Source organism: Aulostomus chinensis, chromosome 5 (genome assembly GCF_037954235.1).
Source record: "Aulostomus chinensis isolate RoL2024-O1b breed Wild chromosome 5, RoL_Achi_v1.0, whole genome shotgun sequence".
In the NCBI taxonomy this organism is placed as follows: Eukaryota; Metazoa; Chordata; class Actinopteri; order Syngnathiformes; family Aulostomidae; genus Aulostomus; species Aulostomus chinensis.
In genome coordinates, this window is record NC_141324.1 from 16,046,804 (window position 1) to 16,186,698 (window position 139,895).

Consider the following 139,895-nt stretch of genomic DNA (forward strand, 5'->3'; position numbering starts at 1 on the left):
TCAAACTGAAATATTAAAAAAAAACATTCAAAATACAAACGCATCAGTGCCCTTTTTCAAATTGAGATCTGGAGCCAGGTGACCTTGATGCAGGAGCACCTCATGACCACATTCTGGACTTTTTATCACTTAACAAGATTACCATGCACCTACATCTTATAAACACTACATTGCAGTCCAAACACAGTGGTGGTCTCTCTGATCCGTGATCAAATCCCAGCCCCCCCGCTTTTCCATCACTCAGCACTGGTTTAGATTGATAACATTGAAGGCCATCGATGCTACGTTACAAGCATGTGTGCAGGGTTGAATAAAGCAGACGAGCTGTAGGCTACATTTACATGAGTCGTTTATGCTTTTTAGTTTGGAGAGCCCTGTAACACTTGTACTGCAGTTTTTAACTAATTATTCTAATTCGTGTTGTGACCGAAAGCATGAAGGGCCAGTATCCTTTCAGCGTGTTTATGACCTCTCTCCTAAACTGTGGATAATTAGCTCAAATGTTTCTTGCTTCTTCTTTTTTCCAGCTCCAGATTATGCTGTTTCTGATGATACTGGTCACATTCACACTGATAAACCCTGGTAATTACATGTCATAATTATCATAATCTTGATTCAGCATGCAGGGAGAATCTCTGAATCATTTGCAGGGCTGTTTGAAGGTACCATGTGGGGCCCCAGGCTAAAGGGACCAGGTTGGTCTCTAAGCTGACCAATTGTTTGTGCTTTCTGTTAGCGTTTCATGAGGGGTAGCAAGCTAGTGGCAAGGGGGATGCTGTAGAAGTCTCCTGTCATAGAATTTGGGTGGTGGTGGTGGTGGGGTTGTTCGTTGCTGCTCATGGCCCGAGGCAAATGTCTAGTTTTCTTACCCTGTTGCAATCTCCTCGATCATCTGAGTAAATGCAAATACCAAAAACACCCCGAAATATGAATTCATATTCGATGCAGTCACTAAAAACGATTTTATATACAAAGAAATAAATAATGGGCCTCATTCATGGTATCAATATTCTATCGCACAAATGTGTTCTTGTGCACTTTTAACCCTAAATTCAGACTTACAGACAGGAGACAAAGCCTGATGGCTATTTGTGAGTCCTGGCTCCTGACATCAATCGTTTAGCTCTTGTAACTGCAAAGACTTTAATGTTTATAGAAGAAGACTGTGGACCACAGAAACTCTATCCATTATTGAATTTGCATTTAAGTTTGCCCGTTGGCTCTCATCTCCTCTGATTTTTCTGCCTTTATGAAAAAAAACAACACAAACTTTGGTTGACTGTAGCAGCTCACAAATCTAAAGTTTTATGGATAAATGTACCAGCTATTTCTTGCGTAAGAACATAGATGAAAGTCTCCCTGAGATGCATAAATGTGTCACAACAGGGTGGGTAGCAGACGGCAGAGCATACAAGCTCATTAGACACTGCAGTCAGCACTTTATCTCCAGCATTTGTTTAGGACTCACCCAAAATCTGTGTGTTCCCAGGTGAGAGAGAGCAAGATAAGGGTAGTATTAGGACACGGGGAGCTCTGTAACGGTGATGGATGCCATGGGGCCTCTCTATCCTCCTGACAATTACACCATTACTGCTGCTCACAGTCAGAAACAATGGCCTGCTTGGCCTACCTCAGCACACAGTCATCAATCTTTTCGAAGGCCACTCAAAATCACTACTTGATATTTCTGTGCAGAGCCCTGAATTCCACTGGAAAATGCAGGACTGTGCAGCAGCTTACCAGTGATTATGGTCCGATGGCCAAACACAATCACAGAGCAGAACTCACTGTATGGAACGTACGTTGTTCAAATGAGCTTTTCTTTCTACTTCCAGTGTGAGCCAATATTGAAGTCCAGTTGTGCCGTGTAGTTTTCTTGACACGTTGACTGAATGTCCACTCTCTTATCTAGAAGATATAAACTGGTGGCTGATAAGAGAAGCAAGATTTTGACAAAGTAGCAGTTTGTTTCTGAAGAGATGAGGAAAGCAGTTTCGGCGTGAGATTAATTCTCATACATGACAAAAATAATTTTAAAAAAGTGCATGCGAAATACGTTAAAGGAACACACCAACTTGTCATGAAATATACTTGCAGTCCATCCTCCACGGAGCCAGACACAAAGAAACATAGAAAACCTTCCCTCCTGGTTGAGAGCTGAGACCTACAGAGACCATGTGGCTGCTAGTTAGCTTAGCACAACGAATGGTAGTGGTTAGGCAGGTTAGTATAACTGCAACTGCTGCTTCTAAACTTAAGTGACTTTGAAAGAGAGGATGAGGATTACTTCTGTACAAACCAAGATTCTGAAACTGAACCAGAACACAAAGAGAAGGACCGAGAGGTTTTGGAAGCTGAACCACTACAGGAAGGAGGTATGCTAACACTTCCCACCTACTACCATTTATTGTGCTATGCTAATTAGAACTTTGTGGATCTCAGCTCCTTAATGCAGTTAAGTCACTGGAAGGTGTTAAAGTGTTTTTCTAACAAAACAATGTGCTTAAAATCAACAGAAATTACGTCAGTTTGGAGATTGTTCACTATATAATCTTCTCTTTTATTTCATCCTCTCTCTTTCTCCATCATTCTTTTGTCCCTGGAGCCATGGATGTTTCTGGTCCTCAAGGAAGTGTTTAGCAGAGCAAATGTATGGAGGGTCACTCGGACGTGGATATACATATACATAAATAAGTATGGATTATTGTCACCTGCTCGGTAAAATGTTAAAAACAGAACTGGAAACAGACAAGACGCTGATGTCAGACGTGTAGAAATCAACCAATGTCAGCAGAGAGACGTAGCTCGCGTCAGTGATGACAACAGGACAGAGGTAAAGCGCAAAGCCTTTTTGCGCATTTGCAAAAATGTGAAACCAAAACTAAGCAGATCAAATGTACAAACTGTAAAATCAATTGGACTTTTTTTTGTTTTTGTTGTTGTTCAGTAAAACCAATGTCATGGGTTTTGCGTAATCCTGCTGATAGCCAAACAAAACGTACCGGAAGCATGACGACACTCGACAATCACTTTACGTCTGTAGCGGAGGTACGACCATGAGCCACGGTCTGGATTTCAGGAGTGAAAAGGTCCTCAGTGTTTGTAGAAAAATAATCTTTGATCATCAGTTTATTTTGTGAGTGGTTATGTGTTTTTAGTCTTACCATATTAATTTTTGCCACATTAAGCAATTTTATTAAATAATTATGAACAGCAGGAGTCAAAAGACGTTGAGTATGATTCAGTATGAACCAGAGCTTGAAGCAGAAGCTGTGTGTTGGTAGTTTTTATGAAGCGACGGGACGGTTGAAACAGTGAAGGATAAAAATCTCATAACCATTTCCTTCATGCAGTAAGTGTGTCGCGTGTGCACGGAGGAGTGAATTACAGTCAGTCACATGATCTGTAGGCCGAGTGTCCTTGGATGACGAATGCATTGATCAGTCTCTTTTTGTTGAAATGAGGAGTAAAGCAATGGCCTGAGGGAGCAAACGTAAGAGGACCAACAGATTATTTTTCTAACTAAATGATATAGTAAAGGCTGTTTTTTTTTCTCAGTCTCTATGTTGGTTTTATTTCTTGATCATTTCAACATGATGCACTTCCCACCCACACACACACACACACACACACACACACACACACACACACACACACACACACCCAGCCCACTGTCCAGAGACTGTGATGTTACCCAGGCTGCTTGCGGCTGTTAGATTATTTACTGTATCTTTTCTCTCTCTCTCTCTCTCTCTCTCTCTCTCTCTCTCTCTCTCTCCCTCTCACTCACTCACTGACTCATTCATGGACTCAGAGCTTGGGCCAAATGCTAATCCTGGCATTCAGATTTTTCGCTGTGTTCTCTAGATGCTTCCCATTTGCAAAGAGACATGGCTGAAGGAGCTTCAGCAGGAGATAAATGTTATGGGCAGTTAGGCTGGGTGCGTGCGTGCGTGTGTGTGTGTGTGTGTGTGTGTGTGTGTGTGTGTGTGTGTGTGTGTGTGTGTGTGTGTGCGCATGCGCGCGCACGTGTGTCCTCCTTCCATAAACACACATGAAGTTTCCTGTGCACATTGTATTACCGTAAATGCAATTTTCACTCACCATGAAGATCCAGGTGAGATTTTTTTATCTCTAAGAATGAAGTCAGTGAAGATGTGTGCAGAGCAGAGAAGAAGTGGAAGAAGATGGATGGGAAGGGATGAGGAGCAGTAACCAACTAAATAAGCAAATTGCCCTCTGGAGGCAAACAGCCATGGGGGCCGTGCAGGAGATGCTGATATGATTAATTGAAGTAGGACAGCCAGGGACACAGTAGAGGACCAGCACTGCGGAGCAAACAAGGTAGAGGACAATCCTTGGCCGTATACAAGATGGAACTTTATATTCAGATGACATATAGTGTTGTTAACTTTGTGTAGGATCTGGCTGCAGTACATTGCTTCCTCATTGAATTACAATGAAATGGATGGAAAGGGAGAGAGTTTGTGTCAATAGAGCAGGAGAGAGCGAGGACATTATGTCACGGCAAGGTAAAACGACGTAAACGCACTGCGGATGGCCTCGCCCACATTATTGCCAGCCTGGGCTCTGAGCAAGTAACATGGAGGGTGCAAAGCTCTGTGTTTCAACACCTCACCTTGCATGTAATTTTAATCTTTCTATCTCATTGTGCCATGCATAATCACTGAGGATGCAGACAGCAGTGTGTATGTGTGTGTGTGTGTAAAGGAAATAGAGGGAACGGGTGGGTGCTGCTCCCAGGCTGCCAGAGGAGTGTGTCCTTGGACTGCCCTCATCTCTGACGCACACACCCACCCACCCTTACACACACACACACACCACTGGTTCCATTTACTCGCCGTAATAGGCAAACACAAAACTAGGACTCGCATGTCCAAGCATGCTGTTTTAGGTACAGGAATAAATACCGCTCAAACACACATGCGCACGCGTAAACAAACAAACAAACAAATACACACACACCAGTGGAAAAGCTCTTAGACTGAGCTCAGACAGCTCATCAGGGATGCAGCAGAGCCCCTGTCTGCAGAGACAGATCTCATCTGATTTGGGATAGAATGAGGGTGGGGGGCTTGCTGGCTGATTTAGAAGGTAGAGGTGTTTGTGTACACATGTGCAAGTGCATATGTGTGTGTTTGGTTGTGTGTGTGTGTGTGTGTGTGTGTGTGCAGCTGTAACTCCAGGAGGTTCACTAAACATTCACACACAGCCACCAAAGACACACTAATAAATAAATGTCCACACACAGGTAAATATGCCAATGCGCTCATCTTTTTATTGCACAACAATGTATCGTTTTTTGTTTTTTTGTTTTTTTACGAACGCTTAAACAACATTGCCACTGACTGACAGACCAGCTTATTGAGAGACCAGAGGCTCTGTGTTCTCGGCCAGCAGAGGTGGTGGACAAGACAGTCTTTTTGGATGCAAGTTCAAATCAGCCCCGTGCCTTCACCGCCAGCTGTGTGCATCTCAGTCTGAAAGGACTGGACGTTGACAAGTATCCCCAGCATCTTCAGTATCACCCTCACCTGTTGAGATCTATTTGGAGGTGCTGCGGCTCAGGCTGGGAGCTGATTTGTCCCTGGATTGTAGACATCAACTTAGACAGAGCTGGAGTTCTGAGATACTTTCCGTTAGAAGCAGAAGCTGAGCACAGCCTGAGATGGTTGCAGACCGGCCTCCAGAGAGAGAGAAAGAACACAAGCTGTGTCACATATCTGTGCTGTCGTCTACATGGTGCTGGTAACTGGATGCCCACACCGAGCTGCTCATGCAGGCTGTGGAATGCTACTAAGTCTAGGGATGTGCTAGAGTCATTTCTAGGAGCATTTTACTGTTTTGTTCTTTGTTGTTCAGAACAAATGGAGTCGTGACCGTGTAACACTTTGAAGCTTGTGCTGGCATCTCTCTCGGTAGGTTTCAAACCCCTAAATGTCATCGTATTCTCAAGTGGGACCAACATTATAGAAGGAAAGGCACAGGAACACACACACGCACACACAAACTCAAGCACACGATACACAGAGTCCTGAAGCAGAGAGAAGGCTTAGGTAAGCTAAGCAGGCTACAGTAGCTACGACACAAAGGTTTAACTGACTAAATAAAATCATTGTACAGTAGTTGGTACACGACAAGGTCTAGTGTTGAAGGTCCCAGTAGGAATCATACACAGAACTCTGCTTAGATGAGAAAAATACAAGCATGCACTCTGCTAATGTCTGTCAAGCTAACAACCAGGAGTCGAGCTTGCGACTGCTCATGAACCAAATTCAGCCTCGGTTTATTTTTTTTAATGATCAGTGTGCAACCAGCATCAGAGTTTGAACAACTGTGCAACTTATGGTTTGAGAAAGATTTTCCAGCATGTCCACAGCAGTGTGCAGGCATCTCCACTGTTATTTTCTTTTAATATTTTCATTGTCTTTTTTGGCTCTGAGGTGATCTAAGCTAACGTCTAGTCTGCTGCTATATCCACCAGAAGCCTGTCAGAGCTCACCCTCTCACTGTAGAAAATATTTCTTGTACAGCAGGTTGTGGTAAAAACACAACAATGTGCCCCACATCTTTGTGTATAGGTATGTACAGAACATGAATATACAGAGTACAGCGCGTATGGTGTTGGAAGGCTCAAACCAACAAAAAATGTGCAATTTGTGATTTCCCAAATCAGGGAAAATTAGAAATACTGACATTGTCATTTTAATTCAGCAATACTAGTCTTCAGCTAATGTTTTGTTTGTTTGTTTGTTGTTGTTTTTTTACATATATTGCAAGTTGAAAATAAAAACACATATTTGCATATTTACAGGCACATACATACCACAAAAATAGACTATGTGGAAACTAGATATACTAGGCACAAGGTATATACACTCTGTGTGCATGGGGCACATTGTAAAAACAATAACCAAACCAGGTATCATGATAAATCAAAGACACTTTTACAAAGAAAAATTATACCCTGATTTGCTAACATATCAACACCAAGGCATTCAGTACCCTTTATATCTGGTACAGCAATAATGAAACGACTTGGATTCTCTCAATAATTGTCAGTCAGTGTCAAACATGTACGAGGGACTCCAGTCCCGCTGCAGAGAAAGGACCAGAAGGACTGAACAATCGCACTTTGAACCCACAGCAACATGTCAACCCACCGCACACACTCCTGATAGACCAGACCAGAAGTCCGCTTCATGGTACGGAGTTCAAACAGAGGTCAAAGTGTCTGCCTTTCTCTGAGTGGGAGTGAATTACACACTACAGTATCTTACTGGATGGATGCAATGAAATAAAGACCGTGCTTGATATTGCCTGAAACATTAGCTCTTTAACTCTCTGTCCATCTTGCTCTCACTGACTGTGGATTCGTTCAAGTAATATCAGCACAGTCCTGATAGCAGCTTAATAGGGCAAACTCTGGTATTAGCACAAAGGAATAGGAAAGAGGACCAATTGATTGCACTGAAACAGTATTGAAGCACACAACAGCTATTGACTCAAATGGACGCGGTTCATTCACAATCGTATTGGCCTTTTGGCAGGTACCTTTCCCGTAGAAAATAAAAGCAATAGAAAGTTCTTGTGTTGCTGATGAGTAAGGTCGCAGCATCGTGACCTCGGGTATGACAAAGGTTTTAGTGCATGTTGCTGAACAAACATAAAAACGCTCTATAGTAACAATGAGCCAGGGTTTAACAAGCCATGTGATGAAGCCCTTGGATAAAAAAAAACAATCGCCTACACCTTGTTTCAAGATTTAAACAGCGCTCAGGAAATGTGATCAAAAGAAAATGGCAGTGTTACGTGAGATCAACAATTTACGACTCCGCTAGATCCTCCTTGTTCGTCTCAGCCAATCAAAATTCAAGAGGAATCTCTCAGCATGGTTAAATCAACAAGTTTGGTTATGAGAGGATGGAAGTGGACATGAATCGATGGAAAGTCTCGCGGCAGCGATCAATGAATCTCTCCGGAAAGGTAGCAAACCTGAGTGAAATGTCCATCGCATCAGTTTTTCAGTTAGGCTCCGGATCGATGCTCAAGAGCTGGAAAAAGTTGGATGCGTAGTTTGTTTAATGCATTGAATCAGCTGCCTGTTGTATATCCCAATTGGAATCACTTCTCAGCCCCCCCCCCCCCCCCTTCAACCATTTAGCCCCCATAGTGGGAGATGTCCTGCAACCATGTTACCAGAATTGAGCATTGATTTTCATTTTGATTACAAGGCTGTAGTGCAACTCAAGGTGCTTAACTGGATGTCCTCAGTGCTTGCTTTGGGCCCGAGGAACAACTCGCTCACGCCCAATTTTTAAAAGATCTATCCTCTCGTGTTAGATCTGATGATGGGGTAAGGGTGGGGGATGGGGGGGGGGGGTACGGGATAAACACAGCAACCCAGAGAAGCATCATCAAACCTAAATAGATTGCACAGTCACTCAGCAACACACAGCAATGCCCACAACCCCCTTGCATCATAAATCCGTTAAATCCCTTTATTTACATGGCAGTTTATTTCTGATTAGCTGTCTTCCTTCTCGTATGGCATACATTCAGCAAGAGAAGGCTTTTAGGTTCATCAGGATCAGAACAATTAGATTAAATATAACCAAATCTTGAACGAAATCCGAATATTTGAATACTAGGATCTAAATGTTGAGACATTCATAGTAGTTTTGGGTGACATGGGGATTTTAGACTTCCATTTGGAGTACAATTATTTTACATGTGAGGCGTTCCTGCCCCGTATTACAATTTAACACCTTGAATTTGGCTTTAAAGTGACGTTCTAAAGTCAGAGTGGATTTCTCCTGCGCCTCTCAACCAGTTTGTCCTGTTTTTTTGTTGTTGTTTTTTTCTTTGTTTGTTTTTTTTTTGTTTATAAAAATGACACTGCACATCCTCTCATTCCCTCAAACATTTTTGGTTAAGGTAACAACATGGTCACTGGATTACAATACCTCAAGTGAAGCCACAATAGCTGCTGGATTTCACATTAAAAACAAAAGAAAAAAAGATTCATTTTCCTGTACAGCATATGTATAGATATTTATATTCATATATATATTTATATATATAGGCGGGGTAGAGTATTGCAGAATTATATTGCATGTGTTAATCAATAAACCTAGACAAAAAACAAGCAAGTATATGAGTTGTTCACAAATGTCTCATTTCGATAAAGCTCCGATTATTTCGCCACCTTTGCCTGCAGGGTTACAATCAGTACGCCGACCGAACAGCTGACCACTTCCCAGATGTTTCATAAAAACGGGTCAGTGCCCGAGTCAGCATGTCAAACTAATCGCGCTTGACATAGCCGAGTGAGAGAGTGTGTGAGTCCATTCTCTAAAATAGAACCAAAACGTACCAACAAACCCACGCACACAAACGTACACCCACATATACATACACACAAACCAAATATATGGCTTCTAATGTTGAATCAAGGCAGTTAAATAAATGGCATTTTCTTCTATGTTTCTTTTTTAGTTGATACAGACACAACCAGACTTTGTGTTCAAGCTCAACTTTGGTTTGGGTAGATACAATGAATATAATATCCTTCCGTACTTTTTTCATCAAATATTTACATATCGATGTAAGATCGACCAGCGGTCTACAACACTAGTTTCACTACTATTTTAAACAATATGAAGAGCAATGTGTTATTTTGCTACGACAGCTTATACGGAAAAATTACACTCAAAACACTTTTTGAACGCTTAAAATATCATTGTCATTTGACCTCAAGTCCCTGATTTTCATTTTTAAGTCCAGCTCCTGCTAGATTGCATTGCATGGATTCTACACAGTATGCAAATGTTACATTAATCATACTTTTCTTAATATCTTTACAGTAAAGACAGCGATATACAGTAGGTGTTTGGAAGCAGAGTGTAAGGGGTGATACTAAGAATAAAGGTGCTGGCACAGTAGACAAGACCAGTTCAACCTTAAGTTATAGTAGTTTAATTGTATAGACTCCTCCTAGGCAAAGTCTCAGGGCTCTGAGATGCTCTTCTCCTCCTGCCGACAGCAGCACACAGTGCATCCAGGCCGAATGACTGCTGGCGCCGGCGGTAGCCGATTGGTCATTAACAGGCTGACAGATCAGCTGGACTGACCTAAAACAAACAGATTCTCCTACAAAAAAGGCCTCTTTCCTGAACTCTACCAGGGTCACAAGTTGGAAGACAGCCGGGATCTGGCAGAGTCTAGCTCTGGAAGGCTGACAATTGAATCTTTCTTGGGAACTCCAGAGTCTGGAGGCCCTGATCCAGCAGCTGCTGCTACTGCCCCCATTCCAGTAGGTCCACTGGGAGGAGGTGTGGAGGCGAAGGCCACCCTTTGTTGAGCTCCTGCCGATCTCCCCACCCCTGAGGGCCCGGGCAGGTTAGGGTGAGGGGGCTGAGGGGGGCCAATGGAGGTGTTAGAGGTGCGGGTGGAGGGTGGAGGACTGGGGGCTGCAGAGGCAGCTTGTGGTGTTCCCTCCTGGGGAAGTGAAGGCTGGGAGGCAGACAGTGCTCGGGTATCCTGGCTCAAGCTCCCTGTGTGAAGGGAGTGGGTGCTCTTGTGTGAGGCAGGCCTCTGCTGGGTCTGTGTGGGGCTGGGTGCATGGTGCTGCACTAGGGACAACTGGGACCCAGAGGGTCCTGCACTCGCCATGTACTGGAAAGTCCGTCCTGAAGCTGCGAGGGGGCTTTGGACAGGCGGACTGGAGATTGCTGATCCAAATGCTCCTCCGAGCGTCTGAGGGGGTTGAGACTGAAGAGGAGACATGGAGACTGGACTGGACAAGTTCTGCATCACCTGGAACCTTCTCACCATCCGGGGAGACTGCAGAGTCCCCGGACCCACCAAAGGACTTGCCATTTGAGGGCAGAAGCTCATGGCCACAGCCTGCTGGAGGGTGGCAATAGCAGATCCTGTCTGCGACTGGCCAGGTGGAGCAAAGATACCACCGATGGACGGGGTCATAGACATGGCCCGTGGCCGCTGCAGGTCCACAAGCTTCACCATCTCACGATCATACTTGACGATCTCCTGAATCATCTCGTTCTCGCGGTTGTTGAAGACACCAGAGTTGAGATCATGCTGAACCTTGTGCATCAGGATGGAATTCTTTTTACCTGGAGAAGGAAAAAAGTAACATGGATTATTTCAGACAAAGAGAAAAAGAACAAAGCATACAAACATGGATACAGGACAATTTAGAGAACAATAAGAGAAAGATTTAGTGTCCTTCACACAGGTACATCCTTCGACAGCAAATCCTGAGGAAAATGGATGTGTCATCCTGTACCCTCATCTACTGTTACAGTGTCCCGTCTCATTGAGTGAACAGTTCCTTGTCACAATACTGCTTTTGTCTTCTGTCATTCCTGGGTGCTTCACGTATTTAAACGTGATGTGACTGATTTATGGTTTGGATTTCTTCCCAAATATGTCTTTTATTATTGGTTGAGGCTGTTTTTTTTACCTATGCGATCAAGACGATCAATAGCAACAGTCTCAAAGGCTCGTCTCATCATGGGATATTCCTCCAGCACCTCATTGAAGTGGTCAACAGACAGAGAGTAGAGTCGACAGTAAGTCTCTGCTCTGACGCTGGCTGTCCGCCGACCTCTCGTCAATAAACAGATCTCTGAAACAAGGAGAGAGATATTGCGACATCTCACAAGATGTTTTAACGCGTAAAAACGTGTTATCACAAAGCCACTGACTTCAACTCACCTCCAAAGTACGAGCCATCAGACAGCTTCATTGCAAGGGTACCCTTAGTGATGACGCTGCAGACTCCATGTTGGATGAAGTACATTTTTTTCCCAATCGTGCCCTCCCTTATGATGTAATCATGTGGTTGGAATACCTCAAAACGCAGCTTGGTCAACATAGCGGTTACAAAGTTTGGTTCTGCGTTGGCAAAAAGGGGCATGGAAGCCACCAGCTTGCGGCAGTTGAAGTTGACAATTTCCTATAATGGAAATGGATATATATCGTATAAATGATCAAAGTTCATCTGATAAGACAAACGATAGTCATAAAGTACAGAGTATTTTAACAGAGTATTCAGTGTATTTCTCACATGTGGTAAGGTAAAGAATGTCTCAAGTTCACAACAGAATTCACTAACACTTTGATGTGGATAATAAGGTGTGAGTTTATGCAGACGTGCGTGTGTGTGTGTATGTGTGTGTGTGTGTGTGTGTGTGTCCCACCTCTCTCAGCGGCTCACTGAGTTCCCCCAGAATGCTCTCCTCATCAAACATCTTGCCCTGATATCTGTGCTCGTAATAGTCATGGATTTTCTGACGGAAGTCTGCAGGCAGTTTGTGGAAGGACATATACTGCTCCACTTGTTTGTACTGAGAGGGACAGAGATGATGTTCCGTTAATGTTGGGCACATAATAATCTCTATTAATTAGTATCATGATGAATAGAGACAATACACCTAAGCATACAGGAACACACAGTCAATATGGAGGAAGGAAATTTCTCCCGAAAAGTGAAATTTGCCTTTCAATGACACTCTGATTTGAGCTAAAAATAAAAAAACTAGAACACTGCCAGCCAGTGCATTCAGTTGGACTTGTTCACCTTCATAAGTCATATACAGTATATATATATATATATATATATATATATATATATATATATATATATATATATATACACTGTAAAGACCACTATAAAAAGACCACAACCTGGCCACGAAAGTATGACATTTATTATTTCCTGTGTGCTGCAGCGCATTTTCCAAAAACTATTAAACACATACAAGCATAACACTGAACACTGAAACTAACTAACACTGAAAATAGCAAATGCACAGCTCATCTAGTTTGGGTAATATTTACTGAAAACGTCAGCACCCGGTTAATATTATTCAACCTTTTTAAGAATGAAAATGCATCTGTGACTCATTGCTTTGAATCTATTTGTATCTTCAGCCAGAACAAGTGGGGTGGTTGCCACAGACATAAGGAGGTCACAAAGTATTGATAAACAGACTGTGGATTTTTATGGCATTTCTTGACAATAAATATCAATGCAGATATAAAAGAGGTTTCCTATCAATGCATCAATAATAAGGCAAATTTATTAGACAGGCAAAAAAAGGGAGAAATAGAAACATCAACAAAAGACAAAGTCGCCCACAAATCATTTCACAGAAAATGTAACAATTGAACAGAAAGACTATGTACAAATTCCCATGTGTCAGCAAACATGATACGATCAGCTACATGAAAGTGTGTGTGCACACGTCCTTCAGCCGTCAGCTAAAATGAGACACTCCGACCCTTTGATCAGTGCCCCCTAGAAGTTTATCAATGTCAGATCAATAAAAAAAGTGAAGGCCCAACACAGCAACAACACAAACAATCAGCTCCTATTGTTGAGATATGCTAATCACGATCCGTGCAGAGTGAACACTGAGGAACCAGGAGAACGTGCCGGGCTGCAGACTGACGGCTGATAGATGAGCCAGTAAACAAAAACCGACCGTAAACTGTTGAGAGAAAAAGATTTCTCCTTGTACTTTGCAGCCTGTGTGCATTTCAGCCCAGCTCAAATAGAGAGACCGCAGCTCAACCCTGCACCCATAAAGCTGTCCCAAACACACTTTTGAAAGGACTGACAGCTCAGCGGGCTGGCGTATATACTGTGTACTCACAGCTTTCAGGGACTGAGGAAGTCATCCTCCATACTCCCGTGATCCCATCAGTCCTAAAACTCTACAGTCGGCTGGAATCGCAGCACAAAAGCTGTCCGCTGGCATCAAGTGCTGTCCCCTGACAGAGGCTGACAATGACTTCAGCAGGTTTGCTTCACAGCAGCGTGACTGGAGGGTGCCAGGTTCACTTCCTCTACACACAATATTTTGTTCTGTCAGAGGCCTCAAGCAAAACAATGAGGCCGACTGCACACACACTGTACCCTCAAGAGCCAGGCAAATATATTTGTATAGCATATTTCATACCTGTGGCAAGGCAAAGTGCTTTACAGAGCACAGGGGGGGGAAAACATACAAGACATAATAAAAGCAGGTAAGCAGAATAAAAAAAATCGAAAGAACACAGAATGAAAACAATAAAACAAACCAGCGAAGACAACGCATGAAACACCAAACAGCAGGTTGAATTTGAATGTAGTTCTACATGAATAATATGTCCCTATCTCGGAAAATGAATACATTACTCAACCCTACACGGGGAGGATGCTGGTCTCACGGCAGCACTTAACTACTCAGTGACCAAACACTGCAACAATACCACACAGCATTTGCTGGTACAGCGCTGACAAACCATCTCATAAAGCTCAGGCAGGAAGCTGAAATTAACAACCTTGGTATGATCCGTATAGAAACAAGTCCTACTAATCGGTTCAAAACTAATAAAACTACTGCTGCTTTAAAGGTCTACTTGTGACATTTTAAGAATACCTCTCTATGTTACCAACTGGTGCGAGAGAGAGAAAAGTCTGCACGTGAACATTGGGTGCTTTTTTAAGTCTGTGTATGTGGGAAAAAAAATCTCTCTCTTTCTCTCTCTCTCTCTCTCTTTATATATATATATATATATATATATATGCATAAAGATCAAGATTGTTGCTAATCACTGACATGTCCCGTGATAATTGTTTATTGAGGATCCCCATTAATCTCCACAAATGTCTGACAATGGTCCATAATACAGCAGCAATTTTCGTTGAGAATAAAAAAAGCATTTCATCTCTCACTGGCCCAGCTGGACAAAATTGCCTCAATCTGCTGGAAAAAAGTAAAAACTATCATTTTGAAGCCAGAACTCCACACTGAAAACCTAGTAAATTAAAGTGCAGCATCTTGTGCCGTAATGGCAGTAGACCTAAAAGTAAATAAAAGTTTCAGTGGTACATTTTGTCACCCCAAAGTACTCAGATGGTGAATTGTTTTAATGTACTTAAAATGGCCTCTCAAGGTTTAAAGTCCTGAATATTAATGTTTTGTAAAGACGCCTTGACAGATACACCATCCTCCCCTCTAACATAAACATATACAACCAAAACCTGCTGGTTTTAATTATTTAGTGTCTGCTTAAGGAAAAGTTGCTTTTGTGTGTGTGGGTGTGTGTGTGGGCAGCTGCACAGCGCCGATGGAGTTACATAACACCAAAGCCTCACCTGCATGAGTGGCTCTGCTTCCTGACATCTGCAGATAGAACATGGCCTGAAGAACTGACCCTGTGTCACAACTCTTTAGCCGACGCGTCAACACTAACACTGCAGCTGGTGTGGCTTTCATAGAATAGAAGTGCTGATTGTGAACAAATTGCAGGTGTGGGTCGGTGTGGCGGCGAAGGAGAACCTTACAGGCTGCCACGCACCCACCGAGATGCAGCGGTGGTTAGACATCCTCACTCAGCCAAGTCTGGATGAGTGAGGCAGCAAAAGCTTTTCTGATGGTGCAAAAACATAACGGCAGTGATGGGTTCAACCCAAATAACCTGGACAGGAAAACAACAGAAACAATAATAATAAAGTGTGCTTGTGTGATGAGAGCGATAGGAATTAATCAACAACAGCAATGCACACATTGAATGAAAATACACAAGAAATAATGGGGGAGAGTGAACAAGTAAATAAGCAAAACACTAACGGAACTAAAAATAAATAAGTAATCAAATGTAGAATTTGCAGGAAAATGCATCGTGCCGACAGTTCCTATCACCCTGAATCACCAACCTTTGACTGTTTATACATAAGTCAGCTGCCTGACGAACTAAAAATCTGAAGCCTTTCCTCTGTTTGAGATGAATCTTTAGATAATCAATAATATCACTTTTAAATTATATCAACACATTGTTTACAAGCTTTGAAAGTGGAGCCGTATCGACAGCCACAACAACTGACAAAACTCGGTTGCCTTCTCTCGTGCCCCCTAGTTGTGAAACATCCATTTTCTTCAGCTTATCCTGTTAAGGGTCGCGGGGGGGGGGGGGGGGGGCTATCCCAGCAGTCTTCAGGCGAGAGGTGGGGTTACCAGTCCATTGCAGGACCAACACATAGAGACAGACAACCATTCACACTGACAGTCACACCTACGGTCAATTTAGAGTATCAATCAGCCTCGTCCTCTCTTGATGTCTTTGGACTGTGGGAGGAAGCTGGAGTACCAGAGAGAACCCACACAGGAACAGGGAGAACATGGAGACTCCACACAGAAAGATCCTGTGATGGAGCCGGGACTTGAACCTGGAACCTTCTTGCTGTGAGGCGACAGTGCTGACCACTGCACCACCGTGTCGCCTTAGTTGTGAAACACTGCAGCCTAATTCAGTTTCTCAGTTTGTGGACTTGAGACAAATTTTGTAATTGGATGAATCACTCGAGAGCATTAAAAAGTTGACGTCACCCACAAAAGGCTGCAATCCAGTCATGGAAACGTGATCCATGATGTTCAGGGTAGGAACTGACGATGCAAGCTGGTGTAGCATAGATCGATCTCCTCAGTGGGGAGGAGGACCATTTCAGTGGGTCAGTAGTGGCCAGGAAGGTCTCCAGGAAAATAAAGTAGATCCAAATACCCCAAAGTGACTAAAGTGAGCTTGTATTTCATGAATTTGAACCTGAATTTATGTCCATGTGATTGTTGTTTAATGATCTCTGTCTTTGTATTGTTGACGGCGCCGCGGGTAGTTGGGATGCGTCGATGGTTGCTGGGGTTGATGAGCCCCCAACCGTCGTGACATCGTGATTTAAACGTCTTCCGTATTTGAGGGCTCGTGTCTCCTCAGAGTTGTCGTAAAGCCAGAGTTTTGTTCCACCAGTGACTGAGGCTGCAGCTGCTGTTGGTTGCATTAATGTTACGTCTCCATGTCCCACTTGCTACTTTTCTCATTAAACCCGCTCAGTTGCTTGAACCCAAGGTGTTCTCTTCCATCAGTGGCAGCTGTGCTTCTCCTCAGCAGGGCGTTTTTCGATCGGGAGACATGTGCTACAGTGGTAAAGAATCGTTTAGATTTAAATCTTGCGCTATGGGTTAGATGAACAATGAGGATAGTTGTGTTGATTGACGGCTTTTCTTCAAGTCTTTCGGTCGGGATCCTGAAAGAGCCTCCAGGTATCAAATGTCTGCTTTAATGTGTCGTAGAGACCAAGTGATCCATGATGAAACAAATGTTCCACATATGTAATTCCTGCTTCTTCTTTTTCTTCCCATGAAGTAAATGCAAACAGATTGTTTTGCCAGGTTTTGGTGTTATCTATATTCATTTAGATGAAAGATCTGAATGACTTGACTTTCAGAACCATGTCAAGTACCCAACTGATCACGGCCAACCTCAACCTCCAGTGTCACCAAGGAGAAGGAGCGAGAATTCAGTAGGTGCGTCACAGCACCCAGAGGCGACAGCCAAATGAGAGAGAAAATGACATCCATTTTCTGTCACTTTGATGACGTACGTGGCAGCGAAACTCTCCGCTGACATTTTTCCATGTAAGCGGCTGTTTGCAGTTATTGATTTGTCACATATTGAGTTTTATCTTTGTTCTTGATTACATTTAGACTCATTATCTGGTAACCAATGCAACATTTTCTTTTCCGTTCCTCTTTCCCGCTCGTACTCATTCATCTTACAACCTCTCTCTCCTTTGGAAATTCTAAATCCGGTTCATCCCAAACGGCCATGTGGATGTATAATTCATTCACTTCATTCCCTGCTAAATCGCCTCATTATATTATGAAGCACATTCACCAAAGAGAGGAAAATCAGATAGCGGTAAGTCTTGTCTGTCTTCCATTCAGAGATGTGTACAGAGGGAGGAACAACATAATGTGGGGTCTCACACAGTACAAAGTCTCATTAAATGAAATGAGGCTTCTAAGGAAACACTGAAAATCCTATAATTCAGTCAAAGGGAGGGAGCAGCTGATAGGGGTTTGTACATCAGACACACTGTCTACCGTAGTAGTGAATATCACTTGGCACAGCTCAAGACACTGTTTTTTGTTTTGTATCTTTGTGGTGGGCTTTGGTGCAGGACTCTCTTTGGCCACTATCTCTGCAGATTTGAGTTGACAGAGTTGGCCGGGTTCTGGATAAGAGTAGCGATCAGTGACGAGCTGTCTGGCGAGGAGACGACAGATCGCTGTTGTTGATGGTGACAGCGGCATGCAGACAAAGATGAGGACAGAAGCTAGACAGCAATCCTGCATCCTGTCTGATGCTACATCCCGCTAAAGAGCTAACGCTGCTGTCTGATCTCTGTCACACTGATGGTGATTAGTTGTTTCGGTGTAAAACCTTCCAGTAAGGGCTGATTACCCTGCTGTACATCTGTGTAGAGTAACACGAGGAACAGTTATAGGAGTCTAAGTACACCAGGTGTCAAAGTATGATCCAAAAAGTAAAAGGACAGCATTTCAATCTGATATTCCATTTTTTGAATTGACTGACAAACGTTCATAGCACTGAACAATAATGGAAATCCTGAAGCGCTGCAGAGCGGATGCATGTTTTTTTTAGGCTAACAGAAGTTAGCATCATCATGGGCTCCTCAACCAAAAACGAACATGATTTTCACTTTGGATTTTGGATTGTTGCCGAAAATAAGCTGTGGAAAGCAAAAGTTTATGAGAAATCACGAATAAACACCACTTTCATGATTTTTGAAGCTTCGATTCAGTTGTTAGCAATAGAGCTAGCGTCATGCTACAACCAAACTACACCCACGTCACCACATCTAGCTTTATACTATATTAAAATACCATGTGAACCACAGACCTCATTTCAGGCATTTAATCCAAAGCCCTTTAAAAAAATCCACTGATTTTAAAACAGTGAGCCAGATTTTCAAGAATGCTCATATTTACATAAATTATTTCCTTAAATTAATAATATATTGACCAACAAGAACAAAAAAAGGCCTCATTAAATGCTTCTTCATCAATAACTAATCCTCCTCAATGTAAATGTGTGTCAAATTTATACTATCAATAAGAATGTGATAGACTTATTTCCCAGCAGACGTTCTGACATCAGCGTGAGTTGGCACAATCCCAGAAGCCTGAAGCTGACTCATCTTGGGAGTCATTTACTCAAATCTAACATTAATTTACAAGTCAAATGTTTTAATCATCCAAGATTCATCTCTGAATTTCTTATCTGCATGTGTTTCTAGTGGTGCATTCGAGGTGAATTTGACTGCTCCTGTCTATGTAGGTCTGTCTGCCCTGTTACTAAGTATAAATAACTCATAGGTCTCTGCACCAAGGCTACCACACCAAACCCCCCTAAATTAAACCTGCATGGATTCTGAGTGTCCACACAATGCTAGTTTGACCCACACTGGAGCTTTAGCAGTCAGCAGACTTGTTTTTCTAACCTTCCCCCAACCATGAAAGCATCAACTTCACATTCTTATTTGGTGGCGTGGCAAATTCACCCAGCAACATCAGCATCAGCCTCACTTGCGTGGCTTTTTTTTTTTTTTTTTTTTTTTTAATAAGCACGTCTTCAGCGCAAATACTAATCCTCACGGAGCAGCCGCAAGAAAAACTTTGCAGCTAAGAAAAGAAAATCTGACATCTGGTCAGAAAAAAAAGGCTTCTGAGGGAAATGCAATTTTCCACCCTCAGCAAAAATACAGTATATACTCTGGGATAGGGTGTGGACATAAAAGGGGCTTAATGTGAGTGAATACACGCAGAAGTTATTAAAAAATTAGTGATGAGGAAGCAGACACATGAACACAGGTATGGTTTCACTTCTCAGTTCTTCCTGAAACTGATGATTAAACAAAACTTTTTAAATCTAGCGTCAGACTGTTTGACCTTCACTGTGCACCACCATCTATGCGCTGAGCATCACAACTGAAGGTCGCTTTCATGTTTGGCTCCAGAAAGTACAAAACTTTAAGGTGTGTGTCCTGTAAGTGAGATTTGTGTTTGGAGTGTTCACCAGCAGTTGTCTTGAGCTCACATATTTTTTTCAGAAAGGAGGAAAAGCCAGGCGGCACGGTGGTGCAGTGGTTAGCGTTATCTCCTCACAGCAAGAAGGTTCCGGGTTCGACTTTCGGCTCCAGCACGGGATCTTTCTGTGTGGAGTTTGCATGTTCTCCCTGTTCCTGTGTGGGTTCTCTCTGGTACTCCAGCTTCCTCCCACAGTCCAAAGACATCAAGAGGGGACGAGGCTGATTGATATTCTAAATTGACCATGGGTGTGGCTGTGAGTGTGAATGGTTGTCTGTCTCTATGTGTTGGTCCTGAGATGGACTGGTGACCTGTCCAGGGTGAACCCCGCCTCTCGCCCATAGCTGCTGGGATAGGCTCCAGCCCCCCCCCCCCCCCGTGACCCTTAACAAGAATAAGCAGAAGAAAATGGATGGATGGCGGAGGAAAAACCAGCTAAGTATGTTTAGCTTGAAGCTAATGGCGCCCCAACTAGCGACCAACCACTTACAAGAGCAAAACCGTCCAAAAACATCCCAAACCCTCAAGGTCATCGTTTAGTATCATCTACATCCTCTCCTCAAGCTAAATATATGTGTGACTGGTTCTTGTATATTGTGGAGTAACAGAGAAGTTAAAAGAACTTCTTTGTGAGCTCAAAACACCTATTGGTGGGATGCAAAATACACTTTTCAGGAAAAGGTATTGCTGTAAGAATTCTAACCATGCAATCATGTTTTTATGATCAAATCTAACGCAAATTATGTAAAGAAAACCATTCTTCCCAGATTAGAGTCCAAGATGACATTGGTAGTAGCGCTAAAATTGCTGAGTTGTCTTCAAAACCTTTAATTGGGCAAATTTCTACAGAAGAAATGGGTTGGGTAAACCTATGAGAAGGTCCAGACAAACACACCGTGAACAATATGAAGCAGACAAGACAGCATTCAAATATCTTGCCGTGCACAAGTATTTGTTACGACAACAAGGCCCTCCCGTCTCCCACAGGTTTCCCCTCCCCCTCGCTCTGCTCCCTGTAGCAGCCAGTTAGCAGTAGCACTGCATCTCTCAAGGACACCACCAACGGAGAGGATAGAGAGACAGGAGGAGGAAGACGACTCGGTTCAGGAAACAGAGGAGAGAAAGGAAACAACGCGGAGGGCATAAATCAGAGATGTTGAGAGCAGATGAGATAATGAAAAGAGGGAGAATTAAGAATGAATAAGAGATGCTCCAGGTGGAGTGAGGCATCGGGCCAGGAGAGGGAGAGGCCGCCACCGTTCCTTACGTCACCTTCAGGATGACATTGGCAGGACACACAGGTCTGCTGCCTCATCAATTCTACTGCTGCCCAAGAGGACATCATATCACACACACACACACACACACACACACACACACACACACACACACACACGTACACTTTAACGCTATGCCTTGTTCACTCCCTCTCTTCTACATCAGCCTCCCCCCTCCTCTCCACATACGCCCTGCCCCTGGCAACGTGGCTCTACCTGGCCGAACACACCCATGGCCTGTGATTGGCTGCTGAAAGCCAGCAACACTCCCCCCTGCTTCCCATCTAGCAAGACTCTGCTTGGAAACAGAGAGGCTGCGCTGTTACCACTACAGGCCACTGCTGCAGCACTCCTCAGCTCAGCTCTGATCCCCGTCTCTGCTTCACAAGATGTCTGAGAGTCAAAGAAAATACCATCTAATGATGCGGCGGTCAAACAGCGCCTGATCATTTGTGATGAGGTCACCTACAGGCATGCTGCTCTGTGCCATTGCACCATAATGCATCTTGTTTTGTACACGTCATTTTTTATCATTCATTTCCTGCACTTGACGTAAATGAATACATGGTGCTGCTATAAACTCATAAACAACAACAGCAACGTTGTGAAATTAATTTACCTGAAAAAGCCTTTAAAATCCTCTGATAGCACAACCACTCTTTCATTCCCAGTCTGCAGCCTGACAGCTCTCGTGTCAGATTAATCAGGTCAGTTAAGTGTATTGTCTTAGTTTGTTTTTTTTCCATACACAAACCAGAAATATAACGATGACACGTCTTAAAGCACCATCACTTTTCACCGGCTACTTTAAATTCGGAAGGCAAGGCCACTCTCGCATCTACTAACATGTGACCTATGGACGACTCATGAGCAGAACAATGGCTCAGAGGTAGCACTGCTGCCTCACCGCGCGACGTTCCTGTCCGTCTCAGGTTTTCTTGTGTGTGTGTCCCACCGTGTCTATGTGGGTTTCCCCCACCATCAAAGACATGTGTGTTAGGTTAATACTCCTGTTCCTGCTCCTGACCAGGACACTGGAAGAAAGATCTCTGATTGCTGCACGCGACCGCTTGCTGCTCTGTAGAAGATGAGTTAGACAAAGAGGACAAGTCTGGTTTTATCGATGTACAAGGAGAATTTAACCATGACTTCTTCTCTAAACACGTTGGAGGTTGAGGACAAGACTTTGCTGCCAAAAGTGGATGGAAATTGTTTTAAAAACCCTGCATTGCAGATCCGATCCAAAGTCTTTAGTTTGGTCCTTCAGCTTGGGACACTGACACGCAGGAGTCATGTCCCTGTGAAACTGTCCTACCAGAAGCAGACACATGGTAGGATGGCTCAGCTGCAGGCACCCTAGGACACTCCCTCAACGCTGCGTTTGCATAAATCCAACAAACTTTGTGATACACAGTGAATTGGTTGTTTCTCTGGTTCGTTTCATTATGGAGGACAATTGGAGGTGAGCGTCGTTTAGTAAGGTGTGTCCTTGACAAACTGTAACGTGTGTGTGTGTGTGTGTGTGTGTGTGTGTGTGTGTGTGTGTTAGCATCTGTTCTCTACACCATTCATGCAGCTACCTGGTGAAATCCCCCAAATTCATCAGGCCAAGATCTCCAAGCTCTTCCACATTCAAAACACACACATCTCCTCTTAACTTTGTCTCTTCTCCCGTTTCTTTCCTGTCACAACAGATCAACTGTATTATGCACCAACATCCTATAATGACCCCTCATGCCAGCAGAGGTCACAAGCAAAAGTTCTCTTTTTTTGTCTTTCTTTTTTTTTATTGTTTAATTAGCAGGAGCTAAATCAGCTGCAGCGACTGATTGACAAAGAGAAAGCGAGTGTGAAAAAGATGCGTGTATTAACTGTGCCACCCACTGGTGTGTCAGTCAGTGACACACCAGTGGGTCAGTGAGTACAAAACTGCTGCTGTCGCTCTTCAAGCACACAACAGTCTCAAATTATTCAAAGATATCAAATATCTCATTAATAGACGCACGTGTCATTGAGGGATCTTAAAGCCCCCCGAGGCCAACTGTGATTTGGGCTGCGGAAGACAAGTTTGATTTAGAATCTGATTATCTGAAGGCATGAATATCTCCCATCTTACACGTCCAGTGATGAGATGGAAGAAGCTGACACAGGAAACAGATGGTACAAGATGATTTTAACAACCCTGTAGCTACTGAAGAGGAAACAAAAAAGGGACAAGTGGATGTTTTGGGGTGAAGAGAACATGAGGAAGTAGTTTTAATGAAGCCCCCTCACCTTCTCCTGATACTGCCGTCTAGAGGAGTCCAGGGATTGGATAAGAGCGGTTGCGTGGCCAATAAACACAGCGTAGCACGTCGCTCCCACAATCATACTCAGCATGGTGAGCCAGATATCTGATAAACTCTCCGGGGCCTGACGACCGTAACCGATGCACAGCATGTGACTCATCGCCTTGAAGACGGCGAAGGAATACAGCTCAGACCAGGTATCATTCTGAGGAGACAAAAAAAAAGGAAAAGAAGAGGATAAACAAGTACTTAAAGACATGAATGTTTCAGAAGTAGGCGTGTTTTGGAGCAGATTAGAGGTAGAGAGAGGCTTTGGGGACAGCAGGGTCGTGGACTAGCACTTTATACAAATGAGAGCTCGAGGGACAGAGTTGCATTACAAGGAAAGAAGGAGGAAGTGAATACAACATCAGGGGAATCCTTTGAGGCCTAATCAGTACAGTAGAGACGGTTCGGAAATTATTTCCTCAGAGAGAAATGATAATGAGAGGTCATTAAATATGCCCTTTCAGAGTGTGTGGATAGGAATCTACTACAGGCTCTCCATGCCGGGACAAGCCTCCGAATGTCGCGACAAAAACATCAGAGATCATCCGATACAGTGACATTCGCCCTCAGTCGCCATCCTGAATGTAAATACTGGGCATGGCGTCGTAAAGGAAGGGGATGACCCAGCAATCACGGCGAGCCCGATAGATCTGATACTTTTGTCTGCCGACCTTCCTTTGTGTCCTCCCTTTTTCTTTCATTCGCGCAGACACTGGTGACCTCAGTCTGAACACACACACACACACACACACACACACACACACATGCTGCTGCTGCCGACACCAATTACTTCAAGCAGAGACTAGATTCAGGTTTTTGTTGTTGTTGTTGTATTTAAATATGCCAAGTAATGTCATGAAACAGAATAATTATGTTAAAAGCAAGGAAGAAAAAAAAGACAGCGAGAAGAACAAGAATATATTGCATCATGGTCACCTGTGAGACACACACACACACACACACACACACACACTTACGCACACACAGTCTTAAAAACTCCTAACTGCATATTTAGTTATGTTATAGAAAATGTAATTCAAAAATTGCCATAATAACCACAATGATGTGATGTGAGGCTGATCAGACAATTAGCCAATTAGTCGACCTGTACTGATCAATTTATTGATGGATTTGATCAGCATTAATTACTTATCAAGACCTTAACAGATGGTCCGGTTTTCAGCTACAGAAACGTGAAGATCTCCATTCTTTGACTCTTTATATGAGTATAAATCATATCAATCCATCACTTCAGGCCGCGAGGAACGGTAACATTATAGATTCATAAATAATGAAAATCAGTGACATATATATAAAGCAGACATAAAGAATAACAGGTATGAAAAAAAGCTTTTTTATTCTATTTAAAAGGCACAAAATAGACGGAGGGACTTTACTGTCATCGCTGAATTAAATGAAAAGTCCAAAAATAAATATAGCTCCACCAAGTGGGCTGAGGCTAAATAGTGTATGGGAAAAAAAGAAAGAGAAACAGTGGAGTGCAACAGATTGAATAATAGATGACCGATGAGCACTTTGATTCTGAAATAGCACAGGCAGAGAGAGGGAGGGAGCAGCGCCGCATCCTCACAAGTCTCAGCAGCCCTCCCCAGAGGTTCCAGTTTGGGAACTATCCGTTGCTTTGTTGGTAATCGCCGTCTCCATTAGCTGCAGATAGTCTGCTTGAAGTCGGCTGATATTCAAGAGAGGTTTTATATGTATATTCCACTACCTTAAAATGCCTTTTGTGTGTGTGTGTGTGTGTGTGTTGCTGTGACCTTGCAGTGCAGGAGGATGCACGTAAGCATGAACAACTTGCCCAGCAGAACGACCACACGCGGGGTCTTCCACAAGCGGCACGTTTACTCGGAGCAGCTGAAACATTAAAGCAGGATGTGTGTTCATGTCAGGAAAACTGAGGTTGAGGTCACTGACAGGCTGATGAAGGTTTCGTGTTTGTAATAATTAGATTGAGGGGTCGAAATAAAGATTTCTGCAATTAGAAAAGAGAGTTAAGAGGTGTGTGTTCATTTCTGTGAGGGTGCAGACGGGTCGTTATGTTGCGACGCATGGGACCTTAGTTATCATATCCAGAGAAGCAGCACAGAGGTGTAACATGTAGCTTTCATTTTTCATTCATTTTAGGTGTAAAGAGTTCATTATTTATAAGAAAATAAAATACTGGGCTGGTTTTCATTGCTGCGTTTTTTTCCCCTCACCTTAAAGTCCATGTTTACCATCTTAATTTGCCATTACATTAACATGTTGTCACCATTTTTCGTCACTCATTTCAGAGTATCTGCTCCAACCTGGCTGCTCGTCAAGACGTTTACTTGAAACTGCACAGCTTCTCCAACCGTCACGATGGGGCGTTCTTTTAAACATGCTGTAGGGCAGCGTAATGTGGCTGGTCTTTAGGAAACATTAACTGTCGTTCTGGGAATGTTTCATTTCAAGAATGTCCTGAATGTTCCCCCAAAGTCCACAGAATGACATCCTGTTTTTTTGAAGAACTTCACATCGTGACAGTCCAGTGGTCTCTGCACTACACTCTCAGAATGTTAACAGAACCTTTTGTGACATTTGTCCTGGAGGAAACACAATCCTACAGGGAACCACTTATGGAGAATTTCTTGACGTGCCCGAAATCTTCTAGTTTATGTTGATGAAACAATGGAACATTCCATTGAATTCATACAGTGAATGTGTTAGATCAGTGTGCATCGAGCCCTGATTGAGGCTCAGTGAAACGTACTCATGTGGCCACCAGGGAGCCACAAACATCCCACATGTCTTCTTTGTAATGTTGCTATGTGAGTTGAACTTCCTCCTAAAGTCATACTGGGAACTTTGACCCGCAGCAACTTAAAGGCAACAAAACAAATAACCAAAAGAGGATTTTTTATTTTTTTGGAATAATGGAGAAGGTTGGACAACCTGTAGGATAACTTCAGAATGCCCCCTTCTATGATCTACAAATGGTGTTAATTCAGGTGAAATGCTGCTCCTGAATAAAACACATCGATAGGTCGTCTGTGTGCTCCAGCAGCGTCTTTTACTTGCCAGAGATAAACTCAAGGTGTAAGACTGTGTCCCTTCTTCTATGATCGACTGATATCAACCTGCTGATGCAGCTGGTTAGATGATTGTCAACGTCATTAACAGTAACCTGGCTGACCCAGATGGCATGTTGCATATATTCAAGAGGATTTAATTCAGCGCATGGCAAATGTGTGAAAAGGAGAGGCCTCTTCAAAAACAACTGCGAAAGTTGATTGGATGAACGCTCTGCCAGGCAAAATCAATGGAGCCCATCAGATCAACAGAACATGACACAGTAGACCTTCGCTTCCACCACCTCAAACTAAACTGACAAGCAGCTACTCACGACTCTTGCCCATTTTGTAAAATAAATGTGTGCATAAATGGCACTTTCCAGCATACCAAAAAGTTATTTTGACTCATATAAGGCAGAAAACTAGAAAAGTGCTTACGGTCGATGAAAAGAACTCAGGTTAACACAAGGAGTCCACTTCAGATTTACAGCTACTGCTTTCGTTTGCTTGGGAGAAGATAATGATTTTGCTAGTTTAGGAAGATGGCAAAAAAGAGAGAGGAAAAATTGCGGAAGCAACAACTTCCGTTGAAGAGAGCTGGTAAATGTTACCCTGCTGGGCAGCTGGAGTTGGCAGGTTTGAGAAAGGGGACAGCGAGCCAGCTCCTTCAGAGATGCCAAGGTGTAATAGAAACAGCTTCCTGCACCAGCAACACCCTCTCATACTCCAGCTCACACCCAAACTCATAAATTGTCGAGGCTGACCACTAGGATGCTGGCAGGCCAAAGTCTAACGGAGGTAAGATGACATTGTTAAACTGAACATTGCTTATTGTGTCTGGACTGTGCTGTAAGGTTACTGTCACTGCATCTCAAAGGCTTTCAAGATTGCAGGAACTTCTCATTCTCCTCACAACTCCAACCTCAAAATCCTCGAAGAACGCTGAGAATGTTTCCTGTGGGCTGTTTCCCAGATGGACACGTGGGATACGTCTTCTTAGATGTATTCAACATTCCATCTGGCCCGCCCGGTTTGACCAAGAGACAAGCTGAACAAACATTCCTGGAGAAACGACTAAAAGTGAACCCAATGATCTCCGGTGAAGACGAACTTTTGCCCTTCTATCTGTTCTCATCTCCCTGTACCAGCTAGCGAGGGACAGAGTCTCTGTAAGGGACTAATAGGTGCATGGATGGAAGAAATTGCAGAGATGGCAAGAAGCAGATAATGGAAAATTGAGTTATATCACACGAGATGACCAATCACTATGTGTGTCCGACGGCTGGTAATCTGGACAAGTATCTATAGATAACCGACTCACGTAACACAAGGCTGGTTTAGCCACATGCGTAGCAGCTTAATTTACAGTGAATTATCTGAGTTTTACTCTAGTCACCTCTCTCTGTGTCTTTCTTCTCATCTGCCTCAGTGTGTGGGGTCTGTACTCCGCTGGGTGGACAGTGAAATATGTCTATTTATTCAGGCTGACGGACGCAAGACATCACATGCCCCAGGGCGGGTTATTTTAAAGCAACAAGCAAACCTTTGGGAATTATGACCGTTCGCCATCCTCCCCAGTGCCAGACAAGAAGGGAGGTACCCTTCTCTCCTCTACGTGTACAATAGAGACCTACAAAGACCAACTGGCTCCTAGTTAGCTTAGCACAATGAGTAGACGGAGTAGCATACCTATGCAAAAAGTTATCAGACACCTTTCTCCACTTCTGAATAAACATACCAATCCATTCTAGCCTCTGTGCAGGCAAAGCAAAGGTCTGCTACCCTGCCCACTCACTAGCGTTCTTCGTGCTAAGCTAACTAACATCAGCTGGTTTGTGTGTGTGTCTCAGCACCCAAAAGCACACACAGAGGAAAGACGGTTATCTATCTTGAGTTAACTGAGTTAAATCCTATGTAGGGCAACATGTCGGGGAATATGTTTAGTTTTTGTTGCTAAGATGAAAATGAAACTCCCTCAATATTGCAAGCTGAACCATGTTAATAATGCTAATCTCAGCTTATTACCTGCTGGTTCTTGCTCCAGACATGAGAGCGGCGCTGATCTTCTTATTTACCTCTCACTGAAGTGAATAAGTCAAAAGATGCATGTTCTCTCTGGCATGATTTCACCAGTTTGTCTCTTCATGGCTAATGTTCACATTTCAAACTCATATGATTTCATTAAAATTGATAGTCTCCAAGCACAAACTGAGGAAACCCTGGTGGCATATTTCCGGTTATTTTCTAAGACTTTATAAAGTTAACTTCAACACAAAACCCAACATAGTGATCAATTATAATCTTATGGCTACTTTTTCAAAAAGTACAACTGTGCTGTTACAGCACAATCTTCGAGATGAAATGGTCACCACAATGGAGGGCGTCTAGGAATTTGAAAGGAAGTGCACTTATAAGAGCAATCTCACCGCTGCTTGAGTAATGTTTAAGTGCAACAACAGTGAATCTTACTTGAGTAGGACATTGCAGAATTTGCTTGTACTCAGCACAATGAGATCCTTCAGAACAAAAACATCTGAGTTCCTCTGGGACTCAGATAATCACGTCCGTTCCTCTCCTCGCCCAGGAAACAAACACCACCTGATTTCCAGTCCATTTGCAGAGGTAAGACAGCAGCTTTCACTTGTCTTGTTTATATGCCGTTGCATATTGTTGATTTAACTCTGTACTTAGTGATCACTGGCTGATCTTACCTCCCACTGCAGGTAGGTAAAGCTGCGACAGGGACAAAAGATGTCTTTGTGATTTGCTTGCAGTAAAGGGACAGTCACACAGTTGTAATTACTGAGAAGACACTACGCACTCTGTGTTTGTCAGTTAGCTCTGCTGTCATTATTACCCCGTCACCTCCGTCAGCCGGCTTCTAAACCACACTGCATAATGCTAAATGTAATCAAAAGGAAATTAAATGATGGAAGTTGTGGTGTACGGCACAAACAACCTACGTTCCCTGAGGTATTACAAGTTTCTCTAAATCCAGTTAGTGATAGGTGGATGTCATCCGGTGTTACAAAGTGTTCCCAACGCCCTCCATGGGTCCTGCCTGTGGGCCCCACATCACCAAAGCCCCTGTAGGGTGCGATGTTTGATTGATAGCCGGGATGTAACACAATGGCTAATGTTACAAGTTGTCAGCCACTCAATAGGGGGGAGGTCTCAGGTGGCTGTAGCACACCACAGTGGCCCTTTGGTTTGAGAGTGACGGCTCTCTGGGGACTGACTGTCCCTGGTTATACAGTGGTAGAGATAGCAGTGGGGGAGTCAGTGGTTTGTCAGCCATAAACTTCATCATCCTGGACTTCAGTTGTTCCCGAGCGTGTCATGTACCTTTACAAAGGTTGCACTTACTCAGGTTACACACCGTCAGCAGACTATTTTAATGCATAGCCACAGGAAGTGAAGCTGTGGTGTTGCAGTGAGGGGTTGGTCATGATGATGATAATAATAGGTTATTGTTTCTCTCGGCTCTATGTTTATGAGTTGCGTTCTTGGGTAGTGCTTCTGAGTATTTAGCAGCAGCAATGGTGTGGAACAATGAGGACCAAGTCGGCATCTGCTATGTGAAAACTTCAAGTTATTTCAACATTTTTGTTGTTGTAGCTGATTGCACCTCTCTGGGAATATTTAATGAATTTTGCAAACTAAAATATAAGCACATGTTTATGTCTATCTCTGTATATTAGCTTTTTCCAAGAGGTGATGTCCCCATCTGCTAATATTGATTACATATCTTATAATAAGTAACATCTATCAGACGCTAAAGATTTCTTCGTTGAGGATTCTGAGATCCATAGCCAATGTTGTGATATCAGATTCTGTCAGTATCACTCAGCTCTACCAAATAAAACTGGACAGGGTTCAGCAGATTCAGTACTTTTTTTAAATACTTAATATTTGATTTATCTGCAATATCACATTACCTTGTTTTAATATACTAATTGCTTTCATACAGCAATAAAAACAAGAGTAACTGCTGGCATCCAACAAATATTTCTAATCTGAATTTTACAAGCTATCATGGCAGACCCTGACAACATCCGAGAGTGAGACCCAATCTGTTTAAAACCTCATTTGGTCCTGTGCCTCGTGGCTGGGTCTGTGTGGTCCCTCCTCACTCAGAAGAAGGCGAAACTGGCAGACAGACCTATAAACAACCAGCTTTTATCTCTCTGAGAGAGATGCAGCAACAAAGAGCCCAGGTGCCCAGGCCATATTCACCCCCATCTCTCTGTTTTCCCCCTTCCCTTTTATCTTTCCTGTCATCAGCCACCATGCTGAAGAGGAGACATTGGGGGGGTGGAGAGATGCGCTAAAATCTCTCCTTGATACAGCGTCTTCACTGGTTGTTTTCTGGCTGAACGTTACAGAACAAGACAATGGTGAGTAATTTCTTTGATTTTTTTTTTTTTTTTGGAAACAAGATGACTTTTCATATGACAACAACAATAATAGTAATAGTAAGAATAGCAGAAATCACTATCATAGAGTAGAGCCCTGTTTTGATTAAGATCATAACTATCACACAACCACAGCAGTTCACACAACTCTCTATCTAGCAAGTGGAATGTCTGCAAGTTGTTCAGAGATCCAGTCTGAATTTTTAGTTATTTATTAAGGAGTCGGTCCTTGGTTCGATCTTATTTACCAAATAACATTTCAGATCTAAATCTGACTAAATCTCTATGCCGATGACACAACTGTCTACCGATATTCACACTGTTCTCTGGAGAACAGAGAAATTTCTAATTGTAATTATGAGCTACTTCACTTAGGTCTTGCTATAAGAAAATATCAATATCTCTTTATTGGTACAAATTTAAACCTGTGCATCAAACAGATAATATTGCTTGTAAGCTGCAGTTCTATAAGAAAGAAAATCAGCTAATGACTTGCAGAAGGAGCAACATTAAGCATCCATCTGCACAGGTCTCAGATTAATTACAATTTTTACATATATATATATATATATATACCTTAAACCTCAATACTCCATAATGAAGAACCGCTTGACAAGAGTTGCATATAATTGATTTCTTATTTTGTTTGTTTCTGGTCCTGCACTAGTTTGTACCTGCTTTGTACCTGTCTGAATGCTATATGAGTTGCTTTGTTTTGCACCTCAGTGTAAACTAAACTCTCAGGTATATATAAATAAATGAAGCATACTCAAGTATGAAGGTCATGGTTCACACCTCTTTTCATCTGTGTGAGTTTTCTCCAAGTGCTCAAAGACATGTATGATTGGAGATTCATATTCCTGACTAAGGCACTGGTGGAAAAAACTGGAGTTGGTCCCCGGGCGCTCCACTGCTCTGTGGAGGGTGGGTGAAAGGCAGAGGATATATATTTCATTATGATCTACAAAATGACAGACTTATACTCCTCAGCCTGGAGCACCAAAGATTTATCCGCTCTGTCTCTCTTTGTCAACAAAGGTGGCTTGGCAAGTACATGAAGACATATATTTTATTATCGTCACACTATTTTAGGAAAGACAAGAAGGTATTGAATATGGTCAAAAAACATCGACTGGCATTCATCCAATATTTTCTGATGTACGTTGGACACTTCAATCAATACTCGTCCTTCCTGGTGACATCGGAATAAAAGATATAAATCCAGTTGTGGGTGAAATATGTGGTTTGCACAGACAAGACTTGACAAATACCTCCATTTTGTTGAGGGACACCCAGCAGTCGGAGGGGAAGTCCTGCAGCATGGGAACCAGGAACTGTAGGCAGCCGTCCCAGTGACACAGCAGCAGCATCATTCCAATCAGGTTAAAGATCCGCATCACCGCACTGGCCAGGTCATAGGTCATATGGAAGATCTAGAGCAAGACAAAAAGATCCACACAAGGAAATAAAGGTGGAAATAGTAAGATGTATTTTATCTCACTGAATATGGCTTCCACGAAAAACAAAAAGATTGAATTCATGTGTCAGACACAGAATTGGCAACCTACTCAGCTCTCCTTTGGATTATACCAAGTTTGATAAATGAGTAGGGGAGTCATGATCCCATTGCTCCCAAATCAAACACAGCAGGTGCAGGCAAATTTATCACACAGGGATACCTGACATCAATTATAGCTCTGACACACACACACACACACACACACACACACACACACACACACACACACACACACATACAGGGAGTCCAGTCACACACACAAAACACTCACGCAAGCCTGCAGGCACACAGATATGTTAACAACACGGAGACACATGCCAACGTTCGCACGCATTGAGACACGCGGGGTGATGGACAGGGCCCATCATGATCCTTAACAACCGATGCTGATGTCGCCTCACACATCAATCATTGTCAGTCACTTTGGCCAATCATCTATCACCTGACTGACAAACAACTCATCGGTGCTGCTCAATAGTGTTATACCTGCTTCAATTCAATATCGGCGAGAAGGTCGGTGGAAGCTACCGGACTGATACAACGGGGGTAATAGAAATGGGTCACTGCAGCTGAGGGAGAAGTGAAGCCTACGAATGGAACTGGACATGAAACACCGGTGCTGATCTTTCTGGATGACACTTTAACCTTTACGCTGCTTGTTTTTATCCATCGCGGTATCTGGTTTTTAGAGGGTTTGCATGAGAGGAAGTGTACACGCTTGTGCCGTGTCAGGCGATGGAGGGGTTCAGCACCGCCGACGGCTCCAGGAAAGTAACGGTGCGGTTTTTGGTCCGTGCAAAGAGAAGACATCGTTTGTTTCACTCTGCACCACATCTCCGCTCTCATTCTCCATGCATGCCGAGTATCACTTCCCATCATGCACCACTGTGTCTGTGTGTGTATGTGTGTGCATATCACATCATATCTTCAGAAATCCAATTATCCAAAGGTCAAGTGAGCAGTTGAGCCCCACCGCACTGCTCACCACTGCAAAATGCCAATGCCAGGCTGCCAATACTGGCATAAACGCAAAGTCGAGTGATCTCATGACATGGCTGGACCTATACTGTCTCCCGGCCCGCTCTGCTGAGTCTGACGAGAGGTTGAAGCAGGGCCCCTGACAAAATGAATCCATCAGAGAGTAAATAAAGTTGAGTGGCCAAGAAGGGCAGGAGTTTAGTCTACAGGAAGCGGGGAGTCCACCCAGCAACTTAACCTCTCATTTTCCTTTAAATGAACAATTAACGACATGTTTAATCGTAGTTTACAGCCCCCCAGTGTTGCGTGTTATTATCACCCTCTACCCCACCTACTCTTCCTCTGGTAGTCTAATTGATTAACTGTGTTTTCCCTGGTAATAGGCTGCTTATTAGACTGCCTGATGCTGCCTGTGGGACTGCCAGGTCAGACAGCGAGACAGAGGGGTGTTGTGGGGGTGTGTGGTTGTGGGGGTGTGTGAGAATAACAGTAATTAGAATGCAAAGTTTATTAAAGCTCAAACATGATGCTGACATTTTACAGTTCTCACCAGGTGGCAGGTGAGAACATTGATATGGAGCCTCCCGGCGGCCGAGAGCAGAGCTGCTCCCAGACAGAGAGACAGATTGTTGGTTTGGTCGCAGGCCAACTTCAACATATTGGAGGCAAACCGGTGACCTTTTACCACCAAGGTTTCCTCCTCTGTGGCAAGGAGTTGCTTGATGAGTGAGGGAAAATATTTAATTTTCTCTTACCTCTTCCCATTGGTGAATGTAACGTATTAATCTGGAGAGCCTCAACAGCCTCAGAAGACTTAAGATCTTGGTAAACCGGACGATCCTCAGAGCCCGAGCCGTCTTGTACACCTCCGAGTCGATGCCTTTCTCCACTATGAGGAATATGTAATCCACTGGGATGGAGGAGATAAAGTCCACAATGAACCATGTCTTTAAGTATTTTTTCTTAATGGTTTTAGGGTCCAAAATAATGTCAGAGTTGTCCTCAATGATGATACCGGTGCGAAAGTTGAGCACCAGGTCCATGAGGAAGAAAGTATCTGAGACCACGTTGAAGATGATCCAGGGCGTAGTGGTCTCGTCCTTGAAGAAGGTGATGCCCACAGGGATGATGATCAGGTTGCCCACCATAAACAGCAGCATTGTGAAATCCCAGTAGAACCTAGGTGTGTGTGTGTGTGTGTGTGTGCGTGCGTGTGCGTGCGTGTGTGTGGATAAGAGGAAGGACAGAAAAAGTGGGAGGGGGGGAAAGAGACAAAAATAGAGTAAGAAAAGGGAGTTGTTGTGGAAAGCCGATATACACAAGAGACAAATACGTAAATGAAGCGCAGGAGCTACGCTTGGACATGCAGAGAGCAATGAGGCACAACTTTAATACAGTTTAATAATTGTGTCTAGATCATTTGTGCATTCACAGCAACAACAAAAAAATGCCGCAAAAGAAATCAGTTTATCATATTTCTTTTGGTGTTATTTAACCTTTAAATGGCTAATTGTCTCGTCTTAAAAATCGATTTCCAGATATGTTTTGAAGACTCATACAGGGTCTATAAAGAATCTTTTAAAGAGCTAAAAGGCAAAAAACAAACAAACAAAACAGTTTGTTGTCCAGTTTAAAACTCCCAACAGCAAACACTGGCGGTCATGTGTCAGACCTGCACGGACACCAGTCCAGCTTGTATGTCAGCGGTGACGTGTCAGGAAAGGAAACAGAATCAAAGTGTTGAGGTCTGAGCCCGTCAGAGGAATCTCTGCAGGACAGGTGCAGCGCTGAGTCATTACACTGCGACTTATGCAACCAGCTCGGGATCCTGCGCTCCACGATATTAAACGATCATCATGTTGGTACCAACTTTCTTGCTTGTGAATTAGCATAAGTGTCAGACACGCTCTGTGGGAGTTTGCACGGTAAAGAAAGAGCTCTACAGCAGTCAGGTGACAAGTCTGCCGTTCCACGTCTCAACTTGAGCCTTTTAGTGGGTTTTTACTGACTCGGCGTTATGTGAGACAAACCAGCCAGACATGAATGGCAGCGAGACCGGAGCTGTCCCCTCCTCCTGGTGCTGAAACACACAAACAGCGACTCGTTCTCAGAGACGTGTCGAATAAAACATGGAAATCCATCGAGCCTGAAACAGGAGGCTTGAAGATTTCCTTTAATATTCGTTTAGTCAAATCACTGGCGGTCCCGCTGGATTATCAGTGTCTCAACCGCAATAAACATCCGTCATTGAGATGCAGGATCCGGGGAGCCGTACGGGCGGATATGTCTCCAGTGAGCATGCTTGAGGTTTTCGCACACTTGGCTCAAGGTGACATTCCATTACTGAGTGCATCGCGCACACAGATACATACACACACACACGTACACACACGCGCGTAGCCTACATGCTGTTTGTCGCAGAATATAACCTGCAGGAACGAATAATAGCGCGATCTTTCACATGATTCTGGTGCGGATGAGGCCAGCCGGTGGAGGAAGGATGTCCTCTTTGTTCAGTAGGAGCGCACTGCAAGGAAGGTGTACTAGCAGGCCGGGGTCTGCCGAGCACCCCAGACATGCTACTGTACTAACAGGCTGGAAAGGGGGTTTGTTTACAACATTAAAGCGCCAGTTTGGGCTCAAGTCAATTTGCCTGACAACAGGTTGTTTGGGGGAATTAATGGCAGTTGGATGCAAAGCAAATCTCTACAGATTCAATCACAGGTGATGAAATGAGACATCAGCAGCCGGTAGCCGGGAAGTGTGAGCATGCATGTGTTCCGTGGTTACTCACTATAAGTAGCCTAAGTTGTAGATGACAATGAGGACCCACACAGGCGCCTCATGACTTTCAGCGTGCAGCCAATGGCAGCCCCTGCTCTTACCTGAAATCGCTGTAAGGGTGAATAATCCAGTTTCCAGCTGATTTGACCCTCTCCTGCTCTCTCTCCACAGCTTTTTGACTACCATACATGCGTAAGGAGAATTTGTTAACTCCAGGCTGCAGCATACTACTAAACTGCCGCTGCATGAAGCTGGCTTGGCTGCCCCGAGCTTCCACATCCTCGGCGGGTACAATTGGCGGTCCATCCTCCGGCTTCTGGAAAGTGACAGAGTTCCTTGGCTGCGGGGTCTGAGTGGGGCCATGCAGTGAGGAAGAGGCTTTCCGGCTCGGCGCGTTAGAGAAGGACACCTTGGAGTCCTTTTTCTCGGGGACACCGCCGGACACGGGGGTGGCACCCTCTCCTCCGTGCCCCCCGGTTAGAGACCCGCCTGGTGTGATGGAGCCGTCCATGCTGGCGGTGGTCGAGTTACAAGCTCCTCGCTTGGCACTCCCTCCGTCCTCGGCCCTCCCCGACCCTCCTGTCTGCTTCTCCTGCTTGGAGATGATTGAGCGCAGGCTCCCGGTACCCGAGTCCCTCCTGCATTCTCCGTTTTTGTTGCATTTCATGCTGGAATTTGGAGCGACGCTGTTGCAACCATCACCCGCTGTCGCGTTCAAAACGTCAATCGCGACTGATTCTGACGCCTCCGCCCCGGATACTCTTTTGGTCTCAGCGCGCTGGGCACCATCGCCCGGACAAGGTCTCTGGGTCTGGGTAGCTCTGGAGGCAGCAGTGGGCCGTGGGGCGGCAGGAGCGTCCTCTGTGTGCGTAAGGCAGGGCTCCTTGTTGGAGTGTCTCCTGGAAGCCGAGGATGCGGCTCCCCCTCCTGGCGTAAAGTTTTTCATCCTGATACTGCCGCCGCCGCCTCCTCCTCCACCTCCGCCACTGCCGCTCCCCCCGGCTCGGCGCAAACGCGGATGCTGAAACTTGGACTCCTCTTCTCCGTCTTCCGTCTCGTCCATCACGACGTTGCTGGACTCACCGGCCCGCTGACCGCTCGGTCCTCCGGGAGAGTCCAGACAGATCTGCCCGCTTTTGCGTCTTGCGCATTTGGACGCGGCAGCTTCGGATGCGCTGATGTGACCGCGTCCACTGCCGCCCGCCGCTTTCTTCTTTGTCACAGAGGCTGCAGACGCCGGCGAAACCTCATTCCTGTCCATGACATTGAGCATATCAAATTTTGCCTCCAATTATCTTTGGAGAAAACCAAACAGAGGCACAGGGGAGATGGAGAGAAGAGGAGAGAGAGGAAGCAGAGGGAGGGGTGGACGTGACTTCTTTGCAAACTACGGCGCTTATATACTTTCACTTGTCATTGTGACCGAGACGCTTTCAAGCATCGAACTAATGGAGCTCTGCAACCATCGAATATCATTCAACCAATTAGCTTTTGCTGCTCCTGAATCAGTTCAAGCAGCTGAGGCCTCTCAGCCGTGACCCAGGCCTGATGCCTGGACTGACTCCAGCACTGATGATCTCATGTCAGCACGCGCCTATATTCTATTATGATATAAGTATATTTTTCAGCCTATTCTTATTACATTTATTCAGCATATTTCAATGAAAACTGTTTTAGAAGGTGTTTTCAATGACAAACTCCCTGAATGAATGTGACCTATAGTTTGATTTTAGCGCCCTCTACTGGTCACGCAGAGGGAGCGCAGCTGATGGGAGGGAAAGAAATTCGGAATTTCATGTATTAAAAGTGTCAGACTCCCTCAGCATGAGTAGACACACATGCCAGCTCCACTACTTGTATGCTCTCTCACAAACACACACACACACACACACACACACACACACACACACACACACACACACACACACACACACACACACTTACATACATTTTTGCAGCAAAGCACTTTTTGATTGTCACCCCTCATAAACGTTCACCCTGGGCTTGGAGAACATTTTAATGAAATAATTCACAAAGCTTTTAAACTATTTTGGTACTCAGCACTGGTCTAGTGCATTATCTAACATCAGTCCTGCACTGAGAAGTCATCTATCAGTGCTTTAGTGGAACATTACTGGGTCCCTGGACACATTCAGGGGTCCTAGTGAAGTGTTAAGAACCAGCTTCTCTTTGCAGTTCGAACCCTGTGCATTTATTCTATTGTTCTGTTCTGTTCTGTCTAATTCTGTTTCATTATGTGTGTCTCTTGAGGCTGGAGCCCAAGATACATATCATGATACATGGGTTGGGATGTGGTCACATGGTCTCTGTCAACCGTAATGAAGCCAGTTTTTTAAAAAAAAATTACTCATACACACATTTAAGAGCCTACCGTTTACTCTTCTTATGTACGCCTTTGCACTCTTTCAATTAGGCTCCAAAAAGCAGTCAGGTATCAAACCGTGTCGTGAAAAGGTTTTATCTTGCTGCTTTTCAAATGTCTGCTTTTAATATTTCCAAAAAAAATGCTTTTTTAAGGTTTGTTTTTAAGGTTTCTAAAGGTAAAGGTTTTTTTTTTGCTTAATTCTCAGCTCTTTAATGTCGTATTAGAGGACTTGACCCCCCCATTCCTGAGAATACCCTGGCATTCAAATCAAAAAGTCCTGCAGTTTCCAAACTTAACTGACTCTTTATATAAATATACAACTTTCCATTCATTCTAGCAGTTCGCAGCTTCGCATACACACTTTTCAGTGGAATGATGTTCTCTCTTTTATCTGTTCTGATTACTGAGTGTCATCAATACTGTGATTTATTGCTTCTATCTACGTGAAGGGCTGCTCTTCTCGTCTTGCTGACTCACTGAAACCAGAGTAAAACTCACCAACCGGCCTCACCACTTTTACTTAGAGCTAAAAATGCTCATCAGCTGGTAAATATTACATAACATAATCTTCCCCTTCTTGTTTCTTTCCTTCCTTTTTTCTTGTGCTGCAAATGAGTGTATCTCCGTTAAGACATATTAACCTTCCAACTCACTCACTCACTGAGCAAGGAGCCGTCGACGTGTGTCGCTAGGTTTTGTTTGTTATTCTCTAATAAGCATATTGCTAGTTTCCTTCACAGTTCCATCATATTAGAGTGTCTAGATACGTTTGGAAGGTTCCACAAGTGCCGAGGATGCACCAGTGCTGCTGCCCTGGCATCTTAATTGAATGATCTGTATCCAAATTTGTAGCATCAGCTGAAGCCACAGAGTATCAGCAGCAGCAGCAGCAGCAGCAGCAGCAGCAGCATCCTCATCCTCCATGTACGTTCATGCTACGGGCTATAATGACCGTCACCAGCAAAAACATAGTTAGCCTATTTTCCTTGATCTAGTTCAGTTGGAGTCTAATTCTGCTCACGTGTGCAGCTGGTAGTCCAAATATTGACACATGTGCATCAAACCACAACGCCCCACTCAGCCACATCACAACAATGTTTCCTGTGATAGATGAATTTGACAACCACCCCCCCTCCCCCCCCAAAAAAGTGCACATGCATTGATTAGAGTGTTAATGTTGGTAAGTTCTTACCTTTATTATATCACTGCCAAGAAGCCATGTCGTCCTCTTCCTGTCTCCCTCCCTCTGCTTCCAACCACGCAGCTGCAGCCTGACTTGAGTTCCAGGGCAGAGTGACGCAGTGATGTGACACTCTTCAACTGTCCAACAAATGACCAGAGAGACGCCAAGGAGCAGTGACTCGCTGAGACGAAGGGTTAACTCCCGAGAGCCGACTCAGGGCGAGAGCAGTACGGATTGTCAACAAATCCTCCTGATGAGAACCAATAGAAACACTCCCCATCACACCGAAAGCTCTAAAATCGAATCGAATCATGAGCCAAACACCAATAGTTGTTTGAAATGATGGGAAATAAACACAGACTAGGAGGAAAATCCATGCTAAAAAAAAAAAAAAAAAAGAGTACCGACGAATGCAATGAGTCATTGTACTTCAGTAGAAGAGTTCATCCATGGAACAGTCGCAATGACAAAATGAAGTTCAAGCACATCTTCTAAGATGATATGACAGACATGAACTGCAACCGTACGACTAGAAACAGGAAGTCCAAGGTGCCTTCGATGATGTTTGCGATGAACGAATTATATTTTATGTTCGATTTTGTGATCACGTTAACATAGTTGTTAAAAAAGGAGCAGCACTCGTTTTTCACCTCATCCTACATTGTGTAAAACAAGAGCAGTTCTGTGCATCGCCCCTCGTTTGGCTTGTATATTCTATAGTCTTGTTATTCTAACATGTCTAAATAAACAAAGACATCAAACTAGTCCATCCATGTCTCCTACAGGAGATTAAGTAATAAACATCATTTCTCAACCAACCACGTTAGGTCATTCAAATCTATGTTCACGAGCCATTAAACCAACACTTCCTTTATTACAGAGAAAATAAAAATAAAACCTTCGGCAGAACTTGTGATTTAATCCTCACATTTCCAGTTCCATTTAAAACCAGTAACCTGCACGTTACTGGTGTTGAAACGACAGCAGAAACCTCCCAGGGAATTTTCTGAAGCACTTTATTGTGATTGTACAAAAAATATAAGTAAATAAAATAACAAACACTCATCTTGTGAAACACTTTTGGCCAGTTTCATAGAGGTAAGATAATTCCATGCCTTTTTTTAATTATCTATTTATTCTTTTTTTTTTTTTCTTTTACATGTCTTAATTTGTGTCTTAGGCAAAGGCTCAATAAATAAGTAGTTTAGTGAATTCTTTCTACTTGAGTACAAAAAAAAGTCCGCTGTTGATCTGCGAGGACCTTGTCAAAGACACACCACATACATCGGATCACGCTCTAATAAGAAGTACCTTAAAAATAATAATTTAAAAAGACTCACTCGATGCAAAAAAAATGTGGAAAAAAAAGTTGTTTTTTTTTTAGTTTCAGTAGTTTGACCAAATTCACATTCTCAAGCTCAGACAGAATTGTGTGCAAAATTAAAAACAGATGTGCAAATAAATAAAAATCAGATGCATACACTCAGTTTCTTTTCTGCAAAGGTTTTAGTTTGATCCATTCGCTGTACAGTGGCTGACAGTTACTGTCTGGAAAAATGAATCATCTATCTACACATCGATGGACTCAGCAGGAAGTCCGCACCACCACAGGCAATGTTTTAAAAAGAGCATTTTTTGTCTTTTAAATATAAAAAACAGAGTCCCAGAGACACGTCTCTCTCTGTCTCTCTCTCTCCCACTCTCTCTTGCTGTGATCCAGTTCTGGTTGTGATCCCGCTATTCACAGTCCCATCTGGATCCTCCAAGTCCTACATCCTCAATTCCTCGGCGGCAGCAGCAGCAGGAGGAGCTGGACCCACCTTCCTGTCAGTATTTTTTTATGGGGGGGTGGTGGGGGGGGGGGGGGGGTGACTAACAGTCCGCAAGAAATTCACAGTTCGCCTCAGCTCACGTGGTCCCCTAGAATTGAGACAAGCAGCTGTAGAGAGGAGAAGCTGGGTCTCGGCTGGCCATGACGTTTTCAGATATGAGGTGGTGGTGACAGGGGAGGGGAGGAGGAGGGGAGGGGAGGGGAGGCGGATCTATGAGTTGCCTGCAGCATTCTCATTGCTAGGGGAATCGGGGGAGGAAGAGGATGACGAGGAAGGAGAGAAGTTCATTCCTGATAACCCCGGTGGGTCTGTGGCCGTGTTCTGTCCGCTGAGACTCTTCCTGCACACAGGACACGTGTCGTGCTGACGGGGAGAGAAGGAGAAGACAAAGAGAGTTGTGTGCAAACTAAAAAACAAACAAACATCCAGATGTAAAGCACAATCAAGGGTTAATAGCAGTAGTTGTCACCCTGGGCCCAAACTTCCTGCTCCTTCGTGAACACTACCAGTGTTGATACCAGCAAATAAAAGAAAGGATACAGTTTGTCGGGGTACGAAGTGTTTTGACAAATCACACTGAGTTACAACAAATGAACCTGGAATATTTCCTCCTCATACAATCATATATAGTACATACCAAGTCATTCACAAATGCTGTAACTGTCTTGAGATCAAGGCGTACGTACCTGTTCCAGCCACGGGACTATACAGTCATTGTGAAATAAATGATTGCATGGCAGTTGTCTAACACTCTCTCCAACACTGTAGTCTTCTTTGCACACGGGACACTCTAAACCAGCACCTGCAAAAACAAAACAACACACTGACCGCTCGTGCGTGTCAGAGACTCAGACCTCCGACTGGGACCGAGTCGCTGCTCGTCATTTGTGGTCTAAGCGGGGAAAAGCTTCAATTCAAGGACTTCCCTGCCAGTAGAAAACACAGACACACTCCTGTGCCGGTGTGTTTTTGAAATGTGTTTTGCAAAGACATGCATCAGGATGCCTGTAGGACGTTAGCATGAAGAACAGAAGATGGGATGAAAAGAGGGCGAGCCGCACTTACCCACGTGTTCCTCTGTGATGGAGATGGTGGGTAAACCCTTGATCCTCTCTCTGTCTGCAGGAGGAGGACCCGTGTTTTCAAACTGGTTCAATAACTACGAGAGAGAGAGAGAGAGAGAGAGAGAGAGAGAGAGAGAGAGAGAGTGAGAGATCAATGAGAATGACATCATCTGTAGGCGATGACACATAGAAGACATATTAATTAGCTAGCCTCATATTCAGACAATGAGAGGTGCTGGTCTGGTGCTGGAGAGAATATCGTCCATGAGTACTGCAGCCCAAAAAAATGTATTCTGTTTGAATTAGATAGTAATTACACTACATGATTATATTTTATGGTTTTGTTCTTAAGATGCAGCAGCCACCACCTTTCTGATAGGAACATTTGCAGAAAATAGCAAAATCAAAAGTATAAACCTGTGTGATGATGGCATCCAGTCCATTAGCACCCCAGGCATAATCCATTGGATTAGAATGTAGCATTCCCCTACAGTAATAGGAGATAATAGATGAATTACAACTGTGAGGATTTGACAACTGAGGGACACAAGAAAATAAAAACAGCCACTTCTCCTTACCATGGCCCCATTCCAATATTTGGCATGGCTGTGGGTGCTATGATTCCGTTAACAAGCTGCTGGATAATTCTGTATCAGAGGAAGTTAAAAAACAAAACAAAAAAAACAACAACTTTAATTGAATTGAAAAGGAACTCTTACCAGGTAGTTCCAATGGAAAATATGACATAGAAGTAGTCAAGCAATTAGATGGAAGTATAAACTGGCATGTGAGGCACGAATTACTCCGATGATGAACGCAGAATTGTTTCCCTCATGACCTCCATGGACACACATTCAGCTGCTGAAAATATCTCACCCCTCTAATGTGGGCACTCCTTCATGGCGCGTACCCTGTCGTCGAGGAACATGCCGCCCCCGTGGTTGCCGTGCACCGTATCGTTGCCGCGATGCCATCTCCCGTTCTCTCCGGTTCTCTGTCTCTCGGTTGTCCTCTGCAGGTAGCCGTGTCCGCAGGTCAAAATTTTCATCAAAAATCCCGAGGGTGAACGGGCCGTAGCCAGAGGGGAAGGTGAATAAGTGTTGATGATCCATGTTCTAGAGGAGAGGACACAGCTAACGTCAAGTCCTGATTCAGCGTGCAAAAGCTTTTCATGGACGAGCGAAGAGAACACTACCTCAAAGGCGGGGCGGTTCGGCTCACTGCTGCTGGCTGTGCCCGACCCATTTTCACTACTGTATAAAGACAGCAGTAAACAATGTATAAGACTACACATAAAAACCTCCATTTAACACCTTCAAATGTATCAAGTTGAGAGATCCACAACACTTTCTCATACCTTGTTTCCTCAGGCAGTTCCTCAATGAATCCAGATTCACAGCGTGGACAAGTGTAATCCTATGATTTAAATGGAGACGTGTCATAATATTATGCATCAGGCATTACTAAAATAAACACAGGGGACTTTTGATTCAGAAGAACTACATGAATTGTGCTCACTCATCGAGAAAAACCTTCTTTCTCTACATTAATGAGAAAATTATTTCATTAATTCAGAAAGCAAGGCATATATATATATGTATGTGTATGTATATATATATATATATATATGTATAAATATACACAAATATATAAACACACATGCGCATACATAGTTGTATGTCATACATTGACTTCAGACCAGTTTTTCTGAGTTTGAGATAATTTACTATTTTTCTGAAATATAAGTTTGGAATAATTTTGAAATAAATTAGATAATTATCTCATTAAAACAAGACAAGAAAAAATACCTATTTTATTCAAAGAAGCAGGGATTTTTGTTTTTCAGGGGAGTATGTTACACTTCTATAAAATCCACTGCACTCTAATAGTACATGAGAGAAGAGTCGAAGTTCAATAACAGCAACACCAAACTACAGCTAGAAATTTTAATTCTCTCAAACAATGGTCTTTTTTTCAGAATAAGTTATGAAGATTCATTACAGGGCTGTTGTGTTACAGTGCATCGAAAAAAAACAACAACACTAAAACAAACGGGAAAAAAAAGGTTATGACAACATCAATGAGGTCATTACAGCGTCTACTCAGAGGTACGTAAAGGTTAACTACATGTCAGGTACCACGCAATATAATATGATTAAGACACAAATAACACACACAAGCAAGCAGCAACCAATAAAGTAACTGTTACTGTAACGTTCAAGAAGCTTCCCATGAATGGCACAACAACAGACTGTTGTTAGTGAGAGGAGCAATGTTGGATGACGGACACCGGCTCTGGATAGCAAATCCTGCAGGTTTGAACTTAATTCTATTTGTAGTACAACAGCCACACACAGCACGCCAACGTCGGGCGTCCTGCGAGAAAAATGCTAGATTATATATATATATATATATATATATATATATATATATATATATATATATATATATATATATATATGTACACACATATCAGATCAATTGACCGGAAATCATCGTCAACATAACACATGTTAAGAATCCAGTTATCAGATCAAAAATTCCCTCCTGAAGATTGATACCAGGTGTTCCATACTGTGACTCGGTAGTTAAGATGCGGCTTTTTCTACCGTTCTACGTAATTCATCACCATATAGCAAACGTTATTCGGTTAACAAGAAAGATCGAAGCAGGAGTGTGACACCCAACTTAAAACTACAGTCTGTACTGTTTCTAAGAACCGTTGCTGCCTATGGGCCTAGTTCACAAGTCAAATGTTAGCCGAAGATTGCTATACAATGTTAGCTTAACAGCAAAGTGTCGACGTGACGAGCGCTACACCAAACACTCACAAATCCACACATTAATCCGTAAAAGCCCAAGCAGTCCATTTTCAAGTCTGCTATTGAACCTCCGTCGCTCTTACCGGTAAACGCGGACTAATCTCTGCTGAGCACCGGTGACAAAAAAACCGGCAGGGCCGAGGGGGAGCTTCAGCCATTTCCAAGCTGGATACCAGTTCGTTTGGTACAACGGACGGGTAGCAACGAGGGACAACAATACCTGAATTTTGCAACGGGAGAGAAAAGGTGGAACGGAAAACGTACGAGCTCCAACAAAAGACACTGACAAGAGTTCCGGTTGATAATTTACTTCAAAACAAAAGTACCACTCGGACGTCCTTTAATCAGGATGTATGTGACATTTCTGCTTGTGTAAATCAGACATCTGTGACGCTATTTCTTAGTATGTTTGGCCCAGAAAAAAAACAGATACATTTAACTCGGTATCTCGGAAGCCCTGTTAGATAGGGTCGGATCCCGAGGTCTGTGGGTTTCTGTTCTGTGACATCACTGGGGTGACTTATGATGTCACAGACCAGAAAACTCTCTCCTCGTCCCGGGCAGAATCCCGACGTCCATCCCGTCATCCGAGTTCTCAGACCTCGAAATCCACCATTACAATCACAACGTCTCATCTGACTCACGGTGCTCCTCCTGGCCCCTGGCCTTAACCGTACAAGGTGTGAACCTGAGTAGGTAACGTTATTATCACACGAATAGACACGAAGAGAGATTATCGAAGAGTTCAATAGCAGACTCGATGCTTTGATTCTGGAGAACCTACCGGAACTGGTTTTCTATTTTTCTAACTAGCTTAACTTCCAAATCAGGAAACTACTGAGGAAAAGGGGGAGGCATTATTACTGTCCGTGAACGTCGTTTTCAAGAAATCCTTTCCTCTTGCTACGACTATGGAGTCTGGCGATGCAGGTATCTTTAATTTTACAGTTTGTTTGATGGGAATCTGAAGTATTTCACATGTGAGGCTGTAGGCGTGAACATTAGCCAGGTTAGCTGTCAGCTAGCGTAATGTAGCTTGTTTGCTAGCGTGAGTCCAGTGTAAGTTGGGTTAGCAACGAGGTTATAGCGTATCTTTTAACTAACATTATAAATTAAAGACCGGTTTTATAAGACTCGTTTAACATACAACAAATCTCCCGTGTTCTTCTGATACGAGCTGTATGCAAATTTATTGACACATATTTGTATTTCTAGTCTGTTGAAGTAAAATCCAATTAATTTTCACACAAGTAGATGATTTAATTGCAGAGGAAAAAACGTTAGGGAAATGTGCGTAGTTTATAAGGAATATCAGAAAAATATCTCAGGTTACCGTTGCTGTTTGAATAGCTCGTTTACCAGCTGTTGTTGTCCCTTTCTAGGGCGAGGGGGATGGAAGTCCAAAAATGTCCAGCCACAGAAAAACAAGATGAACATGAATATTCTCCGACAAGAGAGGCTTATAGCTCAGAAGAAGAAGGAAATTGAAGCCAGAATGGCAGAGCAAGCCAAGAAGAACCTGCAAACCAATAAACAACCTCTGACTCCATGGTAAGTTAGGTTACCTCACAGGATGACACAAGCATTGAAATATAAATGTAAAAAAAATGAGTCTAAACTCAGCCTCGTCCCTCTTGATTCCACTAGTTCCCCCACTCTCCAAGGAGCCTCCTCTAACAAGTTTGCAAATGATGGGAGTTTCTTGCAGCAGTTCATGAAGATGCAGAAGGAGAAAACCAGTAGCGTTCCCGGTTTGTATTTAACTGTTCCAACTTTACATGTTTTCATATCAAATGTAATATTTTACTTAGTGAAGTGTAGGTCAGGAACAAGGCTGTACAAAACTTGCCCGTTATGGTGGAAAACACATTTTTGTAGACTAGGAAGCCGAGTCAAACTCAGAGTTTATTGTATGTATTTTAAAGAGGGGGACATAATAGTAGTACACTCAGCATCAAAACTAAACACAACCCTGCACATGTTGAGGAAAATCATACTTTCCTGAGATGAACTCCTGTATTTCAGGTATATTTATGTCTCTATTTATACTCTTCATGTGTCCAAGAGTGTCAAGTCCACCCCAGGTCTGACTCAGGGTCAGTAAGTAATAACTCAGCCTCCCCAAAAAAGTTGCTGATAACAAGGTTAACAAAGGTCACTGGTGCACTCCAAGTACAGTCAACTTCTCAGTTCCCCATAAGAAGACAAGTGCTGTCTCTGCTGGGAGAGAAACAGATGTCTATGCTGGAGGATTGTGAATTACTGTTTAGGTTTCTTAGAACGCTGATTAATAGTAGGGGCCCGGGACTATTATGTAGTTTAATCTGTATAGCCTGAGTGACATTTGCATTTGGCTAAATGCAGGAACGATGATTTTTTGATGTGTTTTTTGAATGTGTATTTTCTATAGGATCCACCACTGGAACCTCAAGTTCATCGACGTTGTCACCAGGAGGGAACTCTGTCCAAAAAAAGAGCATCGTTATCAGCAAGCGGCCTGGCGCAGGAGTCACCAGCATGCTTAGTCAGTTTAAGAGCTACTCCCAAACTAAGAAGAGTCCGGTTCTCAGCCAGAGACCGAGCGTGTTTTGTTCTCCAGATGACGATGAAGACGAGGAAGAAGAGAGTGATTTCTCCCGATTCCTAGGGATGAAAGGTAAATCGAGGCCTGTGTTTGTCAGTGTATCTCTGGACAACAAGATGGCATGGACATTAAAGTGCATCCTCTACACATTCCAATGGCACAATTGCTTTGTGACTGGCATGTAGACACTGGTATCTGTCGAGTAAATGTACTCATAGACTGCTTAAAGTCTCTCCCCCAGAGGATTCAGACACCAGACTCATTATCGACAAGATGGCCTCCTTTGTGGCGGAGGGGGGACACGAGCTGGAGAGGAAGGCCAAGGAGGACTACAAGGACAATCCTGTTTTCTCGTAAGTCTCAAGGACATTTTTGCTCTTCCGGGATTTATGTAACTCATAAAATGTCTTCCCCTCATTTGTTTTCAACTGTCCTTGCCTTTCAGATTTTTATATGATAGGAGCAATGTGGATTATCTCTATTACAAAAAAAGAGTTGCAGAATTAAGAAGAGATATTCTAAAAGCTGAGAACACCTCAAATAATGGTAAGACAACCTTTTTTCCGGTAATCGGTTATTGTCTCTTCATCTGTTCTCTCAGAAATGCTAATTGTAATTACACATGGCTTACATCAGGCCATGCGTCACTGTCAGTGTCAATTCTATTGACCTGTTGTAATAGTAATGTTCAAGCTCACAGGAATACAGATGAATTAATGAATGCTCTGGGAGAATCCAATGAAATAAAATAAACTGGTGTTTGCACTGCTGTTGTATTCTAAGTGGTAGAACATATTTGCACGCCACACCTCTTTACAATTTTGTCTGTACATGGTCGGCACAGGTGGTGACTTCCTAGTCTCTAGTGCTGAATGTATGTTTTTGCTGTGGTCCTACTGAGCACTGAAGTTTAGCCACCAACTCGACAAATAAACCTATTTACGCATATCGCTCGCCACATTGTTGCACGTACATATGATGACGTATCAGCTGTTAGAAGATGCAAAGTGTGGGTCAATGTGATGGAGCCTCTCTGGGCTTCATGTGTTCATTGTTACTCTTCCCCATTCACCACCACTGTCTGCCTTGCTCCTCCTTCCCCTTCTTATCCCCTATTAGCTCTAGACTGGTGATGTATGAAGCCAGTTGAGTATGGTACAGTAGTAGGGTGTGAATTGAGCCCCAGTACTGATAGACTGCTTAAAGTCTCCCCCCCAGTGGACCCGGAGACCCAGCAGGTGGCTGAGAAGTTGGCTAAGTTTGTGGCTGAGGGTGGCCCTGAGATGGAGACCATCGCTGCTGAACGAAACCGGGACAACCCCGCCCTCAGGTCAGTGTTTGGGCCGTCTTGTATAGGTTTTGCTGTTGCTCAACATTACTTGTGAGTGAGTTCCATATTAATTATTTTCTATATTTTAATATTTAAAAAAGATAAATTTTTATGGAACTTGCAGATTTTTTTTCAGTTCAATTTATGGTTTAGCCTAGAAAATGTAGCTTGACGCAGGGAAAACAACATTGTGCTCTATTTTTTAGTTTCAGCTAACCGTTTCCCCCCATTTCAATGGTGCACTGACATGTGAATAGGAGAATAGTTCAGTGTACATCCCTCTTTCAATTTCCAAGCTTCTTGTCCTGCTTCATTTAATGTGAGCTCCACTTGCAAGGAACTCAGGCTAGGTGCTTTCAGGTACGAGATGCTTGCTTGGAATTTTCAGTACTTAACAGTAGAGGTCGACCGATATGGGTTTTTCTAAAGCCGATGCCGATACCGATATTTAGTAGTCAGAGTCAGCCGATGGCCGATATGAGCTGCCGATTGTTTTGGGCCGATTGTTTTGGGCCGATATGCTATCGTATTGTCCTTAATTGGCATGCTAAAATATCATACTAATAAGAGGACGCACAACACTTGTGTGTGTGTGTGTGAGTGAGAGAGCGAGAGAGAGAGAGAGACCCTCGCTGCCTCGCTGTTACACAGTGACATTACTCGGAAATACGACACAAAATAAAAACTAAAGTAAAGCGTTTTCATGCTTTCTTTCTAATTAAACAAATTAACGCGTTAAAGTCAAGTTTTAGTCGAGAAAATAAGGGAAATTTTCCGATGCCGACCGGGGGGGGGGGGGGGACGCGCGGCGCACGGCCCGCTACTTCTTATAATGCGCGTTGTTTGGGGGGGCTTTATTCATTATAATGAGGGGGCGGGCGGCGACCCAGGCAATGTTTCTGTTGATTACACGGAACGCGGACTAGATACTCTGCCCTGGCTACTGCTGGTGGTAATTCTCGCGAGGCTAGTGACGGAATTCAGTTTGGAGAGGCACTAGGATGTTTTTATTTTTAATAATACGGGAGATTTACGGGAAAATACTAATACGGGAGGAGGGCGGGAAAGAGGGGTGAAATACGGTAGTTTCCCGGCCAAAACGGGAGACTTGACAGCTATGAGCTAGCAACGTTTCATTTTGAGCAGAAAATGCTATTTGTTTTTACTTTCGCTAAATGAAGCAACAGATTACAACTTATAATGAGAGCAAATATATGACTTTAGGACATTGGAATATAAGAATTGAAGCCTTACCTGTTGGCCCTCTGGTTCTGAATGAACAGCGCTGCGCCGGGTCATAAATAGCTGCCCGCAGATGTGCCTGACTGAAAATCGGCGCGACCAAATTAAATAATCGGCCGATGCCGATTTACTAAAAAATAGCAAAAATCGGCCGATTTAATCGGCCGGCCGATCGATTGGTCGACCATTACTTAACAGTGCCGGATGTCTATGCAGGAGACCAGGAAGAGCAAAAGTGAAACATGAAACCGTCACCTACTACTAGTCACTGAGTTGCACCCAACACGCACAGATTGCCAGTCACAGTCAAGAGATCAGTCCTCAGTATGAAGAATGTCACAGTACAACCAAGACTTTCTCTCTCTTGTGTTTGTTTCCCCCTGTCCCAGTCTTCTTTAAAAAAAAAAAAAGTGTTTCACTTGAAATCTTGTTACAACTGCACGCTACTCTGCTAAATCTCAACGTTACAGTTATGAAGGCTGCTGTTGCTCAGCAGAACGAAATGCTGCTCAAATGTTGAAGCATTAAGTTGGTGCCCCTCTGTCAAACAGTCATTTTATAGCCACACTTGAGTTAACTGTTGAAAATAAGCTCATTTCAATCAAAACACAAAGGGTCGACGAAAGATGACGAGACGGGCGCCGAAACATGATGCAACAGAAATGAAATAGCAAGTAAAACCTCAGCAAAGTGGCCGTCACAACGATGCTGATCTCACCTCCACAGGGAATGCTGCCACAAACGCATGCGAGGAGCTGCACAGCTCACACACACACACCTTAAAGCCCACAGTGTTAATGATTGTGGGTGAACGAAGATGAGCTGCACCACAGATACAGTCTTACACAATCTCATTCCCCACAGTGCTATTGTTGTACCGGTAGCGTGTCTTTATTGATAGTGTACATTGAGTTGTTCATATTAGCATACATGTGTTTTTTAAATTCTCCACTTTGAGCACTGCTTTGTCTTCTGCCTCACACAAAAATTTTCCTGTCATCCCATCAGTTTTTTATACGACATTCAAAGTCCAGCTTACTACTACTACAAAGAGAAACTACAAGAGTACAGTGCTGCAGCCTCCGAGACCTCCTCGTCTCCAGCGGGCGAGTCCAGGACAGACCTTCAGCAAGTCTCTCCACAGCCGACCCCAGCAGCATCTCAACCCCACACTCAGCAACACCTCGCCGACACCCTGCCCGCCAAACGGAAGAGGAAGAGCAGATGGGGGGCTGAAGATGACAAAGTTGAGTTGCCCATTCCTCCAATTGTCATCCCATCAGAGATCATTGCTCCAGATCCTGACACGCCGGCTCTATCTGGTACGGAGACGTCCCTTTCCCTGTTGGGAATTAAATTACTGTTTAAGTGTTGTTTTTATAATTCCAGCACCAGTGTTATGTGATCCAAAGCCATTGATTTGTGTGTGTGTGTGTGTGTGTGTGTGTGTGTGTGTGTGTTTTAGCTCAAGATTTGCAAGGTCTTGGTTATAAGAAGGGGAAGCCGCTTGGTCTGGTAGGCGTGACAGAACTATCTGAGGACCAGAAGAAACAGATCAAAGAACAGCAAGAGGTACCAAAGAGTCCGAGCTACTAATCCAAGTGACCTAATACGTGGGGTTGTTAACGGTGTCCTTAACATTTTATAGATGCAGGAGATGTACAACATGATCATGAAGCACAAGCGAGTCATGGCAGAGATGCAAGTGATGTGGGAGAAGGCCATAAGAGATCACCAACACGAATACGACAGCGATGAAGACGTGGATCAGGAGGCCGGCACGTGGGAGCATCGTCTACGAAAGATGGAAATGGAGAAGACGCGCGGTAAGAATCACTGAGGAATATCGTTTTTATTTGCTAAGCAGCCATTGTGAATGTTGTGTCCTAATAATGCCTTGATGTAAAAAGTTGTTTTGTTTGTTTTTTTTGTCACCAAATGCACCAGAGTGGGCAGAATCTCTGACAGAGATGGGAAAAGGGAAACACTTCATCGGAGACTTCCTCCCTCCTGAGGAGCTGGAGAGGTTCATGGAGACTTTCAAGGCTCTGAAGGTCAGCTGGCCTCTGAATTTATTTGTTTTCTGGTTTAGAAAGTGTTTTTTTTTTCTCTCTCTCTTTTTCATTTTTTTTCAAATTAGCATGGTGGCCTTTGTCGGCGTTCACAGGTCAATGAGGATTAATACAGAAAACCTTTTTTTTTAATTTTGAGGCAATTTATAGGTTTAAAAAAACAAACAAAGCTCAGAGGAAATGCAATTGATCAATTGCAGAGGGCCGGTTGGATTGATTGTATAAGATTGTAATGGAAGAGAGAAGCGGTAATGTAGCACAGGCTTTAATCAGGGGTCTAACAGGAGAATTTTACTTTGTGATGACTCATTAAGCATTTCTATAAAGCATTTTGTCGGACCACTCCGGGGTCAGTCGTCTGCAAACAGGATTGTAATCATCTATTATGACGCTATGTATTTAGGTCAGAGGCAATGTGGCAAGAGAGTCAGCAGCAGGGCAACCCAGACGTCCCTTTCCCCGCAAAGTCTTAGCTCCCACTGAGGGATCAACAGCAGATTTATTTGAAGCGCTGGTTAGTCCTGTTTATGAAAACCCCACTTTTTCTCTTGTGAAGGACCACTATGTAGGATTTAGTGGCCTCTAGTGGTGAGGTTGCAAATTGCACCTACCTCTCCCCTCACCTCCGCTGGTCCAAGCAATGCAGGGGAAATTACAGTGGCCTTCAGGTGTCAGACTTCAATTTTCAGGGCAACTCATTGTGATCATGTTTCTGTAATTGTGTGCCATTGACAGAATGGAAATATAATAGCAACCAAATCTGTGTATAACAGGTAATCTCCCTTATTGTTGTCTGTTGATGGCGCTGGGCTTTCTGTTCCACAAGGGAAAAAAGCAAACGGGGCATTAATGTCCTCCTTCACTATTGTCGACTTACAGGAAGGCCGGGATCCAGATTATTCCGAGTACAAAGAGTTTAAATTGACTGTGGAGAATCTCGGTTTCCGGATGCTGATGAAGATGGGCTGGAAGGAAGGTGAAGGCCTCGGCAGTGAAGGACAGGGCATCAAAGCTCCCGTCAACAAGTGAGCATTCCCCTTTTATTATACGTACATTTAAACCACAACACTGAGACGTGTGATACAGCTTTTCGTTGCGCAGACCCCCATCAACCTCATGCATTGAATACAACACATCTCGTATCATGTTCTTCAGGTCGTGGTTGAATCGGTACATTTCAAGGAACAGGGCTTTTGGCATAGAAATGATTACAGAGGGGTTATTTAAAATTTGGTTTTAGCAATCCTGACCCTAAGCCGTCATCACTGCCTCCAGGGAATCGGCTAGCATTGTTGGTGATCACGTTCTTTCAAGGAATACGACAACTCGTTTGGGCCCTGCATTCATTTGTCATCATTCCCAGAGCCAGACAAGAAGATGGATACTCTTCTCCTTCCTGTGATGTATGCTAACACTTCCCACCCACTACCATTCATTGTGCTAAGCTAATGAGCAGCCAGCTCGTCTGGGTCTCACCTCCCTAACGCAGCACAGAGGCGAGAAGAGTATCTTTCCTCTTGTCTGGCCCAGGCTTATAAGCCCCTCCGCCCCCCCCCCCCCGCCCCCGCCCCAAGTTCAGTTTTTCATGACAACAGTACCACCGCTTGTGTTTGTTTTCTAAACAGAAACTGATTGAGTCTGTCTGTGAACTTTTTTAGGGGACTCACAGCTGTAAATGGAGCCGGTCTTGGAGTCGACCGTCCAGCTGAGCTCATTAAAAATGATGATGAATATGACGCTTTCAGAAAGAGGATGATGCTTGCTTACCGCTTCAGACCCAACCCACTGGTACCTCTTCATTCTACTGTGGTTTTCTCTTCCAGAACACTTTCAATGTGTATCAGTTGGCATTAACGTGACAATTAAAGACTCTTTGCCTGTTTACTGAATGCTAATCCACTTTGATGAACTGTCATGTCAAGTATCACTTTTACTGATGATCTCTCTCTTTTTTTTTTCTTGTCCCCACAGAACAATCCACGGAGGCCATATTACTGACATAGTAGATTGTCGTTCTTGACCTTTTTTTTTTTTTAAAGAACTGGCTGCTGCAGCTCAGCTCACATGTGAAAACTGAAAATGTTGCATAATAGAATTCTTGAAAATATGTGCGCAGGATATGGAGTTTGAAGAACAGTAGATAAGACTGGTAGATTCACCCTAAACACCTGAGACTTAAACCAGGTTGGAATATCTCAACTGTTTTTCTCAATCTTCAAAATTCAAATTAATACGGCACCAACCGAAAATAATTAAAAATCTACATCCCCTCATGTCCTGAATGACTTGTCTTCAATGTGAGTTTTTTTTTTAAAAACACATTTATGTATAGCACATGACCTGTCATTGTTTTCTACAATTAATAACCAGTTTTGCTTCCTTTCATGTTGTGCTTCATTGTTCACAATAAAGGCCTCTACTGGAATCTGTAGAGTTGTCACGGATGTGTCATAGATGATATAGAATATCACACAGGCAATGACAAGCATGTTAAGTGCAGGTATTCATCCAAACATGTTGATATTTTATTGGTATTAAATGTTTTGTGTAGCTCGGGACATTACTATTTGGATTGGCTAGGCTTGTGCAGCCAGTAGTGTGCTGGTTGACAGATCAGTGAAATCAGACCTCAACTTCGCCATTCCCCAGGGGGCTTATGCTGGATAATTATAACTCTGAAATCCCAGCTAAGCAAGAGTCGCTCTGGTATTGGCCACAGCATCGATAAGAGGCAACTTAAGCCATCGTACAAGGTTAAGTGAGGCGCTGCTAAGTGGCATAGTGAAGTTTATAGCTGGAGGTATGAACAGTTCTCAGATAATTTGATGGTCCTTTGAATTCTTCCTAAGGTGATGTTATCAGCTTGTTTGTGGTTTTAACAAAATAAAAGCTTCAAATCCCCTTGTTCAGAGGATGAAACTAGACAATGTTGAGTTTTGCTTCTTTTTTTTTCTTGGAAGTATTATGGCATCAATAATTGCAGATTATTTTAGTGAGACATAGTTTGATGTCTAATTCTATATCTCAGCACACCAGTAAGTTGAGGGAAGGATCAGTTGAAATCAGCTCGAGTAAATGTGTTTTTGCTTCATATCTCGTCTATTATCGACAAATTTCAAAACGACAGCGTTCCTGAGAGAATCTGATACAATCAAGTGAAACAAAGTAATTTGTGTGTGTTGTGACTTGCGTGATCTTTTATTTTGTGGGGGAAACTTTGATTTGACGCATAAACGTATGGGCTGTCAGTGTGAGTTGGGGGGAGGTAAACAAGATGGCGACAACCTGAGTGGCAAGAGTAGCACGAAGAGTCGGAAAATTTTTACTGATATACAACTAGACTCAATTGACGAATTTGGTTGCACCGAGGACGGACTCGCATAAAGTAAAGAAAAAAAAAAGATTCACGGGGATTAAGGTGAGACCCGAGTTAGCCTGCTAACTAGCTAGCTTGCTGTTTACCGTGGAATCTCAGCGGCTTGCTAGCCAGCGCAACCCCGGTTAGCTTGCGTTAGCTGCATGTATCTGGATGGTTTCTCTGGTGCCGGTTGGTAATAGAGACATTGGAGCCAACACGGGTTCTATTCTATTTCTACCGCTAGTTGAAAATGATGTTGTACAGCCAAGAAATAATGTCAATCATTTAATTTTTCTCACCGGCAAAAGATGGAAGTTGACAAACACAAAGTTGGCTAGCTACAGCTGCATGTCACCGCTAGCCACAGTTGTGTGACGACGTTTCATTTATCCCTCGCCGTTTTTCGTGTTCAGTTCCAATTTACATTTAATCGACACCCACAATGTTTCTTCGTTGACGTGAATTAAGTATTGCATTTGCTGAAGATGTGCACATCGAGGAGCCTCCATGTGACTTATAAAGTATGCATGGCAGGCTAGTTCATTCAAGTAGACATGCTATGTTAGCGCACTAGCTAGTACTTGCTACCACCCGAGCAAATTTAGTGTCAACGATAGCTCGCATTCACGTTTAATTTATGATAAATGCGTCATGTGCACAAATTTAAGTCACACGGTCGTCGTGTCTGATGTGAACCTTGGAAGAAACCGTACAAGCTTAGCCGGTCAGGTGTTGCTGCGTCCGGACAGACTGTTTACCAAAGAGGGCCAACTTCGCTTAGAACCAAGAGAAAGTCATGTCAGTATTTTCATTAATTTTTAAATGACACTTGTTTTCAGGAACCAGGCAGTAGGAACCGCGGTGGCATGGAGGACACCTGAGGACGGGTGGACTAATTGGATGGCTCAGTTGACCTCCAGGAGCCTGGAAGATACAGCTGCATGCATTTGTCTGTAGATCTGTTCTTGGATCCAGTCCAGTTGAGCACACTTATGTGTCCGGGGGCAGACTATGCCATGCAGCATGGATCTTTGACAGAAATGCTGTGCTGCATGGCCATGACCCAGGACTGGTTGCCTTTGCCAAAGGCTGAATGCTATTAAATTCATAAAGAAGTGACCTCCAGTTAGGGACAGAAGAGCAAATCTTAAGAGAATATATTTTTGTTTGTTTTGTTGTTTTCCCTGTTCAACAGCACTTGTCACAAACACATAACAATATGCACAGTATAAAGCACTAGCTCAGCACTGGACCCAACATTTTTTCACCTCTGTCTGCAGCTCTTTATTAAGCAGAGCCTCAATGTTTACAAATTGGGATTGATCCCCACCTCCCTCAACTCTCAGGCCTGATTACTCCCTTTCCCATGTTCAGTATTTTGTAATTCGTCTGTATTCCATCTTGTGGAATTATCATACTCACTTTAGGGCCAAGAGGTTACCAGTGGATTACTCTGCAGCAGCGGTTATAGTAGTTTGCAAATATTTTTGCACAGGAGGCTTAAACAGTGGCTGCTGAACTGTCAGTCATGAGTACCGGGGAGATGCATCATCTTGACTATCTGAATGAAAATGAACTGATGGAGATGGATACTTTCATTCACCGCATTGACTCTACAGAGGTGATATACCAGCCACGGAGGAAGCGGGCAAAGTTGATAGGAAAGTACTTGATGGGGGATCTTCTTGGGGAGGGATCATATGGCAAAGTGAAAGAGATGCTGGACTCAGAAACCCTTTGCCGTAGGGCTGTCAAGATACTGAAGAAAAAGAAGCTGAGGAGGATTCCAAATGGAGAAGCCAATGTGAAAAAGTGAGTATTTTTTTCCCCTATTTTTTCAGAATCATCTTTTTTAAAGAGCCCCTGAGAGGTCAAGGTGTAAATTCTTTATAGTGTCGTACAGCCTCTGGTTGAGGCGAGTGTGAGTACGTTCACCTTAGAACTGTGACTGGATCAGAAACGCATCTGTTTCACTGCAGCTAATGTTTAGGTTGCTAGCGGAGGGCAAACCGGGACTCGTGTTCAGATTGGTTTCTGTTGTTGCTGTGATCCTGACAAGCTATAACTGATCATGACATGGTTACTGTGGCCGCAGCTGCCTTGAACCACGGCTCAACCTACAGCAAGAGCAGCTGCCGTGATCACAGGAAGTTTACTCGTGGAGCTCAGCCTGGAGAAAGATAGTGAGCAGTAACTGCTTGATGTAAAGTGACAGTGTCTTCTTTCTGTAGCACCAGTGTTTTTAACTCCTTTCAAGCATTGGACAAAAAAAAATCCTAATGAAGGAGGAGGAATAATGTATTGAGGTAACAGCACAGTTGTTGTGAGATAATGCAAAAGTACTCCAGAAGAAAAAAAATCCTACAATGACCGACCTTGGCAGGCCAGGTTTTACGTCAAACCACCTGGGTGAGCAGGTCAGTCGCTTCTCAACTGATTCATGTTTGCTGAGAGTCTTTCTAGTAAGTGAGGAGTCACTTGATCTGAGATACAGCCTCATTAGTTGAGAAGGTTTTTAATTTGGATCACCGTACTGAAAATAAAACAAATCAAGTCTCACCATGGCAGCCAGGCCTCTTCAGCACAACAATAATAATGTTTTTTTCCCCCTTGTCCCGCTCTCTTATTAACCTTCGATCCTTTGTACAACATTTTAATCAGAACCAGCAATGTGCTTTTTTCTGTTCTCATTTCATACGTGGTTAATTTTGTAAAATGCAGACAGGATACCGACATAAAAATGATGGCTTCATGTTTCACCTCTAATCATAATCGCATGTCGGATTGGTTTAGAGAGGTTTATATTACATGTGTAAAACTAACAGTGGTGTGACACTGGGCGTTCCACACCTAAATACTTTCCTTTATCACTGGATCAATGTAAGAACTTAGGCTAGAACAAAACAGGATTTTCAGTGATTGTTTCGAGAACTTTATCTAAAACACACTGATAACCTAAAGATGCCAAGTCAGGAAACATCTGAAGAACTGCAAGATCAGATTCAGATATGAAGTGTCCGATGCAAAGGAGAGGAAGGACCTTGGATTCCTGCTGTGTGTTTACATGCATTCCAGTAAGGGGCCATTGTAAACTTTGTGCAGTAGCCCTGTGTGTAAATATCAAATGTAGAAGAGAGCTGGTTGCTTTTGTGGAGATGAAGGAGTATGGGAAACATGGTTTACTCAGCTATGTTTGTGTCAAGACTGGTGCTTAATAGCAGTGTACTATTTTTATATTTATGTAGTCGCGGCAACCACAACATGTTCCATTCAACTTGGTAGGAATAACGTTTTTAGAAAGTGCAATATGACTTTACCTCATCGTTTAGCACGTTCCTGTGTATTGCTCATTGTCTTACACTTCACCTCAAAAGTATTACTTGGCAAATGCAAACAAAAGACTTGTCTTATCTTCATGGTGTATCAAGTTGTTGTTACCTCAATGTTTTTATCCCGTCAACAGTTACTTGTCATGTCTTTGGTGTCTCATTCCTGGACTTGCTAACTCTCGGTCTCCCTCGTCTCTGTCTTACTGCTCAATGATCCGGCTGTCATGTTTGGGCAGAGATTTTTTCGCTATCCTCCGTTTCCTAAAGAGTAACAGAGATTTTAATCACACAGTAGTTGATTAAATATTACTGCAGCCTTTGATGGTGGCCTGTGCTAATTATAGTGCAAGCGTTAGAGAACTGTCAGTTGAGTTCACGCAGTGAGAGAGTCTTCAAGATGGCGTGTTTTAATACAGCAGAGACAGAACATTGGAAAGCTTGTGTTGACGGCTCGGTAATGCATTTGTCTGGATCATAATTTTTCAGTGAAGTAAGCGTAATAACAGTTGTCAAATTAAATCAGCTTATAAACTTTAAGGCATCGTGGGACAGATCCTCCCTGAGCATTGCCAAGGCTTAATCGAACCACTTTCGAGAACACAGCAGTACTACAGAGTCTGTCTTGGCATAAGAGGCCTTATGTTTTCCATCTCCGGGAAGCTGGTTCCTCGAGCCTGTCAGCCCGTCTGCGTGCGGATGCCATAGTAGCCCCTCGTCTCCCCATTCAGCTGCTATTTAGCATTCCTGTCTGCCAAACACTTCCTGCTTGTTCAGGGTTGCTATGGGGACGATGGGCTTACTCATAGTGGCATTGAGTGAGCAGTGCCAATCTTGTTACTATGGCAACAACTCAGGCATGCCCTGCCCTCACTGGAATGACACCAGTGGACATGGACACGCATATCTTAAACTAGATAGACCAGATGAGTGCAGACACAGATTGTGATTCGTTTGTGTTGATGTTGTGGGTACCATTTAATCCTGTAGTACTTCATCAGTGTTATCATCGTTTCTGCTCTGCAGTCTACAGGCCTTGAACACAACGTCCAGCAATAAACATCTGAGCCCGGAGACTGCAGATGAACTGCAGCAGTTACAGTCTCTGTTCCCCAGTCAGGCAGCAGCTCCAACTCTTACTATGAACAAGTTGTGACACAGATCCAGTGAAGATTGCTACTTAAAATTTACAGTTTGTCAATCTAGAGCTCTTGACTACTTATTAAGCTTTACCATAATTCGAATCAAGGCTGTGTCTTTTACAGCTACACGGGACTATGCTGCACTTTCACCAACGCAGTGATGCAGCAATATGCTGCTGGTGTAAATGCAAGTGAGAGACTGACTGACCCTGAACGTTCATACGTCTGAACTAAGATTATGCGTAAAGCAGAAGACCGACACAATCTGTAAACTGAGGGAATTAAGTAAATAATCCAGATGCTCAAGTACTGCAGGACATGAGATGTTTCTTTTGGCACAATCCCATAACCGTTATTACCTTGACGTGTTATTGGGTGGTACATGTATTACCAGGATGGAATCAGACATAACAAAGTCAGCCTCTGGCTTTAATGCACTGTCCAGTAATTCATTTGAAGGTTTGTATAACCCTGTGCAGGTAGTAACAGTGGGTTTGAGGTGTTACACTTTCACGTTGTCCGTACATGAAGACCTCAGAGTGTCCGTCCCATTCTTGTTTTAGTGATATCTCAGAAAAGCCTGAAGAAATTTCTTCAGACATAGATATTGCCATAAATGTCCACTGCAGCTCAAGGCTGAACTAAATAGATGTGCCTTTCATGATCTCTACGAAATGTGCATGCCATGTAGGCATTTATATAAAATAGAGGTCTAAACTAACATGTTTGATGGTTGTCTGGCTTTAACAGAGAATTGAAAGAGGCAGAAAGTGCACGATGTACTTTGGTTCATGTAAACGTCATTTGAAACATGGCTATCTTTTGCAAGAACCTGAATACTCCAAAAGTGACGCAAAGTGGTAATATTACCTCGTACAAGTGACAAGTGATGACTTTTAAATCAAACTGATAGCCACCATTAACTGTCAGGAGTGCCCTAATTGTTCTGTCCTGGTTTGATGTTCGGAGGTCTGTGCAGTACTTTGTGCTCTTCCAAATTCAAGAATGTCACCACTCACAGCTCTCTGACAAATGTTGAGCCTCCTTGGGGTTTTGCCACAGTGGTGATTTAAACCTCTTCTCCTCGGGCAGCGAAGGCAACTCTCATAACATCTCTCACTATAATGAGACGGGTCTAAATGGCTGCCCCTGCCCTGAGCTACCAATCAGATGCTGGTGAGGGCGTCAGGAAAAGATGAGCTCCTATTCTCAAAACATCAACAAACAGCACCAGATTTTTGACTCCTCACCTCAGGCCGTTATTCAGATCCTCATCTTGGTTTTACCTTTTAGTCCCTTTTTCGATGTTACAAAAAAAAAAAAGGTTTTTGGCTCATTAACTGACTAATAAATACTTCCATTCCACCAAGATGGTGGAATGTGTTCACTTAGTCTGTTCAGTGTATCAGCAAGATTGCACTTAAACTAGCAGGCTGAGCTCGACAAAAGTTGGTTAAAGGGTGTTACATGAGTCAAAGAAGAACTCCTCTAATTAGTTTTTTGTTTTTTTGTTCCATTGTCATTTGCACTCCACAAGGCTGTCTCAGTGGCAGCACAAACTAGCACCCCAATATCTACAAACCTGTGTGGGCAGATGGAGCATGGTCCAAGGAAAAAAAACAGCACATGTTTTTTGGGGGCGCATCTGTTTAACATTGCAAGGCAGTGTTTTGTACTTTGACTCAGGCAGAGCAGTGCACCTCACAGAGTGTCCTTCTAGCTAGAAGAATAGTTCTCAGTGTTTTGATATTGAGAAAGGTAAGAAAAATCGAACGGCAACATCCTGTGTATGCTGCACACAACCACAGGTCACCCAGTTAATTTTGTGTCAAACCATACAGCTTGTCTGTAATTTTAGCTGAATGTACTGCAAATAGACTTTTCTGCAATTCCAAACAAGTGCAGAATACATGATTATGCAAATCTGTCCCAAAGGTGTTGAGAGGTTATGAAAATGGAGCGGTAGAAATTTGTGTGAACTTTTCCTTTGGCAGCATAAGTGACAGTGTCAGAGTTGAATTTTTTTTTCTTTCTTTTTTTTTTTCTAATTTGTCTGTTCATGTCTGTGTTTCTAGGGAGATTCAGCTGCTAAGAAGACTCCAACACAAGAATGTGATTCAGTTGGTGGACGTTCTCTACAATGAAGAGAAGCAGAAAATATATCCTTGTAACTCTTAAGATTTGTGTTTTGCTTCATTGAATTTGGCGGGACACAGAAACCCACCAGTTTCTTGCTTGTAATCCATATTTATGTGTTTGAGTGTGTGTATGTATGTTAATTCAGGACGTTTTATCATTTCAGGTGTTCCTCTGTGGTTTATTTCTCAGCATTTTGTTAAATTTCCCCTTTAGTTATGACTCGCTGTATATCCCATTGGTTTGGTGAAGCCCCTTGACTCCTTACTTACGTATATGGTGATGGAATATTGTGTTTGTGGGATGCAAGAAATGCTGGACAGCGTCCCTGAGAAAAGGTTTCCAGTATTTCAAGCTCACGGGTGAGTCTCCCTTCTTCTCTCCCTCACTCTTCACACTCCTCTGCTATATTTAGTCTGATCCTATCTCCGGCTATGGCTCCCAGCCTAAGTTTAGATCCAAGACTGCTGGGCCTCTGCTTTTGAAATAGCTGTCCATAGATTGTTTGAATGTTTGGCTGCTGCTGAAACCACTGAAGTATTAATTGTTCTATCTGAGCAGGATGATTGTTTTCTAATGGCTGGCACAGGTTGGCTCACACAGACTCTTTGTCAATCAACTCTTCATTGTGTATTTTTGCAGGTACTTTTGCCAACTCATAGATGGCCTTGAATATTTGCACAGCCAGGGAATAGTTCACAAAGATATTAAACCAGGGAATCTGCTGCTGACCACAGACGGGGCACTAAAAATCTCCGACCTGGGAGTAGCAGAGGTGAGCTGAGCCTGAAGCATTGTGATGTTCAATTTGAATGAAGAAGAGTTAAAAAAAAACAAACAAAGAAAACAAACCTTCACCAGTTTTTCGAAGCGAAGTAAAATCTGGTCAACTGGACGTAAGTTGACCAGACCAAACTTACGTCCAGTTGACCAGATTTTACTTCGCTTCGATCTACGATGACCTGGATGAATGAGAACCTACACATACATCTTCACCAGTTGTTTCACAGAGAAAATAATAGTAGTTAGTCTTGAATTGTAGAACTTCCCAGCAAAGGCTGAACAATCAATATAAATGACAGACAGACTTTACCTCTCACAATTTAGGTTTTTGTTCACGAAAAAAAACAAAATGCAGAAAGTCAGATGAAATATATTTATGAACTTTGAACAAACTTGGAAAGATAGACATGCATAAAATGGCAAATAAAGATCTACCAGGGACTATTGAGATAAAATATAATACAAATTAATGATTTGGCCAAATGAAACATTCGATAATAAAGTATAAAAAAACAGCAATACAGGGTCATCCATACAGTACTTCTGTCCGTTAAAGACTAGCTTATCTGACCCATTTGGCCCACAGTTTAATAAATGTGTTTTTCTGGAGGCGAAGGGAGAAGGTAGTCCCTTCCATCATATAAATGCCATTTATTATGTCTGTCCACTCCTGTATTGTGGGTGGGTCAGGGAGCAACCAATGCTTTGTAAGTGCTTTTATTTTTTTTAACAAGCTGTTACCAAATACCAAAAAAATATTCATCAGCTTGCCTGACCTGTAAATTTAAATTTCCTAAAAATAATGTGGAAAACTGCATCGTTAGATTTGTGTTAAATAAGCCCCCTAACACTTTGTGAAGCTCTGTCCAGAGAGGTTTAACCACTGAACACTCCCAAGAGATATGGTGTCCACGTTGTCTCCAGCATGTAGCTTCCCCTCCAGCAAAACGTGCCTTTTGTTTTGGTGTGATGACGAAACGGACCGTACAGTTCCATCCGATCTCCCGCCATACATGAGAGCTGGTGCATTTCCGCTGGGGTTGGCACATGTCGAGCCATTCCTCTTCAGATATTATTAAATTACCCTCTCTCTCCCATTTTTCTTTAACAAAACCTGTACTATGGGACCTTTTAAACAATAGGCCCTTATACATTTTGGAATCAACACCCTTGTTAAAATTTTGCGACTTTTTTTTTTGTGAAGGTAAAACCCTGAAATGACCTTCCCAGCGCAATCGCAGCATCTGTCAAACTAATTGATATAGTTTTTTTTCTTGCTGTATCATTCGGTCCTATTTCCTTCTTAGAATGTAGGATTTGTTTATCGAGCCCTTCTGAATAAAGATAGAAACTAGCAGATACACTGTTTTCAAAGTTGCAGTTGAAACTGTATGTGCAGTAATGTATGTAATTTCATATAAATTCGTATAATCTTTTTGCTTTATCAGCAGTTGCAGTGTTTCGTCTGTATTTCTATTAGAGCGCAGCAGTACCCAGGACGTTACAGCTTTGCATTCAGTGGAGATTGTGTCTTCCTACAATAGGAAATTGCAGCAGATTATGCAGTAATGTCCTAATTCCCATTTGCCGGGCATCAAAGATAAGTGGAGAGAGCGCAGCTCGTACTTGGACTTATTCAGTGTTATTCACGTTGCATTCTTCAGGCCCTGCACCCATTTGCAGAGGATGACACATGTCGCACCAGTCAGGGCTCTCCGGCCTTTCAGCCTCCAGAGATCGCCAACGGACTGGACACCTTTTCAGGGTTTAAAGTGGACATTTGGTCCGCTGGAGTAACACTGTGAGTAGCCTGATCCCCTGTTCATGTTACTCAATGTTCCTTACAGAATGAGGGCGCTAAGTTCCTTGACAATTTGTGTGTCATTTCCTTGTGGTACATGATGGCTTGTCAAAAGAAAATGCTCATCATTTCCTTCTGTCTCAGGGAGCTTGAAGTGCCCTGAAGTGAATACTGTGTAGCCAAGCTGAAAGAGACTTAACAGCATTGGCCAGTGATGATGTATGTAGACATGTTGGCCTGACAAACAAGCAGAGCTATGATTAGAAAGTGTCAGGCTATTGTGCTAACAGTCAGGGATGAATGACCCCAGCAAGCTGCAGCACTGTCTTTTAGTGACACACAAAGTATTTGTTGCCTCCTGCTTTCTTTCTTTCAGATACAACATTACAACAAGTCTTTATCCGTTTGAGGGGGACAACATCTATAAGTTATTTGAGAACATCGGAAAAGGAGATTACACTATTCCTGACGAGTGTGGACCCCTCCTATCAGACCTGCTGCGAGGTTAGTCCCACTAGAGAACAGTGACATGTCATCATTACAGTGTGGAGCTTTGCGTGTGGGTTGATTCACAGCACGCAGGAGCATTCGTCCTTTGATGAGTGAGGCTCTGCCACAAGATGATTATTAAGCATCATCATGCAGTGTTGGACATTTATTAGGGAGTGAAAATGTCTCCCCCTGTGATGTCATGTTGCGTCGCATTTAGCGATGTCACAAACACTGGTTCTTTGGTCCCGAGCCAATGACTGACGGTGGCGCTCTTTTTTTCCATATTGCCTATGCATAAATGCTCCAGACACAGCAGCTGCAGAAACAGGTCTGCCTGTGGATCTGTAGAGATAAAAACATGCGTCCAGATTTGATGGCAAATGTACGACACCATTAGTGACCGCTCAAGTGTGTTTGAGTGTGAGTGTGAGATGGGGATCATTAATGTAGTTTGATCACAACGAAGCTTCAGTCTGAGATGAAACCACAGCATGTCAAGAGTGACCTCACCACCCAGCAGAGTCAGCTGTATGTTCAGTGAAGATGAATTGTTAAATGAATGCTGAAGCTCGAGTGTTTTTTTTTTTCTTCTTTCAAACTGCTTGAACTGAAGCCCAGACGCTTGCGTTGCCTTCAGCGTCTCCTGCTCCCTGCACACTCCTCACATGATACGCACTGAGCTATTTTCAAAGGAGCGATGGTGCTCTTACAACCCTAATGATGGGGACTTCCACACATGACAACTGGCCATCAAACCTACGTGTGCACCTCATTTTTGTGTCAAGATGTCCCCTCTTAGACAGACGGTGTGTGAAGCGAGAATTTATTGTAAAATGTTTCATTTTCATTGTCATATTATTGACTGTTATCATGGTATCAAAACAGGTTTTGGGAAGTTTGTAAATTCCTTGATATCAGACCAGACAATCAGCTCTCTGGCCAAGCATAGTTGCATCATAGAGGAGGACCAAAGTCATGGGGGCTGCTGGTCAGTCTTGCAGTGAGCTGATCAGTTCGGTTCCACTGTGATCTTGTATGTCCAGTAGGTGGAGCCATGACATTTCTAGTGGATGTGACTCCTCTGCATGGGAAGTTTCCACCAAACAGTAGAAATCCCTCTCGCTATTGACGTAGTTTCCAGCGCTCTGGAGCCTACAAAAGAATACTAAACACCACACAGTCAGTCATCGCTGCTCCTGAGTGGAGTGCTGCAATGCCTCTGCCCCTGGTGGGGAAAAATAAAGAAACCAAAATGAGTGAAACATGTCATCAGGTGTACGTCACACAACACCGACTGCCTCTACAATCCGAAAAGATTAAGATGAAGAATAATTTTGTATCGGTTAAACTCTTAATGTGAGGCTGAATGTTTGAATAAGCATTGAGGTCTGCTCTCCAGCCCGACACTCTCTCCTTTTATGGAAATTGTCTCGCTATTCATGGATGCCTTCACTCCAGGGAATTCAGTTCTACATTTGAATTAACTCGAGGTGTCCATATGGAAATTTTCTTTTTTTTGTAACAATGGCTATTGTTGAGCCCAAATTAAATGTTTAACCCTGAATAGAGGGGGAGAAACAGCCTCGTTCTGATGCTGTTGTAACTCATCGGGCTTCCATCCCCCATCTTGTGTGAGTGTGTGACGTCTGTGTGATGACGCAGCACCTGAGAGATAGTCAGTCCATAATTATATGGTCTAAAATAAGCCCAGCAGCCGCAGCACTACTATCAGCGCTCTGCACGCTGCCCTTCTCTGCCTACTGGGAGACAATTACATTATTAGGTTCGGATCAGCACTCCATCACTGCTGCCTCATCATGCTGACATTCTGCCCACATTCAGCCTGCATTATGGTAATGGAGGGACAAAACCTCCATTTCATCACTACAGATGTTGTTTTACTCATATTAATGTTCCTGCACTAACTTCCCTGACACACCTCCACGTGAATCGCCTTAACCTCGGCTGTGTAGAATGATGTAGCTGCCGAGGTCGACACTGAAATGCTCACACACTGAGACTCATTGATTCTGGATCTGAGAAAAGAAGGTAGATTTTAATGCAGCAATTTTTCAAACTTGTCTGTAGGGGATGCACATCTTGACCGGCCACATTTCAATTCACAGACTTTTTACAGCAGTAATTAATGTTCCCTGAACAAGTTTATCGTCTGTCTGCAGTAAGTTTTCCGCTCACTGCTGTGGCATCCTGCCAGGCTATGTTAATCAACAGAAAGAGGTGAGTGGAGGACATTTACAGGGTTATTGTGATTTAAAGCGACCTTTCTCATGTGTTTCAGGAATGCTTGAGTACGACCCTGCAAAGAGGTTTTCCATACAAAACATAAGGCAACACAAGTGAGTGATTTAGATGTTTCAGATTTTGATACAAGCTTGAATGAAATCAAGAGATGGCGGGCTAGTTTAGTGCGGGTTGTACACTGATTTAATGTTGAAGATGTTGGAGGCTCTTCAACTACGTGGAGTCTTAAAGACGTGTTGTTAAAGCCCATTTGTCAGTTGTGTCACTCTTCTTGGCCTGTTCCTGCCAGCTGGGTGCGTAAGAAACACCCTCCATCTGAGCTCCCCGTGCCCATCCCTGCTAGCGCAGAGAGCAGGGACCCTTGGCGGAGTATGACGGTCGTGCCCTACCTGGAGGATCTCCATGGCTACACCGAGGAGGACGATGACGAGCTTTATGATGGAGAGGATGAGATCATATACACTCAGGACTTCACAGTGCCAGGTTTGTGAGAGCTCTGAAACCGTTCCGAAGGTGGTTTTAAAATAGTCATAAATCAACTCAGGCAAGTGTTTAGAGATTATTGAGGCTGATGGCCAATAAATAACGCCCTATCAGGTTGTTGTCAACATATGAAAAAATAAAGTAGTTTAAAGGCCCCATGAAACAGATGTCAGGAGTGATTTGTTTCCTCAGATTGACCTGCCCCCAGTAGAAACAGGAAGCAAGATGCTGAGTGACATTTCCATTAGCCAGTAGTGGTGACTGTGCGCACCCACCATAGACTTAACACCAGATATGAAAGTATCATGTGATCTTACCAAATTATGATAGGGAAATGAGTCAGTTAGCAGTGATTGTGACGAGCCAAACAGTTTATCTACAGTTTGCCCGCTGCCTCTTTTACAATGCATATCAATGGGAAGAAGTGTTTGGGGCTGCAGGGCAGCATGTGATGGATGTGGGAGAGACAGAAAACTCAAAAGTATTTTTATTGAGTGCAAAAGTTAAGATGTTTCATGGCACCTTTCGCTTAAATCAGCTTTTATTGAAGACTTGACTAAGGGCGTGTTTCCACTGGCTCACTTCGGCTCGGTACGCCTGTGTTGACGGGTACCACATCAGCGTGGGTGGACTCACTGGCCGAGAGTTCCCTGACGTAATTTGTGTGCAACACAACAACAACAATGGAGGACATGGAGGCAGCGTGATGCCTGTTGCTCAGTCTGTGGTTTTTGCTCAAACTAAAAGTGAGGGAGGACAGACAGGCAAGGCCTCAAGTGGTGAAACAGAACACCCAAGAAAAGTGTAAAAGTCTTTACCAAGCCATCGACCAGTATTCTGAGATGATACCAAGGAGACGACATTAGCGGGTAGGTTACCCAATCAGCACCCAGCTATGTGTTTAAGTCACATTTAAGTCCCTGCTCAGCTCGCTTGGAATCCCAGCGGAGTAGGGACTTAAATGGTAACTAGTTAGTACCGTGTTGGGGTCAGTGGTAACAGGGCCAAACCATCCCAACCAGAGCCGAAATGAACCAGTGGAAACGCGCCCTAAGCCTCTGTCACGTGTGGTTTGAAGAGTAACAATATGCAGAGATGATACAAATGGTGAATGGACTGCATGCTTTTTTTGATTCACTCAACACAAACACACACACTGAAAAGTTTGACTGCTTCAGGAGCAAGTAGAGGCTCTAGATCTTTCAGGAGGAACCAGGCATTGAACCAGTAACCCTCCGATACTCGACAGCCTCCCTGGACGAGACCTGCCACTCCATCACGCTGCAGTGACTCTGATAGCCTCTTGTGGTTCAGCGGACCAACCAGTTCTACCTGTTTTTTAATTCTACACATATCGGCTTCAACAGAGTGTTGAATGAGTCTTCAGTGAATCGATGATGACAACATCCTAATCTGATTTGATTTGTTCCCCCAACTTTTCATTTCTCCCTTTTCCTCAGAACTCCAAACCTTTTGTGTGTTGCTAGGCAACAGCTGGCGATGATAAATGCAGTAGTCTGTCTGGTATCCAGAAGTGTTGCCCCACATAAAACCAAACGGAGCTGCAGAATGTGAATGAGGAGATCTAAAAATAGTCCAGTAGAAATGGTTGTGTGGGAGTATGACTGGTTTTCCAGGGTTCACGCCCACACATGCGGAGCTCTGCTGCATGCAGTTGCTTGTCTGAATGAAACCGTGGCGGGTTGAACACAGATGTTCCTCCGTGTCACACACTCAGTTTTATAAGTTTCTAGTTTCTCTGACCTAGATACACACACACACACACACAAGCACACACATCTCTGCATCTGAAAAGTAGATGCCACATTAAGTCTATGTCCTCATTTTTTACACAGTTGAGCTCCTGTTGTATTTTACGATTTCTCACATCACGTCTGGTTATCACATCATGTGACTCATGCTGTCACCTCTCCGATGGACCGACTTAACACTTGTGTGGATTTGTGACTGATTGCGTGTGTGTGTGCACGACTTTAGGTCAAGTGGCCGAAGAAGATCGGGATCATGGTAACGCAGACCACAGTCCAGCTGTAGCCAAGCCAGTTTGTGTCAATGGGACAGAGGGGGGTTCTCTGAACAGCAAGACCAAAGCTGAGCGCCGATCCTCCTCATCGTCCAACCCCTCGCGCAAAGGAGTCTCAACAGCCAGCAAGATCCGCAAGCTCTCCACCTGCAAACAGCAATGATCCCCCCTGCTCCACCCTCCCTCGGCAACAAGCCCCACGGTGAGAGTTCCCACTGCTAAAAAGCTTCAACTGCCTCATTGGTTCATCCCGCCTGAAGGACACTTTTCATACGGTGCAGCAGATGCAGATAAAAAGAGGGAGGGGTGAGATGAGAATGCATTAGAACAGACGTAGAGATGAGCATCAGGCAGGCGGAGGAGTGCAAGTGGCATTCAGAGAGGGGGGAGTGAGTCTGTTGATATTCAGCAAGCAGCACTCTGAGTCACCACCACTCCCAGGCAAACACACGGCCGGGTTGTTCCACCGTCACAAAAACTAGACCCGGACCAGTCATGCTCTCACCTCATCAGTGACCCTCATTCAGGGGAAGAAGTGGAGCTGGTTTCTGCTGGAAGCTCTCTCTCTCTCACACACACACACACACACACACTCATTTCACAGGTTGTCGTCCTCTTTCCAGTGACCACCCACAGTTTGCTCTTTCAGTCTTTCGCACATACAAACCACTCACAGCATCGAGGCTGTTTGTCATGGGTGCAGTGCAGAGGAGACGCTGTGTATTAATTTGTTCAGGCGATGACTCACCCTGGATGAGATGAAGTAGGCTGTGGGATGTTTGTGTCTTTGTCACTGTGCAGATGAGTCTCTGTGTTTGAGCCCCAGTTAGTAGCTAATTTTATAATCCTTTCGAGTTTCATCTCACACTCCTCCATCTCTGTCCCTCTCAGGTTAATCTGTCCCCGTCCTCCTGTGTCTGGAGACCTCACAGTTGAGAGAAACCTGCTGAAGATGATGCCCCCCCCCCCCCAACCTCTGTGACCTGCAGTCATGTTTGGACGTGGTGCGAGTGGCAGGGATGAGGAGGGACACCTAAAATGTTCTTTTTTGCTCTGAAACTGAGGCACTGGCTATGAAGATGGTGTTTTTTTTGTTGTTGTTCTTTCTCACACATTTTGGCTCCTCAGCGCCTGTTGTCATCCCGGTTATATCCTCTAGCCCCCTCCCCCCCCCCGCCCCATCCCCCCATGTCATCATCCTCTTAGAAGGGCCAAGTGTTGCACCAGACGTTCCAAACACCATCACTCTGCCCCCCCCCCCCCCCCATCCACATCCTTTCCTTTGACTACCTTTGTTTTTACAGAACCCTGATGGCAGTTTTCAAGGCACATTGTGATGTGTGGGGAAAAAAAATTAAAGTGAGAAGACAAAACAAGTTATGAATAATTCTATATTTAAATCCATGATGAGAATAATTCTGCTAGTGCTCTACTACCACCAACATAAACCCTGCATGCTGTACAGAGCTGACAGAGCGAGGCTCGGTGCTTGATTTGTGGACAGACTGACAGACTTGAGACTTGTTGGGGATCTTTGGTTTCCGTTTAGGTTTCTTTTTTCCAATGAATATTTTTTAATTATTATTTATATAAAATATGTCCCAAACAGGCTGTTTTGTTGGATGATCTTTTCTGTTTATCTTTGAGTTGAGCATATATTTATTATGCAATACAGCTTGCTAGTTTGCTCCCTGGTCCTGTTAGTTATTCTTCACACTGCGAGTATGAAGGCTGCACTTCTCGCTCCTCCCTGAGCTCTGCCAGTTCAGTCAGATACTAGAGTATCGAGAGACCGAGCAGCTCAGCGGCGGGCGGTGCGCCGTCACTATCATCCGGTCGCCTGTTTTCCAGCGATACTCTTTGTTGAGCTGATCACATCAGCGGGTGCCTGATTTCTCCCCCCCACCCCTCCTCCGTTATGCAGCCAAGCCCATCATCAGCCTGCACTGGGAATAGATGAGAGAGCAGGTGAGTCACAGCTCTGAGGGAGGGAGAGTGCAGAGCTTCTTACGTCAGCAAGGTCGACAGAGAGGTTCTCCATCCAGCGGGACGTACGAGGGCAAGGCTGGGAGCATGAAGACCGGCTTCACATTATCGGGCCGAGCAACGTTTGCGGGGTTGCGCAATGACGGTGTATTGTGTTGAGTTTGTAGACGAGGTACATCAGGTTAAATGAAACCATTTTACAAAAGTATAAAATAATCAGGAGTCAATGCTATTTTTTTCACCTTTTTATTCATAAAATGTTCAGTCTAAAATGAGTATGTGCCTCAGTTGGTCCCACAAGGTCTAGTCTTTGTCAAGGATGAAGGATGAATTTTCTGCATGACTCATCTCCTTCTAAAGCAGCTGCTTCACCATGAATGTGGACAAAAGCGGTTTCATAAGATACACACTGGAAGGGCAAGATGTACCTACCATCAGAGGACATTCATAATCATGTTGAAACATGCTGCATGTTAAAAGACATGGAAGTTAACGCAAAAGATGACTAACGACGCCTTAGAGCTGCTCACACTGGCTGATAGGAAGTGGAATGGGAGCTCTTCAGATCCGAGCTACAATCATCCAGTTGAATCTTGTGCTATATTTCCTGGTAGATTTCCAAGTAGCTTCGGCCTGATGGGAAAAATTAAAAAAAAAAATCCTTATATTTGATAAAAGGAAGAACAGTACGGGGAACTGAGTATTTTTTAAATCTGACAATTTTAAAGACTAAATCATGAGTGATTAAACTCCGCCCTTCTCTGGTTAACAACCCTCACATGCAGGGATGACATCAACACAGTCATGAACAAACCAAAACCAAACATGAAGCTTCGTCGTAATGTCTCTTCTCTGTGGGGTCAAATTAAGACACTGATCCTCTCGTTTACTTGCGGGCCAAATGAATTACATAAATTTCACCTATACAGCTCAGTTCCTGAACTAATACTGCAGGAGCACAAAAAAGTATTGAAATCAATAAAATTAATATAGTGAAGCGATGCGGCTTTTCTAAAATCATATTTAGTCCATTCACCTTGGTTTTGTTCTGTCCACAGCCTGTGTTGTTAATGATCCACACTGGAGACGATGCTACACTTTCTCTGAACTTCACTAATTAAGATGCACAACAGAGACTTGCTAAAATACACAGGGGTCGATGTGCGTTATTAGCCTCTTTCAACGATTGACCTTTTGGCCCGGCTGTCCATTCTGATATGCTAAATGTCTTAGTGAGAGAGGGCTGTAAGCACAGATGTTTGTTTGTTTTTTTCCTTTTTACATGATCAGTATCAATAATATGCCCACATGGAGATGAAGACAAGAAGGACACTTGAGGATATGATTTTAAAATGAGATAAATAGGTGACAGAAGCGCCATGGATATCTTTCTTCTCATCAAAGTGCTTTTTGTTTTGAAGTTAAAACTGTACAGTATTCACATACACGTTTAGACCTAACAGTAGCATGCTGAAGATTCACAATTATGTCTGAAAATATTTATCTTTTCTCAAGATGGGTTCGTAATGTATGGATCTATATTTCCAAGGCTATGCAATGAAAGCGTTTGATTTTTTTTCTCTCATTCAGTATGTTTACCAGATAAAAAAGGGCATCACATGTCACCGCACATGGCATCACAGTGGAAATTAAGGTCTGAACGGAAATGCTGGAAGAGACTGGCCATCAAGAGAGTATATATCTGTGACGCATCATCAGAATATTTTCTGAATGGGAAGGTTTGTCCGAGTGTCTGGCACCGAAATGTTTAAATCATCTGTAACTTGAGACAATTGAGTTGAAATCAAGTTGATGAAGAGGGTTTGTCTTTGGTTATATGGGACTGAAGCCGGGTGATGCTGTGTGAGACACCATGAGCACACTCTCCGTTCCCTCCTGGCTGAGCTTCTCCGCACTCCGCAGGCTGCCGTAGAGCCTCTCCTCCACTGACGCCACCAGCTTGTCTGCTAGGCTGCTCTCAGCCTCTGACAGCCTAGACTGGCTGCTGTTGTTGTTTCTGTTGTCCACTCTGGGATCCATGAGGGGCGATGCAGTCTCAGTGGCTACAGACTGGCCGCTTGTGCTTTTTGTGTCAGCGTTTGTGGAGGCTTTGTAACCGTCCCCCCCGCCGATCGACTCGCAGCTTGTCGGGGCAGTGCCTTCAGAGGTTGTGCCAGCTGTGTTTTCTGAGGTGCCCCCAGCTGCTCCTTCAGTTGATGGATCCTTGTTCTTCGCATTCTCTTTGGCTGCTTCCTCGCAAGCTGCAACCTCACTTGCTTCTTCATCAGCTGCACTCGCTATGCGCGAGAGTGTGCTGTGATACCTGGTGTCCAGAGGGTAACTGGCGCTGTCACCTCTACGCAGGGGCGTAAACCTCTGCCGCTCCAAAGATGGGGAGTACCGACCCCCTGTGCCTGACCCTGGGTCGCTGTATTGCTTGTGTCTCTGCCACTGTTTCCGGAGGTGAATCCTGGATCGATGCCTGGAGCGAAGCGGCGAATCCTGCTGGTCAAAGCGCGGATCATGACGGAGGAACTCGTTGAAAAGGGCATCTGTCTTCTCGTCAATGCTGTAGTCACGACGGCGTAGACGAGGTCGGTGAGGACTAGAGGGCGGAGCGATTGGTTTCAACAGTGGAGACATCAGCTGTGATTGTGACTCTAGAGGTTTCTGAGGATGAAGGGATTTCATGAGTTGATATGGTTCTTGGAGGGTGAGGGACTGGCCAGCAGTTGGAGATTTGCCCTTCAGTTTCTCTTCCGTCTCTGTGGTGTCCCTCATCTCGTCCTCAAGCTCCTCCTGGAACAGCCTGGCCTCGATGCTCTCACACACAGAACCTTTTCTCCCTGAGCTGGTGAAAAACAACCTCCTCTCAGATGCCGTCTTCCCTCGAGAGGCTCCAGGAGTACCAAAAAGCCGCATCTCTTCCGGTGCCCTGGATGGTGCCTCAATAGAGGCGTAGCCACTGTCCATCTGAAGAAGCTTCCGGTTGCTTGCTTCTCCCTCGCCTCCAACTCCACCTCCTATCTCACTGTCACCACCTGATGCCCCTCTGATGCCGCCCTCCATCACTTCTCCTTCCCCGTCTCCTTCTGGTTCATCATCCAGGTCTTGGGACAAGCAACTGTCCAGCCCAGAGCGAGTTCCTGTACAACCTAGCGATGAGACACTGTCAGCGTCACTACGAATGGACTCCCGGTCTGTACTGCTCTGGTCTGAGGAGGCATATTGCTCCAAAGATGCTCGCAAGGTCCAAATGTCTCTATACAGGGACGGAGGGGCCTCCGAGCTCTCCTGGCGAATCATGAATGAAAGAGAAGAGCCAGAATCGGCCCTTTGTCTGGCCTCAGCTCCCAACACCACCTCATCGCCTTCATCTACCTCCATCTCAATCTTTTTCATCACATCTGACATGATAGCATCTGTCTCTGTGTCTGTAGTTTTCCTTAGCATGTCTTCAAACTTCTCCTGAGTGGCAGCTTCTCGTTGTGGACCAAACAAGTCATCATCTTCCAGAGATTCAAGCCCGACCCCTGCTGCTTCTGTCCTTTGGACCGCACCGAGCTTTGTTTCTTCCTCCACCGCTGGTCCATTGCCTGAGACGTCCTCTTGTCTTTTGACTTCTTCTGTTTGCTCTCTGCTAGTGCTGCTGCTGATGCCACCTACCTCCACCATGGCCTCCAGCTTCCGTCTAAACACGAGGAGTGACAGTTTTACTCATTTAAACATCAATATCATGATGTCATGAGGATATGGGAAGGGATGTACCTGCTGAGAAAGAGTGAGGATGTGGGAGCGCTGGAGGGATGAGACAGAGACTCTGCAGACAAAGACTGGAGGCCACTGCTCTGGATGGGGGTTTGTGGGTAGGATTCATCTCGGAGAGGAGAGGAGTCGTCTTCCGTGTGATCAGTGGTTTCACTCGCTGCTCTCTGTCTCTGAAAGGGCCGTCTCTTAGGGGAGCCTAGTAAATCAAAGAGATTTCTATTCAATAACATTTTCATTGCAGTTTCTCAAAATTCATTGTTAATGAAAAGGCCGATGTCCAAACCTTTGGCATCTAGACTGGAGGCCCGATGGCTGCTATCAAACTTCCACCTCCTGAAGTAAGGCCCAGCTCCCTCCAGACTGGCATGACGCCTCAGTTTGGAGAAGAAATGTAGAACTAAAGTCTGTCCAGGAGCTTGAGCCGACTCTCCTCTCATCCCCAGCTCGCTGTCAGCCTCTACCCTGTCCCTGAGAGCCTCCATCTGACATGAGAGATGACGAGAGAGGAGGATGAAGAGGGTGATCAGATATTAGGGAGGGGTTGAGATGAATCGTGACGGGTTAAGCCCTCGAGGGACAGCGATTTGTCATATTGTCACTCAGCTGCAGTGATGAGTGATGGCAGAGTGCATCAGTATGTTTGAGGTGGTGGCAGCTGCTTTTCAGAGAGCTGTTTATCTGAGACACAGGTGGATCTCGCTACTTATAAGAACCTTTGCACAATTAGTTATAAATTCAGGCTAACCTCAAAATTTTTCTCAAAACACGAATGTGAGAAGAATTTCACCAATGATCCCAAGTTTTTGTTCCGACCGTTCCATGGAAACTGACCCTGAAATGCTGCAGTTTCATTGTGAGGGCAAGACTACAAATTGTCCAAAGCGCAACGAAAAAAACTTGAGTTGAACCACTTGAACTCAGCACAGTTCTTCCCTGTAGCGCCGAACCGACACCACTGAAGTTTGTTTTAGCTCAGTCAAAGTGTTTGTTGATTACTGAGCACACTGTTGGATAAAGGCGACATGGATTTTACCAGACGATGCGCTTGTGAGTTGGTAGACAAACACTTCTGGGCAGTTATACTCTTACTAGCGATCAGTTGCAATTTGCTTCAAGCTAAATATATTTGACTGAGTCATTCTGCATTCTGGAGACTAAAAGGGGGCCACCACCACAGCAGCATTCAGATGATATTCAAACAATAGCTGCTGCCAAACTAACTGCAGAACCATGTTATTGTAGTCCCTAAACTTTAAATCGAGACTTACATATCGTCACCTTCTTATAATAATTGCCTAATTCATTTTTGGATTACAAAAAAAAATTTGTGACTACATGTTATAGAATTAGATGTGTAACTCACAGTCTGGGAGCGTCTGCTTTTCATGGCTGATGCGCCCTGTCGGGGGCTTTGGTCCAGGATGATGGAGTGATGCGGGTCTCCTGGCAGACCTCCGCTGAGGCCCTGTCCCATCCAGTCAGAGACTCCTCTCTCAGGAGGCTGGTGACAAACCAGATTTGCGTGTAATTGACTGTACCAGAGTGACTGGTGGGATAAATCACATGGGAGGGGGTGGTGTTACCTGGTAGATGGTGAGGGGCAGTTTAGGAGCTGGAGCCTCGCTGATGTTGACGGTGCTACTCTCTGTTGAGTCGCACTCCATGATGGTGAGGATCTTCAGGTCGCATGGGGGCGGTGGCAGGTGGAGGTGGGTCAGCCGAGCTTTTTTTAGGTGGTGGAAGTCTCCTTCAGTCAGAGTGTATCTGAAGTAGAAGGAGGACAGATCGTCAAGTAAAATTCCAATAAAAAATGAAAGAAATGTTCAGCCGATCTCAGGCTGACTGTACCTGCGCCCTTTGTCCTGTGCTGTCTTCTCCTGTTCATAAAGAGCGGACTCGTTGAAGGAGACTCTGCGGCCAGTAGAGCCGGTGGACACAAACCGCTCAGACTCTCCATCGTGACAGCTTGAAGCCGAGAGAGCATCAGATTCATCCAGACGGATCGTGATCTCTGAAGGAACGAGGAAGAGTGAAAGGACTGCGTTAGTATGGAAGGTGGGCAAGCATACAGCAACTAAACAATTACCCAGTTCTGACCTTGAGTGGGCTGAGAATCTTCAGCATAAGTTGTGTTCGTCTTCTCAGGGTCATCACTCGCTCTGAAAGAGGAAAAATGACTCATTTCATCGCACACACTTTGCAGTTTCCAATTTCATATTCAGTGCAGCTTTAATCCTCATCATCCCACCTGGAGTAGCGCCGCCCACCCATGCAGCAGCGATGACAGAAGAGAAGCAGCAGGGAGAGCAGGACCAGCGTCCCCCCAGCAAAAACGCTCAGCAGCACCAACAGCAGCACATAGTTCTCCACCTGGCCTGCCGACACAGGCACATCCTGACGGGGCGAAGAGAATGGTACAATACACATTGACGTATTCACACACATTCAAAAACTGATGGCGGGGTAGCAAATAGGTTTCAGGTTGGGTGTTGATTTTTTCATGTTGTTTGATGTTGTTATTGACAGTTTCAGACGCAAACACTTTTCTCTACTTTTTTCATTTTCAGTATTTGTTAAATGTCAAGACCAACTGAGAACTACAAGTGAACTACCTCTTCATAAATATACTCTTTCATAGTTGGTGATTTCAAACCACTTTTCCCACCTCCCCGAACCACACATCCCAGCATATTTCCCTTTCGACATCACTTAGGATGACAATACACCATGAATGTAAAAATAGAACGCATAAAATGTCAGCCTTCCAAACGCATTCCAGCTACTCTGATATTATTTGGGTCACACGATATCAGTTTAATTTTCCTTGCTGGTATTCCAGTTGTGAGCCGGTAGTTCCTTTTATTGTGTGTGTGTGTGTGTGTGTATGTGTGTGAGAGAGAGAGAGAGAGAGAGAGAGAGAGAGAGAGAAGTGGCTGCATTCGTAGTGCCAGGACCGTAATTGATTCTTCTCCTGTAGAGCTTCAGAGCAATGAGGAATCTCTTTGTCACATTGCGCTGTGTGCTAAGTGCTGTAATATTTAATAAGGACTGGAATTAACACTGAAATACTCTTAAGTCGGCCTCCTCGCAGTGGTTTGTATCCGCATACATATACATCCTGGCTGCTCCTGGACAAACACACACATAGCACAACTGCTCTATCCTGATTAATGCTCTCAGTCTTGGCTGAGTGAGCCGGGGGATGCTAATCCAAACGTCAGCGAGACCCTTAATTCAATTTCCTAGCTCTTCTCAATGAGGGGGAAATGAGGCTTCCACAGGCTAAAAATGGAAATCAGAAGAGGAGGAGGAGGAGGAGGAGGATGTAGATGCTCATGAGCAATCCCCACACCAGACTCTCAGTTTAAAAAGAGTCAACGTATTTCTTTGTTTGGTTTTACTGGAAATATCTAATATTCATTTATGACAACATTTCCCTTAATGAAATAATGTGACAGGTGGTTGTACGGCTCTGGAGGAGTGAGGTGAAGCTCCTCTCAGAGCAGAAACCGACCTTCAGACGACGGTGACCTCATGAGAGGCAGCAGCAAAGTCAGAGACCAGGACAAAAAAAGGACGGCAGGTGTATTTGAAGACAGAGGTTGTGTGTGACAAAGAACACAAACGGATGCTTTCACTGTTATTTTAAAACAAAACATCAGTCCAACGCAGGGTTTGTCTAGCAGCTTGTCATTGTTGCTGAAGAGAAGACGCTTTGTTCTCTACTTTTAAAACCAGAATAGGATGATGGTGGTGGTGATGGTCCCTTTAGTCCATCAAAACACTGTTTTTTTCTATCCAGGCTAACACGAAATAAAATGTGACCCTCTTACTTTCATATGGTGTGTTTTATTTACAAAGTAAATTGCTCATTGTATTTTGGGGGGGGGGGGGGGGCAATCGCTTGTGTGACATCACAAAACCTCCCTGACTTATCTCTGACTGTTTCACTTTGATGTCAGGGCTCTGACTTTGATGTCTGACTGTCATTTCTGCTTTTGCTTTTGCAGTGGAGGTCGTTTTAGAGGTGGGGCCATGGGGCTGTACGGTGTCACCATTCCTCCCTCTCTGACTGTGTCTGACTTTGATCTCAGTCCCTCTGTCTGTCCCCTTTGATCTCTGGCTGCTTTGATCACTACATGCATACACACACAATCAAAGCTGTCCTGAATCCTGCTTGTTAGCTCAGTCTACGATCTCAATGACACTCTCATCCCAACCCTTGAGATAAATAGTACTACTAATATTACCCCACCCCCGTTACTACGACGAATAATAATCATCATCATCATCATCAGAAGAAGATTATCAGGCCTCATAATTTTTTTAAAATAATGATTTTATAAAAGTGTGAAAAATGTTTTAAAACTATTCTGTAAATCACTGTTTAGGCTGAGGTCCTGTTTGGACGGTAAAATAAACCTTTATCGAGATGAATTCCTGACTAACAATTCTTTTTTTCATTAATGATGAAGCAGCAGAGGGATTCGATGTCAGTTTGGCACCAGTGGACCAAAAGACATTTAATGTGCATTTGTTTTATCCTCATGGCCCAACACCAGGTCCCAGGCCCTCGAGGGGAAACATCTTAGGCACCCCTGTCCTGGATTGTTTCACCCCAGACCATCAAACTCAGCGCTTTCCTTTCCAGGGTGCCAGCAACGCACTCGAGTTTGATGTCGATCAGACGAACATTTGTTGAGTTAATAAAGTCACGGCAGAGATTTCTCACTTCATCGTGTGATGATTAGATGTTATTGAAGCCTTCAGGGAGATTCAATTTATAACGTTTGAAGCTACACATATACGTGTGTGAGTGAGTCAGATTAACAGCTCCATTACAGTGACACCTTGAAACACTTACATATTCGTGTACCACACACTCACACTCACACTCACACACACACACACACACACACACACACACCGTTTGTCAGAGCGTCTAGCATAATGAAATCTGCTGTTTTTACAAGCTCAGCCAAACAGGAGGAACAACATAATCAATCAGCGGCAGCAGCGGAGCCTCTTGTTAGTCTTTAGGCCATGTTTCCCAACACACACTGTAGAAACAAACAGCAGTCAATCCTCCCTCCACACACACGCGGCTTTAACCGTCTGATAATCACAGCTGCTGGCTTACAACCCCCCGTGTCCTCCAGAGACACAAAGCCAGCAGTCGCACACACTCGTCCGGTTTTTGGAGTCAAATCCTCTTTGGATGCGGTCCAAGCTGGACCTGAAATATGACTGGGATTCACTGTGTGGTGTTTATATCTAACGATTGCTACTGTTTGACCAGGAAAGCATTGTGGGGGATTATCCAAGCAAGGTGAGGTGACAATACAGACACTGTCCAAAATGAAGGTGTGTGGATGCCGAGGTGTACTCACAGTGGAGTTGTCCGTCAGGCTTGTCAGAACTGGCGACTCATCGCTCATGGTCCAGGTCAGCGTGGGTGAACCCTGCAACAATAACACCAGTCTGTGTCATCGTCGTGATGCACTTCCAGTTTTGTGCATCGTGAGATGAGGAAAGGAGTCTCTAGCCTATTTGGATCTGATGCAACATATGAGTCGTTCTGCCTTTAACATCCATGCCCTTTTAGGTGAAGTTTAAAAACACTGAACACAATGGCAAAGGCAAGTCATTGATCTCAGCTTTTTTGTCTTTCACTTTGTGTTTTTGTGTGCAGAAGCAGAGTAAATAAAAGTTTATGTGGAAATTCACAATTCCATCGAGTTTTCCGAAAACTCTCAGGTTCTTGAATTTTATTTACACGAATGGAAGGGAGACACAACTTGCGCCAGTGAAACGTGGGCTCGATTCTTTTAACAGAGCTGAAATGGCATTTATTACCTTGAACTTGGAGGTTTAATTCTTCAGCCTGACATATTTCAGGATCTTTTTTACTCACAAAAATGTCCATTTTTTCGGAAAAAACTTAAGCACAAACTGTGTGTGTCTTTAATGCTGCGTGTGATCACAACTCAGGGCTGTGCACTTTTAACTGACAACCGCACGTGGTTCAATCTCATGTCCATGTAAAGAAAAAAGAGAGAGAGTGTGTGTGTGTGTGTGTGTGTGTGCGTGCGTGCTTGCTGACAAGGTGGACCTAGTTACCTTGATTGCGACCCTTTTTAAGTAATTATGCCTCCAGCGTAAAATCACAAGGATTACAGGCAGATAAAGTAGAAGGAGGAAGAGTTAAAATTGTGATTTTTTTTTTAAAGCCATTATCAATAAATGGAAACCAAAAAAGGGGGGGGGGGGCAGGGGAACATTAACATTTGGAAATGACATGTTTTTTTTGTCTTGAGGTCAACATCTGATAAACAAAGTCTACAGGATGTGTGGATGTATGTTTTTTTTGTTCTTGACTTGGTACTTCATATAATCCCCAGCTACCACGCCGGCAGTTGCACAAAGATGTGTCACATCGCGACAGCGGTGGCTAGAATATCCTGACTTTTATTTCCTAATCTGGTAAATGGTTTGAAACACTGTCTTCCTGTTCACCAGTCACAGGCAGAGGTGACCCCCCCCCCTCCCCCCAACTCCCCAGATGACATCACTGGGTTTTTCTCTCAGCCTTAATGAGGCTTCTCCAGAGTCACGGGAAGCATCAAACAACCACTTTCCAAACGCGCCTTTAACCACCCGGACTGATGTAGATTCTGCGTCTGTGTGCATGCGAGACGGATGCAGAAAGTCGAGGCTGAAACAGACAGGATTTCTGACAGCACAAGACCGGTTCTACAGCTTGAGTACCGTCTGTCTGTGATCGCCTGCCTTTCACCAGATGGTAACGCCGCTGCACACTCTCGTACCATGTGAGAGGGAATATTTTATGTAATATCTCATACATACCAGCAGCTCAAGATAACTATGATGAGGACGAGGCTCTGAATAGAACAACAACACACACACACACACACACACACACACACACACACACACACAGCTTTATGCAGTCTCATGCTCACTCTGCTTAATGAGTTTGATGCATATGTAACACATGGTCAGGATTAGGGGAGAAAGCAGATTCATGCTGACTGTTTGTTGATTGAAAAACAGTGGAAGTTCTTTGAAAATGTCCTTGCTGGATGTCTTTGTCTCTCCATTATTACAGTCAGGGACACTTGGAAGAGGAGGAGCAGCTCAAATACGTTTGAAGTCTCTTTAAATGACGGAATATAACCTGCAATGTCACAAATGGAGCCGTACAGATGACAGGCACTCCTCACTCATCAGCCTGCAGAGTCACTACTACTGCCGGCTCCTCGTCTGTTCTGATGATGAAGATGCGCCTCGATGAAACGACCCCTCAGTGTTACAGCAGAGACCTCAAAATCCGAACCAACGGTAAACAACGTGAATGACCTCATACACACTCTTTCAAGCGCAACACAAAATGTGTGCAATTACTAGATGCGAAGTTCATTCATTCAGCGTTGAGGTGCATAAGGAGGAAGAAAAAGAAGAAAATGTAGGTGGTGAATAGGCTCATAAAGATTTGTTATTATAATTATAATTATTCCTGGATCATTTATTTGAAATCCCTTCATTTTCCTGAAATTGAAAGTTATTATTGGTATCATGTACATTTACAGTCTGTGTAATTAACGGTGACTTTACTTCTCCATCACTTGATTTGCATATACTGACTTGAAGTAACCAGCCCAGACTGCTGGAATTTCAACTCTTTTTTTTTTTAAACTAATCAAATTGCTTTGATAGATCGAATATTTAAAAAAAAAAAAAAGCTTTGTCAGTCAATCATACTAGAGGAGTAATTATTCATGCTGCAATTTACTTTTTATGTGGTAAAACTGCTTTAAGTTAAAACGTTAAACTAGTTTCAACGCAATGTGTGATGTAATGTTAATTTTGTTCAAACGCATTGAATTCGAAAAATCAGATTTCTGGTGTCGAATACGTCGAATCGGTACACCGGTCGAAAATGGTCGAAGCTATCCCGAGCGCAATCGCTGACTGAAAATGTGTGTGCATGTGTGTACTTCAGACAGACGAATGGATAAGGCGGCTCCGACAGAAAAACCTACTTGTGGTGTTATTTAGGAGGGGGAGGAAATCTGCATATCATCCTGACATGTGACTTAATGCTGATGTGCTCCAGATGTGCTCTATCTTACGGTCTAATCAGGCGGTCTCGGGGCAGCTTCCCGGGGCTCGGTGCAGTGTGACTACAGCGAGCCGCGGCAACCGACGGCGCTCATCAGCAGTAGCAGCAGCAGGCTCAGCCCCAGCCTCAGCCTCAGCACCAGAAGCATCTTCCAGTCTCCTCCGAAAACCCGCCGCTCAGGCCTGTCCCACATCTCTGCGTCAACTGCTCTCAGCCTGCGGGGAACAGATACATCACGACAACTCCGTCCAGCATCTCCTACTAAATCTCCATCCTCTGGCCACGTCTTATCTTACATAATCAAATAGTTCCACACAGCACCGCGATCCCGCCTCTGAACACATAGAGCACCGGCTCGGACTCACCCAGTGGAAGACTCCGTGTGAAGCGGTGCCCAGGCAGCCTGCCCCGTCTGCATACTTTAATTTGGGCTCCAAATACAGACTGTAGTTATGAATGAAACCACACGCGATTGGACACACCCACCGCCCGCTGCCGACGCACCACGTGACCAGCAGTGATGATGATGGTGGTGATGATGTGAGATGGAGGAGAAAACCCCGTCCTCATTCACATGCAGCTGCCATTCATGAGAACCAACAGACGATCCGTTGATCGATCATCATCGCCGCAGTGGAATGTCGAGAACTCGGTCGAACTATTCAGTTTGAACTGTATTTGGTATTTCTTTTGTCGTTGTCTTCGAATGTTGATGCAAGACACGAAACAAGGGGGCAGATGAGGGGTGAGTTATTTGTATGTCATCTCACGGTTCACCACGCGGGGGCAGCGTTGCACCACTGTTTTTCAGCTCAAACCCTCTGACGGAAGACGTTTTTCATGCAGGTTTTCACTTCTTGCATCCGGTCCAGACCTTCAAGAGTTCAGGGCTCAGAGAGGTCCCCGGCTGAATGAGTCACTGCTTCAGTTCCCTCCAGCTCAGGGGTTTCATAGTCTGAAATGGTGGGCCTCCCCTCAGATAAAGCTTGGAACAGGGTGTCCCTCACCCATCCTCTCATTATTTATAGTTTCCTGCTTAGATGCTTATAATGGACCTATCCTAATATTACTGTGTTTCATAATTTCAGAGTGAAAATACACGAGTCATTTATTAAATGGTGTCTCTTAAAAATCCTCCCAAACTATTGTACCACAGACAGCATGAGCCAAATCCCATACATTTAAGCTTTTCTACATGAAATTCCCTGAAAATTAATAACCTCTCACCTCCATTCACTGAACCTCCAGTGCCGGAAACCTCTCCTCTGTTCAAATAGAAGTGATTCAAACCGGCAAATAGCTGACAAGCGACCATATAAATGTACATAAAGGTCAGTTTTTCTTTTTTTTTCCACTTTTAGAGGAAGAGTGGAAATGTTTGGGGGTAAACTTTGGCCATCGAGGCATCCTGTGACCTCCGACCTCCTCCGTTGCTCTGCTTTTCAGAAGAAGAAGAAAAAGTCATAAATTCATGAAAAGACAGACTGAAATCCTCTTGGAAGGCAGCTGGTATCTGTCGACACGCCAGTACACATTTGGGCTATTTTTGAACCCGCATGATTTGTTGCATCATTAAGAATCAAAGTCCCGACACTGCACATTCGGTATAATCGACATTTGTAGGATTTATGAGTGTTTTGTACATTCATGCTTTTGTTGTTGTTATTGTTGTTGTTGTTGTTGTTGTTGAGGTAGTGAAACATCCCGCCTCCATTGCAGGTCTGTCCTGGGCCTGATAGTGGAGGCAACTGAAGCAAAAAGAAACAAAACAAAACTTGGCAAACTGGCTCGTAGCCGGACGAGCTGGTAGAACGATGGTACAACAACATTCATGACCAGAGATGAGAGACATGGCAGACATGAGAGACTTAAGAACAGAGCGTCGTGAATGAGCGATCCGCTCACTGGAGGTTTGTGACGTGACAAAGAGCTTCTGCTGGAAGACGGGAGGGTTATTTGGGGGGGGGGGGGGGGTGCCGAAGGAATGTAATTGACAGAGGAATGTGACCATATCAGAAGAAAGTCTCTCACATTCCAGGACATTTTGGGACATTTTCAGCTCTCCAATTCCTTTACCCTTCACTTAACCCCTTAAACACTGGGAACCTGAACAGATCAGAAAGTTTGCAAGCGCTTTCCCACTTTAGAGGCAGTTTCTCAACAGCTCATTTTCATCTTTGACGAATAGCTTCAATATATATCAAAACTCCCTGGAGACTGTTTGACGCTGCATTACGCTTCATGATAATAATGATGAACAATCAAACCCCTTTAATATTAAAGTGAAATTAAATTCCTTCCATCTGAATTTGATCCTTTTGAAATCAAGTTTTTACAAAAGGATCAGTCGGGAACAATAACGATGCTGCTGTTGATTCAAATGCCATTGTTTTGTTTTGTGCTGTTTCTGTGAAGGAAATATTTCCCTGTTAAAATGAATAAGAATGTGCTTGGCATTATAAATGAAAGCAAAATCCATTCAAAAAAAATCAGTTTCAGTTGATTTGAAACAGAAATCTATGAATTTCGGGTCACAGAGGAGGCATCAATGCCAGTGTCATTGAGTTTTTCGGGGCAACAGATGCTGTTATTCTGTCTGCCAGCGACGCTTTTATTGAAATATTCTAGTTCACCTCCTCACACGTGATCTGAAAAATGCTTGGTAGTGAGGTGAAACATACCAGACTACTGAACACATCTGGGAAATGATGCCAGGAGAGGCCATGTAAGGGTGGGAGGAATGTGGAGGAGAAGAGGAACTGTGTGTGTGTGTGTGTGTGTGTGTGTGTGTGTGTGTGTGTGTGTGTGTGTGTGTGTGTGTGTGTGTGTGTGTGTGTGTTCCTGGATGGCTGACGTCAGAGCTGCGTCGGTGCATGCTCCAGAGAGCAGGACATGCTGGGGAATTGTTCTTGGCAATGCCCTGAGAATGTATCCCTTGTGTTGGTGAAATATCGGGGGGGGGGGGGGGGGGATTCTCTGTCAAAATCTCACCGCAGCATCAGAATAAGAAGGAGAAATCTCTGAATCACAGATAAAATACTCCACAGCCGGGAAATGGGAGGACTGATGCTGCATTGATTTGTTGCTTTTAGAGAGAAAATGTGTTTGTGTGTGTGCGTGTGCGTGTGTGTGTGTGTGGGGGTGTGTGTGTGTGTGTGTGTGTGTGTGTGTGTGTGTGTGTGTGAGGTAGCAAGGAAGGTGAATTTGGAGTGGAGTGACGCAGGCTTTAGGGGGGGGGGGGGTGTGGGTGTAGCTATTTTTATCCATTGTGAGGACACACATATGAGCTGCGTCTCTCCTCCCTTCCTGGCTTTGTGTCACTCTACTCCAAGTGTGTCCTCTCCTCCATGCATCATGTGACAGGTGCAGCCCCAAACACCAGCACACCTGAATACTAAACAGCCCAGGATGAGAGAGACTGCAGTATAGAAAGATGCACGGCATCCATAATAAGCAGTCAGAGTGTGTCCCTGCCTCTAGCCCAATGCATGATGGGAGAACACTGTAACACCCATGTGACCTTGAAAAGTTAAAAAAAAGGAAAATAGGGAAAATAAATATAAATACAAGAAATATGCAGCAGTTGATTTGACTCCAAAATAGAAGCATTTAGATACAATTTATCCAGTATTTTCCCATATAGATATGCTCAAATCTGAAAAAAAATTATTTTATCTAAAATTCAAATAATCTTAAATGTGCTCCCCAATTTCAAATGGTCACGCACTGAACATAAGACATGAAACAGGAAACAGAAGATGGAGGAAATTGAGGCCGTTGTGCGTTCTGCGCCTGTCTCGTTCCTTCAGTCCGATGTATGTGCAGAACGTGATGTTCATTCAAGAAGAGCAGAGGCTCTCTGACTTGAATGAGAAACGTAAGATGTTTTGGTTGCTTATGGAGGAACATCAGTGCAGCAATGTTGTGAATTTTTGTCTTCAAGCAACTCCAAATTTGATCTGCTTCATCTCAGCAGACCTTCCTGTCGTCTCAGGTTCACAACCCACCTTCAAATCCTGTCTTAAATTTTACCACAAGTTACTCTTATTCTTGTGGTTATGCTTTTATGTATTTTTTTTACAACTGATGATTTTTATGTACGTGATCTAGTTTTAACTTTTCATTTACTTGATTTTAAAGATTTTGCTTATTTCTAGCTGTGTTTTCTAAGGTGGCCCTAATAACGCTGGTAATGATCCCTCTTAGTAACTGTTCATAGCTACAGGAATACTCCTGCTTCTATCTACTTTCCCTCTTATTTAACTGTAATTCTACACTTCTAACTCATTTCTTAAACACTAATATTTAATCGGTGCTTTTGTATGTTGCATTTTTTTATCTCTTGGATGGAGTTTTCACGTCAGTCTTCACAGGTTTCTTCCACACACTCGCCCATACTTGTCTCATTGTTTGTGTTTCTACTGTTTGAATGAACTAAACTCGACTACACATAAAAGGCATTCTTATAATTTTTATCATCCTTAAAATTATTGAATGATACGTCATCCTAAGTGTGAAATAACAATCTCCCTCGACAGAGAGAATAAATTGCATCATTGTCTTTATGAATGGTAAGTGGGTGGAACCGTGTAGGAAGGAGTTGTTTTGATTGGATAATGCATGTTGACGAACCTTAAGGTTCTCGATGATTGGCTGTATTTTGACTGGGCGGGGCTTGTACCGAAGGCTAGATGGAGTGGAGCTTCAGCTGTCGCAGCTAGAGAGGCGGATCTCACCGGTGCTGCTGCCGTTGCCGTCCGCAGAAGTTTAACCGGTCACATGCTGTAATTTTAAGACGCCTCTCTTCAACGACCGCTGAGGAATGAACACTCGTGAGAAAATACGCTCCAACTGCGCCTCAAATATCCACTAGAGTTGGACTTTAAACTGGTTCCCTCCTCATGAAGCAGCAGCGGGGTATGTGGAGCTCCACGCCGGGTCGGGCTGCAGGCTGCGGGGCTGGGCTCTCCACCACCATGCGTCTATCCATCAGCTCCACCACCGGCAGCCCGCTGGAGCTCACAGTTCCCCGAGGTGAGACTGTGTTGGGGCTACGGAGGCGCATCTCCCAAAAACTTAAAGTGCAAACGGACAAAATCGTCCTCCTGCATAAGGACAAGTGAGTCAAGTACATTTTAACTACCAGCTGAGCACACACACACTCTTCATCATCACCCGTCAGGACTAATCCTCCGTACTTGATAAAACAGGCAGCTGAGCACAGGGAAGCTGCTGGACCTGGATGTAGCCGATGGCAGCAGGCTGACCCTGGTGCCAGCCATTGAAGCTGGCTTAGTTGTAAGTAAAGTCATGGGGGGGGGGGGGGTGCACTTCTTATAGATAGCCCTTAACTTGAGTTTAATCTTTACCTCCACAGTGCTCCACCTCCAGAGCTGAGAGGACGATGATGGATATGCTGGAGAGTTTAACTGAAGTTCAGGTAGGAGCTGTTGTCTTTGTAATCCCAGGCGGACACTTTCAACTGTTTGTTGTCTCCTGTAGGTTAGAACACACACCATGTGCAGCTGTTACACCACCCACACACTCTTGGCTTGTGTCCTTACCAAAACTTATCCCGTGACTTACAGTTAGGCCTTCACTGTTGCCTTAGGAGTCAATCTGGAGTTTATTTAAATGGTCTGGATTCGTCCTGCAGATCAGTGACTTCCTGTCTGGACGTGCCCCCCTCACCATTAACCTTGGAGTTGGGGCCCACACCATGTATGTGCAACTCCAGCTGTCCGCGCAAGATCTGGCGGAACTGCAGCAGGAACAAGACTCAAGAATTCCGAGCAGAAAGCTGCCAACCAGCGTGAGCCCCACTAACGTTGCTCCACCTCCAGTCTCTGACTCCGCTGACTCCACCCAGCTCAGCAGCCAAAGACCCACCACTGTCCCCGCTGTGACCTGCCACCATCACTCCTGTCCTCCAGGATCTCCACACACACCACCCTCTACTCATTCCCTGCCCTCCGGTTGTCCACATCCCAACTGTCCACTCCAAGCTGCCACACCAGTTTGTTCCCGCGACCCCTCAGGCCCCAGTCCTGGACCCCCGAGCCCAGTGCCAGCCTCAACCGTCACAGAGGTGAGCCTCATGGGACAGTGACATTATTTTAATATCTCTGTCTGGGGCTTGAAAGATTTTGAAATTTGTTATATTTTATCTTGAAAATAATTGTTTTTTTCCCTCCACAGACGAATTCTTCTCCCACTGATCCGTGCCAGCAACCCAGAGCCGTCATAGACAGTCTTGTGAGCCACTCTCCAGGAGTCTTCTCTGGGACTTTCTCTGGTAAGAGAATACCACACTTTAAGTAAGATAGTTAATGTTATTCATCTCAAATGAAATTATAGTGTCGTCCACATAAATCACTAATATAAACTAGAGGTTACTAAGAGAGGACATATTGTACCACCGCCAAACTCGCCTAAACCCAAACTTTGATCTATTTACTCAAATGTGTACGTTAAAGGGACAGGCCCAAGTAGTACCGGGGTCTTTCTTAGCCCATGCTACATCTCCCGAGCAAGTTTGGTGAAATTCTGCCCGTTGCTTTTTTGTAATCCTGCTGACAAATGACAGCAAAAACATCCTCCTTGGTGGTGGCAATAAGATAAAAATCCCCGAAACAAAAGACAGTAATTAAATCACACTGCTTAGAGTTCTAATCCAGACTGATGATAGCAACTAAATGCTGACACGACCATTATAGTCACATGTTGAACAGCAGGAGCAGGATTTTTACACAGAGGCCGAACTTTAAGAGTTATAGTCATTCTTGATTGTTACTAGCTGTATTTGCATCATGTGACCATCAGTCTGGAAGCAAAGCTTTAATGTCTGTACAAAAAATGGGGATCATATATCATCACATTTGAGGAAACTGAATGTTTGTGATTTTTGCGTTAAAAATGACTAAAAGGCGTCATGTATCAGTTGTGTGTTGATGCACCGGCAGAATGACGGTGGCAGCCGGTCAAGAAGAGTGTTTTTACTGAAGTCTAATGTTGAGTTATCGTCACTGAAAGAGATTTACTGCACAAAACAAAGCTGAACTGCTTCTTTCTGTGATTATGTCCAAAAGCGAGATTTTGCAAACGGGGTTCACCTGTGTCTTTATTGAACTTCTATAAATAAAAGTGGGAAGCAATTCTGCTCTTGTTAATGCAGTCAAACTCTGCCCCTGAACTACTGATCAGATTCTTCTTGCCATCACCTGCACCAGAACATTCAGGGCCGACTGCGCTGCGCAGGCAGAATCTACATGTCGGCTGCATCAGTACCAGGAACGATTTACTCCTCTAACTGTAACACACGTACAACTTTAACACAACTTTACAGGCTGGAATAATTCCAAGCACTAGAACATCTAATCATCATGTAGAATGTGTACTTCTACTTCTGTGTACCATCACTGGTTGCAGATGTACCTCCACATGTGCCCCCTCCTTCACTCTGCTCTCCTCTCCTCCCATCAGGCACTCTGGCCCCCTGCAGTCACAGCCGCCATCCTAGACACGGCATCTCCATCATTCTCCACATCCTCGAGGACCTTCTCAAGGCCGCCTCCCGCCACCAGGGGGCTCTACCGGCTGATCAGCCCTGTCCTGCTTCAAGGCCAGCAGTGTGGGTGGAGGAGTCCAGCAAGGCACCAGCCAGACCAGGGTTGACCCAGATGGTGGAGCAGCCGAGGGAGGCTCCAGGTCAGCATGACCACGCTTTACTGTATCAACAGTGAGGACTTGATGTGCTCACCTGACACATAATCTCACGAGTAGCAGGAGATGGTACATTTAGGTTTAAATGGAAATGGTCCATTCAGTTACTCGGGTGTTATGATAGATTAATGCCCTGTGATTTTCTCTTTTGTAAAACTTAGATCTTAATGCTGAAACAATGAAATTAGCTGATTTTGTCAGCTGGAAATCACAGTGAATAGTTTTGTTTTGGATGACACATTCTAGGATGTCACTCGGCTGTAGAACACGTTATGTGTTTTCTTTATCTGTGCAATTTAAAAAAAAACAACACATAAATAACTTCCTTTTGTTTTGAGCTGAGTCCAATAATGATCCCGTAAGAGCCAAGCCAAGACAATTAATTGACAAATGACACCAAACAAATGATGGCTGTCTTTCTCTCACTCGTAGCAGAGGAGCGTCGCAGCATCCGAGCGTCAGCAGAAGAGAACCAAACGCTGCACTGTAAGTTAGAGCACCTGCACTTTTTGATGGACCAGAGGCGCCTTCGCCGGAGGACTCGCTCGCACTTATGGCAAACGTCTCGCCCGTACCAGCAGAGTCACCATTTTCCCTAGTGTCCTGGACAGCTGAAACTGTTGAGGGGTCATCACGAAGACCACAGCTGACCTTTGACATCATTGAGGAGCAACGGAGAAGAAACTCCACCAAGTTTTGTGAAAATCAGCCTCATTGTTTTCGTGTGATCCTGCCAGCAGACTAACGGCAAAGGTCACATCACCTCCTTGGTTTGAGGTCATCATGAGAGCAGCTGTCAGTGTACGGAGCATGTTACTTCACCAGTTCTCAATTTTGCAGTATGTAGCATCTGTCACGAAAAGGTCTCTCACCTTCTATGTCTTTTTGTTTTATAGAGAGAACTTCCTGTATGTTTTCTAAAGCCTTAACTGTCTTAAATGTAATCAAAACTGTTTTGTTCCGTCAAGAGGAGAAATGTTATGCAATACTCTAATGTAAAAACAAGAGAATGCAAAAAATAAAATAAAAGCAGAACAGTTGAATACAAATATCCAATGATTTTTAAAAGGAAGCATGCCTCGCCTGCCAGAAAGCTTGAATTCTATTTTGTGTATAATGGTAATTATTTCTGTTGTTTATGATTGTTTTTAAGCTTGAAATTTGCCAGTGGCATAAAAATTTGTGTGTCAAAATTTTGTCGGTGGTTCATAGTTTGCCCATTTTGTAGGAAAAGAAATTCAAACTTTAGTACTGAAAGTTTCCATCTGTGAAATAATATATTAGAGCAGGCCCAGACCTTTCCCCTTGGAGGGAAAAAACAGAACTTTACACTGGCTCAAAAGTCAACTCATGGTGTTTGTCAATGTGCCACTGTCTTGAACTAAACCTCTCATTTAACACGCACCAAACTGACCTGCTGCCCACTCTGCCGCCTGATCAAATTAAGAAGAAATCATTTTGGGACCTATGTTTATAGAGCATTTTTATAGCACGAATACTTGTATTTCTCCTGTATTTTTTAAAATATGTTTGATGTTATGTACTTATTTTTGAAATTAGGCACATTCAAATTTGGCCCAGGGGTTTTAGACCACGCAACATAACTCCAATTATAAAAAGCAAGTCCAAGAATAAAAGTCCAGATACTACCTACTTTTCAGAGTTTGACAACACTAACATGTGAAGATGGGGGATATAAACCTGATTAGAGGCTGACTAAAAATGTTTACTTGGGAAATCTTCCACACGATAATCTGATTAAATGTTTAAATACTTCAAACACGCTCTTGTAGAAGCCTCCGGAATATCACATGAAACAGTTTAGGGGGCTAAAAAAGCGCTAGAAACATGGAAGCAACATAACACGTCCGTGTTTCATTGAAAGGGCGGACCAGCCGACAGGCCTAGAAGCGCCTACACTGCCAAACATCCTGCATGAAGAAGAAGCGGCCAATGACGTCATGAGACGCCAGCGCAGAAAGCGGCAAAATCGGCAGGTGCTCAGCGGACCGCTAAACCCAGAAGGGGTCACGTGACGGGCGGAGAAAGCAGCTCTATTGTGCTAGCTTCGGGATGCAAGAGCTATCCGCGAATGGAAGGAATAACGTTCATGAATCACACACACAACAACGGTATATTACAATAAATTCGCAAAGTAAAGTAGTAAAGTCACGTAACATGATAACCTATAAGCGTGAGTGTCAAACTGCTTACAAGCGCTTTAAACGGGCAACGGCAGTAGCGTGTGACTCTCGTGAAAAGAACACAGCTCATTTTTGCTGGAAAGGTTCTAATCTACACCAACGAATAGAGAGCTCATGTGATAATGAGGACACAAAGGATGGAATTTCCCTGAGAATCAATACAACTGGGTGCGCAAACGTAAATTAGCATCGCTGCTAGCTCGAAGCCCCGATTTGATCACGTGATTTAGCCACCGTGACGATCAGAGCGGTCCCACGATTCTCCACCCTAAAAGGCGAGTGCTCGTTCACATCTCTCCCATTCGACCTGCAGCTCATCCGCTCGACAGCCATTTAATATCCACCAGTGAAAAGGTATTTGCTCTTTGTAAATGGTGTGTTTCCCACAAAATGTAGGGCTACGTTTGTAATTGGGCAATGTTAGTCATCTCAAAAGACTACGAGACTGTTTTATTGACAATGTCGTGATTTGAGTAAGCGTTGTGATCGGAGTTAATTCGCAATTTTAGTGAAAGCGGTTATCTTTGATTACGTTAATGTCGTAACTTTTGGGATATAAAGTTTGTTGCTAGAACATGTTTGTTGTCGACGTTTACATGTTTTAACATGTTTGCATCATATTTTTTACGCTGAACTGTATTTCGTAGCATCTTTAGCTAAGCGCCCGACGGTCAGCGAAACAAAGCGAGGAGAAGGGGCTTCATACAAAATGGCGCTGAAAGCAAAAAAGCAGTTGGCCAATCCGCTAATCTAACGGCACCACGTTGACAGGCCTGAGGCCTAGCGATCTTAGCACCAAGAAATGACCGGAATTAACTCGACGTTTGTAAAACGTTCAGTTATGATTGATTTTTTTAGTGTGAATAAACTACCGGCCTGTTGAACAGGGTCTGGATAAATGCAGATCTGCTAATACGGCGAGGGCCATTGACCTACTTTTCCTGCGGTGTGTTATCTCACGCTGTGGCGTCGTTTGCAGCCTTTTTTCTGTCCTAGCTGTGGCATGACATTGTTTTTTTTTTGTTTAAGGTCAACGTGTTTGTTTTGAACACTGAAACATGTCTGACGAGGGAAAATTGTTCATTGGAGGACTGAGCTTCGAGACCAACGAGGAGTCTCTGGCCGCGGCCTTCGGCAAATACGGAACCATCGAGAAGGGTAATACATCTTAAGCTATCGTTTTGCTTTCCTTTTGTATATATCGGTTATATCTACGTTATTTCAGGGTGGCCATTTTAATTTATTTTGTATTTTTTCTGCATTATTAGTGGATGTGATCAGAGACAAAGAGACTGGAAGGTCCCGCGGCTTCGGCTTCGTGAAATATGATAACGCAGAAGATGCCAAAGACGCCATGGAGGGCATGAACGGCAAGGTAAACAACCCCGTTGGCTTCAATTTTCTTTCAAGTCAAAAGTATTTTTCCTCTATGATGAAGCGTTACAGTCAGTTTTTTTTTTACTTGATATACTAATTGGTGTATGTGTGTTTTACAGACTCTGGATGGTCGGGCAATTCGTGTGGATGAGGCAGGAAAAGGTGGCGGTAGCAGGAGAGGCGGTTTCAACTCTGGCCCACGTGGTGGAAGTGGTGGCAGGTTCGGAAGTTCCAGGGGGAGAGGTGGGCGTGGTTACTCCAGAGGTGATCAAGAGTGATCTACCAGGCTTTTAGTTATCATTCTGCTGTTGTAGCTCAGTGATATCTGCTCATCACTAAATGTGACATAATTTTTGAAGGTGGCGGCTACAACGGAGACAGGGGATACGGCGAGAGGAGTTACGGTGAGAGGAGTTACGGTGGCGACAGGAGCTTCAGTGACAGGAGCTTTGGCGGCAGGAGTGGAGGATACGGTGGTGGTGGATTCAAAGACAATAGCAATAGGTAAGGCACGAGAGACCTAAACAATGATCTGCTGACATTTGTTCCTACATATAACTAATTAAATCTGTTCTGTTTGAATTGTAGATATGGCGACCGCTGTGGATCATACCGCGATGGATACGACAGCTATGGTAGGCATGAATAAAATGCATTTACACTGTGTTTAGAGACTTATGTTGGGGCTGTTGTCAAATTTAGCATTAGCCAACAGCAAATTAAACCGCTAAGTCAATTTCATAATCTTAAAATTGAATTGCACCATATGGTTTATAGTATAAATTTGAATTAATAGGACCATTTTACAGCCCCAACATATGAAGAACATGTTTCATATACGGCCCTCAGTTTTGTACTTGAGCCCCCAAGTTGCTGCCTCTCTGTATCGGGTGACGAAAATTCCCTAGCTGCTCTAAAAGAGGATGGCAAAAACAATTTGAACCCCTTAAGTTGCTCATTCTACTGACTAGATATCTCAGCTGCTGGAAACCCCTTACGCAAAAGAGGAAGAGAGAAAAAAAACTGAGGGAAGGGTTTTGGACTGTGGTGGGTTTGAGTGGGGATGTTGTGAAACTCCAGTGTTGGAACTTTTCCGTGTCTTTACCTGTGTGCCCACTTCTTATCCTCAGCTGCACACGAGTAAACATCTCCCTGATTCAAGATCATCACTTGGCTGGCTGTATTTCAAAGATGCGCTCCTCAAGAAAAATGTCCACGTGTTATTGCTGACCTTAGTTTTGTAGTTCTGTTGTACTAGCTCAAGCATCTTAAAAAAAAAAAAAGTAGCCATGAGTTTTGGTCATTCCTTTAAAACAAAAAAGAGAAAAAAAAAAAGAAAAACCTGTTGAAACAAATTACAGTTCAAGACTCTTACCTTGCCTGATGGGGCATCTTTATTACTGTTCACTAAAAGAATCTGTATCTGATCAGTACTGTGAAGTCGCAATTTTGGGGATCAAACTATGGCTCTCCACTTGGCTTTCCGTTGATCAGTCACATACATCGCTACAGACCTTTTCCAGCACGTTAAAGTGTTTCCTGATTTAATTTCTTCATGTTTTTTTATATATATTGAAATGCCTGACGGGGCTTTTTCCCCCTCCTGTCCCCTCTCGGTCATTGACTGAGCTGCCTCCCGCCAGGTTTCAAACTGAGTGAGGAAAGAGATCCATTTAACAAGCTGACCTTTTTTGGGGGGATTTTATTGTAAAATTCCTTTTTACTATTAAAAGCTTAGTTTAGCTGGGGGCTCCTGTGTGTTCAATTTCCCAAAAGAGTGAATTCCTTTCAGACTGGTGAACTACACATCCGAAGTGGCCGGCTGTTCATGAAGTTGCAAATTGCAGCATGCTACAGTCTGTCCAAAGGTATCTTCTGTGCTCTGCTCAACATCTGCATTTTTAAATGTGCTGTAAAATGGACTAATCTTGTTTAAGTGATCGAAAAAATGTAACTTCGTTTCCCCAAAGTAATATCTCAACCGGGAACAGTTTTGTACTTTTTGTTCTTTGTATGATCAACGTTTTTTTTTTTTCTTTGTCAGTTTGGCTTCATGGAGCCTATTAAACAGATTGTGGAAAATAATCTTGATTCCTTTGCCTTTCAAAACAATCGCATGGGGGAGTTAAGCTATGACTGTAATGCTGCCTTAGTCACGTGGTTTCTTGGAGGACCATTATAAATCTACCGTTCTACATGTTGTAGCGAGATAATCTGGCTTCTAAATTTGAAACTTTAAATTCTAAAATATTCGGCTCAAGCTTTGTGTTCTTATCTCCAAACGTCGAGGCAAATGTAATTTTGACAGGTGCATTGATGTCAAACCTCTAGTGAGCTTTGACAAGCCCCTAAAAGTTGCTCATGGGAGAAAAAAAATGCTGGGGGAAACATAGCTGGTGTCTGGTCATGTTAATGCTTCATTGCGTTCAAGAGGTCAGCTACTTCCAAAACCTACAAGTCCTTGGAGAATGAAGCGTTGCGCCTACCAACAAGTGCTCATCAGAGAGGAAAGCTGCTCTCTTGCCTAGGTCATATGTGGAGAAAGTAGGCCAATGCACGTGAGGTAAAAATCTCCTTTTGCTTTGCTCACATCCTTCCAACTCAGTTGTCATTGTTTCCATGAATTCCTTCAAGTTAGTCGCTGTTTGTAGTCCTCTGCTTCAGAAGTCGCCCACAAACATGCCATGGCCTCTTTTTCCCTGAGTCTTGATTCTTAAGAGAAATCGAGGGGAAAAAAGATCTGAACCTCCTGGATTTTAAGTGCTCCACCTTTTTTTCAGTCCACCTAAAGACGAGCATTGGCCTCGGAATCATGGGTAGTCCTGTGACCTGTCCACTTCCTGTTCACTTGCATTAGTCCTCTAATTTGCTCCTGTAATGTCCCACTGCAATTAAGGTGTCGAACTCAGTATTTTGTATCCTTTAACGTATGAGTAAGCGGTGAGTTTCAGACCCATGACTAGTGCTGCATGCGTGTTACTGTTGACTGTTAGGCCAGCTACGGTGAGCAGGCTCAAACCACATCTATGATCTTTTTCTCTAGGATGAGCTGAAGGTCTGCGGCTTCACTGGATCGTCTCACGGCGGACGTGTCCGGCCTTAAGACGGCGGCGATGAACGCACACGCAGTCATCAGGTAAATTCTTCACTTCTGCACCATCTTCCGGTCTCCTTTTTTTTTTTTTGATTTTTCGCAAAAACTAAAGTGATGATTTGCTGCTTCGTTTCAGGCCCAGGGTGCAGTGGCCGCAGCTGACTGCTGTACAGAGGAAGCCAACTCTGTCCGTCACTTGAACGTTGGTTGCCTGGAAACGTACAGAAGCGCTTAGATGATCTTGGACAGTTGATTGCAGTGTCTCATTTAACTTGTCCCAGGAAGAACAGCCCTCTTCTGTTGTCTGTCATTGCTGTTTTTGAGGAAGAATAAAGCTCTGGGGGGACTCGAACTATTGGAGGTTTTTCTTCATCGCTGGTTTAACTTCAGTTTTCCTGACGAAGACCGTTTGAAGGTTGTCTCAATGCTTTGGTGTATTCTGCAGTAGAACTTTACCACCATAGTGACAACAGGGAACTGGATTCCAGAGGAGAACTGATGCAGGGTGTGACTGTGCTTCAGAATGTGCAGCATGTACAGGAGTGTTGCACTGCAGCTGAGGTGGACTTGGTATTAAATTGTGCATCGGGTTATTGTCAGAAGTCAGGGCAGCTTGACCAGGTTCAGGATGAGGTTGGAGTTCATCAACCTGAGCGGCTTTTATCAGATGGTTCTTTCGGCGATTGGTACAAATTGCTTGTTTTTGTAGTGAGCCTGTGCCTAAAAGATAATTGTAAAAGGGGCCCTTTGACCCTGGAACAAAGGTGATACCCAGTTGGGCAGCTGCACTACACGACAAGACGACAGGCTGGGTCCCTCCTGAATATGTTGACTGAATCTCACTGAAACCTCCCAATTTGAACACGGTAGACTTCATTGAGCCTCGGTCGGCTCGTGCATGCGGGAGCGCGACCCCTGTGACCCAGAGCCACTCTGAGGAACAGCAATGGATTGTCCTGAGAAAATAGGAATCAATTTCAAAAATTTGGAACTATTCCTTTAAATTGGATCCTGTGTGTATTTTGATGTGATGTTAAGGTGTGTAGACACACAGAAGCATCCTAAGAGTTCTGGTTACAGTAACCCGATCAGTTCCCCAAAAACCTGGATGTAAGTGAATCAGCACTGGATCAGTAGGAACTAACTTCACAGGTCGGTTGTCCTGACAACCACCAGCTGGTGTTTCTGAACCTTTTCCCCAAGGATAAATGCACTGAGATTGTTAAAATTTTTCTGTTCATTTGGCTGCAAGCGCTAGCTTTCTCATTTAACCAGCCAACAATGCAGAGGCCTCAATTCCTGTTGTTTGGAAAAACAAAACAGCAAATCCTGATATTTGGGACTCTGGAAATCAGCAAACATCTTGTGTTTTTGCTTGAAAAACAAAAACTGAGTTGATTCATTTTGAAAAAAGTTGATTAGTTTTCACTGAATCAGCTAATTAATCAGTTGGTGCAGCTCTTAACTATTACAAGTCTACAAATGTATGTGTGTATTTGAAGTATTTTGCAATGTAACCTCATAAAAAGTCATGTTGGTAACCATTAAATGTACTTTGATGAGAAGAGTATTGACCCATTAAACTTTCTTGAACAGCAACTGAGGAAATGATCCATTTAACAGCTGCACCGTGAGCCGGATGAAGAAAAAGCCATTAAACCAGGATGAGATACAGAAAAAAAACAGAACTTTAATATTGGAACATGTACAAGCTGAGTTGAGAGAGAACGCGGGTCTTCCTGGTTCTGACTGTGGAACGTGACACACTCCGTCTACAGATACTTCAAGAAGCCGAAGCGGCTGTTCAGAGCTTCCTCGCGTGTCCGCAGGTTGTAGAGCTCCTCCGAAAGGGGTGTGACCCAGCGGTCTGTGTGGAAGACGCTCTCACCGACCTGTGAGCATGCGCGCACACACACACGCACACGCACACACACACACCCACGTTGATTCACCAGATGAACCTGTTGCCTTTGTTGAGAAACAAACTTATATAAACGCAGTATAAGTACATGGGAAGACATTGTTATATTGTGGTCAATTCAAACATCTTTCTGTCTATCGGAGGTAACATTGATATTTTCAGGTATCTATATTTGACTAATTTAAGTGTTGTATTCCCAACATTTATTAATGTACTTCTCATACAGGGTTCATGCCCAATTTTAATGACCCATTTCCATGACTTCCACACTCGAGGAAAATTTGACCATGTGACCACATTCTATGAAATGTTTGGGGGGGGGGGCACAGCTTTCCTTTACCTTCCAACCTGGGACATCCTTCATGAGAATGGCCTCCTCTTCTAAATTCTCCCTCAGCAAGCGTAAGACTCTGTCCAGACAGGAAGTCAACTGTTAGAGGTTGAGTGATGTCACAAGCGAGTCTACAACATCAGCGTGTGTGTTAGTCGCCAACCTGCGGTCCTTCTCGGCCTGCAGCAGAGGCATCAGAGCTAGCCTGGCTTCCAGCTCCTCGATTTCCAGGCGCCTGCAACGCAGTAGCAGCTCATGACACCACTGCTTCTTTCAGCCTGAGAGTGAGCAAACATGCTGGTGGAATGTTCCTACCTCCTCTCTCTGTTCCATTTGAAGATCCTCCAGTAGCCAAAAAGCATGATGCCGATGCCGATCCCAAACATGCTGTATCCTGCAGACCAGACATGGCGTTAGCCACTGTTTGACACACCAGATATCATTTCTAGAGAGAGTATAAATACATCTTCACAACATAAAAAAAGAAAAACAAGTGAAGCAGAGAGAAGAACAAACAGGATGTTAAGTTTTGTGTCTTCTACGCAACGTGATGTTGATTCTGGTGACTGATCAAACCAGTCTATCAGGACCTGCTCTGGGTTCTTTACTTCTGGGCCTTTTTATCGCCCATAGGGCAAATTGAAAAACTAAAACGATAGTGAGACGCGCTGTGTTGTTGGCGAGCTCGTCTGGCAGCACAGAGATACTTTTACTGTTGATCCTGGAGTGTTGTCTGCTTTCAGGTAATGAATCCGCCTGGTGCTCGTTTTGAAAACCATTTCAGGGCACGTTCTTCTGTTCACAGGTCTGGAGTGTTAGCTTGCTCGGTCAAAAAAACCCAACTCACTGCTGTGTTCCTTGATACAACAGTGGTGGATCAAACCTGCTGCTGTTAAACCGACACAGGCAACAACACATTTCAATGCTTAGCTCTTTTTTGAGACCTTCTGATTATGTGAAGAGGCCAGCCTTTCAGCAGAGGGACCAAGAATGAGCTTGAGTCTCATCTCAAGGAGGGCAGCGCCCTCTGTTGGACTCATGTTTAGTAGCAAGTGTTAAAGCTGCTCAGCTCTGTATGGTGATGTTGAATTGTATGGTCTTCTAATAATTCTTCTAAATAATTAAATATATAAAAGATCCTAAATTAAATTGGCTAATCTCATTTATTCTAATCCAGGCAGGCGTTGCTTCAGTTCTGAAGCTTTTCAGCTGCTTACACGATTGCATCAAGACTTACTCCACACATTTGAGCTCAATTTACAAAAACAGATTATGTCAATGTTAAAAAATTTCATATTTTTCTTGGAGCGACAAACCCACACTGTTACGTGAAGAAACTTTTCCATCATCGTCCCCACACTGATGCCGCTGGATTCTTATTCCCAGGTAAAGCATTTCGTGGCCTACCAGAGGGCTAGCTATAATATATATATATATATATATATATATATATATATATATATATATATATATATATATATATATATATATGTATATATGTATATATATGTATGTGTGTATATATATATATATATATATATATATGTGTGTGTGTGTGTGTATATATATATATATATACACATACATACATACATACATATATATGTATATGTATATATATATATGTGTGTATATATATATATATATGTATATATATACACATATACATATATATACACATATACCTATACACATACACATACATACATATGTATGTATATGTATATATGTATATATATACACATATACATATATACACATATACATACATATATACAAATATATACATATATACACAAATATATACACATATATACATACATATATACATACATATACATATATATACATATATATATATATATACATATATATGTATATACACACACACATATACATATATACATCCATACACATATACATACACACACACACACACAGGAGAACAAATCTGTTAGCCTTGTAGACATCATATTTCTCTAGTTGCAGAATGAGGTCTCCATCCTCGTATCAGACATGGACTTCCCTTAATAAAACACGCATTTGTCATCTCCGAGGGAGGCGTCCAGGAGGCATCCTCACCAGATGCCCGAACCACCTCAACTGACTCCTCTCAACATGGAGGAGCAGCAGCTCTACTCTGAGCCCCTCCCGAATGACTGAGCTTCTCACCCTGTCTCTAAGGGAGAGCCCAGCCACCCTGCGGAGGAAACTCATTTCGGCCGCATGTATTCGCAATCTCGTTCTATCGGTCATTACCCAGAGCTCATGACCATAGGTGAGGGTTGGAATGTAGATTTAGCGGTAAATCGAGAGCGTCGCCTTCTGGCTAGGCTCCCTCTTCACCACAACATACTGGTTTAGCTCCCGCCTCCCCAATCTGCCTGTCAATCTCCCACTCCATCCTACCCTCACTCGTGAACAAGATCCTGAGACACTCCTCCACTTAAAGCAGGACCTCCCCCCTGACCTGGAGTATGTAGGCCACCCTTTTCCAGCTGAGGACCACGGACTCAGACCTGGAGGAGCTGAGTCTCATCCGAGCCACCTCACATTCAGCTGCGAACTGTCCCAGCAAGAGCTGGAGGTCGCAGCCTGATGGAGCTAAAAGGACCACATCATCCTCAAAAAGCAGAGACAAAATCCTCCCATGACAACTCAACAGGTTTGTGACTGTAAAAGGGAAATGCAAAAGATACAAATTCCACAAGCTCTTATCAGCACCACCCAGGCAGGCATCAGGCACATCACTGACACTTGGACTGACGGTTTCATTCAGTTCTCTTTTGTAACTTATTTAAGCTTGTTAGATATTACAACACTCCACTCTACAGGTGTTAGGTCGTCCATGGTGTGATAGAGCTGGATGTGACAGACAGGCTCCATCCATGCCTTGTTTCAAACGAACGAGCAGAACCATAATAACTTCCATTTCTATTCCAATTAACGTTGCTGCAGAAGCCCTCGTTAAATTGAGGTGTTGAAAGTCAACACCACCCCTGTTCACATACCCTGGTTTAGCACAGAAACAATATGTACTGTCACAAATATATAGCATTTAACAGGTTTGATAAGAAGGTGACCTTATACAGAGAAACAGTCATGGATTTGAAAGCCTCACTAGTAGAAAGTGATGATCGTATAGATCCGTAAGAGCGACTCACGTCAAAAAAAAATCACACATGACACGCTTGTCACAACACATAACAAAACCTCCTTATTTCACTGGTGCCTTGACTAACCTACATACTAATACCCAATTCGTAAAGCAACATGTTTGAATGAAATACGTAAAGGCTTAAAACGTTTAACTATCTCGAACACACACAAAAAATGATTTGACAACAAACGTTAACTAGTTAGCATGTGGCTAATAGCGCAAAGATCGTGAAGTCGTTGTTCAGCTGTCAAAGACAGTTGTGTTACTGGTCAAGGTCATTATTTCTCCATACACCGGGGATCAATGTACGAGCCACCAAAGCACAAACACTGTAATTTTAACTAATTAGCAGCAAAGTTTAACCCACAGCCGCTAACCCGTTAGCATTAGCTACTGTTCTGCAGGTTATTATCCTCCTGTCCTGGTTTGCGTTTCAGGATTTAGGAACAGTGTCTGCGGGGTTAGCTAGCTGAGTGTGGGGTGTATGTACCCGAGAGTCCCCGTTTCGGTAGATTTCTCTTGTAGTCAAAGGCAGCGTAGCCTCCCGGAGGAGGCATGTCCTGCTTCACCTTGGACCCCGCCATCTTCCTCCAGCCGGCCTCCTCCAAAACACACTACTAACGTCACAGAACGAGCTCTTCTTCTCTCATACATCCAGAGGCTCTTTACCGCCCCCACCTGCCAGCGCGGGCGTAGTTTCTCACTTCTTCAAATACGCTTTAGCTTAATGAAGGGGTTCAGTTTGGTCTGCCTGATAGAAAATAATAAAAATAAAACACACGGTAAAACAAAAATACCCTAATCATTGTTAATTCAGTTTTCTTCTTTTATTTTATTTTACCCCTAATCATAATATATTAATTGATGTTTTTTTCTTCAAATAATTTGATCCAGTGCAGTGTAAGTCAGGACAGTCACTAACTTCCTCAGGTACAGTACATTTGTGTTGTATAAGTTTGGAATGGCGATCTGAAATATAATGGAAACACCTTATAAAATACACTGTGTTATATTTAAAGAGAATTACTGTAAATGCTTAAACAATATTATATTAAAAGGAACTTGGGCTCTAAACTCTTTTGATAAATATCCCTGGTACATCAGTTATTCAATCTCACAGTTGAGACATTAAATTATCAGGGTTAGATGAGGGGCCATGATTTGTTAAATATTATTAATCACTGTTACAGTGGGCTGGACCTGTCAAATCCAGTCGCTTAGTGTTGTTCTGTAGTTTAATTCCATATGTCCTGTATGTAAAGAGCTGATCATGTGATTGATTTGTACATTAATCAATACTTGCTCTAGAAGGTAGTAGACTAAGAGTATATTTAAAAAGACTCAAATTTATACATTCAAGTAAATTACACATTAATATATTAAGATTTTTATATATTTGAATGTGTAGATGTCTTGCAGACTGATGTTTATCTTCCATCTCAACTTTTTTGTTACATCCATTTTGACGTGTGACGTCATCAATCTCCCTCCTGCCTTCCCGTGGCGGGTTTCCACATTAGCCATTACTGCCCAATAGTTTCATCAATCGTTTATCTTGTTCTTCCACTTAGGACACATCCTGATGGCGTACAAATTTCGAAGGTAATCCCTCCCCAACACCGCTGAGGGTATGACAACCCTTCCTGTGGATCAGGAGTAGTAGCATCCTGGTGACTGTCATATCAGCTAGATAAAACAAATGAAATTAAGTGTTTTAAATTTAGATTTTTATTATTTCTTTAGGAGCTAGGAAAAAAGTAAACCAAATAAATTTTAACATAGGTTTATACAATGCAGTTAAGATCAGGTAGCGGAGAACTTATGCAATGTGGTGGTGGTGGTGGTGGTGGTGGTGGTGGTGGGGTACAAGATAAAAGACAGTCTTGTGCTTTCTGGGGTCTTGGTAGCTGGGAGATGTTCCCTTTAAGAAGAGATTCCATGTGAGCTGCGTGTTGTGTGGATTATAGTTGGATCAATCCGAGGCAGGATCTCCGGCTCCAGTGTGGAATAATCAGCTCCTTCAGAGCTTCCATTATCTCAGCGATGCTGACAACACTCAAAATAATCTTACAATGTTGACATCATTATAAAATAAGCAAATTACAGATGGTAATTACAGATGAATTAAGCAACAACACCATGCTTCTTTAGCTAAGGTGCAAAATGAACAGAGGGGTTAAGGGTAGGCATGCTGTTAAACAGGAAGAAAACAAAGCTAGAATAAACTCTTTGTTTGTGGAAACCACAATATACTGAGTGATTTTTAACATCAGTCAAAAAAAAAAAAGAGAGAGAGAGAGAGAGAGAGAAAGGAAACCAACAAAATAATTTACTGTAAATACAAAATAAATCCAAACCTTTAACTACAGGGGTGATGTGCTGAAAATTTACAACTCAGTTTTCTGGTTTGCTGTAAATACATGTGTTTTGTTGCTGTGTATGTTTTGAACCATTCAAGTGTCAGTAAAGTTGGATCACTTTGACCCACATCATGGCGAAAAAGGGCTCAAAAGCCCAAAACAGAGTACTTGTACTTATCAAAGTACTCAATACAGATGTAAAACTCTTTATCACATCATCATTTAACTAGTCAGGGGGGAGCCCTTCAAATATTTTTACCTTTACCCCAGTCAAATTAAAAAAGGTCTGCGAAAGAATAGCAGACCTTCAAATGAACAACAGAAGATGAGTAAACTAAAAACAATGATAATACAAAAAAAAAAAAAAAAAAGGTACGGAAGGAACATTTCTTCACTTTGAGAGATTGTATTTGCTGAACAGTCCTCTGGGGGGCACTGTTGACCACACTATTGGAGCTGTGGACAGGAACTAGCAGGTGAATATTGTTTGCATTATTTCCACGTGTTTGCAGTCTGGGAAATCGACGAGCGAGAGGGGATCATGTCCAGCAGGTACTCCCTCTGGCGAGCGTCAACGCTGGCTGATGTCTTGTGGCCGGTCAGGCTGGGGTTGACGTAGGCCATGGTCACTCCTGTGAACAGAGGAGGGGGTGGTGTCAAGGTCTGAAACCACATGGGTGCTGTCAGTTTTAGTGCTTTTAGAGTTGAGGAGGGTCAAAAAAAAAAAAAAAAGAGAGAAAAAAAAAGAAAATAGAAGTAAGGTCACCATGTCCCAACAACACCCAGACAGAGACAGGGGGAATGAAAAACACTCTAGTCTAGTGTTAAGTCACCCAGAAGAAAGATTTGACCACCGGACCAAGTGGCTACATGAGAAGGTCACCGGTTGAGGGTGGGATTTGGGGATGAGGGGGTGAAAAGTGGGTTTGCCTTGTCCGAAAACATTTCCTCCTGCCTGCATCTAAAATGTAATTCCATTCGTCTGTAATGTGTGTGATTGCATTAGATGGAATCTGTTTTGAAGAGTGTTGAATTTGGACGAGAGGGCGAAGGATTGCTTTTGGACCAGACAGGAATGTGAAAGAGAGCAGGAGTCAGGAGTCGGCCTTCTATCTACGTGAGTCTACCTGCGGTGCTGTTGCTCTGCTTCTTCCATGCAGTGGATGAGGCACTACCTCCGCCGAAATTCCTGCCGCCGCCGATTCCACTGCTGCTCACCTTTGAACTCTGGACAGAGCGGTGGGAAGTGCGGTCATGCTTACCTGGCCGGCTGACCAAAGCTGCGGCCGCCACTGCACTCTGCAGCTGGGAGGAGGAGGAGAAGGAGTGGGGGACACCCCTCACCCCCACTGATGACACACTGCCATGGGACAGCTGGCCCTGCGAGCTCTGGGAAGAGTTAGGAGACATGGGGGGGTTAAGTTACAGCAGCAACAGCTGCACCAGTGGGACTCTTGGAGGAAACGTGGATACTAACCTTGATGGAGTGATGGTGAAGGATGTTGGCGCTCCGGCTGACCTGCTGGTGGTGCTGCAGAGACGACGCGCGGGCCTGAGCCTGCTTCAGCTGCTGAGACACCAGCTGCTCTGCCTTTAGAGATGAAGAGGCTGATGAAGAGGATGAAGAGCTGCTGTGAGAGAGTGATGAGGACGTCTGCTGAATGATGCGCTGCTCTATCTCCTGCTCTTGTTGCAGTGCTTTCACGAACGCAGCTTTCAGCCTACTGGTGTGCTCCGCTTTCAGAGCCTTTTTCTGATTGGACGACATACAGTCTTCACAGAGGACTGCTCCGCCTTTAGCCTTGTCCAGCCTCCACCGGCAGGTGAAGTCAGTGTTGCACTGGGTGCAGGTGAAGGGGTCTCTGACACTTGGCTTGGACAGAGAAATGCCTGTCTTTCCTGGGTGGAGAGACAGTGACAGCATTAATCTCAAGTGGCAAAAGACACAGACAAAGATTGAAATCCTGACTGTGTATTCGTACTTTAATGGCTGCATTGTTCAGCTGCGTCATTGACACTTATGTCACAAAAATGTAGTTGAGAGATTCTGTTAGCGAATGAAACTCAAAGCAGCAGGTAAAACATTAAATATGCATCAGTGAGGATTCCTATGGTCTGCGGTGGTGCTCTATGGACCCTCAGAGTTTCATTTCTGCGCACGGGCATCTTTTATGTTGCTGCATGCAGCCATCATGGCCACCACAATTTCCTAAACTTAAACCCTTCAATCCACAAGATTTTTAATTATACAAAGGTGGAAAAAAAAATCTTCCAAATGCGAACACTGGCAGCAGGGCTGCACAATTAATCAATGTCATCAGAATATGACCTTATACAATTTTCATATCACAGGAAGGTCCAATATTTCTATCACCGTACAAATCTAAATTGCATTTTGCTGCAGAGATGTCCTGCCTACACACCAGTTCCTTCAGACTTGTGGAAACATTTTTATTTGATGCAGATTCCCACAAAGGTCACATCATTATTGATTTATTGGATTTTTCAATGAAAAAGAGAGTAATGGTGTAAACCATTAGCAGTATCGGTACTCTAATCTGAAAAAAAAAAAATCACAGTGAACGTATTTCTTCAAAGTTGTGCAACCCTCGCTGGCAGTAGAGAAAGTTTAGCATTCAGTCGTTATTATTCTGTTGGCTGACTAATCTGATTAATTTCAAGTCTGTTTGGTCTGACTTGTCGAGCCTGAAATATAACTTAACCAGGAAGAGAACTGGGAGCAGGTGGACTACATGCCTCCAAGCCAACACACCTCTGTGGATGGTGTCCAGCAGATTCTGCACCACTTCTTCCAGTCCCACCAGGTAGATGAACTCATTATTGGCTGCAGAGGGCAAGAAGTTAAACTCCGGGGCAGGGGGCTTGGGTGGGGGGATCTCCAGGAGGGTCTTCTCCAGTTGTTTACGCAGAGCAAGTTTGGCTGCAGCTTGGCGGCTGGCTGGAGAGTCATTGGCGCTAACCAGAGACACACCACTGCTTCCTGAGGAAGAGCACTTCAAACTGGATGGCGAGACCTTAGAGAACAGGAAGAGGACCAGACACAAAGACCAGGTCAGGATCAGACGGTCTACGTTCATACAAGACTGTTTACAGAGGATCACCTGAGGCATCTGCTGGACACCAACAGGACAAGTCTATCATGAGTATCACAAGTCTACAGATCAGCTCCTTCTGCACGTTCATGACAATAGTCGAAGCACCACACTCGCTCCAGTGGTCATGTTCACAGCAACATGGCTAAAACCACCAGCCTAGCATCACCTTCACTGTTCATCCTTCTGTTCTCCAGAAAAAAAAGTCAGAAATCGGTACCTGAGTCATGCTAATGGCGAGCTGAGCTCAACACCCAGCAGCAGAAGCAGCAGCAAAGATCTTGTTTTACAATATGATGCTCACTATGTTTAACTATCACTCAAACTTAGTGTTGCGCTAATGTTACTGTCCTGCTACTGACGTTACTACAGACGGTAGTGCCGTTCAGTATACAAGATGTTTGGAAATGGTAGATTAGAGTTTGGACAGAAGTGATCTTGTGGAGCGGCGACTTATTGTTTAGCTCATGGTGATGGGCATTTGACAAAGAGGCCATCTTTGAAAACTTCTGCCCCTGTGACTTCTGAAGTTGTTTGATATTATGCATTTGTAACTTCAAATCAGTTCACTGCTATGATGCAGACTTTATCGGAAAAATATCCACCTGTCCCAAGAGTATCTTTACTCAAACCGATGGTCTACGAACCTTCCATCCCCTCGGACGTGCCTGGCCCAAAGAGGTTTTCATGGTGGAATGCTGAAAAACCAGCTTCTAACTGACCTGAACACTTGGCACTTAGGTCAAAATAAGCCAGTTGACTATGGTTTGGAGCCGTTCTTCAGGTTGTTGTTTTTTTCTCCTACCAACGGTGAACTGTAACGGCTTGCAGCAGCAAGTGAGACATGTTGACATGTTGTGTGTGACTTGTAGCAAACACCGTTATGACTGTGTATGACAGGCTGCCTACGGGCCAGAGGAAGCACAGCTGGAGGCTGTTCGTGCAACTGCATATTCATAATCTTTGAATGTTTACATTTCAAACACATCGCTACCATTTTAAGCAAAGAGTTACAACAATACGACAACTGTAATAAAAAACATCAACACTTACCTGCACACAAACACACAAAAATCAAACAGAACTGAACGTTTTCTTTCACCCCGAAAGCCCCTATGAGATACTGACCAGTGTGTTAGCACTACTGCTCAATCTGATGAGGCTTGGTTGCACCATGCCTCTTTGGCCCTGGCCTGCAGGGGCTGAGGTCCTGGGGCCCAGCAGCAGAGGAGGGGGTCCTGAGCCTCCACCTCCAGAGGCAGCCAGCTGCTGTTGCTGCTGCTGACGGAGAGCCTGGATCTGCTGTGGAGATACAGAGATGGGCTAACCGGGACAATGAGAGGGACCACACAGAGGGACATCACAGCCGTGGTGGTGGAGGACAAGTGGGGAAGGGGGGCATCAAAAGCACCAAATCAAGGGGCACAAACAGAGAGAGAGAGAGATGCAGAGAGAAAGAATAAGTCCTACATTGCAGTGCAGTTTATCTCAGAGGGTGAAAGACAGAACTCCTCTCTCAGGCCATCACTGCCCTGGTGGGCACCAACAGCTCGTATCTTAACATGCTACTGATATTTGATTTTCTGTGACTCACCTGTGCCCCTCTGACCAGAGGCGGCATGATGATCTGGGAGCCGTGTTTAGACGACACCTGCTGCCCTCCTCGAACCAGAGGAGGAGGAATGACTGTGCCTGAGATCCTGCCTGTCAGAATCTAGACAGAAAGAGGACAGACCGTGTGAACTACACTGTAAATATCACACTGATCTGTGGAGTGTGTGAGTCAATTATAGTGTTAACCTGTTGTGAGCCTTTGTTGCCTGTAATCGTTCCTCGAATTAAAGGAGGTGGAACAGATGAGCCGGACACACTTGAGGGCTGAAAAAATAAGGAATGTCGAAAGATTTTAACAGCTTGTATCACAGGTGTGACGCGCTGATGCGGCGTGAGTGTTGTTGACCTTCTGAAGCGTGTCTCGCTGTATCTGGCTCTGTCGGAGTTTCTTCAGCAGCACCAGCTTGGCCTCCTCCAGTCTCAGCTCCTCTTTCAGCTGCTTGATGATGTGCTCCCTCTCAGCCGGGCTGCTCTTCTACACTCAGCAGACCAAAAGCATAAACTGATGCTTGCCGCATAACATTTTGCGTACAGTCTCAGAAATGATCGGCGTCTAGGATATTGATCTGTTGACCTAAGATGTAACCTTGCGTGTCTCGGTTCAGAGTCTCACCATGAGCAGCTCCGTGTCCAGCTCCTTAAAATGGCTCAGGCCGTTCATCGGGGGACTAGGAGAGTCGTTGTCTGACAAGATGATGACATCGTCATCTTCAGGGGACGGAGGCCGCTTCTCCCTTTTTATACTGCAGGAAGACAGAAGGAGAACTGTTTATCCACCAAGCATGTCCAGTTTTTACACATTGTGAAAAAGCGATTCAACTGATTTTTAAAGATATTGTCACAATTTAGTCTCAGAAACATCCAGGTTTCCATTAGAGGCTGGGTTCATGCGGGTCGGGACATTCCAGTCTGATTCCTGCAGGGGGGGGGTGGCGGGATGGAGCAGGAAAACGGTCACGTTGTCCTAGCGAACTTCACATGCAAGTATGTATTCAAATAACACACAGATAATTAGCTTTCGCACAGGTAAGACGCATCCCATACAAGATGATTACAAGACCAACACTCACACACACAAGATAAAGGGAAGCTAAAATATCAAAGAGAAATGACAGATTATATATGCATTGGAAATGATAAAATTGTGACATACAACATGCCAGATTTGAGAAAAAGTAACAATAAAATAGGTCACATTACAACAGTCAAGAGATGCTAATCATGGATGGAATATTGTGGTTAAATATTTTACTGGACCAGCTGATATGGATCTTTGCATTACAGTTGTTGCCTGAATGTTACTGATCCCTGATTGATGGATTATGATGAGGATCCACAGGCGAGTTCCTCAACTTTGACAGTGACTTTTTGTGTGGTGGTTGTCTGACAAAGAAGCTGGATGTTGATCAGATGGTAAAACAATAAAATGACTGCAATGCAATTTCAAGAGGATTCAAAGGTGTCCGAAAATCAGAAACTGTCCCAGCCCAGTTTCTCAGTCTTTGTGATTTTGTTTGGTCGGCTTTCATTTACAATAAACGTGCATTTGAAAGGGATCTTGTGATTTTAGTCACCAGCATGAACCAGCTGCGTGATTACAACAAGCAAAACCTAAAAACCTCCTGAAAACTCTTTTTTAAGACAGATCTGGTAAAAACCTGAAAAGGTCTGAGGACAGAAGTACCTCCAGTTACTGACTGGGTTGTAATGCCTGACGTACGTGTGATGGAGAAGTCAACTCGCTCTTTGAGGCACGGACGGGACAAATTCTGGGAAACTCGATTCCTATCACCTTTTAGATCGCACATGACATGAAAGAATGTTGATGACCCTTAAGTTCAAGGCTACAGAGGCTGGGTGTTCCATCATCTCTTTCTTTCCAGTCTTTCTCTTCTAATCTTTTGTTATTATGGTTCATATTTGCTCTTTTGAAGAGTGAAGTTAGAATTAAGATTATCCATGGTGCCCTATTTACTTTCGTTCTTTTTCTATCGACCCTGCTTTTATAAAAAACGTTTATTTATCGGGATCCTCTTTTCTCATTTTAATTGAACTTTTTTTTTCTCCTTGGTCTTTTCTTATATGAAGAATGATGGAACTTTGCTGCAGCGTGCTTCTGTGCAACGAATCTGAAGGACTGGCTCTGTTTTAAGAGAAGGGGAATGCTGGTGTAAACAGGTAATTGAGGAAGAACGGGTGCTGACACGGAACGTCCCTGTGTGAAAGTGTGAGGGCTGGAACGTTAAAACTTATAATATAATATAATATATAATATATTAGTATGGGAAATATCTATTCATGGCGAAGGTGAACCTGCAAGGAGGTCACGTGTATAACATATTAGTATCAGTGCATGCATCTACATTGACCTGGTACCATTTTCTTAACTTTTTTTTGTTTTGTCATTAAAAGGAAACTGTGTTGAACGTTAATAATACCAATGGACACATGAGAGCCTTTCTTAATAAATGGAGAATTACAAAAAAATAAAAAGTCCGATCCTGTAAAGCTGAGAGCATTCTAGGGACATTTAAGGCATGACAAGTTCCCCCCAGCCTCCTCCATCCAGTACTTATGTCTGCTCCTCCAGCAATTATAATTTATGACCATGGGCTGATTCCAGCGTAATCTTGCAAGCCCACACACATCCTCACACAACTTCACTTCATGCCACAGAGAGGCAAGGTAGGACATCAAACTCCTGTAAAGGTCTTTTGAGTCACAATGAAGCGGCTGTTTGAGAGTACGCATTTCCTGTTGAGGCAGGATATTGTGGCAGAGCATAATAGGCGTCTGAGGTATTTGGGGGCGACCTGTAACGCTGCATACGTCACTCAGAGATACACAAGGATATTAAAGAAAAGGGAACGGGGGGGGGGGGGGTGAGATCAACGTGCACTTCCGTCTGGAAAAACACCATGATTATGCACACGCACGTAACACACACACACACACCCTTCTGCCACATTAATTTTTCGACTTCAAAGTGACTGCAAACCATATGTCAGCTGAAGGGCTGCTAACCTAAATTTGACAAATAAAACCTGTGAACATGAGCTCCGTTCCTTTAAGACACAATGGTGTGCGGCTGACAACATGGATAACGCATTTTTATGAAGCATGTGAAGTTGTTTAAGTCAACGCATTAAAACATGAGGCCTGTCTTTCTAGGCTGTCCTCCTTTTGTGTGTGTGTGTGTGTGTGTGTGTGTGTTGGTCTCTCCTCAGGGCTTAGCGCCATCATCACTTCCTGTGGATTAATCACTACTTCCAAAGAAGTCACGTGACCTCAAAGTCATCATCACGTGACACACTCACTTTTTCACCCACCCTCCCCCCTCGCTGCTCCTTCCACTGTGGAAACCATGGCAACAACCGGCTGGAACCGGTTTGTGACACACAGCTTCATTTTGTGTGTGAGGGGAGTTTTTAGGGTTCAGGTGGTGAGTCGGGGGAAAATGGAGGTAGAGCAAAGGCTAAAGTTAAAAGTCATCTCTGGGGACAGCTGCCCCCCCTCCCCAGCCCCTAAAATGTAACATTCCTGATCATTAAAAGTAACTTGAAACATCTTTAAGTCTCTTTAGATTCCAATAAAGTGACATTTTATCTCATTTTGTGTCGACCTCTGGGACTTTTTGCTGTAAAACATCTAGACAGGAGGCCTGGAGTCTTTCAGCAGAACCAGATAACTTCCTGCACACTCACACATTACTTATCTGACAGGTACTCCACGTGGTTCTAACAGCTGAAGACAGACTCCTCTTACCCTCTGGAGGTGCTCATGTCCACAGGCTGCTCTCCCGTTTGGACCTCTACTTTAATGGTCGCCTTCACCTCGCCAGCAGCAAGCATTCCGCTGGACGTCTTTGGCTCCGTCGGTCGGATTCGGCCCCTCACATCCACAGCCTGCTCCGTCTTCACCCCTCTGCTAGGTTTATCATTGCATTCAGTCCGATTGTCTGTGTTGGCTTCCACATGCTGTTTGTGGGCCCGCTCCCCCTCCTCCTTCACTGGCTGGGACCCCAACGGTAACACTAAAGGTAACGGCAAGCAGCTCTGGTCTCGCTCTGGTTCTGACCCGCCCTTAGTCGGGCTCTGATCATCCTGAGCCATTACAGGGTCGGGTTTACTGTTAGCCTCTGATAAGGGTTCAGAAGGGTCCAATTTAGGTTTTTTGCTTTCATTGTCAGAGGTGGAGGGTTCTATGGACTGGGGAGCGGCATCCCTCTCCAGTGCCCTCTTCTGGCTGCGTGTCTGGCGGACAGCCTCCTCAGACATCCCCTGTAGACGCAGGAAGAAATTACTCAGTTACAGTCAATTGACAATTCTCATGACAAGAGCCAAGAGGCGAACGCAAACGGGACCAGACTGAACTGCAGCATGGTATTGACTCCTGTTTGTGTGTCAAGGTTTTGGCGTAATTTACTTTTTCGAAGGTTGCCTCTTGCTCTGAACAGTTCACATCTAAAGCGGAAGTGCTGGAGTGAAGGGCCGCTGTCGATGTGAAGAAGAAGTATAAACCAGGCTTGACAAGAAACACTAAAGCAGTTCAACTGTTGAACACATAGGAACCAAAAATTCACCGTTCACAGCTGAAGTGGGTTCCCAGTGACACCTGTGAACAGGTGGAAATCGCTGTCTTCTCTCTTGAACAACAAAAAAAAAAAAGTGCGACATGATGCACAATAGTTGCAATTGAAGCTGAAAGTGTTTGAAAACAGGTGAAAACAAAGGCGCATTGGTAATGAATAGCTCTCAGCAACTGATGCAACTCCCGCAGAAATGCATATAATTAACAGCGTTTGCCTCGAGTTAAGAATAAATTTTGATTGCAGACATTTAATACATCACAGCCGTACTGCATCTTTGGACATAACCCAATTATAAATGATGGAAAGAGGAAATCTCTGCTCATGTTACCATGACATGACAGGCACGCACTATGATCCAAGCATAAGTGATTTTACTGTGTGTGAAAGCTTTGTGATGGTGCTCCCATTGTTCAGAGTGTTGCTAGACACAACTGACCTTGAATCATCTGCAGGGGACACAGGCTTACTAAAATGGCCTCCAGACACAACACGTTGGATTAGTATCACATGACCAATATGTCAAGTATAATTCCAAAACATCCAATTATTCACATTTAGTTATAAATCAGAATGGATCTTACTCCAATGTGTGTGTGGGGAGGGATAAATGATGCTTGTGACATTGTGACATTATAATCACAGATTATGAAAACAGCTCAGGGAAACTAACTAGAGCATGATTTGTGTTAAAATATTCATTATGACCCGGGAATCCAAGTGGAGGTTTTTGGGTTGTTTTTTTTTACATTTTTATCCCTCTTAAAAGATTCTTGCCTCTTACGCAACCCTTGTCAGAGATCTGTTACCTCTGGATGACAAATTTACCAGATGTTGACATGCCAACCAACGGTAGTGGGGACAAACAGCTGCCTGCTCTGTCAGAGAGATGAGCTGTTACACAGAACACTTGTGCATCACTATGTAACGCGCACGCACACACGCACACACACACACACACACAGCCCTACTGCTACTATCACTGAATCTCAGTGTCCAGTCAGAGAGACAGGGCTGAACACATGCTTACAGTTGTTTCATCTTTAATGTAATTATGTGTGTATTAATTAACACCGTTTTATAACTAAACACAAAACACCTCATTGCATTTGTGAAAGGAGGAGGAATGAGTATAGAGACGGAAAAATTGTGATAGAATTTTTCATTTTACCTCCAACAAGGAGATACGCGGTTATTAGATCTGGATCCAGTTCAGGATCAATTACAAAATCCTATCGACTGTTCCTCAACCAGAGTTCTATCGTGATGCCAAATTTTATTTCACAACTTCCTGAGTTGTCCTACTATCAGAAAAACCAACGCAAGTGATCACGTGACCTCCTTGGTGATGGTTATATTGATCATTTTTGATAAAGTGCAAGAGATAAAAATGGTGCGTAACCACTTTGAATTGAAGCGCTTTAGTTTGGATTGAGGTTCCACAATAATGTTAGTAATTCGTAAGCATCAGTACATATTGTTAACATCAGTCCAGCTAATCCAAGATTAGTTTCTTCAGTTTGTCTCATTGTTGATTATGATAAAGCAACACTGAACCTCAGAGTTACAGCAATCTCATGTTAGCATCAACAACGGCGGTCTGCATAAAAAGTATAGTTTCTTCTTCTGGGTTGGCGTTTAACGGCATTCGTTACCAATACTGTAAGTGACATTGTGAGCGTCTCAACTGTGGTCATTTGGAAGAATCCTGGCTGTCGTCTCAGACCCTGAAGCTCAGCGTTGCAATTCCTGGAGGCGCCAGGAGCACATGCACCATCTGATATGCAGATCCTGAGATAAATGAATCACAGAGAGTACATGGATTCATGGTAAGATTACAACTGTATGATAAGGATGAGTACGTTCTTCACATATGATGACCTTTTCTGGCATGCCTGTTATCACTTACAGTTCAGCGGAATAAACAACATGACATCATATTGTGGTTTCAGAAACCGCAATAGGTCTTTACCCCAGTTTTGAGGAAGTTTGGCTATAGTCAAAGTGCAGAACTCTAACTGACACATAATCTGGTCTCTGGTCATCCTCTGTGTCCTCAATTTATCTGTTCAGTTGCTAAGTAAATTAAAAACACACACACACACACACACACACACACATAATGCCATAGATATAATGATAACTAGATAATTGGTCCACTAGGGGCCACAGACCTCCTTCTCTTGCTGATAGGAGCCGGATGACTTAAGACTTTGGCCAAGTCCATCTTTCATCCTCAACTGACAAACTTCATCTCTGTTCTGACTTCAATCAAAATCAGACAAGTCAGAACTGATATGGAGTTGCATGTAAATTTCATCTCTATCAGATCCAAACCAGGACTCTAATATGCACACGCACGGACACACACACACACACACACACACACTCACACACACTACGTCATTGTAATAATGGAAATCACACGCTGACCATTCCAAATGCTTCTGAAAGAAGTGACAGGTCCTAGATGACCACTGGACTCTATCGCTGCATCATACACACGTATGTAGAGGACCAAACAAACACACAGACCCTGCCCAGGCCTTCACGACACCTGGTGACACACAACAGGAAGCTATGTGTGTTTTTTGAGGCAACTTACTACAATTAACTTTTACAACCTGGGCTGCTAACAAGTGACACACCATAGAGTCTTGCCTCCTCCCCTTCCTGTTCATAGAAAGATGGCGGCAGTGAGCACAAAGCACACTCAGTGTACCCATGATATGCCGGTACAGTATACATGCAGGGTCACAATACACACCGATCATCTGATAACAGAGAGCTGACTAAGTTTTTTTATATACTCTTACATCATTGAGACACACATGACATGACCCTTCCCAGGATTCAGTGGGACACAAAAAGCACTTTTCCTGAGAACTGGTTTAAACTGGTTGGCCTGTGTGTGTGTGTGTGTGTGTGTGTGTGTGTGTGTGTGTGTGTGTGTGTGTGTGTGAGAGAGTGAGAGAGAGAGAGAGAGAGAAGCTGAATCTAGTTTTAACCCTCCAGGTACTGGAGCAGACACAGGGCTTCCACAGTGGCGGCCATTATACAGTGTTATTGTATATGTGTGTGTGTGTGTGTGTGTGTATATACGTGTGGGTGCGAAGGCATTTTTTTTCTATGCATTTAGGTGCAGAGTGATGCTGGTGGCAGACATTACACACAGGGAAGACCACCACACATCCGCCAATCTTACACAGACACTGACCCTATCTTTCTTGCAGGGGATCTGAATGGCTGGCAGGTTTCACATTTCATCTCCGTGGCAGTTTACACTCATTTCCCTTAATCCCAGCACACACACACACACACACACGAACTTGACATCATGTGCAACAAAGCAAAACCTCTGAAGTCAAATACTACTGAAACAAGAACTTGAGTTTTAACCATCACATGTTCAATCCACAAACAGAAAGAAACTACAGAGTTATGAATCAATTACTAATATCCAATCTCAAGATTAAAGGGAACATTTATTGGATTGCTTCACTTTGGCCTAGAGCTGAAATCACTAATTGATTGGTCAATCAAAAGAAATTTTAATCGCAAAATTTTGACTTTTGCAAGCATTGACGTTAAACATTTGCTGGTTTCATGCTCTTAAATATCAGGATATACTGCTTTTCCCCCACATTTTTGGAGAGAAAATAAAATTGTCTCGGACTGTGAATTAAACAGCAAATTACATTTTTCATGACATTTTATCGACAAAACAGTTCATCGATTCATCTTGAGCAGTTTAAATGATGATGAAAATAAGCTTTAAATGCAGCCGAGTTTTTCTCTCTAACTTGTTACACTGTGGTTTTGCACAAGAATAGTTTGTGACCAGTAAGAGTAAACTCTTTAGTTTACTTCCGAAAGTGCCGATGTCCCATCCTATTATCACTTTTACATGCAGTCTTGCGTTTTACAGGGAGAGTTTCTAAGTTTCAAGTTCATACGGCATGGATGTTCATGTAAAGGCTTTCGAAATGTGGAATTCAAATTTCTCTGGTTGTCTGGGATTTCCAACGCACACAACTATATCGCAATAATATAATTTAAATCTGCATAGAAGTATTGTGGGAGTTTCGAATCAGGGTACAAGTGTAGCGTGCAGTTGTATGCAAGCTAGCAAGTTCACTAACAATTAGCAGAAGTATTTCTGTCCTAAAAGACCTATTTTGGGGTTATCTTCTTATAGAAGTAGGAAATCCTCAAACAGCCTTCAACATCCCTCTGGAAACTTCCTTGTGTAGTGTGTTGGTGGTCATGGAGACCTGTAGTTTGGGTGGCCACGGTTTGTGACTGTCACTATTTCCGCCGGCACTTCCAACAAAAAGCAAAAAAAGAAAAAAAAACACCTACTGAACCAAATGGGTTTTGACAGGGAGGGAAAAAACTTTGATGGTCTCCAAGTTTTCCAGCTTTGGTAAACATGCATTTCCATTCACGCTTGTGGATCCAGCAAAGATGGTCACTGAGTGCAAACAGCACATTAGGAGTCAGATAGGTTTGCTTTACTATTTTTACAGCTACAGCTTAGCTTAGCCCGCGTTAGAAGGCCAGTCAGCCTCCTTCATGGAAAAGGTGGTTTAAATGTAATGACATCGAGTTGTTAATTCAAAACAATGATGGTGGCTCCTGGTGAGGTTGTTGCAAATGCTGCTGTGGCATCAGTTACAACAGGAGAGCGTTGACTCTTTGAAAGAAGAGCAACAAATGCCGACGGAAGCTTTTAGTAGGCCGGGTTAGAAAGTGATGGAAGCTTCATCCCCTCTCTTACCAGGAATGTTTGGATTCATCTTATAAAACTATACCCCTGCCTATAAAAACTCATATACAACTGTTTATTTATAGTTTATGAAAAAAGACTGAGATGGAGAAATAAGTAGTTTGAACCAAAACAAAAAAACAAAACCTGAAACTTTTCATGGCTTGAACTAAAAACGTATCCAAAGCACAATTAAATGATCTACTTCATCAAATAACAATATCCCAGCCCTCCCTACCCACCTCAAGCAAGAATAACTTTCTTCGTTCCTCAGCGTTGTTGTTGTTTTGTGTGTAATCCACAAGCGAAGCCAAAGACAATGTTGCCCACTGTGGACAAATAAAGTTCAAAGTCTGAACACCCTGAGCCCATATTAAGAGACACACAGCAAATGATACAGCAGCCCTTCCTGCCTCTACCTTAATATCTCAAATTAGCATATTGAGCAGAAAGCTGCCTTAATATATGTTAATTAATAAGATTTTTAATTAGACATGTCTAATCCTCTAATCAACAGCTGCAGCATAATAAAATCACAACAGGCGTTCACCAACTTTAATCTGGTATCAGGTTGTCACATGCAGTTTTTCTACACCTGTCTTGTTCTCTGCTCAGTGTCTTTCCTTGCTGCCCTGAGGTGTTTTTTTCCTCCTGATTTAGTCCGTCACGGATCAACCATCTGCCACTCAATCATCTGTCATTCAAGGCTGGCACATTCCCTCCCAACCGTCTCGGACGTCTGGTCGCACATGCTGTATGCGTTCAGCATTTTATTTACCCGCTGAAGGACCTTTACCCTGTGAAAACATATTTCTGCCCCGCACACACCTTTTCAGCCACGTTACCTTTTATATCTGCTTCACTGGCATGAAATAGCTTCCAATTATCTGCTTGCATCTATCAAAAAATGACAGCAGTGCAGTCTGCAAACAACAGAAGGAAATAAAACCTCTGTGACATCAACACAACGATGTGAAGTGATTCATTTGTTCAGCAGGTCCCACCCAAAAATTGCTCAATTAATTGACTTCAACTTTGAACAAGTCAGAACATTATGCAGCTCCTAGCACACTTAGCTATGCTGAGAAAGCATAAAAGGACAATTAGAGAGCAAATTGCTGCCTATATGTTTGATCAAGTCATGGAAGCTTGACCAAACAGCTGCCATGTGACCCCTGCAGTCATGTGCAGCAGCTTAAAATGTTGCCAGCACACGACCCTTTCCAGAACAGCGGCTGATTAAACAGCTACTCTGGATCAGTCTTGTGTGTGTGTGTGTGTGTGTGATATCACGGTCCTCTCTGGAAGCGGGAGAACAATGCTAAAACTTCAGAGTAGTTTCTGACTCACCCCGTCTTGTCATTTTCACACTAACTTAGTCTGAGCAGCCACGACGTCAAGCATCATGCTGCAGTTGCACAATTTCACCAGTGTCCTTCATGACAAGTAGCCCAGTGATCCCAGTGACAAAGCAAAGCATTCTCTGCTCTTCTTTATTTTGTTCAACAACTGCATTCACTAAGGACGACCTGCATTTGTTTCACAGAGAATGTGACCATGCAACAGATTGTTTATATGCAAATAACGACTAACAATGCCTTTGTTCACTTGAATTACTGAGTGTTCATTCCAGATGCCCTACAAAGAGGCAGCAACATCTCCTAACGGCAAATGACTTTAACATCCCCGCCGGGGTCTGACACTTCATCACCGTTCAGTAACTTCCCAGTGACTACTGGTAATACATGGGAATGTGTGATTGACAAAAATACAGATCAGCACCAACAGAGAGAACACGAATCTGGATAATCCATTTAAAAGGTCAGGTTTCACAAATGTAGAGATTAGGGATGCAGAATCGTGGAATTCTTGGTGATATCTGATATTTTACAAGGAGTCGATACGAACAGTTGTCAATATCTGTATAAAAACAAGTTTAGAGCATACTCACATTTTGGTGCATCCTGAAAAACACACGGAATAAGGTAAATTTAAGCAAAACTGAGCCTGAGGCCGATGACCAATATCTGCTGATACCACCGACGTGCCAATATTATCACGCATCCCTGATTTAGACCTATGCTTTCAAAAATAGGAATAATATGTGGTTTTAGAGTGGTAAGTCAGAACAATGCATCAGAGTTGGGCAAGCAGAGGTTTTCCCTTATTTCATAATCATTTTATAAAACCAATTGATAAATCAACAACATAATCAGTGGATTCACAATCTCTGGGACTGCGAGATGGGATATCAGATCAGGAACATCAGAATCAGGTGCCAGTACTGATATTATTCACAGACAGTATCCAGATTCCATTTCGTAGCTTTCATTATTATAATGCTTTCATGTGTGTTTTTTGCTCTTTTAAGCTGTTTGGTTCACACCTGAAACACATTGCAAACATGAATAATGATAGTCATCAAGAAAGAAGAACCCAGAATTAGTAGCAGAGTCTGCTGGGAACCAACAAAAGTGAGAATCGCTGCATCTCTGTTCAGGTTGCTCACTTTGTCATATTGTCTATTAACAATAACACATTCATGAATATTAAAAACAAAAAAAACAAACCAGTTAAAAAGTATTAATTAATTCCATTACTTACTTATTACATGGTCTGGGTATGTACATACTTCGATTCCAGGTTGTTAATGTCATTATTACTACATCAGCTATGGACACTATGACAGAGGAGTCTATGAGTAGAATGATAAGATGGATCATTTGACTTCAGTATTTCATCAAAACGCAAGCAAGAATTCAGTTTCTGGACTCCAGCACAGATGAAGTGTCCACTGCCTCGGCATGAAAAGCTGCGTGAGATGTAGCCAACATACCAGGAGCAGCAAACACCGGCCTCGGTCATATCTACCATCCAGAAATTATTAATCCATAAAAGAGCGTCCAGATGAGCAGGCAGGAGGGGGGCATTAGTAAAAACTGGTTCTGCAGCGGAGATCCTGAGCTACAGCTTTGTCCCGAAGCGCTGCGAACTCGTCTGGCTTTGAAATGCACGAGTGTGTGTGTATGTGAGTGTGTTTGCGTGAGAGGAAGAGCCGGGGAGTGTGTGCGGCGTGTGTGTGTGTGTGTGTGTGTGTGTGTGTTCAGCTTTAAGAGGAGGAAGACTACGGTTGTCACACAGAGAAGTAGGAAGATTAGCTACCAGATAGCAGAACCAACACTGGTGCCACGGGGCTTAAAACGGACTGAAGCCTCCACCATTAGCGTCACACCGACCGATACACCATCCAAACCAAACTCGGCCCTTTAAAAACTAAACCCAGCCCACACTACATGTGCAACTAGCCGGCTTTTTTATTATTGACGCCGCCTCAGTGGAGGTGTTATTAGTTAGCCAGCTAACATTAGCTACGTAGCACAAACAAAAACACAGCTCGGATAGAGGCAGCTCATATAAGACCACCAATGGTCAACAAACACACAAACACACACTCGCGCACACACATACACACACTTGGAGTCAAAGTGATATAAGTCCTCCAACCCGGCAGCTGCTCCTCAACATGACCAACCAGAACCGAACCCGAATCTTTGACCTGGCTGCACCCCGGTGCGGGACAGCTCAAAAAGAGGACATAAACTTTCACTCCTCAGCCTTAAAAGTGAGGTTGTGCTCAGCCTGAGAGCAGGACTCTTTACCTGGCTCCCCGTGGAAAAACCTTCGAGTCGGAACTCATAAATTTCACCGACCCGCCGGCCCACAGCCGGAGCTTGCTGCCGCCGCCGCCGCCGCCGAGCCGCCGGCGATGAAACGTTATAATCCTTCCCTCATTTCACGACTTCTCCCGCACAAAACCAGGTTCGGAGAGGTGGACGCGCTCTACAAAATCTAAAATGACATAAATTTTGTCTGAGCGAGCCCCCCTCCCCTTCCCAGTGCTCAACCTTTGGCTCTGCGGAGAAGTGTTACTTTTCAACAGCCCATCAGCGTCTTTATCGTCACAGATAGGTGGAGGAAAACCTGGCTCCTCTCGTCGAGTCCGAATAAAAGGCTCCCCTCGATCCACTTACTACAAAACTTCGGCTCCCCTTCTGGCAACTTACTCGCTCGCTTCGTCGCCCGTCCTTCGCCGATGGTCGACCGAGGAAGGTTTAATCTGCAGTTAACCTCGATAAATCGTTGCTTTTTTGAAATCCAGGGGATATCCTCTTTTTTCGGCCCTCCCCGCTGCCGCGTCTGTTGCCAAATAATGCGCCTCAACACACATGGAGCCGCTGCGTCCTCTTAGTGGGCATGCGCACCTCGGCATACCAGGGCGACCGGATCACATCATGTAAGCCACTGACCACCAAGGGCCAGGGTAGGACGAGCATGCCAGGGGCCCCGGTCTCCTCAGGTTGACCCGTGATGGGACCCCTTCTAAAAACGCACATGCACACGCGCGCGCGCACACGCACCCACGCCATGCATCAATTACAGTAACCAACCATCTCCCAAAACACAGTTTCAGGGAGGTCGAGCAGACATCACATATGATCGTCATGGGTTTGTCACGCCAAGAACACACAAGTTGCAGGAATTACATAACTGGCCTTGGAAAGACAATTAGGAGGTAGATCTGAAACTTTCTGCAGGGGCCCAAGCAGGGAGGGCCCTCAGAGGTCCTCACTACATCACACTCAATAATCTAATAAATGGAAAACTATACGGAACTCTGAGGATTATGGGTGCTAGCAGGGAAGCTGTTTCTGACACAATGTAATGGAGGGATGTTTCACGGGCTGCTTTTTTTTTCATAAAATGAACAACTGCACTTAAACCTGTCGCTATATATGCGCTAGACGTTAGAGGCAGGGGTCCAAAAATCAAGTGTTAGCAATATTTCAGTCAGCCTTGCCTCGTGACCTTCATATGGCTTTCACATTAACATGCAATAAAAAAGAATTTTTTTTCCATATTTACAGTCTGCCAAACCCAGCATCATGACATCCTCTTTATCTCACACCAGCCACTTTCATCTTTAACACTTTATCCAAATTTAACCTCAGGAGATCACACGTCACCACTTGGACACACCAGAAAGAATCTAAGGCTTAAACACAAGTTTCTGAATGAGGAAGTTTTGCCTATTCATGAATGTCTTTACAAAACACAAGTTTAGAGAGGTGGCACGGTGGTGCAGTGGTCAGCACTGCTGCCTCACAGCAAGAAGGTTCCAGGTTCGAGCCCCGGCTCCATCACAGGATCTTTCTGTGTGGAGTCTCCATGTTCTCCCTGTTCCTGTGTGGGTTCTCTCTGGTACTCCAGCTTCCTCCCACAGTCCAAAGACATCAAGAGGGGACGAGGCTGATTGATACTCCAAATTGACTGTAGGTGTGACTGTGAGTGTGAATGGTTGTCTGTCTCTATGTGTTGGCCCTGTGATGGACTGGTGACCTGTCCAGGAGGGTGAACCCCGCCTCTTGCCTGAAGGCTACTGGGAGAGGCTCCAGCCCCCCCCCCCCCCCGAACAGGATAAGCGGAAGAAAATGGATAATGGATGGATGGAAGTTTAGAGAGTCTGTTAAAGCAAATGGGTGAATCATCTAGAACGTTAAGAGTAAGCAAAACCTCTAGCATGTTAAACGACAACCTAGAGTGAGGCCTGAAGGCATGATGCCAAACAGAATGCAGTATTTATCTCTCCTCGTCTCTTAGATATTAAAAGGAAGGTTGTATGTCAACAGCACGCAGCAGAGTCGCCTCCGTAACGGCTCCAGCTGGCTTCCTCTTTCATGACAAGACCTGCATCCCTTCAAAGCTTCCCTGTGAACCGGACTAATCCTCTCTTATCCACAAATACACTCATAAGTGTGTTTTTGAAGCACTATGAGAAGTCCATAAAGACTGAAGAGGGAAGGGGCTGCCATTCTCTCTAACAGGTGGGGGTTGGGGTGCTGGAGTGCTGCGTCAGCCTCATTCTGCTGTTCTAACCTCTCTTTAGATGATGCTGTGTCATCAGGTCTGATTGTTTCCATCCTCTCATCCCGCCACTCCATCTCCCGAGGCTACAGATCGTCTCGTATAAATGCAATCAAATCTGCACCATGAGGCATCTTCCCATAATCACTGTGCCCAAAGCAAAGATTAGATGAAGATGAAAAAACACCCCTGAGTTCGCAGAGGTGATGAATTGTTCCCTCTAACCTGGATAAAGTGTCTGTTACATCAGTAATACCAGCAAACAAACAATGTCTGATGACCAGTCCAGCGTCCACAGAGGTCACGCCGTCGCTGCGTTTCTGGGAAACTGCATCATCGTGGAGGTTGGGACTATTTCTATCAGAATAGACAGTTCAGGGACATACTGGCATTAAAATTGATCGTTGCCTGACCCCCTTCAAGAGGTCAGTCACAAAATGATGTGGACAACTGGGGATGACCCTCTCAAACTCGTTGTAATCCGGAATGACCTCAGTTTTGAAAGGATTATTTGATAAAAAGACAGATTACACTTGGCCTTCCTCTGTAAATATGGAGGTAACACTTTCCACCTGTCACACATCAACACCTCAAATAGTTTGTGTTTAATTTGTCCAAAAAGTCCAGTATCTGGATGACAAGTGGTGTTTCAGGGAAGGTCATGTGCCGGCTTCTGTCTTGGCCAGAAGCAGTAACGTACTTCTCCACTAGTTGCCTGGCAACTGCTCCTGAACAAGAAAGAGTCCAGCATGTATCCTCTCGAATTTTTTTATTGCTCAGAAAGTCTATTTATGTCAAGAATTATTGGCAAAACTCTTACTAGACGGTGAACTTTTGGCCCCTGGTACTTTTGTACTTGGGTCCGAATTAAAGTTGCAAGCAGAGATGAGCGGGGCCTCACACCCCTGTGTGTGTTGGAGTGTGTGTGGCTGCTCCTGAGGCGAGAGGAAGATGGAAGCTGATGGATTTTACATGGAGCAGACTAATGCTGCACTATGGCGCAAGCATCACATGCTGCATTCACTGGGTGGCACTGTAGAAAAAATGTGCACCTTATCGTGTTGCTGCTCATCACATGAGTAGAACACAGCGCACTGTTGACGGCGAACTTCCTAGGTGGTGCTGGGACTTAAATCCAGCTTGAAGATGTCTTTAATATTCTCATCAAATGTGTGAATTTTGGAGAAGGTCTGACCATGTGGAGTCCAGTTACCTGTTCTATGGCAACACATCCCCATGGCAACAATGTTTGACAAAAAAAATCCCGGTCTTTACAGTAACACATTAACAAATTCTTAAGGTGTTTCTGACCAAATCTGAATTGGATCTGGTTGACCAATCAGGAGGAGTAAAAGTTGAAAAACAAAAAGACATTTCCTGTTGCCACCAGGTGGTGCTATGACTACACCCACACCCAGATTTAATGGATTCCTCCTCGGCTCATATTACACCCCTCCACCAAGTTTGGTGAAAACCGGCCACATAGTTTTTGGTAAAACCCTTCTCACAAACAGACAAGCATCACTTAAAACAAGCTTGAATTAGTTTGAGGTTTTGGAGGAACTTGATGATCTTTGCACAAAATTTAGGCAATGCCCCTGCAAACAAGAAACCATTTACGCTCATATCTTTACCGCAATAATGTGGACAAAATATCAGGAATTTGAAATCTAAATAAAACAGCCCTGTAATAAATTCTTCCACTTTAGAAAGTAAATATTCTGTTTTCAAGACATTGTAAGAGGTCTTATTCAATTAATGATAGTAACTGGTGATGGCTGCTCTTTCTGACATACAATAAGAATGATATCTTAACACGATGTTAGAAAGATCTACCTCATCAACTTAAGAATTATTACTTTCTCATCTTTTTAAACATGATGTAATAGACGTAAACCTATTGATTAACAAATGTATTAAATGTGGAGAAGATAGTTTTTTTTTAAATATATATTTTTTAAAGTCAGCATTCAGTGTTGGAGGAATGTGAGGTGAATTAAGGACAAGGATGAGTTAAATATTTCCAGATGAACAGGGCTCACATGGCTATTTGGCCCTGAGCAGGTCCAGGCATCATCTCTGACAAGAAACTGAGCCGAGGTTCGACTCCAGCCTGCCTCCGTCTCTCCGTGCGGAGGCCTAATGGCCGCCAGTTACAACATGACAGCGTCAACTTAATCCTCATTAAGTACTGTAACAATGCAGGAAGTAGCTGCTGCAGTCACGATTAGACCGGCTCACTATTTGGCAGGAAATAGCTCCCTTCAGCGGCGTCCAAGACACCTCAGCGTCCAAAAAGTTTGTACTTCTCGTCTCTCCCTCTCTCTCTCTGCTCCCTCTGGAGATAATCTCCCGTCACTGTCGGGAGTGGGAAGGACAAAGAAGAAAAAAAAAAAGATGATTTCAAAACAAATATAAAACATAACGTATTAATGAATAAGACGAGCTCGTGGAGGGGGGGGGGTGGTGATGAGGTAATGAGCTGCGTGTGAACTGAGCACGTTCGCGCGAAAAAATAAAAGCTCGGGTGTAAAATGTCGCAATGAAATGATTTGTGAATGCGAATCAAAGCAGCTGATGCTTTTAGTTCATGTGCAGCAGTCAGTTGACTTCAGCGCTGTCTGGCCAATCCTTTATTATCGATGAATAGTGAGATAAAGGGATAATTCAATTAGATCTCATTTAATTCCTCGCTCTTTTAATTTGATTTCTTTAATGAGTATTATTGAAACTCGAACAGCAATCCATGAATTCCCTCTTTTATTCCTGTATTTTTTTATTTTTTTTTGCTTGGTATTTGCAGTAAATGTTCCCTCAAATTAATTGTTTCACCGGCCACAAGGTTGAACTTCCCCCCACACTCGAGTCATTTGAGATCACAACGCATCACGTGTCCCCGCGATTTCATTATTTTGTCGCCACAAGATATAACTCGTTCCCTCAGATTCATTAATCAGCAACCTGTTCCCACAAGGTGATTAACTTGTGACCACAAGATAGATGGATTGTTCCAGTGCTTTTATCAATTTATGGGGACAACAAATGACAGCCTGTGGCCACTAAATATATATTGTGTTCACCCCATAACCACCTGAGGGCTCTGCAGGGTGGTTCCAGACTCTTGTTCGGGTCAAGGGTTTTGCCCCCTGCTGGTCCTCCCTTAAGACTTCAAGCTAACAGGCATTTGGATTATTTTGTCAATATTCAGTGGTAGTTATTGAACATTTAAACATGGAAATATTTCAGAGTAAGTCCAGTCAGAAGTGGGGAGTTATTTTGATTGTTACAATGTCAGATCACGATCCAACTGGAACTTTTATTTCAGTATGCATCTATTCAAGCTTCATTTAAATTTGAGACTTTTTTTTTTTTTTAATAGTGGCATTTAGCAGGTCGCGGGGGGAGACTTTCAACACATCCACCTCACCAGAGACAATAGTGACTGATTTCTTAAATAAATGCAGTATAACACTGTGTCTCACTCATGCAAATGTATCCTGCTGTGTGCTCGGTGGCGTTGGTTGTGTCCCTGAAAGGTTCCTGCCACTGTCACAACGGTCCCTCGAATGTCCTCGGGGTGCTCCTTGTTTGCTGCTTTTTCGGAGGTCAAAGCACTCAGTGACATAAAACACACCACCTCCAGCAATATTCTGCTAAACCTTCACTTTTACAAAAATACGTTGTGAACAATCTCTCAGACGCTTTGGCACTCAGGATGACCTTTATGCGGTAGCGGGTCAGCGATCCTCATCTTCCTCTCCGCTCTCTCCGCTCCCTCTTGGATTAGACGTTGTGTCACGTCCTCCACAGTTTACAGTCATTTTCCCAGAGGTCAGAGCTTCTCGCCCAGCCGTGTTCTCCAGGAGTGCAGTCAGACACATTGTTGCAGTATTGATTATGTGATCCGGCACATTGGATATGACATCAAACGTTACAGCTAACATTTGAGACTCATTATCAAACAGAAACACCACAGGCTTTACTCTGTATTACATTCTGTGCTGTGTGTTTATTGATCTTCTGTTTCACTTTAGCATATTCACACATTTTTATTGCAGATGATCAGAGAGCACAACTTGAACTCTTAAAGACCAGAAATCTCTTAAAGAGGAGAGGCCGTCACTAGAATCTCGGCTTTTGTGCTTTGAGAATTGCTCGTTGGTTTGAAATTCTTTTATTATTAAAATACACCTTTGAAATTATGACATTTGATCTGTCACTGGGCAAACATTCTGTCTTAAAGCAGCAGTTTCATAGCTAAGTGATAGGGGACGTGTTGTCAAAGGGTTATTTCACAAAGATGATCAAAGAAATCAGCTTTTGTTTATTTATTAGTCTGTTGAGGTTCATCGCAATTAATGGACACACACACACACACACACACACACACACACACACACAAAAATCCCCTAAACGGCAATAAAAAAACAACAACTCAAAAAACCACAAAAGCACAAATAAAAGATTCCCTCCTGTGTGTGACAACCAAATGCAAACTAGATTTTAAATCAGAAATCCTCTGAAACAATAAACACTATGAGTGCAGAAACAAATGCCCTAGAAAATGTGCTGTTCCTTCTTTGAAATAACTCATCTGGTAACAGGGCAACATTGAATTTGTAATGACATGCATGTTAAATAAATAAAGCTTTTTAAACAGACGTATACCACCATCATCAGGGTGAATTGGTAGAATGTGGGTTTTCGGAACACCACATCACACATTCAACAGAAAAATGTAGCAGAAATCTAACTTTTATTTCTGGTTTCTTGACTTAAGGCAACATGCTCATGACAGGTAAACTCCAGGGGGTGAAACAGTGAAAAATGGGAAAGGAAGTAAGGAGTTTCAGTGTCAGAGGTGGTTCAAATTCATTTTTGGCGCATCACATCGCCACGTGTGTAAGGCACGTTACTCATAGCTTGAAAATGATGATAAATATGATCATATATTGAGCCAATTGTTGCTATAATGGTATGAAACTAGAGTTTCAGAATCTTCACGTTTGTTCTCTGTTTAAATACAGCAGTCTACCGCTGTCACTGATAATCAAGAATACCAACATAACATTGCATCCCGCTAAGATGGTGTCTAACATACATCGAAATGTGCTGGGAATCAGCAGAGTACTGCACTATTGTAGCGTGGACAGTAACCCTGAGGGAGTTACCATTCTGATTGTTAACATGTCTGAACACCATTAAACTGATGTTGAAACTGTCAGTTTAAGCCCCCAAAAATCCTGTATAATGTTGGTTTAGAGACATACAGATGTACATAAGATGTCTATGAGCCCACAGTTGATCCACTCCGATGATATGATTCTGCAGCCAATTTGCTGCATCCTTTTCCCCAGAGCCCCACCCACTACTAATTAAGTTGTGGTTTTATGGCCGAGTGCTGTTATTGGTGAACAAACATGTGCATCATTTATATGGCTGTTGAACAAAGAGCTTCCTTTTGTTTGATTCCAGAGTTGCATTACCGTAACAACATGCAACAGCTGTGTACACTGTAAAAATGAACAGATCCTCAGACAAATGGCCATGTTTTCATGAACTGGGTCCAGAGAATTAGGATCCCCATATGATGTTTACCATTTGTAAAGACTTGGATCTCACATGTAGAACAACTGTACCATGAAAATTTGATCCCAGTGGAGATATCTTTAAAAAGTCCTTTTAAATATACTGTTGACATTCATCTTAACATTCACAGTGACCCGTGTGTATGAGTACAATATGTTCTCTTGCACACCAGAAATACCACGTTCAAAATGGCAAATGGCAGTGAATACATTTATTGGTTGCGTCCTTCAGGATCAAACCTCTCCATGTTTTGTTTTGTTTTTCAGCACACGAGCTGTCCTCTTGCGCCCTCATGTGGCCAAGATTTAAACTTCCGAACTTGTCGCTGTAGCATAAAATTCTGTGAGAGATTCACACTGGATAAGAAAGGGCAGACTGTGACTTAAGCCTACATTTGGGATCCTGCTGATCCATTAAACTCCTCTTAACTATGTGGTGTACATGGGCGTCTCAGCTCAGCTTGAAGGTGCAATATTTTAAAGAATGAATTTTACTTTGGAGAACAAGAAGATTTGATTTTTTTAACTCAACTTTATTTGAGACATAAAACTGCACAGTTCTCAAACTTAAAAGCACTATTACAAACAACACATTTAAAACACTTTATTTTTCTACAATTTTTCAATAATTTCGTTTTTTAAAAATTGAGTAAAGTGTAAAATGTTGTTGTCTTTAATAGAGCACAAAATATCATGATGACACCAGGTATCGATAAAAGTTTGCAGGTCACCAGACATTTTATAAAAAACAAACTCAGTCTGCACCTCACGTTGCAGCGCCACACTGAGGCCGTGTCCTGACCTGACCGCTTCTCAACTCTGTTTCTCCTGGACACGTATCTGGCCAGCTTTGCTGTGCCAGAAACAAAGTTGAGGAGCTGCCATTTATTTTTATTTTTTTTTCCATTCCGTAGGACCATAATTGAATGTTTTTTCAGAGAACTGCACATTAAATAAGTTAAAAACCTGAGTTAAAAGAGTGAGGAAACCCGAAATTCTCTCACACTCGATAAAAACATGAAAAAGTGTTTCAGGGTGACCACAGAACGGGCAGGCACAGCACAGCAGGGTTAAAAACAGAGACAACAGCGTTGCAGGCAATGGCACCGTGTAGTATCCTCCACTGGAGATCTGCAGTCTGTTTTTTGATGGGGGGGGGGGGGGGGGGCGGATGTGGAGAATTTTCCAGCATGGAGCTGCTCCATCTCCACCGAGCCTGTCACTCCATGCACACAGTGCCCTCTTTTCCAGTTCTCTCCTGCAGATCACCTTCACACAATTACAATACAGGATCTTTTTGTTCTCTGTGTGGAGGGTTGTTGCTCTGGCCTTCTCCAGCAGCGGGCCGGAGACTCCTCCAAGCTGGGGGGTCAGGTGGAGATCAGGGAAAGGATCTCTTTGGTTGGGTTCTGTCCCTTTGCCATACTTTGCCATGGGAAGTCTTTCTGTTTCTGTTTCCTGGTGGATCGGACCCCCAGGAGCATCCCCAACACCTCTGCATTTTTCAGTGCGGGCCCAGCTGCATCCACCACTTGTTTTTATTGTAGAGTTCTGGAGCGGAGCAGCGCTGTCGTCAAGCCCAGCATGGCCTCAGGGGAGATGTCTAATCTGGCACTATAGATAACAGGTTGATTAGAGCTCTTACCTGAACTGCTCTTAAGAAGGGCCCATGACAAAAAAACACTTTTATAAAAAAAAAAAAAAGTGGTATCCCATTTAAATTTATAAATTTAAAATCAATTAAAAACAGAGCAGCATCCAGTCCTGGGCTACTCACACGTTTGAACATGCAGCTGGCCAGGTCTCCCCACATCAGATCTGCCGGACCTGTTAAAAACCTTTGGAACAAACTGTACTCTGAAGGTGGCAGTTCTACTGGCTAAGTGGATGAGGCCCTGTCCCCCCCTCCTCTCTCTCCAAAGATAAAACCCCCTTTGGGATCCAGTGTTTATTATTCCAGAAGAAATCCACTAGTAATGTTTGGATTTTATTTCGCAGTCCTGGTGGTGGCTCCAGACATGCTAGTTTTGGTGCCACAGCGTCGAAGCTACAATATTGTTGACCACCAGGACACAACCTCTATATGACATCTGAGGGCGCAACCATTTCCATTTTTTTTTTAATTTTGCCTTCAATCTTTGCTGGAATGTCTTCCCGTTTTTTTTTTTTAACAATGTTTTTGTCTCCCAAGAAGAAGAAGAAGAAGAAGAAGAAGAAGAAGAAGAAGAAGAAGAAGAAGAAGAAGAAGAAGAAGAAGAAGAAGAAGAAGATGATCAATAGTGGCTTTTCAACTTTGTTAGTTCATTATCCTAAAGACAACAGAGCAGAGAACATCGAGGCTTTTGTTTTGAAAACTAGACATCAAACCGCCTGAGAATTGAATTGGGAGCCTTGGCCTTTAAAGTATTAAATATTTAATTTTTTTCATCTTGAATAATGATCCTACATACAGTATTACAAAAACGTCCAATAATTGCTATTTTGATCTCGTATTCTCTGAAGGTAGAACTTCATTACAACCCAAGTTTCAGCCGAGTGGTTATATGCGAGGGACCTCACTGCGCAGTTTGCTATTCACTTTCAGGGACCCGCACGATTCTCACACGGAGCCTCTGTCTCAGAACAACCTGAACAACCACGACATGACAAGTGCGTAAGTCAGGAGCGGGGACCGGTTCATTGATAGCAGACTGACTCTGGGCGGTGTGGACTGTAAGTGGCTTTGCTTTAATATCAATAATTCTTCAGGCAACATTACGCAACAGCGGCTGTTCTGCGTGTTAGCCTCGTAAATTTAAACCAGAACGCCAACAGCTAGCTATTGTTAGCTAGCCTGAATGAATCGAAGCTAATGATGTGAATGGTGCTTGAACGCCCTCATCTCTCCCCGTGACAGGGAGGACGTTAATTTGGTTTAAAGATAAAATAAAATAAAATGGCGAGGCGGAGGATCACCCAGGAGACGTTTGACGCGGTGGTGAGGGAGAACATCGAGGAGTTTGAGATGGACCCTGACGAGGCTTTGAGGGAAGCTGTGCAGCAGTTTGAGTCTCAAGGTAACGAAGATGGAGGAGGCTGTAGGTCTGCGGGAGCAACGCCTCGGGTTGGTTGTTGTTGATGAACACTGACGTTTTAAAACTTATTTCTCAAATCAGACTCTGTATGAATAATATTGACGAAATCTGATATATCGTGTAACCTCGATATTGATATTGTCAGAGCGGTTATTTGTGTGACAGACTATTGAATTATTTCTATTTTTGGTAAATTACCATCAGTAATGTGTATATATAAAGGTTAAGTGGGTAAAGGCAAATGTGAGAACAGTCTGGTAAGTTAGGAAAATACTTGTTTACTGTACTCTAATGCAACCTTTAATCCAGGAAAGGAGAACAACACTCAAGCTGTATCATGATACACTAACATCCAAAACCTAAGGTGATTATGATATGATGATAATAATAACACTACTGCTACGACTAATAATAATAATTTCATTGATAGAGTGCATTTCAAACTGAGAGTGCCTCTCAGTATGCTTTAAATGACAAATGGAATGTATAAAAATGACAATAAAACATACAAAAGATCAGTAAGAACACAAATGTAGGATGAGAACATTAAAAACATAATAACAGTCCAGGGTAATTACAACAACACAAAACAAACATTTATGATGAAGAGACCAGGAACATGCTCCTGGGAGTAACCCAAACTGGACTTCAGATGTATTTTAAAAATATCCACAGACTCAGATAATCTGGGGTTGAGGGAATCTTGCTCTGTAGTTTGTGTGTGTAGGATATAAAGGTGGCCTCTCCATGTTTTGAAGTTGTTGCCTGTGGAATGGACAGTAGGACCTAATCCCAGCACTATGATATATTCATCAGTTTCAGCGTTTACAGAGATGGAATTGTTGGTCGGACTGACAAAAAAGTTTCTTTAATCAAAGTTTATAAATTATGCTTAAACCGACCAAGGCATATATGCATCAGTTATAATCTATAATATATAACGGTGATATTGTCACTGGCTTTGTAAGAGCCTTTGATTGCGTATTTTACGATACCTGATATTTGGTATCTGATGACGATTCAAAAACGATTAAATATTTATACAGACAGACAAAACTCTCAAAACTTATCTCACCAACACTTCTATCAATGAAAAACACTCCCATGAACTTCAGGCATACCAACTCAACATTATTGCTTCAGAAGAACGTTGAATTATTAAGTAGGTCTCCACCATCTCCATCATCTCTTCTTAAATCGGAAGCTTCTGTCTTACATAATGGAGTAAAATCACTCCCAAACCTCGACCACATCATAGCACAGCCCTCAAAATATGCTGCTCTTCTCTGGGGTGGAAAAACACACCTAGACTTCAGTTCATTTCCTGGAGACCATTTATAGATCCTCTAAATATGGAAGCATACTCATATTTAGGAGGTAATTTGAGTCCGAGCCTTCCACCTTCCAACTGCCTGTTGGTATTTGTAGTTCTTTAAGCTACTGATTTGGAACGCCATATCTGTATGTCCCTAAATATGGAGACTTTAATATGGCCTGTGTGTCTGTGGTTTAACACACACACACACACACACACACACACACACACACACACACACACACACACACACCTAAAAAGTGAGGACTCTGAATGCTGTGAGTTGTTTTCACCAACCATCATCTCTTTCGTGGATGCAGGTGTGGACCTCACTTGTATAGTAAAAGCTGTACCAGTTGTGTCATCTGATGACAAACAAGAAGAGCAAACACATGAAGTCTTACAGGTGTGTCTTGTCTTCTTTTGCCATCTACAAATCTGTGCGTTGTCATTTGCCGGTCATCAAATCTGACTTCATGTGTTCTCTCCATGCAGGCCTTGGATTCCCTCCGGATCGGCCAGGACTCTGCTGGTGTTTTGGAGGTGAAAGCGGATATAAAATGCTTCACTGAGCAATGTTTACGTGGGTTTGCTGAAAGATATCTGGCTGCCCAGAAAGACGCCTATCCCATCATCCTCTCCTATTGTAAAAAGAGCAAGGAGGAGCAGGAGGCTGTGTCTGCCTCTCTGTCGGCCCTGGCTGCTCTCACAGACGGACAGCCTGACCTGTTAGATGCAGAGGGCCAGCGGTTCCTTTTGGACATCCTTCAGAAGTACCAGACAGATGTTGCAGTGACACGCGCTGCTGTCTGTGTGGTGCGTCACTGCTGTTTGAAACACGAGCAGAACAGGCAGGATTTGGTGAAAGGCGGCATCCTGTTGCTACTGACAGGTGCCATTAAACGACACAGCGGTCGTGCTGAGCTGGTCAGGGAGGCTTGTGCAGCTCTCAGGGTCATGACCTTTGACGATGACGTCAGAGTTACGTTTGGGCACGCCCATGAACACGCCAAGAGCATTGTTCTAGAGCACAGCGGATTGAAGGTCTTAATTGAGGCCGCAAAAGGTCAGTCGATAACTAGGTTTTTATTAAAGCGTCATCCATTTTGTTATTCATTTTTCATCTAATGAATGGGGCTTCTCCTCCACAGATCACACCGCTGATACCTCGGTTCTGAGTGAGCTATGTGCTACTTTGTCCCGTCTGGCTGTGAGAAATGAGTTCTGTCAAGACATCTGTGATCTGGGAGGCTTGAAACTCATGATGACGCTGCTCGCAGACAGTTATGAGTCACCGGTACTAGGACCTCACAGGACTGTGGAATAAAGCAAGTGATCAAATCCCATGCATGTTCTCATGGAGCTGGTTTTTCCCCTCGCAGGAGTTGGTTCGGCAGGTCCTGAGTGCAGTACGAGCCGTCGCAGGAAACGATGATGTGAAAGATGCTGTTGTTAATGCGGGCGGAGTCCAGCTCATAGTCATCGCCATGAACAGACACATGAGCAACTCTGCTGTGAGTTTAACTTAATACCCACATGCCTCATGACTCAATGAGACTGCAGAATAACCATGTGTGTGTTCATCCTGCTGTAGGTGTGTGAGCAGGGCTGTGCATGCCTCTCTGTCCTCGCTTTACGCAAACCCAATAACTGCAAAGTCATTATGGAGGATGGCGGTACTTTGGCTGCTGTGCAGGCGATGAAGGTGCATCCTGATGCGGCTAATGTGCAGGTAATGACATCATTATTAATTAATGTTCTTACTTGTAACATCGAACCCCTTGGCATCTGTCAACGTTCTCTATCTGTTAACTGTCCTTACATACAGAAACAGGCGTGTATGCTGTTGAGGAATCTGGTTTCACGTATGCAAAACTTCAGCCAACCAATTTTGGAGATGGGAGCGGAGGCCCTGATAACGCGGGCGCTACGGACCCATCAAGACTGTGGGGATGCTGGGAAAGCAGCCCTCCGAGATCTGGGATGCCAGGTGGAGCTTCGTGAGCTGTGGACTGGCAAACACGGAAGCCTCACCAACTGAGGGTGACAGTGACTTTTAACATCCAAGGATGTAGTGTTAGCACCCACAAATTAAAAATAAAAAAGAGGGAAGGAGCCTTAGTTTCAGCAGTTTCTCATAGCCTTGAAGGAACCACCAACTTTATTGGAAATATGCTCATTTACTATCTTTTCCAGAGAGAAGAGGACAGACACCCTCCTCTCCTCTGAATGTGCTGCAGTGAGCTGAGACGCACAGAGACCAGCTGACTGCTAGTTAGCTTAGCACAATCAATGCTAGTTGGTGGGAGGTGTTAGCATACCTACTCCATGAAGTGAACAAAATGGTTAATGCTTGCATCAGTAGCACCAGGACTTACTATTACCTTAATTATGAAATAAAAATTAGAAATTGAGAGTAATTGGACTTTTAAAATTACATAGCTAGAACTACTTTCCTGAGTGGGCACAGTGATTTGATGAAGAGCCTCGAAACGTAAGTCATAAAAGGTTTGTTGATGACTAGAAGAGAGTCTGCTGCTACGTATCATGGCTGAGTGTGTAAGAGAGGATGAGGAGTTGTAGTTCTGGACAAACCAAGACCCTGAACCTGATCTATTTGATGAAGTGTGCTAATACTTCCCACCCACTACAATTCAATGTGCTAAGCTAACGAGTGGTCACTTGATCTTGATAGGTCTCAGCTCCCTAAAGCACACACAGGACAGAGGGGAGGATCTGTCTTTTTGTTGGACAAATAAAATACTCCCCAAAACTTGTTGTGTTCTTCTAAAGCAGAACATGCCAAAGGAGCGTGCCAGCATTCTTTCCCTGATGGATGCTGACGAGGCCGAAACGCTCGCCAAAACAAGTTGGTGAAACTCAGCCACTCTCTTGTCCTGTTTCAAGTTATTGAGTGTTACTCATTCATCCTTGAATGTGTTTATTCTATTTTTTTTTAGGGGGGGGGGGTTAGAACCACGATCCTTAATACAGTTCTCTAAGACATGGATGATGGAGAGAAATGGCAAGGGTGCGTCTGACTGTCTTTTTATTGCTTGCCTTGCCTAACAGTTATTCCACATCATTACCATATTGAATTGACGATGACAGTCATTAAAATCATTTAGTTCTCCATTGATCAAGGGACTGGTCAATGG

The 139,895-nt window shown here is 43.6% G+C and overlaps 10 protein-coding genes and 1 long non-coding RNA gene across 34 annotated transcripts in view; 6 read left to right on the plus strand and 5 right to left on the minus strand.

Moving 5' to 3' along the window:
* Positions 1-5,192: 5,192 nt before the first annotated feature.
* On the minus strand, positions 5,193-37,630 carry LOC147261454 (potassium/sodium hyperpolarization-activated cyclic nucleotide-gated channel 2). Its single transcript, XM_086203468.1, has 8 exons — positions 36,449-37,630; positions 34,319-34,742; positions 32,338-32,499; positions 23,534-23,752; positions 12,249-12,395; positions 11,764-12,004; positions 11,510-11,674; positions 5,193-11,159 (listed from the first exon to the last, which is right to left on the minus strand). Exons 1-8 carry the CDS (start codon positions 37,618-37,620, stop codon positions 10,210-10,212), a joined length of 3,480 nt encoding a protein of 1,159 aa, XP_086059594.1. The 5' UTR covers positions 37,621-37,630; the 3' UTR covers positions 5,193-10,209.
* A 3,285-nt stretch (positions 37,631-40,915) lies between these two features.
* rnf126 (ring finger protein 126) lies at positions 40,916-45,912 on the minus strand. The gene is made up of 9 exons (XM_086203473.1): positions 45,718-45,912; positions 44,170-44,228; positions 44,008-44,065; positions 43,689-43,927; positions 43,391-43,459; positions 43,230-43,299; positions 42,814-42,907; positions 42,435-42,550; positions 40,916-42,111 (listed from the first exon to the last, which is right to left on the minus strand). Exons 1-9 carry the CDS (start codon positions 45,790-45,792, stop codon positions 41,959-41,961), a joined length of 933 nt encoding a protein of 310 aa, XP_086059599.1. The 5' UTR covers positions 45,793-45,912; the 3' UTR covers positions 40,916-41,958.
* On the plus strand, positions 45,070-55,291 carry sugp1 (SURP and G patch domain containing 1). 4 transcript variants are annotated; one of them, XM_086203470.1, is made up of 15 exons: positions 45,106-45,127; positions 46,465-46,564; positions 47,017-47,185; positions 47,282-47,385; positions 48,045-48,290; positions 48,448-48,571; positions 48,664-48,764; positions 49,425-49,548; positions 51,799-52,112; positions 52,256-52,362; positions 52,439-52,616; positions 52,738-52,844; positions 53,742-53,887; positions 54,521-54,650; positions 54,834-55,291. In XM_086203470.1, exons 2-15 carry the CDS (start codon positions 46,546-46,548, stop codon positions 54,858-54,860), a joined length of 1,896 nt encoding a protein of 631 aa, XP_086059596.1. In that variant the 5' UTR covers positions 45,106-45,127; positions 46,465-46,545; the 3' UTR covers positions 54,861-55,291. The 4 variants fall into 4 exon arrangements, with proteins under 4 accessions (XP_086059595.1, XP_086059596.1, XP_086059598.1 ...); XM_086203472.1 differs by lacking the exon at positions 45,106-45,127 and adding an exon at positions 46,294-46,314; XM_086203471.1 differs by lacking the exon at positions 45,106-45,127 and adding an exon at positions 46,304-46,326.
* Positions 55,292-56,109: 818 nt separating this feature from the next.
* On the plus strand, positions 56,110-72,314 carry stk11 (serine/threonine kinase 11). Its single transcript, XM_086203474.1, has 11 exons — positions 56,110-56,280; positions 57,060-58,032; positions 62,764-62,847; positions 63,097-63,186; positions 63,467-63,599; positions 65,272-65,408; positions 65,785-65,912; positions 68,200-68,257; positions 68,452-68,645; positions 70,644-70,891; positions 71,581-72,314. The coding sequence occupies exons 2-10, from the start codon at positions 57,749-57,751 to the stop codon at positions 70,850-70,852; spliced, it is 1,317 nt and encodes a 438-aa protein (XP_086059600.1). The 5' UTR covers positions 56,110-56,280; positions 57,060-57,748; the 3' UTR covers positions 70,853-70,891; positions 71,581-72,314.
* A 601-nt stretch (positions 72,315-72,915) lies between these two features.
* cbarpa (CACN subunit beta associated regulatory protein a) lies at positions 72,916-85,186 on the minus strand. 3 transcript variants are annotated; one of them, XM_086203475.1, is made up of 11 exons: positions 84,952-85,186; positions 84,597-84,801; positions 81,834-81,905; positions 78,692-78,837; positions 78,541-78,602; positions 78,292-78,454; positions 78,027-78,207; positions 77,807-77,944; positions 76,727-76,925; positions 76,444-76,639; positions 72,916-76,366 (listed from the first exon to the last, which is right to left on the minus strand). In XM_086203475.1, exons 3-11 carry the CDS (start codon positions 81,879-81,881, stop codon positions 74,509-74,511), a joined length of 2,991 nt encoding a protein of 996 aa, XP_086059601.1. In that variant the 5' UTR covers positions 81,882-81,905; positions 84,597-84,801; positions 84,952-85,186; the 3' UTR covers positions 72,916-74,508. The 3 variants fall into 3 exon arrangements, with proteins under 3 accessions (XP_086059601.1, XP_086059602.1, XP_086059603.1); XM_086203476.1 differs by having other exon boundaries at positions 84,883-85,186; XM_086203477.1 differs by lacking the exons at positions 84,597-84,801; positions 84,952-85,186 and adding an exon at positions 82,300-82,912.
* Positions 83,044-86,532, plus strand: LOC147261459 (uncharacterized). Of its 3 annotated transcripts, none has more exons than XR_015115770.1 (3): positions 83,044-83,273; positions 83,573-83,805; positions 84,608-86,532. It is a non-coding gene; the product is annotated as an uncharacterized LOC147261459 (long non-coding RNA). The 3 variants fall into 3 exon arrangements; XR_015115769.1 differs by having other exon boundaries at positions 83,044-83,245; positions 84,581-86,532; XR_015115768.1 differs by having other exon boundaries at positions 83,044-83,245.
* Positions 86,533-89,296: 2,764 nt separating this feature from the next.
* Positions 89,297-93,536, plus strand: LOC147261460 (midnolin-B-like). 4 transcript variants are annotated; one of them, XM_086204941.1, is made up of 8 exons: positions 89,297-89,705; positions 89,797-89,884; positions 89,964-90,026; positions 90,243-90,674; positions 90,785-90,881; positions 92,069-92,293; positions 92,744-92,794; positions 92,887-93,536. In XM_086204941.1, the coding sequence occupies exons 1-8, from the start codon at positions 89,488-89,490 to the stop codon at positions 93,051-93,053; spliced, it is 1,341 nt and encodes a 446-aa protein (XP_086061067.1). In that variant the 5' UTR covers positions 89,297-89,487; the 3' UTR covers positions 93,054-93,536. The 4 variants fall into 4 exon arrangements, with proteins under 4 accessions (XP_086061067.1, XP_086061066.1, XP_086061068.1 ...); XM_086204940.1 differs by having other exon boundaries at positions 92,741-92,794; positions 92,887-93,535; XM_086204942.1 differs by having other exon boundaries at positions 92,741-92,794; positions 92,890-93,032.
* A 1,172-nt stretch (positions 93,537-94,708) lies between these two features.
* On the plus strand, positions 94,709-97,974 carry cirbpa (cold inducible RNA binding protein a). 5 transcript variants are annotated; one of them, XM_086203478.1, is made up of 7 exons: positions 94,709-94,866; positions 95,542-95,670; positions 95,781-95,887; positions 96,009-96,153; positions 96,249-96,393; positions 96,478-96,524; positions 97,020-97,974. In XM_086203478.1, the coding sequence occupies exons 2-7, from the start codon at positions 95,571-95,573 to the stop codon at positions 97,031-97,033; spliced, it is 558 nt and encodes a 185-aa protein (XP_086059604.1). In that variant the 5' UTR covers positions 94,709-94,866; positions 95,542-95,570; the 3' UTR covers positions 97,034-97,974. The 5 variants fall into 5 exon arrangements, with proteins under 5 accessions (XP_086059604.1, XP_086059606.1, XP_086059607.1 ...); XM_086203480.1 differs by having other exon boundaries at positions 97,682-97,974; XM_086203481.1 differs by having other exon boundaries at positions 96,009-96,132.
* A 2,679-nt stretch (positions 97,975-100,653) lies between these two features.
* Positions 100,654-105,049, minus strand: ndufa13 (NADH:ubiquinone oxidoreductase subunit A13). Its single transcript, XM_086203483.1, has 5 exons — positions 104,886-105,049; positions 101,551-101,629; positions 101,399-101,470; positions 101,245-101,314; positions 100,654-100,875 (listed from the first exon to the last, which is right to left on the minus strand). The coding sequence occupies exons 1-5, from the start codon at positions 104,977-104,979 to the stop codon at positions 100,756-100,758; spliced, it is 435 nt and encodes a 144-aa protein (XP_086059609.1). The 5' UTR covers positions 104,980-105,049; the 3' UTR covers positions 100,654-100,755.
* A 1,058-nt stretch (positions 105,050-106,107) lies between these two features.
* Positions 106,108-128,912, minus strand: LOC147261463 (transcriptional repressor p66-alpha-like). Of its 10 annotated transcripts, none has more exons than XM_086203489.1 (11): positions 128,803-128,912; positions 115,248-115,762; positions 112,096-112,225; positions 111,829-111,957; positions 111,669-111,746; positions 111,463-111,582; positions 110,997-111,191; positions 109,529-109,790; positions 108,233-108,654; positions 107,883-108,144; positions 106,108-107,387 (listed from the first exon to the last, which is right to left on the minus strand). In XM_086203489.1, exons 2-11 carry the CDS (start codon positions 115,757-115,759, stop codon positions 107,248-107,250), a joined length of 2,250 nt encoding a protein of 749 aa, XP_086059615.1. In that variant the 5' UTR covers positions 115,760-115,762; positions 128,803-128,912; the 3' UTR covers positions 106,108-107,247. The 10 variants fall into 10 exon arrangements, with proteins under 10 accessions (XP_086059615.1, XP_086059619.1, XP_086059617.1 ...); XM_086203493.1 differs by having other exon boundaries at positions 110,997-111,170; positions 128,803-128,893; XM_086203491.1 differs by lacking the exon at positions 128,803-128,912 and adding an exon at positions 124,903-125,068 and having other exon boundaries at positions 110,997-111,167.
* A 6,026-nt stretch (positions 128,913-134,938) lies between these two features.
* Positions 134,939-139,895, plus strand: part of armc6 (armadillo repeat containing 6) — a 6,042-nt gene continuing 1,085 nt past the window's right edge. Inside the window, exons 1-8 of the mRNA XM_086204944.1 lie at positions 134,939-135,060; positions 135,245-135,404; positions 137,058-137,143; positions 137,233-137,803; positions 137,889-138,034; positions 138,120-138,251; positions 138,332-138,469; positions 138,566-139,895. The exon at positions 138,566-139,895 is cut by the window's right edge and continues 1,085 nt beyond it. Coding sequence (XP_086061070.1) covers positions 135,284-135,404; positions 137,058-137,143; positions 137,233-137,803; positions 137,889-138,034; positions 138,120-138,251; positions 138,332-138,469; positions 138,566-138,778 — 1,407 coding nt within the window. The 5' untranslated portion in view covers positions 134,939-135,060; positions 135,245-135,283 and the 3' untranslated portion in view covers positions 138,779-139,895. The remainder of the gene's footprint in view (positions 135,061-135,244; positions 135,405-137,057; positions 137,144-137,232; positions 137,804-137,888; positions 138,035-138,119; positions 138,252-138,331; positions 138,470-138,565) is intronic.

Bases quoted from the DNA above. Each gene is read 5' to 3' on its own strand.
- LOC147261454 (XM_086203468.1), bottom strand. From the start codon at position 37,620: ATGCTCAATGTCATGGACAGGAATGAGGTTTCGCCGGCGTCTGCAGCC. The intron at 34,743-36,448 runs GTAAGAGCAGGG...ACACACACCTAG, and splicing joins CACCCTTACAGCGATTTCAG to GTTCTACTGGGATTTCACAA. The intron at 32,500-34,318 runs GTAAGAGAAAAT...GTCTTGCTCTAG, and splicing joins ACATTCACCAATGGGAAGAG to ATCTTCCATATGACCTATGA.
- sugp1 (XM_086203469.1), top strand. From the start codon at position 45,085: ATGTTGGATGACGGACACCGGCTCTGGATAGCAAATCCTGCAG. The intron at 48,291-48,447 runs GTAAATCGAGGC...GACTGCTTAAAG, and splicing joins CCGATTCCTAGGGATGAAAG to TCTCTCCCCCAGAGGATTCA. The intron at 48,572-48,663 runs GTAAGTCTCAAG...CTTGCCTTTCAG, and splicing joins AAGGACAATCCTGTTTTCTC to ATTTTTATATGATAGGAGCA.
- rnf126 (XM_086203473.1), bottom strand. From the start codon at position 45,792: ATGGCTGAAGCTCCCCCTCGGCCCTGCCGGTTTTTTTGTCACCGGTGC. The intron at 44,229-45,717 runs GTAAGAGCGACG...TTTAAATCATAG, and splicing joins AGATTAGTCCGCGTTTACCG to GATTACACTTGTCCACGCTG. The intron at 43,300-43,390 runs GTAAGGAGAAGT...CTATTACTGTAG, and splicing joins AATATTGGAATGGGGCCATG to GGGAATGCTACATTCTAATC.
- stk11 (XM_086203474.1), top strand. From the start codon at position 57,749: ATGAGTACCGGGGAGATGCATCATCTTGACTATCTGAATGAAAATGAA. The intron at 65,409-65,784 runs GTGAGTAGCCTG...TCTTTCTTTCAG, and splicing joins TGGTCCGCTGGAGTAACACT to ATACAACATTACAACAAGTC. The intron at 65,913-68,199 runs GTTAGTCCCACT...CATGTGTTTCAG, and splicing joins CCTATCAGACCTGCTGCGAG to GAATGCTTGAGTACGACCCT.
- cbarpa (XM_086203475.1), bottom strand. From the start codon at position 81,881: ATGAGCGATGAGTCGCCAGTTCTGACAAGCCTGACGGACAACTCCACT. The intron at 77,945-78,026 runs GTAACACCACCC...GTTTGTCACCAG, and splicing joins TGCCCCTCACCATCTACCAG to CCTCCTGAGAGAGGAGTCTC. The intron at 76,926-77,806 runs GTGAGTTACACA...CTCTCATGTCAG, and splicing joins AAAGCAGACGCTCCCAGACT to ATGGAGGCTCTCAGGGACAG.
- LOC147261460 (XM_086204940.1), top strand. From the start codon at position 89,488: ATGAAGCAGCAGCGGGGTATGTGGAGCTCCACGCCGGGTCGGGCTGCA. The intron at 90,675-90,784 runs GTGAGCCTCATG...TTCCCTCCACAG, and splicing joins CAGCCTCAACCGTCACAGAG to ACGAATTCTTCTCCCACTGA. The intron at 92,294-92,740 runs GTCAGCATGACC...TCTCACTCGTAG, and splicing joins GCAGCCGAGGGAGGCTCCAG to CAGAGGAGCGTCGCAGCATC.
- cirbpa (XM_086203478.1), top strand. From the start codon at position 95,571: ATGTCTGACGAGGGAAAATTGTTCATTGGAGGACTGAGCTTCGAGACC. The intron at 95,671-95,780 runs GTAATACATCTT...CTGCATTATTAG, and splicing joins ATACGGAACCATCGAGAAGG to TGGATGTGATCAGAGACAAA. The intron at 96,394-96,477 runs GTAAGGCACGAG...TTTGAATTGTAG, and splicing joins TTCAAAGACAATAGCAATAG to ATATGGCGACCGCTGTGGAT.
- ndufa13 (XM_086203483.1), bottom strand. From the start codon at position 104,979: ATGGCGGGGTCCAAGGTGAAGCAGGACATGCCTCCTCCGGGAGGCTAC. The intron at 101,630-104,885 runs GTACATACACCC...TCTGGTCTGCAG, and splicing joins ACCGAAACGGGGACTCTCGG to GATACAGCATGTTTGGGATC. The intron at 101,315-101,398 runs GTTGGCGACTAA...CTGTCTGGACAG, and splicing joins CAGGCCGAGAAGGACCGCAG to AGTCTTACGCTTGCTGAGGG.
- LOC147261463 (XM_086203489.1), bottom strand. From the start codon at position 115,759: ATGTCTGAGGAGGCTGTCCGCCAGACACGCAGCCAGAAGAGGGCACTG. The intron at 111,747-111,828 runs GTCAACAACACT...TTATTTTTTCAG, and splicing joins AGCGAGACACGCTTCAGAAG to CCCTCAAGTGTGTCCGGCTC. The intron at 108,655-109,528 runs GTGTGTTGGCTT...CTCTCCACCCAG, and splicing joins GCTGGACACCATCCACAGAG to GAAAGACAGGCATTTCTCTG.